The sequence below is a fragment of the Oncorhynchus mykiss genome, chromosome 16 (genome assembly GCF_013265735.2).
Source record: "Oncorhynchus mykiss isolate Arlee chromosome 16, USDA_OmykA_1.1, whole genome shotgun sequence".
NCBI classification, from domain to species: Eukaryota; Metazoa; Chordata; class Actinopteri; order Salmoniformes; family Salmonidae; genus Oncorhynchus; species Oncorhynchus mykiss.
Window position 1 is genome coordinate 32,626,616 of NC_048580.1, and position 144,179 is coordinate 32,770,794.

General features: G+C 43.3%; 2 protein-coding genes across 3 annotated transcripts in view; both read right to left on the reverse strand.

The window, feature by feature from the left end:
• LOC110491830 (cytochrome c1) overlaps positions 1–2,365 on the reverse strand; it is a 10,233-nt gene extending 7,868 nt beyond the window's left edge. Inside the window, exon 1 of the mRNA XM_021565621.2 lies at positions 1,941–2,365. Coding sequence (XP_021421296.2) covers positions 1,941–2,007 — 67 coding nt within the window. The 5' untranslated portion in view covers positions 2,008–2,365. The remainder of the gene's footprint in view (positions 1–1,940) is intronic.
• A 7,565-nt stretch (positions 2,366–9,930) lies between these two features.
• On the reverse strand, positions 9,931–108,831 carry LOC110491831 (forkhead box protein J3). Of its 2 annotated transcripts, XM_021565622.2 has the most exons (13): positions 108,512–108,831; positions 86,591–86,694; positions 83,065–83,495; positions 51,790–51,864; positions 39,450–39,533; positions 33,802–33,894; positions 33,541–33,660; positions 25,208–25,400; positions 21,351–21,659; positions 18,120–18,221; positions 12,537–12,725; positions 12,167–12,259; positions 9,931–12,077 (listed from the first exon to the last, which is right to left on the reverse strand). In XM_021565622.2, the coding sequence occupies exons 3-13, from the start codon at positions 83,395–83,397 to the stop codon at positions 11,965–11,967; spliced, it is 1,704 nt and encodes a 567-aa protein (XP_021421297.1). In that variant the 5' UTR covers positions 83,398–83,495; positions 86,591–86,694; positions 108,512–108,831; the 3' UTR covers positions 9,931–11,964. The 2 variants fall into 2 exon arrangements, with proteins under 2 accessions (XP_021421297.1, XP_021421298.1); XM_021565623.2 differs by lacking the exon at positions 86,591–86,694 and having other exon boundaries at positions 108,512–108,786.
• Between the last annotated feature and the right edge of the window lie 35,348 nt (positions 108,832–144,179).

Consider the following 144,179-nt stretch of genomic DNA (forward strand, 5'->3'; position numbering starts at 1 on the left):
AAAACTGGCCACTGAGTGTATAGCGAAAAATATATCTCGTGAAACTCAAGTATTCATTACAGCAAAAATGAATTGAGATGACTTAAAGGGAGCCACAATAAATATCATGGAACATTAGTAATATATCAAATTATTCTCAGTTCACTGGTGTATACGTTTCTATGCAGCCCTGTGGGCTTTTTCTTCTTCGCTCCGTGTCTGGCACGGTGGCGTAGGTGCTAGAGACGTTCATGCTGACAGTGAAGACACACAAACCCTTGGTTCGGCCATGTTGTGGGAGTGCCCCCTTGATCTAATGGCAGGGCTGAATTACCCTCTGTCTGTGCCTGCCACACCAACCCTACAACTACGTCTGGGGCTATCTCGTTCGTGAGCTAAAATGGCCTCCGCCTGGGCTGACTCAAAAATATGTTTGTTTTCTCAATGCACAGATTTTGCTTTACAGAGGTAGGCTTACACCTTTCAACTACATTTTGGATGGCAATTTTTTTTTTTTTTTATCGATGTAAGCAATGCTTTTCCTTAGTGGATTTTACATCGTACGCCTCATAGTTGGCGAATGAGCACACACTTGAGTCACTTTACAAGCCGGCACGGACAGTGAGCATTGACCCGTGTCTGCAGCCAGATGTGCTGGATGGAGTTTTTTTAAAAAGGCGAGTGGCTCAGACAAAGCTCATTATGAGCTGGGAGGGGCGTCGGCGAGGAATGTAGGGGAGTCAAGAATCAACAGGCTTTGTTCGGAACGTGTGCAAGTTGTTATATTTGTTTATTTTTGTCAGGGTATGGAGCAGAGAGGAGAAGCTTGAGGAGTTAACACTCTTGCAAACAGGCCTTCGTTGGAAAGAGGCACGTCTGGTCGGTAAAGGTTGCCGTTTAAAAATAAATCCCACCAACTTCCTCCGCCCCTAGACTTCTCAACCGGGAGTAGGGGGAATAGTATCAGGGGGCGGCCAGAATAAGGGGTGAAGGGGGCCTGTTAAGCTTGATACCCTGCCAAAGATGGGTAAATGTGGACGGGGCGGTGGGTCCTGGCAGTCTAACAACATGTGGTAGGGGTGGGGCAGCAGCAGCAGCACTCACTGTTAAGCCCTCACGTGTTCGCTCTCCCGGTCCCATCCATATGACAGTCTTAAAATATAGAGCCACCCTCTATTAATACCCACACGCAAACCGTCCCTGCCCTGCAGCACTCAGTCTCTGCCCCCTCCTCTCCTTCCCTCCCACCCCATGGGGAAGGTCTTTGGAACCCAGGATTGGCGAGGGAGAGTGGGAAAGGGAGAGCGATGGAGAGGTGTAAGCTTTCCGATAAACGTGTACAGTGTGTATATTTGGCGAGTCAGACCCGAGCACTATTTGGGAGCCTTCCAAAGGATATTCCTTTCACTCCCTGCCGGCAGCCAAGAACTCATGTGCACGAGGCACAAGACCTAGCACCATTACATCACATTCCCACTAGTCTCCAAATCAAACTTTTCCTCCTCTGCAAGGCTTGGGGGGGGGGATAGAATCGACAGACGATCCACCCAGTCGGCCCTCTGTATTACATTAACACTCTCAGCCAAGGCTGGTCTTTTTCCATCCAGGATGAGCGAAATAAATGCACTGCTAAATTAACTTCAACCTAGAGGAGAATACATGAGTCCTATACCATAGCTGAGCAAATGTTAAATGACAGACTACTGTGAAGAATAAAATAAAACCAACATCAAACAAAGCTCTTCCTTGAGAGTGGAACTTTTGAACTAAGGACAAGGAGCTAAGAGCAGCCCCAAGATTCAAATTCAGGATGCTCCCGGATACAAGCCAAACAGACAAAGGGTGTGTGAGTATGAGAAGAGAGGTGTGGTGTGTGTGAGTAAGTGTGAGAGCCGAGCAGAGTGACCGGACAGAGAGGACACGGTGTGCTAGGAGGGCTCGAGCCCTGGATGTTGACTTACTTGCGTGTGCGACGGCACAGAAGGGGCCGACCAGGCCCAGCAAGAGCAGCAGCTGAACTTTGATCATGGTGACAAGTAGTCTTCTCCTCCGGTCAACAGCGTACAGAGACCCCGAGGGCGAAGAGCAACACTAGCCCCTATCACACACAGCACAACCCGCACTGGAGTCTCAAGGGAGGTAGCAAAAAAAGAAAAAAGTAATTGAGGAAAAAGTTTCTGAAAAAGTCCCAGGGAACTTGTTGTAGATAGACTTGGACCGTCAGAGGCGGCGAGGGCAGACGGCCACGGCTGAGGCTGAGGGAGAAAGGCGTGGGATGTCGACAGGGCAGAAGAAGAGAGGTCTGGCTGGCTGCTTGGTAGAATGGAGAGAGACAGGCACAGGGCAAGGGAGAGAGAGTGTGAGTGTGTCGGGAGTGGAGGAGGGGTGCTGGTGGGGGGTGTGATGGGTGGGTGGGTGGGGGGGTGAGCAGTGTAAGGTGGTCTCAGCCCCGGTCCTGCCTCCCTACTTGAACAGGCCAGTCCTGAGTGAGCCCCAATCTTCATGTAGTCCACCCCTCTCCAGTCCACTGTGAGGCTGCTGACTGCCTTGCAATACCAGCAGCATACACATAAATACTGTACGTAAATAAACACACCGATATATTTATACACACACAAGGTAGACACCACAAAAACATAAGCAATATGTTACATACAAATATACCCTTAAAACAAACACCTTCTACCAACACAAAACCTTTACAGTGAGTGGAGAAAAAAAAATTACACCAGGAAATAAATTACCATGTACTTAATCAGATTGTGATTTTAGATTCAGCTAATGGTGAGTTTTCCCCAATATACATACAAATACATTTGACTAAAAGGAGTGCCCATTAGTTCTATAGGGAAGTCTACAGGCATTACACCACTGTTTTAATAGATTTATCTTGTGGTTTCACTAAATGGTTTAGGTTAACATACAGGCATTGTTGACAGAGTGGCCTCCACAGTAAATGCAGTTGGAACACTATGTGACTAACACATGCGGTCATGGTGGTCCAAAGAGTTGACGAAAGTGCAAACATGCTCCAGCTTTGCACACTAGTGACATCTGTTGGAGGAAAAAGCAGCATGGTGTGTAAAATGTAGGAAATAAATAATCAAATCCAATTTTATTTGTCACATGCAGCGAATACAACAGGTGTAGTAGTAGACCTTAAAGTGAAATGCTTACTTGCAAGCCCTTAACTCTTATTTTTCTGCATTGTTGGTTAACAAAATATGTACTAAATAAAAGCGCAACAATAACATAACGACGCTATATACAGGGGGTACAGGAACCGAGCCAATATGCGGGGGTACAGGTTAATCGAGGTAACATGTACACTACCGGTCAAAGTTTTAGAACGCCTACTCATTCAAGGGTTTTTCTTTATAATTTTTTTTTACCATTTTCAACATTGTAGATTAATAGTCATCAAAACTATGAAAAAACACATATGGAATCATGTAGTAAACAAAAAAGTGTTAAAGAAATCCAAATATATTTTATATTTGAGATTCTTCAAATAGCCACCCTTTGCCTTGATGACAGCTTTGCACACTCTTGGCATTCTCTCAACCAGCTTCATGAGGTAGTCCCCTGGAACGCATTTCAATTAACAGGTGTGCCTTAAAAGTTAAATTGTGCAATTTTTTTCCTTCTTAATGGGTTTGAGCCATCAGTTCTGTTGTGACAAGGTAGGGGGGTATACAGAAGATAGCCCTATTTGGTAAAAATGTTTCTTCAAGTGCAATCACAAAAAACCATCAAGCGATATGATGAAATGTTCTCTCATGAGGACCGCCACAGGAATGGAAGACCCAGAGTTAACCTCTGCTGCAGAGGATAAGTTCTTTAGACTTACCAGACTCAAATAAATGCTTGAGAGTTCAAGTAACAGACATGTCAACATCAACTGTTCAGAGACACCGAATCAGGCCTTTGTGGTCAAATTCCTGCAAAGAAACCACTACTAAAGGACACCAATAAGAAGAGACTTGCTTGGGCCAAGAAACATGAGCAATGGACATTAGACCAGTGGAAGTGTGTCCTTTGATCTGTAGTCCAAACGTGAGATTTTTGGTTCCAACCTCTGTCTTTGTGAGATGCGGTGTGGGTGAACGGATGAGCTCCGCATGTGTATTTCCAACCGTAAAGCATGGAAGAGGAGGTGTTATGGTGTGGGGGTGCTTTGCTGGTGACACTGTCTGTGATTTATTTAGAATTCAAGGCACACTTAACCAGCATGGCTACCAAAGCATTCTGCAGCGAAACATCATCCCATCTGGATTGCACTTAGTCCCACTATCATTTGTTTTTCAACAGGACAATGACCCAACACACCTCCAGGCTGTGTGAGGGCTATTTTACCAAGAAGGAGAGTGATTGTGGCGGCAGGGTAGCCTAGTGGTTAGAGCGTTGGACTAGTAAACGAAAGGTTTCATGTTCAAATCCCAGAGGTGACAAGGTACAAATCTGTCATTCTGCCCCTGAACAGGCAGTTAACCCACTGTTCCTAGGCCGTCATTGAAAATAAGAATTTGTTCTTAACTGACTTACCTAGTTAAAAGGTAAAATTGAGTTCTGCATCAGATGACCTGGCCTCCACAATCACCCGACCTCAACTAAATTGAGATGGTTTGGAAAGAGTGAAGAAAGATTGTTGGAAAATAATTCCAGGGGAAGCTGGTTGAGAGAATGCCAAGAGTGTGCAAAGCTGTCAGCAAGGCAGGGTGGGTATTTGAAGAATCTCAAATATGAAATATATTTTGATTTGTGTAACACTTTTGGTTACTACATGATTCCATATGTGCCATTTCATAGTTTTGATGTCTTTACTAATATTCTACAATGTAGAAAATAGCAAAACCTTTGAATGAGTAGGCGTCCTAAAAGTTTTGAATGGTAGTGTGCATGTAGCTAGGGGTACAGTGACTATGCATAGATAATAAATAGCGAGTAGCAGCAGTGTAAAAAATAGTCCGGGTAGCCATTTGAATAGCTGTTAAGTAGTCTTATGGTTTTGGGGGTAGAAGCGGTTAAGAAGCCTTTTGGACCAAGACTTGGCGCTCCGGTACCGCTTGCAGAACTGGGTGGCTGGAGTCTTTGGCAATTTATTAGGGCCTATCTATGACATTGCCTGGCATAGGTCCTGGATGGCAGGAAGCTTGGCACCAGTGATGTACTGGGCCGTACGCACTACCCTCTGTAGCGCATTGCGGTCGGAGGCCGAGCAGTTGCCATACCAGGCGGTGCTAATGATGGTGCAGCTGTCAAACTTTTTGAGGATCTCAGGACCCAATGCACATATTTTCAGTCTCTTGAGGGGGAATAGGTGTTGCCGTGCCCTTTTCACAACTGTCTTGGTGTGTTTGGACCATGATAGTTTGGTGACGTGGACACCAAGGAAGTTCTCTGACCGCCTCCCTATAGGCTCTCTCAACGTTGTGTCGTCAGCAAACTTAATGATGGTGTTGGAGTCATGTTTGGCTACGCAGTCATGGGTGAACAGTTAGTGCAGGAGGGGACCAAGCCTGCAGCCCTAAGGGGCCCCCCGTGTTAAGGATTTGTGTGGCAGATGTTGTTGCCTATCCTTACCACCTGGGGGTGGTCTGGAAGTCCAGGATTCAGTTGCAGAGGGAGGTGTTTACTCCCAGGGTGTTGAACAGCATTCTCACGTAGGTGTTCCTTTTGTCCAGGTGGGAAAGGGCAGTGTTGAGTGCAAGAGACTGCGTCATTTGTGGATCGATTGGGACGGTATGCAAATTGGAGTTGGTCTAGGGTTTCTGGGATGATGGTGTTGTGAGCCAAGACCAGCCATTCAAAGCACTTCATGGCTACAGGCGTGAGTGCTATGGTTCGGTAGTCATTTAGGCAGATTACCTTGGTGTTCTTGGGCACTGGGACTATGGTGGTCTGCTTGAAACATATTGGTATTACAGACGCGGCCAGGGACAAGTTGAAAATGTCAGTGAAGACATTTGTCAGCTGGTCAGCGCATGCTCAGAGTACATGTCCTGGTAATCTGTCTGGCCCTGCGGCCTTGTGAATGTTGACCTGTCTAAAGGTCTTACTCACATTGGCTACGGAGAACGTGATCGCACAGCTGGCGCGCTCATGCATGCATCAGTGTTGCTTGCCTCGAAGCGCGCATAGAAGTGGTTTTGCTCATCTGGTAGGCTTGTGTCACTGGGCAGCTCGCAGCTGGGCTTCCTTTGTAGTCCGTAATAGTTTGCAAGCCCTGCCACATTCGACGAGCATCAGAGCTGGTGTAGTAGGATTCAATCTTAGTCCTGTATTTATGATTTGTCAGTTTGATGGTTTTTCCGAGGGCATAGTGCGATTTCTTATAAGCGTCTGGGTTAGAGTCCTGCTCCTTGAAAGCAGCAGCTCTACCCTTTAACTCAGTGCAGATGTTTCCTCTAATCTATGGCTTTTGGTTGGGGTACGTACGGTCACTGTGGGGACAATGTCATCGATGCACTTATTGATGAAGCCGGTGACTGATGTGATATACTCCTCAATGCCATTGGATGAGTCCCAGAACATATTCCAGTCTGTGCTAAGACATACAGTACCAGTCAAAAATTGACACACCAACTCATTCCAGAGTTTTTTTAATTTGTATTATATTCTACATTGTAGAATAAGGAAGACATCAAAACTATGAAATAACACATATGGAATCATGTAGTAACCAAAAAAAGTGTTAAATCAAAATATGTTATATTTGAGGTTCTTCAAAGTAGCCACCCTTTGCCTTGATGACAGCTTTGCACATTCAGGCCAAAGAGTTCAATCTTGGTTTCATCAGACCATAGAATCTTGTTTATCATGGTCTGAGAGTTATGTGACTTTCGGCAAACTCCAAGTGGGCGGTCATGTGCCTTTTTACTGAGGAGTGGCTTCCGTCTGGCCACTAACATAAAGGCCTGATTGGTGGAGTGCTGCAGAGATGGTTGTCCTTCTGAAAGGTTTTCCCATCGCCACAGAAGAACTCTGGAGCTCTGTCAGAGTGACCATCGGGATCTTGGTCACCTTCCTGATCAAGGCCCTGCTCCCCCGATTGCTCAGTTTGGCCAGGCGGCCAGCTGTAGGATGAGTCTTGGTGGTTCCAAACTTCTTTCATTTAAGAATGATGGACACCACTGTGTTCTTGGGTACCCTTCCCCAGATCTGTGCCTCGACACAATCCTGTCTCGGCGCTCTACAGGCAATTCCTCCGACCTCATTATTGGGTATTGTGTGTAGACTGATTAAATACAATTGTAGAATAAGGCTGTAATGTAACAAAATGTGGAAAAAGTCAAAAGGGTCTGAATACTTTCCAAATGGACTGTATTGGAGAATTTCTTGTGAGCAAGAATCATTCCTATGCCTCCCGAGTGGCGCGGTGGTGTAAGGCACTGCATCGCAGTGCTAGCTGTGCCACTAGAGATCCTGGTTCCAGGCTCTGTCGCAGCCAGCCGTGACAGGGAGACCCATGGGGCGGCGCACAATTGGCTCAGCGTTGTCCAGGTTAGGGGAGGGTTTGGCCGGCAGGGATGTTCTTGTCCCATCGCGCACTAGCGACTCCTGTGGTGGGCCGGGCGGAGTTCGCGCTGACACGTTCCAGGTGTACGGCGTTTCCTCCGACACATTGGTGTGGCTGGCTTCTGGGTTAAGCAGGCGTTGTGTCAAGGAGTAGTGCGGCTTGGCTGGGTTGTGTCAAGGAGGACGCACGGCTCTCGATCTTCGCCTCTCCCGAGTCCATACGGGAGTTTCAGCGATGGGACAAGACTAACTACCAACTGGATACCACGGAATTGGGGAGAAAAAAATTGGCCCAAAAAGACAACAAAATGTAAGAAATTGATCAATACCATTTTAATAAACATTTAACTAAGACGCAGTACAAGGAAGAGTGTCACAAAAAGCCAATGCATTTGATCACATTTATATATACAAACACAAGGTTTCTCTCTTGAAAGAACAAAATACTACCCCTCCCTCCATTTGTTTCAATCATGAGTCATCATTCACTGATGATTTGAAATGACATACAGTCAGCACAATAACACACTGACATACAATATATTGTTTCTGCTCGTCATCAAAAACCAGCACGTGACAGAAATCAGGAATCAGAAATCTTGACCATAGATGCGGTAAAGAGGTCAATGGAAATGCCATGTAAACATATGGGGAACATTCCCGAATCTCATCATTACCCCCCAGCAAAATGATCCTACACTTAAGTGTGAAATACACATGTAAACAATAGCCTATGTCGAGGTACAAATTGGAGTACAACGCTTGTATGGATGTCAAGCCCAATACATGTCCATTCATCGTCACCAGTCAAGTGCATTATGCATTACACACTGCTCAAAAAAATAAAGGGAACACTAAAGTAACACATCCTAGATCTGAATGAATGAAATATTCTTATTAAATACTTTTTTCTTTACATAATTTGTGTGATTTTGTTGTCAGCACATTCAACTATCAATGGATATCTAATTTATCAACCCATGGAGGTCTGGATTTGGAGTCACACTCAAAATTAAAGTGGAAAACCACACTACAGGCTGATCCAACTTTGATGTAATGTCCTTAAAACAAGTCAAAATGAGGCTCAGTAGTGTGTGTGGCCCCCAATGTGCCTGTAGGACCTCCCTACCATGCCTAGGCATGCTCCTGATGAGGTGGCGGATGGTCTCCTGAGGGATGTCCTCCCAGACCTGGACTAAAGCATCCGCCAACTCCTGGACAGTCTGTGGACAGTCCAGTATTTATGCTGCAGTAGTTTATGTGTCGGGGGGCTAGGGTCAGTTTGTTATATCTGGAGTACTTCTCCTGTCCTATTCGGTGTCCTGTGTGAATCTAAGTGTGCGTTCTCTAATTCTCTCCTTCTCTCTTTCTCTCTCTCGGAGGACCTGAGCCCTAGGACCATGCCCCAGGACTACCTGACATGATGACTCCTTGCTGTCCCCAGTCCACCTGGCTGTGCTGCTGCTCCAGTTTCAACTGTTCTGCCTTATTATTATTCGACCATGCTGGTCATTTATGAACATTTGAACATCTTGGCCATGTTCTGTTATAATCTCCACCCGGCACAGCCAGAAGAGGACTGGCCACCCCACATAGCCTGGTTCCTCTCTAGGTTTCTTCCTAGGTTTTGGCCTTTCTAGGGAGTTTTTACTAGCCACCGTGCTTCTACACCTGCATTGCTTGCTGTTTGGGGTTTTAGGCTGGGTTTATGTACAGCACTTTGAGATATCAGCTGATGTACGAAGGGCTATATAAATACATTTGATTTGATTTGATTTGGTGCAACGTGGCGTTGGTGGATGGAGCGAGACATGATGTCCCAGATGTGCTCAATTGGATTCAGGTCTGGGGAACAGGCGGGCCAGTCCATAGCATCAATGCCTTCCTCTTGCAGGAACTGTTGACACACTCCAGCCACATGAGGTCTAGCATTGTCTTGCATTAGGAGGAACCCAGGGCCAACCACACCAGCATATGGTCTCACAAGGGGTCTGAGGATCTCATCTCGGTACCTAATGGCAGTCAGGCTACCTCTGGCGAGCACATGGAGGGCTGTGCGGCCCCCCAAAGAAATGCCACCCCACACCATGACTGACCCACCGCCAAACCGGTCATGCTGGAGCCTGTTACAATATATCCATCATTGCGGATTTGACGAATATCCACTTTGTTAGAACAGATTTGTTGAACGTGAGGCAATCTGGCATCTGTTCCATTGGCCTCTTTAGCGCATTTATAAATCATTTGAGTTCTTTAAAAGACACGAGCACTTTGGGTACCGTTTAATAATCATCCCTGTATTATATTCTGTTAAATAATGATTTACATCGTTCAATGGATATGATTTCAATTATGGAACTGTAGGTATACTAAAGGGTTACAGAGAGAACAAGACACTGAAAATTGTAAGTATCACAGTTCAAATGCAGCTCATTAGATCATTTTGTCTGTTTATTTATTGTTTCTATTGCATTGTCCACCACACTCTTTCCCTCACTGAGCTCTTTTTACGATTTTTTCCCCCCAGAAGATAGGGACAGGTTAGGCCCATCAGTCTAACCATTTTCTCTACTTGATGCTACCGTACCCAGTACACGGCTTACCCTCTCCCATCCTATGACTAGGCACCTTAGAATCATCTGTGTCCCCATCCATTCCGATTCTCTACCCTCAAAGTGTACACTCATTCACCCCCCCACATGTATTTCATAACTGGATTGGTGCAAGTTAATTCCTTTTAAATCGATGAGGGGCAATTCAAGAATACGATTGCACACTTCGGGAGAATCGGAATGTAGCCAATCTGTAAGTATGTGATCATTTTGAACAGGAGGACTACATGTTATTTATTGTCTGGCCAAAGACTAAAGTCACGTTATAGTAGTCTCGTTCACCAGATCACCTGGCACACGAGTCTACTATATACTGTAAGTCCTAAAGCCACATTATTTCACTTAATTTAGCTTATAACGTAGTACATTGGGTGTACCTTTCCGCCACAGTTGTCGAAGCACCTGCCAACAGGTACATTAAACTACACACATACCCATTTCACCTTTGACGTTTTGGTAATGCTAAGAAAGGAAATAGGGGTTATGCATTATTCTGAAATAACAGGAAACAGGGACCCGGAGGCCTTCGTACCATGGAGCTAGTAACAGGACAGTCCTGATGAACGCTAACACATACTTGCACACTCTCACACAGGCACAGGCGCATGCATGCACACAGACACAGAGCTAGATAAAACTGTAGACACCATAACACCACCAGTAAGGGATTGACAGGCGATACATACATAGCATTGGCACAGCGTCACAATTGTTTTCAAGGGCACAGAGTTAAGAAAGTGGTGACATACAAAGCACAAAATAACCGCTACAGTGGAAGAGTTTTGTTCATCAAACCATTGAAAGTTAAAGCAAGTTACGTAGACATTAAGGATAAAAAATAAAAATATAAGGGTGCAATTCATACATGGATTCAAATCATATATAAAACTTCAGCTGTGCTTGATTGAGCATGCCTTTTGCGATGGAACCAATAGAACCGTCCTTAAAGTGCAAGCCCCGCCCATCTGGCACTCAAGGCGGGCTGAAACAAATGCTCAAAGAATTTGAATGATTTCAAAAAAAGCATTTGAACCGACGTCTGGTGCAATGTGATTTCTTGTCTGACCAAATACGGCCAATTCCCTCTGCAATATAAGCCTGCAACCACAAGATGGTGCTCAATTCCATACAGTTGGCATTGTTTGAGTCAGTCAAAGAGATCAGACACTTGTTGGAACGAGCATCCTTATCTGCTCTTCCCTTATCAAATTTCGAACTAACTTTATTTCTTGGAAGTGGCGAAAGTATCATTCCATGGATCACTCCTGTCAGATAGGGGAGGGGTGCTACATTGAGGGACAAGGAGTTGCAATACTGTCCGGACTAACTGGCAAGATGCCAGATGTTTGTGTAGCGATGGAACAAAAATGTATCACTTTGAGGCAAGTCTTGTTCATATGTATAATGGCACTATGTTTTTCATCAACGCCCATTCCTTTCAGTTGTGGCAGGCGGACGTCCCTTGAAAAAAAGTTATTGTGAATCACAAACCCTAGCTTCCACTGTCAGTCTTCAGTGGAAAGAAACGAGAATAGAAGCATGAATAAAAAAATATATACTTCACCGACACTTGTAAAACTGTTGGCATTCGGAACATTGAGATGAGACAATGCAAACCATTCCAAAAGTGTTTTTTTTCTAGAATGTGACCATCTAACTTGTCGACTGGCAAACGTTGACTTGTCCTCCCTCTGTGTATGATTGTCGTCAAAGTCACTCTCTATACTCTCGTATAAAAAGACCAAGATCATGGGATTGATATTCCTCTTCTGGAATGTCTTTCTGGGCAGGTGGTCGTTTCCACTCTTCTCACGTCCTCTCCCTATCCCTCCTTTTCTTCCTCTCCAGGGTAATCCTAAACGATGGCGTCCCAGTCAAAGTCGTCCTGGATGTCGTTGGTGGGCAGCCTCCTCATCTGGTAGTGCCCGGGAGGCATCATGTGCTGCTGGTTCATCTGGTCATGGTGCCCTGAGAATGGAGGTAGACGTGTAAGGCAGCTGGACGCATGCATGCACACACACACACTACAAGAGGGTCTGAGTAGTTAGCAGTAGTACCTGTCACCGTGGAGCCTGCATTGCTCATGTGGGGGTAACCCGGGGGTCCCATCATTGAAGACATGTTCTGTCTGGAGTCCATGTACAGATTACCTACAGGAGATGAAGACATCCAACAGGAAGCAACAGTCATTCAGTTCATACCTCACAACTCCATTGACCTATACAATGTTATAAGATCAGTAAAAGGAGACTTCGCTTTAAGCAATCCAACCCTTTCAGATCTATGGGACGCACGTCAGAGGTTGCCCTTAGGCATTAACCTAGGATCAGCTACCGTCCTCAATCCTGACAGTTACCATAGGGGAAACCACAAAACTTAACTTAGATCAGTGTCTAGTGAGGCAACGCCATCCTAATGGCCACTTACCCGTGTTGATGTGCTGGCTGGACTTGCTGGTGTGCATGGGGTTGTGGCAGGTGGGCATGGGTGGCCCCTGTGGTGGGATGATCCCGGTGCGTGTGAAGAACTGGTTGATGGAGGAGCATAGGTCTGCTATCTGGGCCAGGTCCAGGGACCAGTTGTTCAGCTCCGCCTGCCTCATGCTCTCCTTCAGTCCTGTCATAGATACACAGACAGGGGGTCGTTCTCATTTCAATAGACCTTAGTGGTTTCCTCTTCTCCTAGTCTCCTTTCCCCCACCTGCACGACAATCATACCCATAGCATGATGCTGCCACCACAATACTTGAAAATACAAGTGTTTCACTCTGTTGTATTTGATCCAAACCTGTAGTTTAATTTCACATCCTTGCACTTTGTTTAGAACAATATCAAAATGCACTTAGACAATTCACATTGAAGTTTTAAGACTGTCATTATCATATTTTCAGTGTCAAAGTTGCGATTGAGAAAATGAAGAAAAAATGTTAACTGAACAAAAACAACATGTAATGTCTCATGAGCTGAAATAAAAGATCCCAGACATTTTTTTATATGCACAAAAAGCTTATTCCTCAACTTTTGTACACACATTTGTTTACATCCCTGTTAGTGAGCATTTCTCCTTTGCCAAGATAATCCATCCACCTGATAGGTGTGGCATATCAAGAAGCTGATTAAACACCATGATCATTTCACAGGTGCGCCTTGTGCTGGGGACAATAAAAATGTGCAGTTGTCACAACATGATGCCACAGATGTCAAGTTGAGGGAGCGTGCAATTGGCATGCTGACTACAGGAATCTCCAGCTCCACCAGAGCTGTTGCCAGATCATTTTATGTTAATGTGTTTGTGTTTTTTAAATATTTTTTAAATCTTTATTTAACTAGGCAAGTCAGTTAAGAACAAATTCTTATTTTCAAATGACGGCCTAGGAACAGTGGGTTAACTGCCTGTTCAGGTGCAGAATGACAGATTTGTACCTTGTCAGCTCAGGGATTTGAACTTGCAACCTTTCGGTTACTAGTCCAATGCTCTAACCACTAGACAGCTGATGAAACTGTTGGTTGGCACAAGAAGAATTTCTGCACAAACCATCAAACCATCTAAGTGAAGCTCATCTGAGTGCTTGTCATCCTCACCAGGGTCTTGACCTGACTGCAGTTCGGCATCGTAATTGACTTCAGTGGGCAAATGCTCACCTTTGATGGCCACTGGCACGCTTGTGAAGTGTGCTCTTCACGGATGAATCCCGGTTTCAACTGTACCGGGCAGATGGCGTGTATGGTGTTGTGTGGGCGAGCGGTTTGCTGATGTCAACATTGTGAACCTCTCCAAGGTGTTGGAAAAAGTGGTTGCCGTACAGCTCCAGGATCATCCCAATGGAAACAACCTGTTTGAGAAATTCCAGTATTTGCACACAATGCAAATAGTCTGGGTAACCATTTGCTTACCTGTTCAGGAATCTTATGGCTTGGGGGTAAAAACTGTTGAGAAGCCTTTTTGTCCTAGACTTGGCACTCCGGTACCGCTTGCCATGCGGTAGTAGAGAGAACAGTCTATGACTGGGGTGGCTGGGGTCTCTGACAATATTTAGGGCCTTCCTCTGACACCGCCTGGTGTAGAGGTCCTGGATGGCAGGCAGCTTTGCCCCAGTGATGTACTGGGCCGTACGCACTACCCTCTGAAGTGCTTTGCGGTCGGAGGCCGAGCAATTGCCATACCAGGCAGAGATGCAACCGGTCAGGATGCTTTCGATGTTGCAGCTGTAAAACCTTTTGAGGATCTCAGGACCAATGCCAAATCTTTTTAGTTTCCTGAGGGGGAATAGGCTTTGTCGTGCCCTCTTCACGACTGACTTGGTGTGTTTGGACCAATCTAGTTTGTTGTTGTTGTGGACACCAAGGAATTTGAAGCTCTCAACCTGCTCCACTACAGCCCTGTCGATGAGAATGGGGACGTGCTCGGTGCTCCTTTTCCTGTAGTCCACAATCTCCTTAGTCTTGGTTACGTTGAGGGATAGGTTGTTATTCTGGCACCACCCGGCCAGGTCTCTGACCTCCCCCCTTTTGGCTGTGCCGTCGTTGTAGGTGATCAGGCCTACCACTATTGTGTCGTCAGCAAGCTTGGTGTTGGAGTCGTGCCTGGCCATGCAGTCGTGGGTGAACAGGGAGTACAGGAGGGGACTGAGCACGCACCCCTGGGGAGGTCAAGGGGTTGAGGATCAGCATGGCAGATGTGTTGCTACCTACCCTCACCACCTGGGGGCAGCCTGTCAGGAAGTCCAGGATCCAGTTGAAGAGGGTGGTGTTTAGTCCCAGGATCCTTAGCTTGGTGATGAGCTTTGAGGGTACTATGGTGTTGACTACAGCTCAGGGTTCAATGAACATTCTCACATAGGTGTTCCTTTCGTCCAGGTGGGAAAGGGCAGTGTGGAGTGCAAAAGCGACTATGGTGGTCTGCTTGAAGCATGTTGGTATTACAGACTCGATTATGGACATGTTGAAAATGTCAGTGAAGACACCTGCCAGTTGGTCAGCACATGCCCGGAGCACACGTCCTGGTAATCCATCTAGCCCCGCAGCCTTGTGTATGTTGACCTGTTTAAAGGACTTACTCACGTTGGCTATGGAGAGCGTGATCACACAGTCGTCCGGAACTTCTGATGCTCTCATGCATGCCTCAGTGTTGCTTGCCTCGAAGCGAGCATAGAAGTGATTTAGCTCATCTGGTACGCTCGTGTCACTGGGCAGCTCATGGCTGTGCTTCCCTTTGTAGTCTGTAATAGTTTGCAAGCCCTGCCACATTCAACGAGCATCAGAGCTGGTGTAGTAGGATTCAATCTTAGCCCTGTGTTGACGCTTTGCCTGTTTAATGGTTCGTTGGCAGGGCATAGCGGGATTTCTTGTAAGCTTCCGGGTTAGAGTCACGCACCTTAAAAGCGGCAGCTCTACCCTTTAGCTCAGTGTGAATGTTGCCTGTAATCCATGGCTTCTGGTTGGGGTATGTACGTACAGTCACTATGGGGACGACGTCCTCAATGCACTTATTGATAAAGCCAGTGACTGATGTGGTGTATTCCTCAATGTCATCGGAAGAATCCCGGAACATGTTCTAGTCTGTGATAGCAAGGCAGTCCTGTAGCTTAGCATCTGCTTTATCTGACCATTTTTTTAATAGACCGAGTCACTGGTGCTTCCTGCTTTAATTTTTGCTTGTAAGCAGGAATCAGGAGGATAGAGTTGTGGTCAGATTTACCAAATGGAGGGCGAGGGAGAGCATTGTACGCGTCTCTGTGTGTGGAGTACAGGTGATCTAGAATTTTTTTCCCTCTGGTTGCACATTTAACATGTTGATAGAGATTTGGTAGAACTGATAAGTTTCCCTGCATTAAAGTCTCTGACCACTAGGAGCGCCTCCTCTGGGTGAGTGGTTTCCTCTTTGCTTATTTCCTTATACATGTGACTGAGTGCGGTTCCAGCATCTGTCTGTGGTGGTAAATAAACAGCCACGAGAAGTATAGCTGAGAACTCTCTAGGCACGTAGTGTGGCCTGCAGTTTATCACAATATACTCTACTTTAGGCGAGCAAAATCTAGATACTTCCTTAGATCTCGTGCACCAGCTGTTTACACATATGCATAGACCGCCCCTGGTCTTTTCGGAGTGTGCTGTTCTATCCTGCCGGTGCAGCGTGTATACCGCTAGCTGAATATCCATGTCGTCATTTAGCCACGATTCCGTGAAGCATAGGATATTAGTTTTTGATCTCCCGTTGGTAGGATAGTCGTGATCTTACCTCGTCTAGTTTATTGTCCAACGATTGCAAGTTGCCGAGTAATATTGACGGTAATGGCAGCTTTCCTAGTTGTCTTCTGCGGGTCCAGACGAGGCATCCGGCTCTTCATCCTCTGCGCCGCTTCCTTTTGCGAATAATTGGGATGTCTGCCCTGTGGGTTGTTTGTAGAATATCGTGTGAGTCCTGCTTGCTGCTGTTGTTGTTGAAGAAATCTTCATGTACTCCGAGGTGAGTGATCGCTGTCCTGATATCCAGAAGCTCTTTTCTTCCGTAATGCAGAAACATTATGTACACAATACATTTACAAATATCGCGAAAAACCCCCACATATTAGCACAATTGGTTAGGATACCGTAAAACGGCGGCCATCTCCTCCTCCTTCCATTCCACACTCAGCTGTATGTAAAAACTGCCCCAAGTCCCTCTGCTGCGTGTGCCTGTCTGAACACCTGCCTTGAGTAGGGATGGCAATTTGAAATCATTTAATACAACATTTTCAGATACCCGGTTACTCAAATCGATGTAAAGAAGCTAGCTAAGATAGGTAGCCGGCTAGTTGAGGCTATTTGGCTGCACTCCCCATCCTTGTCTACAGCAACTCCATTCAGATTAAACAGCCTACCTGTCGGTTGCTCATTGTAGCATACTCCTTCCATTTAGCTAACTTAATGCCATAATTTTAACTCTGTTGCATTGATTAGAGATCTACCAAGTCATGTTGCTACACATGGAGCCTCTGACCAGTACCAACAATAAGCTACTGTACATGCGGTTCAGCACTCACCCATAACCCACCTCACCATTGCAGGCCAGAATATTGATCTCATCCTCAGTCTAAAATCTGGGTGTTAAGCTCGACTCCTCTCTGACCTTTGACGAGCACATAAAACATCTGTGCAAAGCATAATTCTTTCACCTTAATAACATTGCCAAACTCCGTCACACCATTACTCAGTCTTATGCTGAGAAGATCAACCACGTCTTTAGATGCCAGGATGGGGGCGAAGTGTTAGTGTTCATGCACTCATCAGGATCCTGGCAGCACTATTCTGAATATACTGGAGCTTTTGGAGACTCCTGATCCCGATGAAGAGTGTAACAATTGTCCAGATTGAGGAGACAAAGCATCTCTGGACTGGTTCCCCGTCTCAATCAGAATCAAGTTCAAAACACTCCTGCTGACATTGCATACATTTTATAAAAACCTTTATTTATGCAAGTCAGTTCATTTGTTTTTATTTTTATTATTTTGACATCCTACCCATGGCAATGCCCCTCCATAGCTCAAAGAATTGTTCGTATCCCATAACCCCACCTGTAATCTCAGAGCGATAGCCTGCTCCTCTACGTTCAAGCTTTGCCCCATGGGAAAAAAAAAATTGCTTTCTGCTCGACTGCCCCCCGCCTCTGGAATGCACTCTCGGACCACCTGTAGGCATCACAGACTCCCATAAAAACACTCCTCGTTAGGAAGGCCTTCATTAGATATTGCTGTGTTCCTTGTTGTCCTTGACCCTTGTACCGTCAGCTATGTTCTTTGTGTAAGATTCCCTGCCTAGTTGTGTCCTTTGTCTATGTCTTGTTTTTATTTATTGTAATGCAGTCACTGTAGGACTTTGAGAAAGTTTTTCAATGAAAAGTGAATTATAAATCAACGCATTATTATTATTACTCTTGAGTGTGACAGACGTTATAAGAGCATTATACACATGGTGGTCCAAAGAAAGTGTTACCACCATTTCCTCACTTTAGGATAATGCAAGTCTTTGTTACCTTGGAATGGAGAGAGGTCCACGTCAGCCCAATTGTAGCTGCTGGCAATGCGACAGCTCTCCTTCAGCCAGTCCAGGTTGGGGTACCAGTTGGCGGACAGACCTGCGCAGGCAGGCAGAAACAGACACACACCCTGCAGTGATTCCTCCCGATTTCTTCTAAGACAAATTATTTCAGGTAAGGGGAGTGGGTAATAGAGCTAAACGGGCTAGGCAGGAAGACCCAACTAAGTAACGGTAGGGGAAATGTTAGTCTTGTCCACCAGCCAGCTCTCTATAGTATTGTAGCAATTACCCTGGGGACGAGGTTAGGGAAATGTTGACAAGAGCACGGTGCTGTAATCAACAGAGTGACATTCAAGGACCAACAGAAGTAATGTCAAGTTTGAGTCAGATGCAGTGATACTTTTGACCACAAGATGTAATTTCACGTCACAGACATTAGTGAAGAGGAATGATTTTCTGCCTTTCATCAAAAACCCAAATGGCAACACATTTGAAGCTGTGGATCTAAGACGGGGATTGCTTTTATTCATCCCAGCCACTGTGGAGGGAGAACTAACCCAGATAATGGAGCGTCTATTTGTATAGGGCTTTTCTCTGAGCAGAGAGCACAGTGCAGAGACACAGGAAAAACAAAGTCTAGGCAAATGAAAGACGTCGGCGAGGTTCAGAAATGCCTGTCTCTGAATTTGTCAGCTTCACACAGCGTAATGCGAGTATGGGGAGTAGCAGAAAAACAAACGACATAGCTACAGTAACTTGCAAAAGTATTCATCCCCCTTGGCGTTTTTCCTATTTTTTTAAAATTACAACCAGTAATTTAATGGATTTTTATTTGAATTTAATGGAATGGACATACACAAAATTTCCAAATTGGTGAAGTGAAATGGAAAACATTACTTGTTTCAAAAAATGTAACTGAAAAGTGGTGCGTGCATATGTATTCACACCCTTTGCTATGAAGCCCCTAAATAAGATCTGGTGCAACCAATTACCTTCAGAAGTCACAATTAGTTAAATAAAGTCCACCTGTGTGCAATCTAAGTGTCACTGTCACGTGGTCTTCAGTTTAAATATGTACACACACACACGCCTGTTCTGAAAGGCCCCAGAGTCTGCAACACCACTACGCAAGGGGCACCACCAACCTAGCGACACCGTGGAGAGCAAGGAGCTCTCTAAACAGGTCAGGGACAAAGTTGTGGAGAAGTACAGATCAGGGTTGGGTTATAAAAAAATATCAGAAATGTTGAACATCCCACAGGGCACCATTAAATCCATTATTTCAAAAAAAATTGAAAGAATATGGCACTACAACAAACCTGCCAAGAAAGGGTTTCCAACCAAAACTCATGGACCAGGCAAGGAGGGCATTAATCAGCAGTGCAACAAAGAAACCAAAGATAACCCTGAAAGAGCTGCAAAGCTCCACAGCGGGGATTGGAATATCTGTCCATAGGACCACTTGAAGCCGTACACTCCACAGAGCTGGGCTTTACGGAAGAGTGGCCAGAAAAAAATAAGCAAACACGTTTGGTGGTCGCCAAAAGGCATGTCGGAAACTCCAAACATGTGGATGAAGGTACTCTGGTCAGATGAGACAAATTTAGCTTTTTGGCCATCAAGAAAAACATTGTCTGGCGCAATCCCAACACCTCACATCACCCCAAGAACCCCATCCCCATAGTGAAGCATGGTGGTGGCAGCATCATGCTGTGGGGATGTTTTTCCATCAGCAGGGACTGGGAAACTAGTCAGAATTGAAGCAATGATGAATGGCGCTAAATGCAGGGAAATCCTTGAGGGAATCCTGTTTCAGTCTTCCAGAGATTTGAGACTGGGTCGGAGGTTCACCTTCCAGCAGGACAATGCCCCTGCTTTCTGCTAAAGCAACACTAGAGCGGTTTAAGGGGAAACATTTAAATGTCTTGGAAAGGCATAGTCAAAGCACAGACCTCAATCCAATTGAGAATCTGTGGTATGACTTAAAATGGCTGTACACCAGCAGAACCCATTCAACGTGAAGGAGCTGGAGCAGTTTTGTCTTGAAGAATGGGCAAAAATCCCAGTGGCTAGATGTGCCAAGCTTATAGAGACATACCCCAAGAGACTTGCAGCTGTAATTGCTGCAAAAGGTGGCTCTACAAAATATTGACTTTTGGGGGGGGGGGGGGGTGAATAGTTATGCACGCTCAAGTTTCCTGTTTTGTCTTATTTCTTGTCTGTTTCACAATAAAAAATGGTGGGCATGTTGTGTAAATCAAATGATACAAACCCCCCCAAAAAGTCATTTTAATTCCAGGTTGTAAGGCAACAAAATAGGAAAAATGTCAAGTGGGGTGAATACTTTCACAAGCCACTGTAATATAATCAGTGTTGGAGAGTATGGAACTACATTTCGTTCAACTTGCTACATTATGCAGTAGCTTGATGGTAGTTCAACTACATTCAAATCTAGGTCCTGTTTTCAGTAGTTAATTATTATTATTTATTTTTTTTACCATGTACCACTGGAACTACACACTACTGTTTTACCATGTAGCAGTGTAGATAACGACTAGATCTGGGCAATGTAGAATTTCCTTTTTCTGTATCAGACCTGCTTAATTCTCACTTTAAACAGTTTGTGTTTAATAGGCTAAATTACACTTTCTGTTAACATATGATCCCAAAGTGTTCTGTTCTTGTAATTTATACTCTGACATTTCAGATTTTGATATGACCATTTTTCACAAAGTAGTTTAAAAAGTAGTTTACTACATCCAAAGTAAACAATATTTTTCTTAGGGGTCGCTTTAGTGCAGTTTAACTTCTTACAGTGTTTAGTAATTGGTAGCTTGATATAAAACTATTTTCAGAGTAGCTTCCCCAACACTGAATATAAAGGAATCCATGTAGATATCAATGCTATATATAGTAATGGACTAGCATTTAAGAATAGTCACTGTTCCTGAGGCCTGTCTGTAACTCCAGAGACACCACAACGATGAACAGCTAAAAGCTGAGCGTGACCGTCCTATCGCTTGCTGTATGTTATAGCAACCACCTGCTGGGTGACGACAAGTGGTGGTTGTTTGAGCTGATGATTGAACATATAGAATTGGCGGGAAATTAACAGAAGACTATGACCAATAGTCTAGCCAGAGGCACTCTGCTGTCCATTGTTTGGGTGTGTTTGCGCTCTGATAGTACAGTAGTGTGTAGTGTGCACTGTACTGTCGTGTCTTACAAGTGTTAGTGCAGGTCATCTGTGGTGGCTGGCCAGTATGGTGCTGGGACTGCTGCCCACTGTTGGGGTGCTGGCTGTGTTGAGGGTGCTGCCCATGTTGAGTGTTTGGATGAGGTTGATGTTGGTTGTGAGTCACGTGGGGAGAGAGGTGCAGTGAGAGAGGCGGGTGGTGGTGGGGGTGGTTATGAACGTGACCGTGGTTGTGTTGGTGGCTGTGGGCACTGTTGCTGCCGCCCACACAGGGGGAGTGCTGATAGGAGCACGACGTCCGCGGCTGCTGGCTCAATTCACTGGGCATACCCGTGATACCTGCAGAGCCAAACACACACAAGGACAGACAGACAATTAACTAACCATTCTGCCTACCTATAAATCATTTTGCTTATGCATTTTCCTTAACTCTCCTTTTTTTCTTCAGTGTTTGTTGTTTGCAGTGACGTCTTTGTTGTAAAATTGCAAACAGACATGGCAGTTTCACCATTAAGGATTCCAGCTTTAAAACTGTTCATAACAAAACAAAATGTTACTATAGTGCAGCATGTGACTGACAGCTGCAGAGATGTTGCCTCTAATAAATAATACTGAAGCAAACCAGAGGGATTTCTTTCGGATGGTTTAAGGGAATTTACTCTTAAATTAGAATGGAACACAGAGCGACAATTTCTTCATACAAAAGTGCACAGATTGGTGGAAAAAAATACCATAAACCTAATCTTAATATGGCAGCATGATTTAGTTTGTAACTTTTAAATGTATATAACATTGAGGCGATTTACAGTGCCTTGCGAAAGTATTCGGCCCCGTTGAACTTTGCGACCTTTTGCCACATTTCAGGCTTCAAACATAAAGATATAAAACTGTATTTTTTTGTGAAGAATCAACAACAAGTGGGACACAATCAGGAAGTGGAACGACATTTATTGGAAATTTCAAACTTTTTTAACAAATCAAAAACTGAAAAATTGGGCGTGCAAAATTTTTCAGCCCCCTTAAGTTAATACTTTGTAGCGCCACCTTTTGCTGCGATTACAGCTGTAAGTCGCTTGGGGTATGTCTCTATCAGTTTTGCACATCGAGAGACTGACATTTTTTCCCATTCCTCCTTGCAAAACAGCTCGAGCTCAGTGAGGTTGGATGGAGAGCATTTGTGAACAGCAGTTTTCAGTTCTTTCCACAGATTCTCAATTGGATTCAGGTCTGGACTTTGACTTGGCCATTCTAACACCTGGATATGTTTATTTTTGAACCATTCCATTGTAGATTTTGCTTTATGTTTTGGATCATTGTCTTGTTGGAAGACAAATCTCCGTCCCAGTCTCAGGTCTTTTGCAGACTCCATCAGGTTTTCTTCCAGAATGGTCCTGTATTTGGCTCCATCCATCTTCCCATCAATTTTAACCATCTTCCCTGTCCCTGCTGAAGAAAAGCAGGCCCAAACCATGACGCTGCCACCACCATGTTTGACAGTGGGGATGGTGTGTTCAGCTGTGTTGCTTTTATGCCAAACATAACGTTTTGCATTGTTGCCAAAAAGTTCAATTTTGGTTTCATCTGACCAGAGCACCTTCTTCCACATGTTTGGTGTGTCTCCCAGGTGGCTTGTGGCAAACTTTAAACAACACTTTTTATGGATATCTTTAAGAAATGGCTTTCTTCTTGCCACTCTTCCATAAAGGCCAGATTTGTGCAATATACGACTGATTGTTGTCCTATGGACAGAGTCTCCCACCTCAGCTGTAGATCTCTGCAGTTCATCCAGAGTGATCATGGGCCTCTTGGCTGCATCTCTGATCAGTCTTCTCCTTGTATGAGCTGAAAGTTTAGAGGGACGGCCAGGTCTTGGTAGATTTGCAGTGGTCTGATACTCCTTCCATTTCAATATTATCGCTTGCACAGTGCTCCTTGGGATGTTTAAAGCTTGGGAAATCTTTTTGTATCCAAATTCGGCTTTAAACTTCTTCACAACAGTATCTCGGACCTGCCTGGTGTGTTCCTTGTTCTTCATGATGCTCTCTGCGCTTTTAATGGACCTCTGAGACTATCACAGTGCAGGTGCATTTATACGGAGACTTGATTACACACAGGTGGATTGTATTTATCATCATTAGTCATTTAGGTCAACATTGGATCATTCAGAGATCCTCACTGAACTTCTGGAGAGAGTTTGCTGCACTGAAAGTAAAGGGGCTGAATAATTTTGCACGCCCAATTTTTCAGTTTTTGATTTGTTAAAAAAGTTTGAAATATCCAATAAATGTCGGTCCAATTCATGATTGTGTCCCACTTGTTGTTGATTCTTCACAAAAAAATACAGTTTTATATCTTTATGTTTGAAGCCTGAAATGTGGCAAAAGGTCGCAAAGTTCAAGGGGGCCGAATACTTTCGCAAGGCACTGTATTTAACTCGACCAAAGTTCACCAAACCGAGCAATGCATAAATAGTTGCCTCCTTAAATGAATGCACATTAACGCTAGGGGTGTAACGGTACACATATTTATATTCTGAATAAATTTGACTGCACTGGGCCTTTAACCTCAGTCATTGTATCATCTAAAATCCAAAGTGCTGGAGTACTTACCTGACAACTCACTAATTTATCCTCTGCTCTATCATTCGCTACATACTTCAGTCTAAGACTGCCATAATTGAAGTTGTTTGAGGTTGCGTCAAAATGAGGGGTGTTGTACAAAAAAATTTAATCAGCGATTGGATGATCTCTAACCAATCAGAGTATCAAAGCCAATGATTAACGTTCAAAATGCTGCTTTAGTCAAGTGTGTTATGGCTCTGGCCCAACACATCAGTTTCTGGGACCAATCACAACTAGAAAGGATTTCCATTCTAGAAATTGCCTGGAAGGCAGACTCATTGCGGAGAAGAAACTATTGTCCATGGGCGTAGTGTAGCGTTTGGCCCGAGCAAGGAGTTTGGGTAGCCAAGCAACTGGAGTTCAGAGCCAAAACAACAACAAAATGTGTCAACTACTTTAGGACCTCTCTGTATGTGTTTTTTGAATGATAAAATGTCCCATATTGTATGGTGGGAGTACAGCAAACTGCCAATTCATAAAAAAGGGGCTTGAACCTTATACACTTGCAGGATGGAGCACTATCGTTGCAGTGCCATTCCAGCCATTGGGTTTCAATGCTCCCTAGAATCTGTTATTTATTCTCGTAGTGATGTATATTTGTTAAGTTTTGATATTTCATAATTTTATTGCTGTACACAACTCAGCTCGTTGCTGCGACTTAAATTATTTTTAAAAGGTTGATTTCAGGCAACAGTGAGACGATCGACAGACGTGTCCATGTCTGGGGTTAAAAAGGTGGGTCGTAATAGAAGCAGGAGGAAGGCTGTTGACCCAATAGGAAGCTGCAGGAAGCAATTACAGAGAAGCGTCACAATCTAATTAGCGAGTTTCAAAGCTACTCCCACAGCCACTGCACTTTTCTCCACTCAAGTGTCAATACAATGTTTTGTTTTTCTCCAAATTCGCCTCGCTCGTTTGACTGAGTAACGCAATGATTGTAGATATGTGGCACAATTCATTATTTGTATATGCAAGTACAAAATAGGAATACACACAAATGCTTTTATTAACATAAGTGTCCAATCTGTGGTGTAGGATATTATTTTATAGGTTAGCTAAAAGTACGGTAATCATTCCCACTGGTGTTAGCCATACTGTTTTCTCATCAACCGGATATGACGTTAGCTGTGCACGTGCTTGTTTTCTTTCAAATACTTTGAAGACGCTTGATTGGTTGCAAAATGCACCCATCTGTCACACCAAGCAGGCTCATCAAAAACACTTTCAACCCCGGTCCGCTTCAGAGTACTGTTTCCCATGACCCACCTTGCTGGCTGAAGGACTGCTGAAAGACAGACTTATAGAGGTTTTGGAACGAGACACTGAGGTCCTCGAAATCAGAGAAGAGGAGCTGCTTGTCCTGCTCGGCCACACTGCACTGGGGTTGGGGAGGAGGAGAGGGAAGGGGAGGAGGCTGCTGTAGACTCAGAGACTGGGAGGGCTCCAAGTTACTACTGACCTACAGAGAGATAGAAAGAGAGAGTCACTTATTTTCATTACTTTAGGTCCAATCACTAAAAAGGCTGAATTCTAACTTGAGATATCCACACGGTCTGTTTTGGGCATGGTAATGGTAAACGCGTGTTCAGTATCCCTGTCTCCTGATGGTCATTCACCCTTCTAACCCGAGCGCCCAGGCCGATTGTACCTACAGTATAGTCATGAGCGCCTGACTGTCTTAAAGTGGTGATACAAATATATATTTTTTATTTTTAGGGTTTGCCACAAATATTGAAATCGAGTACTCAAAAAAAATAAAATAATAATATTAATAATAATAATAATAATAATAATAATAAATATATATATATAATCCAGTGTGTTGAATTAGGTTTCAACTGAAAACCGACAGGATGGTAGATCTCCAGGAAGAGGGTTAGGCAGCCCTGGTGTGTGTGTGTGTGTATATACGCTGCTCAAAAAAATTAAGGGAACACAAATAACACAATGTAACTCCAATTCAATCACACTTCTGTGAAATCAAACTGTCCACTTAGGAATCAACACTGATTGACAATAAATGTCACATGCTGTTGTGCAAATGGAATAGACAACAGATGGAAATTATAGGCAATTAGCGAGACACCCCCAATAAAGGAGTGGTTCTGCAGGTGATAATTACAGACCACTTCTCAGTTCCTATGCTTCCTGGCTGATGTTTTGGTCACTTGAATGCTGGCGGTGCTTTCACTCTAGTGGTAGCACGAGACGGAGTCTACAACCCACACAAGTGGCTCAGGTAGTGCAGCTCATCCAGGATGGCACATCAATGCGAGCTGTGGCAAGAAGGTTTGCTGTGTCTGTCAGCGTAGTGTCCAGAGCATGGAGGCGCTACCAGGAGACAGGCCAGTATATCAGGAGACGTGGAGGCCGCCGTAGGAGGGCAACAACCCAGCAGCAGGACCGCTATTTCCGCCTTTGTGTAAGGAGGAGCACTACCAGAGCCCTGCAAAATGACCTCCAGCAGGCCACAAATGTGCATGTGTCTGCTCAAACGGTCAGAAACAGACTCCATGAGGGTGGTATGAGGGCCCGACGTCCACAGGTGGGGGTTGTGCTTACAGCCCAACACCGTGCAGGACTTTGGCATTTGCCAGAGAACACCAAGATTGGCAAATTCGCCACTGGCGCCCTGTGCTCTTCACAGATGAAAGCAGGTTCACACTGAGCACATGTGACAGACGTGACAGTCTGGAGACGCCGTGGAGAACGTTCTGCTGCCAGCAACAGCCTCCAGCATGACCGGTTTGGCGGTGGGTCAGTCATGGTGTGGGGTGGCATTTCTTTGGGGGGCCGCACAGCCCTCCATGTGCTCGCCAGAGGTAGCCTGACTGCCATTAGGTACCGAGATGAGATCCTCAGATCCCTTGTGAGACCATATGCTGGTGCGGTTGGCCCTGGGTTCCTCCTAATGCAAGACAATGCTAGACCTCATGTGGCTGGAGTGAATCAGCAGTTCCTGCAAGACGAAGGCATTGATGCTCTGAACTGGCCCGCCCGTTCCCCAGACCTGAATCCAATTGAGCACATCTGGGACATCATGTCTTGCGCCATCCACCAACGCCACGTTGCACCAGACTGTCCAGGAGTTGGCGGATGCTTTAGTCCAGGTCTGGGAGGAGATCCCTCAGGAGACCATCCGCCACCTCATCAGGAGCATGCCCAGGCGTTGTAGGGAGGTCATACAGGCACGTGGAGGCCACACACCCTACTGAGCCTCATTTTGACTTGTTTTAAGGACATTACATCAAAGTTGGATCAACCTGTAGTGTGGTTTTCCACTTTAATTTTGAGTGACTCCAAATCCAGACCTCCATGGGTTGATACATTTGATTTCCATTGATAATTTGTGTGATTTTGTTGTCAGCACATTCAACTATGTAAAGAAAAAAGTATTTAATAAGAATATTTCATTCATTCAGATCTAGGATATGTTATTTTAGTGTTCCCTTAATTTTTTTTGAGCAGTGTGTGTGTATATATATATATATATATATATATATATATATATATATATATATATATATATATATATATATATATATATATATATATATATATATATATATATATATACACACACACACACACACACACACACACACACACACATACATATACACACATATATATATATATACATATACACACACACACACACATATATATACACACATATATATATATATATACACACACACACACATATATATATACATATACACACATATATATATACATATATATACATATACACACACATATATACATATACACACATATATACATATATATATATATACATATACATATACATATACACATATATATATATATATACATACACACAGTGCCTTGCGAAAGTATTCGGCCCCCTTGAACTTTGCGACCTTTTGCCACATTTCAGGCTTCAAACATAAAGATATAAAACTGTATTTTTTTGTTAAGAATCAACAACAAGTGGGACACAATCATGAAGTGGAACGACATTTATTGGATATTTCAAACTTTTTTAACAAATCAAAAACTGAAAAATTGGGCGTGCATAATTATTCAGCCCCTTTACTTTCAGTGCAGCAAACTCTCTCCAGAAGTTCAGTGAGGATCTCTGAATGATCCAATGTTGACCTAAATGACTAATGATGATAAATACAATCCACCTGTGTGTAATCAAGTCTCCGTATAAATGCACCTGCACTGTGATAGTCTCAGAGGTCCGTTAAAAGCGCAGAGAGCATCATGAAGAACAAGGAACACACCAGGCAGGTCCGAGATACTGTTGTGAAGAAGTTTAAAGCCGGATTTGGATACAAAAAGGTCGCAAAGTTCAAGGGGGCCGAATACTTTTGCAAGGCACTGTATATAACCTACAGGACAGTAGATCTACAGGAGGAGGGTTAGGCAGCCCTGGTGTGTGTGTACACACACACACCAGGGCTGCCTAACCCTATATATATATATATATAGTGGGGCAAAACACTATTTAGTCAGCCACCAATTGTGCAAGTTCTCCCACTTAAAAAGATGAGGCCTGTAATTTTCATCATAGGTACACTTCAACTATGACAGACAAAATAAGAGAAAAACAATCCAGAAAATCACATTTATGAATTTATTTGCAAATTATGGTGGAAAATAATGTGTGTGTGTGTGTATATATATATATATATACATATATATAAAAAACCTACAGGACAGTAGATCTCCGAGCACATTGTCTATGCCAGGTGAAATTGGGCCTCATTAGCTAGAAAACAGCTTAAACAAATGCCAATGCAGCTACTTTGCTGTTATTCTAGCTGCACTTTTTGACGTGACTAAGTTAGCCATAGTTGGCTAGCTAGCAAGCAAGGGTTGGAACATTTAGAATCAACGACTGCGTCGCGTCCATAGATACAGGACAAAAATTGAATGACTGGGTCGTGTCTCTAGCTGGATACCGCCCAACCGTAGCTGGCAACTCCAATGGCCTCTTTTCCATCGTCTCCCTATTCCTCTTATAACTCTTGAATCAGTAGCCTAGCACAAAGCACGTCCCAGTAGTAGCAATATAGTTTGGCCACTTATTTTGAATAAATAAATAAATAAATAAATAAATAAATAAATAAATAAATAAATAAATAAATAAATAAATAAATAAATAAATAAATAAATAAATAAATAAATAAATAAATAAATAAATAAATAAATAAATAAATAAATAAATAAATAAATAAATAAATAAATAAATAAATAAATAAATAAATAAATAAATAAATAAATAAATAAATAAATAAATAAATAAATAAATAAATAAATAAATAAATAAATAAATAAATAAATAAATAAATAAATAAATAAATAAATAAATAAATAAATAAATAAATAAATAAATAAATAAATAAATAAATAAATAAATAAATAAATAAATAAATAAATAAATAAATAAATAAATAAATAAATAAATAAATAAATAAATAAATAAATAAATAAATAAATAAATAAATAAATAAATAAATAAATAAATAAATAAATAAATAAATAAATAAATAAATAAATAAATAAATAAATAAATAAATAAATAAATATATATATATATATATATATGCAAGGAAAGAAACACCTTGCTCTTGCTTGCTGGATATAAAGTAGGCTACAGTGTTCACAATGAACTGGCAGGGAAGTTTGAATGGCAAGAGCTTCTCTGATGTGCTGTGATCACATTGCCTTCTGGTAAAAATGCAATAAACAGGAATCCTCTGTTCTCCCCACAACCAATGTTAAAATGTTTCCAATTAAGTTAGAACGTATTCTTAGTCTACTTTGCATAAACATTGATAGGATGTGAGGGTTATCGAATCACGATCAAATCCTTTGAACTCCTCGAGCTCATTAATGATAGAATGTTCAGAATTTAAGATTGCCGAAAGGCCAGTGTCTTTGGCAAATGGCAAGAAGCAGAATATAATAGCTGAACAGAAACAGCAACCAGGCTAAGAAGGGTGGGGGGGGCAATGATTAGTAAACAAAAAGGTGCGCAGCTACCTCGCCCACTCAAAAAAATTCAATTTGAACAGTTTCTTCCAATGGTCCTAAGCAAAGAATTCAGTCAGGTTCACATTGTCTACTCAGTCACACAGACCCAATGACCTTTTCTGAAAACCAAAAAAAACAGATTGGTTTCCACACTGTGGCAAAAATAGTCTATTATGTACTAAGTCTTTGGGGTTATTTTCTTTGGCTGACACTACAGGCAAAGAGTCACAGTAGACAAACACCACAATGCCACAGGAGTGCCTTAGTATAAATAAACTGCCTGTGGCAATCCTGAGGGCACCGCAAAAGTTGAGGTGCTGGAAAGTATCTGTAGAGGATTTAAGAAACACTTAAAATAAGGGCTGTGTTTTGTGACAATTTATTTCCTGTATTTACCCTCCAAAAATGAAATGCTAATTAGTGTGTTAGTGTTTTTAAAATTCTCTATGGGAAAAATGAACGATGGAAAAACGATTGGAAACATTTCGCTGTTTGACCGCTAGATTTTATGGGACACAACCACTGTGGGGCTCTATAGCAACAATGGACTAATACAATAAAATGTGCAGGGGGCTCTCAAAGCTACAATGAACAAAAATATAAACGCAACATGCAAAGTGTTGGTCCCATGTTTCATGAGCTGAAATAAATAAAATAAAAATCACAAAATGTTCCAAAAAGCTTAATGAAAAAAAAAAAAAATATGCACAACTTTGTTTACATCCCTGGTAGTGAGCATTTCTCCCTGGCCAAGTTAATCCATCCACCTGAGAGTTGTGGCATATCAAGATGCTAATCAAACAGCATGATCATTACACAGGTGCACCTTGTGCTGAGGAAAATAAAAGGCCACTCTGAAATGTGCAGTTTTGTCACACAACGCCACATATGTATCAAGTTTTGAGGGAGCATGCAATTGGCATGCAGACTGTAGGAATGTCCACCAGAGCTGTTTCCAGAGAATTGAATGTTAATTTGGCAGTGCGTCCAACCTGCCTCAACCACAGACCAAGTGCATGGCGTAGTGTGGTCGAGCGGTTTGCGGATGTGAACGTTGTGAACAGAGTGCCCCATGGTGGCGGTGGGGTTATGGTATGGGCAGGCATAAGCTACGGACAATGGAACACAATTGCATTTTATTGATGGCAATTTGAATGCACAGAGATAGCGTGACGAAATCCTGAGGCATATTATCGTACCATTCATCTGCCGCGATCACCTCATTTTTCAGCCCCATGTCGCAAGGACCTGTACACAATTCCTGGAAGTGGAAAATGTTCCAGTTCTTCCATGGCCTGCAGTCACCAGACATATCAACCATTGAGCATGTTTGGGATGCTCTCGACCAACGTGTACGACAGAGTGTTCCAGTTCCCGGCAATATCCAGCAACTTCCCACAGCCATTGAAGAGGAGTGGGACAACATTCCATAAGCCACAATCCATAGCCTGATCAACTCTATGCGAAGGAGATGTGTCGCGCTGCATGAGCCAAATGGTGGTCACGCCAGATACTGACTGATTTTCTGATACACACGCCAACTTTTTTTTAAAAAGGTGTCTGACCAACAGATGCATATCTGTATTCCCAGTCATGTGAAATACAGTGCCTTGCGAAAGTATTCGGCCCCCTTGAACTTTGCGACCTTTTGCCACATTTCAGGCTTCAAACATAAAGATATAAAACTGTAATTTTTTGTGAAGAATCAACAACAAGTGGGACACAATCATGAAGTGGAACGACATTTATTGGATATTTCAAACTTTTCAAAAAAAATCAAAAACTGAAAAATTGGGCGTGCAAAATTATTCAGCCCCCTTAAGTTAATACTTTGTAGCGCCACCTTTTGCAGCGATTACAGCTGTAAGTCGCTTGGGGTATGTCTCTATCAGTTTTGCACATCGAGAGACTGACATTTTTTCCCATTCCTCCTTGCAAAACAGCTCGAGCTCAGTGAGGTTGGATGGAGAGCATTTGTGAACAGCAGTTTTCAGTTCTTTCCACAGATTCTCAATTGGATTCAGGTCTGGACTTTGACTTGGCCATTCTAACACCTGGATATGTTTATTTTTGAACCATTCCATTGTAGATTTTGCTTTATGTTTTGGATCATTGTCTTGTTGGAAGACAAATCTCCGTCCCAGTCTCAGGTCTTTTGCAGACTCCATCAGGTTTTCTTCCAGAATGGTCCTGTATTTGGCTCCATCCATCTTCCCATCAATTTTAACCATCTTCCCTGTCCCTGCTGAAGAAAAGCAGGCCCAAACCATGACGCTGCCACCACCATGTTTGACAGTGGGGATGGTGTGTTCATGGTGATGAGCTGTGTTGCTTTTACGCCAAACATAACGTTTTGCATTGTTGCCAAAAAGTTCAATTTTGGTTTCATCTGACCAGAGCACCTTCTTCCACATGTTTGGTGTGTCTCCCAGGTGGCTTGTGGCAAACTTTAAACGACACTTTTTATGGATATCTTTAAGAAATGGCTTTCTTCTTGCCACTCTTCCATAAAGGCCAGATTTGTGCAATATACGACTGATTGTTGTCCTATGGACAGAGTCTCCCACCTCAGCTGTAGATCTCTGCAGTTCATCCAGAGTGATCATGGGCCTCTTGGCTGCATCTCTGATCAGTCTTCTCCTTGTATGAGCTGAAAGTTTAGAGGGACGGCCAGGTCTTGGTAGATTTGCAGTGGTCTGATACTCCTTCCATTTCAATATTATCGCTTGCACAGTGCTCCTTGGGATGTTTAAAGCTTGGGAAATCTTTTTGTATCCAAATCCGGCTTTAAACTTCTTCACAACAGTATCTCGGACCTGCCTGGTGTGTTCCTTGTTCTTCATGATGCTCTCTGCGCTTTTAATGGACCTCTGAGACTATCACATTGCAGGTGCATTTATACGGAGACTTGATTACACACAGGTGGATTGTATTTATCATCATTAGTCATTTAGGTCAACATTGGATCATTCAGAGATCCTCACTGAACTTCTGGAGAGAGTTTGCTGCACTGAAAGTAAAGGGGCTGAATAATTTTGCACGCCCAATTTTTCAGTTTTTGAATTGTTAAAAAAGTTTGAAATATCCAATAAATGTCGTTCCACTTCATGATTGTGTCCCACTTGTTGTTGATTCTTCACAAAAAATACAGTTTTATATCTTTATGTTTGAAGCCTGAAATGTGGCAAAAGGTCGCAAAGTTCAAGGGGGCCGAATACTTTCGCAAGGCACTGTAAATAGATTAGGGCCTAATGAATTTAATTCAATTGACTGATTTTCTTATATGAACTAACTCCTTAATCTTTTACATTTTTGAAATTGCTGCATTTTGCTGCATTTTGCATTTATATAGACAGATTGGGTTACATGTTCCCTACCTCAACAAGTTGACAACACTTATTGTGTGTCCCAAATGGTACTCTATTCCTTAGATGGGCCTTGGTCAAAAAGTAGTGCACTATGAAGGGAATAGAGTGCCATTTGGGAGTACCATCTTAGTATATCTACCTCCTCCTCAAGACGTTGTACATGAAACATCCTGTTGTGGCATTGGTTAGTGGTGACTGAATGGAGGCGTGACGTACCGGTGTGTAGCGGTGCATGCTGTTGAGGTTGACGGAGGCAAGGCTCTGGTCTGAGAGGCTGTTATTGAGGCTGCTCCGGGGGCTATCGCTGCCCTTATTCTCTGTCTTGTACAACGCTACCTGGAACAAAGATGGTCGACGTTAATATATCACTTGCTGGAACACAGATGGGACAATGTGTTAAATCACTTGCTGGTACAACGATGGCCACCGTTAACATATTGACAAAGAGGTTTGCATGTCATTATGACAGACGATTACCTTGTTAGTTACTGTGTTGATTGCCAGAGTGGGAGAGGCATCTCCGTACATTATACAGTCCATTCGCAGGGTCTCCGATTCTAGGCTGTACGCCTGGAGAGAAGAGACGACAGATATGCAGAACATTGATGGAATGGGATAGCATCTAATCTGGAGCAGGTACCACCCTCAGAGTCTGAGGCTGTGTTATACAGTAAACCATCACATATTAATATACACTACATTTGGATACATTTGTGCATAAGGGAAAAATCTGACGGACCGACAGTCAGTTGTCTGCCAAAACTGCTAACTGAAAGAAGATTGCATTGTTGCAAACCAATCTTTATGATAAACTCTAAAAGAGAGGAGCGGGTTGAAGCTTCCCTGACAGGTGCGTATATAGAATTAATGGAACAGCTTGACTCAAGTTGTATGAACATAGGAGCAATGCAGGAGGAAAGAAGGAAGGAGACAGTGAGAATTTGTGCTACTGTACATTTGCGAGAGGATGGCAGTTGGTGTCAACTCAAAATGACGACGACAAGGTTCCAGTTTAACAACGTTTACTCTACCGTATTAGCACAATACATGGTTGCCATTGCACTCATCTACAAACGAGACTCCTGCGCAGGCACACTAATAAGAGTGATCGCCCCATAATAACAGAAATATAGGGATACTTAAAACATGAACTTAACAATCTCCCACTTTAAAACATTAAAAACATAATTAAAATGTCCCAAGTATTATTTAAGTTACCCATTACAAAATGGGTTGTGTAACAAAGTTTTTACTTGTATTACTCAAGCTGCTACTTTCCATTACTGAATGCCTTTAGGAGCACAAGACCGGGTGCTCCCTTTTTAGTCAGACAGTCAGCAAGCTGTTCCTTTGTGGCCGACCACAGAATCCGCTGGATTCTCTGTGCTTGAATAAATTCCTTGATGCTGCTAATCTCAAGACAAAGTATTTTCTCCGTGACAGACTTGGTTGACTTCACAGCATCAACTAAGGAGTAGTTGTCAGTGACACAAACTACAGGTAGAATGTGCCGTTTTGTCTCACCAGTGGTAAGCTCAGAACAGAGTTGCAAGAAAGATAGCAATGTCAATTCCATCCGCAAGAGCAAGTGTTTCTCCAGCAAGTGTGCTTTGGACAACCCTTCTGATGCTTTTTGACTGCCAACTGATCAGTGAGAATCTATTAACACGATTAGATGTCCACCTTGTGTGCCTCCATCTGTAAGGTTCCCTAGGGAAGCATCACTGAAGGCAACTAATTTCAGAGAGTCACCTTTACCAACATGCTGAAACTTTTTAGTCACTTGTTGTGATTTCAGTTGACGAACAACTTGGATGCCAAGTTGCAGACATCAAACTTTACCCCTTTTTTTGCCACAATTTCATGGTATCCAATTGGTAGTTACAGTCTTGCCTCGTCGCTGCAACTCCCGTACGGACTCGGGAGAAGTCAAGAGCCGTGCGTCCCCCGAAACACAACCCAACCAGGCTACACTGCTTCTTGACACAATGCCCACTTAACCCGGAAGCCAGCCACACCAACACGTCTGAGGAAACACAGTGCACCTGGCGATCATGTCAGCATGCACTGCGCCCGGCCCACCACAGGAGTCACTAATGAGCGATGGGACAAGGACATCCCTGCTGGCCAAAACCTTGCCTAACCCGGACGACGCTGGGCCAATTGTGCGCCGCTCCATGGGTCTCCCGGTCGCGGCCGGGTGCGACAGTGTTCCTTCACTCTTAGCTTCAGGCAGAGGTCCGATGTGAATGTCCCTTGACAGCTCGGTTCCCTGCAAAAATGCAGATTTGATGTCTATGGAATGAAGGTTCCATTTTTTCTGGTAGATCACGGTCAGCGACAATCTGAGTGACTAAGGCGCGTGTCAGTGAATCTTTTGGGAGTTCTTTAGCAGCCAGCTCCTCAATCTCTAGATGTGCTTTTGGCACTATTCCAGTTAAGGATTCTTTAAGGGTGCAAACCCACCCTGTTGAGACACATTTTTGGCCAATGTCTTTGACTTCCTCAAACACTCAATTTTTCCTCCAATTACTGAGCCCGTCTAGCTGAAGTGAGTCAAATGACACGTCCTTTATTTCATTCAATTTTGAATGTCATTCTGTTTTTCTCAATTTTTCATTGGTTCAATTCTGAGATGATCTACAAGTGACAGGTCAGCTGACCCTGTTGTACCAGAAAGTGTAGCTGGTTCAGAGTACTGCAAATAGTACCAGTTCTGGTGTTTCCCTTTGGCTTTTCCTGCTCGTCCAATGACGGTTGCTGTACAGTCGTGGCCAAAGATTTTGAGAATGACAAATATATTTAGATATTTTTGTCAGATGTTACTATGGAAAACTGAAGTATAATTACAAGCATTTCATAAGTATCAAAGGCTTTTATTGACAATTACATGAAGTTGATGCAAAGAGTCAATATTTGCAGTGTCGACCCTTCTTTTTCAAGACCTCTGCAATCTGCCCTGGTATGCTGTCAATTAACTTCTGGGGCGCAGCCTGACTGATGGCAGCCCATTCTTGCATAAGGATATCCCTGCTGGCCAAAACCTCGCCAAACCCAGACGGCGCTGGGCCAATTGTGCGCCACTCCATGGGTCTCCCGGTCGCAGCCAGGTGAGAGAGCCTGGACTCGAACCCAGAATCTCTAACATATGTGGCCGTTGTTGAATGTTTCCTCATTTGAACGCTTAACAGTATTACTTGTGTCATGGTTGAAGGTCTCTCCTCCATTTTAAATATCAGTGTCAGTGTCCATATCCTTGGATGCAACATCTGGTAGGTTTGTGTCTGTTAATGTGTCCTTTTCATAAGGACGCTGATTCTCAGCAACAGCCCCCCATCTTGTTGATCATTACTTTCTACACATATCACCACTATCTTGGCTAATGACTACTCCCGGTCCTTTCCACTCGTCAGTTAACTTGTTTGTAGTAAACTTCGTTTCCAGTCTCGTTCTTCTTATCAGTGGGTCGAAGCTGTTGACCCTGCAAATTCTCTGAACACTCTGCTTCAGTGAATGCTTTTCTCGCTGCATGTAGAGCTGAAACCCATGCACTCAGACTGGTCCTTTCTAGTGCTGAAGATTAGGGTTCTGCCTGAACACTAGTTGGTATGGGCTGTGGCCATGAACATTGTGCAGAGTTTTTTTGCCATCAAAGCCAAATCTAGGGCCGTTTTCTAGTCACATCCATCGTCTTGCTTCACTTTCAGCATAATCTGTGAGTGTTTGATTATGTCTCTCCAGAAGTCCATTGCTCTATGCAGCAGTTGTCTTTTCTCTTATTTCATTATCATTGAATTCTCCTCCATTGTCACTGTACAATTTCTAGGGCGGGCCATGCACACTTATCCAGGAATGAATGAAGTGCTTAACGATTTCACTGGGTTTCTTTCTATTCACAGTGCTTCCAGCACTGAAGAGTGTGAAGTGGTCAATTATGTCAAGGTACCACACACTTGGCCCCAGATCATATAGATCTACAGCCACTGTTTCATTGTATTTGGAAGCCAGTGGCAAACCAACAGCTGGTCTGGGCTTAGGTTTGCTGTATCTGACATGTCTCACAACTGTTAACTATCTGCCATAGAATGGAAATACTCATTCTCAGAACTGCTGAGTAATTTCTGAAGTCTGTCAACTGTAGCATGTACTCCACTTAGCACAATAAACGGTTGCCATAGCACTCAGGCCAGGTTATTCTACAACGAGACTCCAGCGCAGGCGCATTAATAACAGAGTGATAGCCCCGTTATAACAGAAATATAGGGATACTTAAAACATGAACATAACAGTTGGTGCCTCAACCCCAACAACTTTTGACAACCTGTCAGTTTTAACACTTTGAATACACCATTAGAACAGTTAGACACGTAACCTTATATTAAAACAATGACTAGGACATGTTACTATAGACTTGTCACCTTATTTTAAAACGATGGTTAGGACATGCATGTTGTGGATATATACCCTACCAGTCTTAACGTCAACAGTGAAGAATTCCTCTGTCCAGTGTCTGTGTTATTTTGCCCATCTATCTTTTCTTTTTATTGGCCAGTCTGACATATGGCTTTTTCTTTGCAACTCTGAGGCCAGCATCCCGGAGTCGCCTCTTCACTGTTGACATTGAGACTGGTGTTTTGCAGGTACCATTTAGTTGTACAAGATCTTCAGTTTCTTGACAATTTCTCACATGGAATAGCCTTCATTTCTCAGAACAAGAAGAGACTCAGAAGTTTCTGTTTCTGGCCATTTTGAGCCTGTAATCCACAAATGCTGATGTCCCAGATACTCAACTAGTCTAAAGAAGGACTGTTTTATTGCTTATTTAAATACGGACAACAGTTTATCTGTGCTAACATAATTGCAAAAGTGTTTTCTAATGATAAATTAGCCTTTTAAAATGATAAACTTGGATTAGCTAACACAATGTGCCATAGGAACACAGGGGTGATGGCTGATTTAAAAAAAAAATTAAGTATGGAATATCTACAGAGGCCCATTCTCAGCAGCCATTTCCAGCTACAATCGTCATTTACAACATTAACAATGTCTACACTGTACTTCTGATCAATTTGATGTTATTTTAAAATGGACAAAAAAAATGTGCTTTTCTTTCAAAAACAAGGACATTTCTAAGTGACCCCAAATGTTTGAACAGTAGTGTACATGTATTAAATTGGAAACCAGACTAAAGACTTTGTCTGTGGCCAATTGGTCTAGGGAAAACCAGTAGGAATACACATTCTCTTTTGACATTGAAAGAAAGCTATATTTCTGAGTAAAGCAAAGTACTCTTCCTGTGAGACAATGTAACAAGCAAGTCTGCCCAGAAATGCAACCGAAGTGTAAGACAGTTGAAGAGTTTGCATGTAAAAAAGAAATGACAAGGCTCTGAATTAATAAATGTTTGTGATCAAAAAATAATTCCAGAAGAAAATACTGCATGTCTAAATGGCAGCCTAGGGCCTTGTGTGGGGTAATTAACTAGAACAGAAGCGTAGAATACTCTCTCCCCCATTTCCTTTTCTCTCGCCCTCTTCTGCTAGCTCTCCCTTCCCTTTCTCTCGCTCTTCCTCCCTTCCCTATACCTGCCCACCCCTCTTCCTCTTTTTGTTGGGCTGCGATGATTGTGCACTTTGCCGCTCCATGCATCCTTTGTTTCCGTGGTGATAGGTAGGGCAGAGGCAGTGGTAGATGCGTAGGGGGAGAATGGGTCTGCTGCTTCTCGGTGCTCAGTCAGGCACTCAGATCACTGAACACCAGTGGTGTAGTGCTAATTCTTTAGGGGCAGGAGAGACGTGATTTTTCATGGCATGTCATCACCAACTCAAAGAAGATAGGGGATGACTGTAGGCCGAGATGAGACAGCATCATTAGTAATTTAAAATTAAGCCAATAATGCAATGCTCAATGACATAGTTCAGAGCAGTCTGGCCGTGATGTGATGCTTTATTTTAGCTGACTCCCCCGGTCAATCTGGGATATTTTGTTGCCCAACCTGCTATCCCGCAACATTTGTGCACGCCGTGGGTGACCATTAAATCGGAACAGTGTAAATTGTATGTCGGCCCATGCTGGAAAAGGTCGGCGGTGTCGAAAGCAAGGTTTGACACCAGTCCAGTACTCACCCTTTCTCCAGAGTGTGGCCTCTTCTTTGGCCTGGTGGGAAGTGTGTCCTCTTTACGGTTGGTGTCTATAGCCCAGTAGGAACCCTGGAGACGACAAACCAGATATTAACACTAGGGCCATACAAATGCTATTAGTGGTTTACCAGATTCCCTGCTTGACAATCCACCCACTTGATGTTAAATAGTAAGCACTAATAAAAATAATGTTGAAATGAAGTTATCCCACAAAAATCACTGCTACATATAGCAATAATACATCACTTATTTTCTACACCAACCCAGCAGCATCCCACAGCAACATGACATAAGTGGAGTAAATCAATTACTGTCTACATCCCAAATGGCACTTTATTCCCCATATAGTGCACTACTTTTGACCATCGTCCATAAGGCCCAAAAGTAATGCACTATATAGAGCATAGCGTGCCCCTATATCTTTCCCTCTGTTCTCCCTTGTTCTCTCCCTAGGAGGCCCACTGCGCCTGACAGAATGAAGTTCATATAGGAACACAAACATGGATTATCTGCGCTCGTCTCTGCGGATCTCCTCTCTCTTTCTAACCCTCTTTTTCCCCTCAGTATCACAACCCAGGGAGGTGGGCTACAGAACAAGTTGATAACGTGAGTACATGATGTAGCTATCGTTATATCTCGGAGGTTCTCCACAGTGTATAAAAGGATAAATGTATGGCTATCCTCATGTTGCACATTGGGTTTCCCCTGCAGTTTTATTGATTGGTTCGACCTGTTGTGCGAGTTAAGGCTCTGGTCAGGTCCACGTAGAGCTAATCAGGTGAGAACCTCCGTGTCAAACTACAGGCCTCGGCTGCAGATTCCAGCTGAATTATTGAGTTGATTTCCTCTCAATTCATTTTTCAATGGTTCACATCCCTATGGCCATGAGAAACACTCTGGCGAAAACAAAATTGGTAAAACCTATAAAGAATGGTAGCATGGAATTCAGACTCAAAGCGCCGCACTAGGCAGATCACAGTAATTACGAGTACAGATACAGTACACTTGTCACAGTAAAAAAAAAAATAAGATACATATACAATTTCTTAAAACACAGCACAAACAAGGTCTATAGAAACCTCTTCTACCAAACACACTTTTCCTGGTACAGCAATTTCACTTTACCTTTCCAACCACTTCATAATTCATGTTGAAAAGAAGTGCCGGTTTAAACTAGAGACAATGACGCAGCAGAAGACATACTCAAGTCAGTCATTTATTGACACAAACACACACAGCATTGAATCATAGAAGTAGTAGTTGAAGTACTTTTTTTTTTTTGCATTGACCCACTAGCACCATACCATGTTAGGAAAAGTGTCCAGTAAGTTTGCAGTCCGGTATGCACTACTCAGTTAAAATTGGAATCCACGTCTCTGTTGGAAGAACTCTGCACTAAAGACAGGTTAGGGTGGAACAATGTTTTTATAGTTGTCCCTGCCCATTGGCCTGGGGCCAGGTCAAAGGTGGTGATGGACAGATCAAGAGGTCCAATGAAAGATCACTGGGGAGACATGCCCTAACATGTTATTAGAGCAGAGGGCAGCTTATCACCCCTCTAGCAGGCCTTGCACCTCAAAAGAATAAACAAGTCCTGAATAGAAGGACAATTTTCTACAGCCACCACAAATGTTTACTTTGTCGGCTTTACTGCGTTAGAATTTTACCATGTTGGGTATGGGCACTGGCTGCTCTGCAGCCGCTCTGGCACTCTGCTGCCATCTTCAGCCATTGTGCTAGGTACAGCACGGTGTGGTGAGCTTGTGGCTATGTGGTGTAAATATGGCTTTTGAATTTGGCATTGTTCTGTGAGGGGAGCTGAGACACTCAATGCGGGAGCCGCAGAAGAGCTTGGTTACGGCGGGAACACTGGCTGTTGAAGTATGTGTAGGCTGCGGCACTGGATAAAACTGCTGGCCTCGGGTGCTGTCTCTGCTGGGGCTGCTGCTGGCTCAGGGGCTGTACCGGATGCTTAGCTTAGTTGGATATGTGAAGACCACAGCAGCTGCATCCGGCTGGTAAGAGTACACCCCTGGGTCCGGCCCTGGGTCAGGCCCTCCGTTCTGTATCCTGGGCCCTTGTGCGCTGCAAGCAATTGCCCATTGTCTATGATGCTCAGCATATCTAGAAGATCTGGATGTTCGACTGAAGCCTGAGACTTGGGCTGTGAGCCTTCTGAGCCACCTTCCATCCTCCTCCTCCTCTTACCGGTGTGTACTTGTCTAACTCTGATCAGGACTACCCTAGTCCAAGACCAGGAGTTGATTGAGTTGACTTTATTAGGATCCCATTAGCTACTGCACATGCAGCTACTCTCCCTGGGGTCTACATAAAATGTACAAATACAAGACAAAGTACTGAACAGTCATTGACAAGAACATTAGACATACATAAGAAAATATGAGTTATACATTGGAAAGAACTAAAATATTAGTAATATACTATTCCTACAGTATATACAAATTCATATTCTTATATACAGGACAGTTAAATCAAATCTTTAGAAAGAGGAGAGGTGCTGAGATAAAATAGGATTTTATCAGTTTTTGCTTTTTGCCTGAGTAACCTCTGGTGGCAGAGCATTCACGATGACATGGAAAGGGTATACCTAGCCAGTAGCACAACTGAATGCATTCAACCAAAATGCATCTTCCGCATTTAACCCAACCCCTTTGAATCAGAGAGGTGCGGGGGCTGCCTTAATCGACGTCCACGTAGTCGGCACCTAGAGCCCAGAGAACAGTTGTTGGGGGGGGGTTAACTGCCTTACTCAAGGGCAGAATGGCAGATTTTTCCACCTTGATGGCTCGGGGAATCGAACGAGCGACCTTTTGGTTACTGGCCAACGTTTTTCTACACAACTGATAGCGACGCAATAAATCTGTTTTTGGTTTGGGTACTGTGAAGAAACTCATAGTGGCATGTCTGTTGGGGTATGGACAGTGTCTTCAGAAAGTATTCATACACTGACTTATTTCATATTTGGTTGTGTTACAGCCTGAATTCAAAATTGATTAAATTAATGACAAAGTGAAAACATACACTGCTCAAAAAAATAAAGGGAACACTAAAATAACACATCCTAGATCTGAATGAATGAAATGTTCTTAAATACTTTTTTCTTTACATAGTTGAATGTGCTGACAACAAAAATCAGGCAAAAATTATCAATGGAAATCAAATTTATCAACCCATGGAGGTCTGGATTTGGAGTCACACTCAAAATGAAAGTGGAAAACCACACTACAGGCTGATCCAACTTTGATGTAATGTCCTTAAAACAAGTCAAAATGAGGCTCCGTAGTGTGTGTGGCCTCCACGTGCCTGTATGACCTCCCTACAATGCCTGGGCATGCTCCTGATAAGGTGGCGGATGGTCTCCTGAGGGATCTCCTCCTAGACCTGGACTAAAGCATCCGCCAACTCCTGGACAGTCTGTGGTGCAAAATCTGTTGGTGGATGGAGCGAGACATGATGTCCCAGATGTGCTCAATTGGATTCAGGTCTGGGGAACGGGCGGGCCAGTCCATAGCATCAATGCCTTCCTCTTGCAGGAACTGCTGACACACTCCAGCCACATGAGGTTTAGCATCGTCTTGCATTAGGAGGAACCCAGGGCCAACCGCACCAGCATATGGGGTCTGAGGATCTCATCTCGGTAGCGAATGGCAGTCAGGCTACCTCTGGCGAGCACATGGAGGGCTGTGCGGCCCCCCAAAGAAATGCCACCGCACACCATGACTGACCCACCGCCAAACCGGTCATGCTGGAGGATGTTGCAGGCAGCAGAACGTTCTCCACGGCGTCTCCAGACTGTCACATCTGTCACGTGTGCTCAGTGTGAACCTGCTTTCATCTGTGAAGAGCACAGGGCGCCAGTGGCGACTTTGCCAATCTTGGTGTTCTCTGGCAAATGCCAAACGTCCTGCACGGTGTTGGGCTGTAAGCACAACCCCCACCTGTGGACGTCGTGCCCTCATACCACCCTCATGGTGTCCGTTTCTGACTGTTTGAGCAGACACATGCACATTTGTGGCCTGCTGGAGGTCATTTTGCAGGGCTCTGGCAGTGCTCCTCCTTTATCGGGGGTGTCTTGCTAATTGCCTATAATTTCCACCTGTTGTCTATTCCATTTGCACAACAGCATGTGAAATTTATTGTCAATCAGTCTTGCTTCCTAAGTGGACAGTTTGATTTCACAGAAGTGTGATTGACTTGGAGTTACATTGTGTTGTTTAAGTGTTCCCTTTATTTTTTTGAGCAGTGTATTTTTAGAAATTTTTGCAAATTTTTGCAAATGAAATACATACACTACATATACAAAAGTATGTGGACACCCCTTCAATTTAGTGGATTTGGCTAGTTCAGCCACACCTGTTGCTGACAGGTGTATAACATTGAGCACACAGCCATGCAATCTCCATAGATAAACATTTGCAGTAGAATGGACTTACTGAAGAGCTCAGTGACGTTCAACGTGGCACCGTCATAGGATGTCACTTTTCCAACAAGTTAGTTTTCTCAAATTTCTGTCCTGCTAGAGTTGCCCCGGTCAACTGTAAGTGCTGTTATTGTGAAGTGGAAACGTCTAGGAGCAACACCAGCTCAGCCGTAGTAGTAGTAGTACGCCACACTAGCTCACAGAACAGGAGCACGTAGAGTGTCCTCGGTTGCAACACTCATTCCCGAGTTCCAAACTGCCTCTGGAAGCAATGTCAGCACAAAAACTGTTCATCGGGAGCTTCATGAAATGGATTTTCATGGCCGAACAGCCGTACACAAGCCTAAGATCACCATGCGCAGTGACAAGCGTCGGCTGGAGTGGTGCAATTTTCGGCGCCATTGGACTCTGGAGTGGAAACACGTTCTCTGGAGTGATGAATTGTACTTCACCATATGGCAGACGGACGAATCTGGGATTGGCGGATGCCAGGAGAACGCTACTTTCAACTGCAAAGTTTGGTGGAGGAGGAATAACGGTCTGGGGCTGTTTTTCATGGTTCGGGCTAGTCCCCTTAGTTCCATTGAAGGGAAATCTTAACGCTACAACATACAATGTCATTATAGACGATTCTGTGCTTCCAACTTTGTGGCGACAGTTTGGGGATGGCCCTTTCCTGTTTCAGCATGACAATGGCCCTGTGCACAAAGCATGGTCCATAGCGAAATGGTTTCTCAAAATTGGTGTGGAAGAACTTGACTGACCCCTCAACCCCATCGAACACCTTTGGGATGAATTGGAACAACGACTGAGCCAGGCCTAACCCCCCAACATCAGTGCCCGACCTCACTTATGCACGTGGCTGAAAGGAAGCAAGTCCCCGCAGCAATGTTCCAACATCTAGTGGAAAGCTTTCCCAGAAGAGTGGAGACTGTTATAGCAGCAAAGGTGGGACCGACTCCATATTAATGCCCATGATTTTGGAATGAGATGTTAGACAAGTAGGTGTTCACATACACTACATGACAAAAAGTCTCTCATTTACATAAGTATTCACACCCCTGAGTCAATACATGTTAAAATCACTTTTGGCACTGAATACAGCTGTGAGTCTTTCAGGTTAAGTCTCTAAGAGCTTTGCACACCTGGATTGCACAATCTTGATCATTGCTAGACAGCCGATTTAAGTCAAAACTGGAACGAGGCAACTCAGGAACATTCAATGTCGTCTTGGTATGCAACTCCACTGTACACCTGCTCTTTCCATGACATACACTGACCAGGTGAATGCTATGATCCCTTATTGATGTCACTTGTTAAATCCTCTCTGAAGGGGAGGAGACATGTTATAGAATGATTTTTAAGCCTTGAGACATGGATTACGTATGTGTGCCATTCAAACGGTGAGACAAAAGATTGAAGTGCCTTTGAACGGGGTATGGTAGTCGGGGCCAGGCGCACTGGTGTGAGTTTGTCAAGAACTGCAATGCTGATGGGGTTTTCACACTTGCATTTACCCACCACAGAACACTTTGTATTCAATACAAAGTATTGTAAGTATTCAGCACATATCAAAGCTGCAGGCTAAATTTAAATCTAGACTTGGTTTCCTCTACCGTAATCGCTCCTCTTTCACCCCAGCTGCCAAACTAACCCTGATTCAGGTGACCATCCTACCCATGCTAGATTACAGAGACATAATTTATAGATCGGCAGGTAAGGGTGCTCTCGAGCGCCTAAATGTTCTTTACCATTCGGCCATCAGATTTGCCACCAATGCTCCTTATAGGACACATCATTGCACTCTATACTCCTTTGTAAACTGGTCCTCTCTGTATATCCGTCGCAAGACCCACTGGTTGATGCTTATTTATAAAACCCTCTTAGGCCTCTGAGATACCTACTGCAGCCCTCATCCTCCATACAACACCCGCTCTGCCAGTCACATTCTGTTAAAGGTCCCCAAAGCACACACATTCCTGGGTCCCTCTTCAGTTCGCTGCAGCTAGCGACTGGAACGAGCTGCAACAAACACTCAAATTGGACAGTTTTATCTCAATCTCTTTATTCAAAGACTCAAATCATGGACACTCTTACTGACAGTTGCTTTGTGTGATGTATTGTTGTCTCTACCTTTGTGCTGTTGACTGTGCCCAATAATGTTTGTATCATGTTTTTTGCTACTACCACGTTGTTGCTACCATGTTGTTGTTATGTTGTGTTGCTCCCATGCAGTGTTGTCATGTGTTGCTGCGTTGCTATTTTGTTGTCTTGGGTCTCTCTTTATGGGGTGTTGTGTTGTCTCTCTTGTTGCGATGTGTGTTTTGTCCTATTTAAATTGTATTTATTTTAACCCTAGGCCCCCGTCCCCACAGGAGGCCTTTTGCCTTTTGGGAGACCGTCATTGTAAATAAGAATTTGATCTTAACTGACTTGTCTAGTGTGGAAGGACCACTAGAGGGAAGGCTGGGCTCACGGATAGTAGCCCAACAAGGCATGTGAGACAAGGTAAGCAATTAAGACGGTGACATATCTGTGATTGTTATAATTTAAAGATAGTCTTGTGTTCCTGTGTCATCTAAAGAAGAAGAGGTATGTTGTTCCTTGGGAGATTCTCATTTGATTGTGTTGGAGTGTTTGTATTGTCAGAAATCTCTCAATAGAGAACTGTGTTCAATCAAGAAAACCAACTCCTGACTCGTTTATTCCACCATTCCGCTTTAGAGTGACACCAAATTACTTGCTCACATTGGTGGAGAATGCGGGCATTAGGTGGACGAGTGACACAAGAATAAGTGAGCAAACTACCTCTCCCTCAACATCAGTAAGACTAAGGAGCTGATCGTGGACTATAGGAGAAAGAGGGGAGAGCACGCCCACATCCACATGGCTGATGTGGAGCGAGTCGAGAGCTTTCAGTTCCTTGACATCCACATCACTAAGGACTTAATATGGTCCACATAAACCCGCACAGTCGTGAAGAGGGAACGGCACTGCCTCTGCTCTCAAGAGGCTCAAAAAGTTCTACAGCTGCACCATCAAAAGCATAATGCCAGACTGCAACACCGCTTAGTATTGCAATTGCACCGCCCTTGACCGCAAAGCGCTACCAAAAGGTCTGTGCGGGACAGCCAAGTACATCACTGGGGCTGAGCTCCCTGCCATCCAGGACCTTTATATCAGGCGGTGTCAGAGGAAGGCCCGAAAACAAGCCATAGACTGTTCACTCTGCTACGGTCTGGCAAATGATACCGGAGCATCAGCTCTCGGACCAACTGGCTCCGACACAGCTTCTACCCCCAAGCAATAAGACTGGGTACAATTAATTGACAATTTAGCAAACTATCTTGCACTGACCCTACGCCCACACTACTACACTCTCACACAAATTCTTTACACAATCAAACACTACATACACAACACACACACACAATTAAACACTCATCATTTGCTGCTAATACTCTTAGCTATCTGGATGCCTAATCACTTTACCCTGCCTTCATGTAGATATCTACCTCTGCACACTGATCTGGTACTCCCTGTATATAGCTCCATTCTTGTGTATTTTATGTATTACTCTGTAGTTACTGTAGTTACTATTTTATTTGGGATTATTATTTTAGAAACTGCATCGTTGGGAAAGGTTCGTAAGCAAGCATTTCATTGTAAAGTCTACACCAGTATACGGCGCATGTGATACATTTATTTTGTTTTATTTGATGAAACCATGATGTATGACAGAATAGGGTGTTGCATGCAATTGTGTTTGAATTTCTTCATGTGTCAGCAAAGTTGCTTAAGATGTCACACAAATTGTGTCCAAATTTCTTTTTTGACACAGGCTTAAGAGTCTCTCAATTAGCAAATTACTAATCTCATGAACTTTGTTTCTGAGGCTACATATATTTACATGAGCTAACTTTAACCCTTTCCAGGGTAACTTTTCTAAAACTGAACTCAATGATAATAGGCTGTAATTCTAATAATTCTATTTCTGATACTTACAAAAAAGGAATTCATGGATTTGTTGAATATTATGTTCTGCAGATGCCTTCTCTGGTTTAGGTCAGCTGCAGTAGGGTGCTATATTCTTCGTGCCACTTCTGCATAGCCATCTTGTGGACTGTTGGTTTTCTGATTGGGGTGTTGTCCTGTTAGCATGGGGGGTAGGTAGCGAGGTGCTGGCCACTCGATGGGGCATAATGGTGTAGGGTGGAGCTGGCCTCTCTGGAAGGGGCCCGGTGGTGCAGGGTGGAGCTGGCCTCTCTGGAAGGGGCCCGGTGGTGCAGGGTGGAGCTGGCCTCTCTGAAAGGGGCCCGGTGGTGCAGGGTGGAGCTGGCCTCTCTGAAAGGGGCCCGGTGGTGCAGGGTGGAGCTGGCCTCTCTGGAAGGGGCCCGGTGGTGCAGGGTGGAGCTGGCCTCTCTGGAAGGGGCCCGATGGTGCAGGGTGGAGCTGGTCTGTCTGGAAGGGGCCCGATGGTGCAGGGTGGAGCTGGTCTCTCTGGATGTGGCCCAGTGGTATATAGTGGTCTCTCTGGGTGGGGGCTGATGGTCACGATCTTGGAGGATGTATGGCAGAGTTCCTCTTATTTGGGTTTTGCTTTGTCCCAGAGCACTTTCTTTCAGTTTCCTAGCAAACACCTTGACACTTTGTTTGTTCAAAGTGTACTAGGTCATACATCAGCTGGGGGTGAATGTCACGGTGGTTTGCTAGGTAAACATTGTCCAAGAGCGCACAGCGTCTAGACACCTCAGCATTGTTGCTCTGAATAATGTGGAAGGGCACAACACGGGCAACTCGGCGGACATAGTGATTTTGGTATTAGGAAATCTCTCTGCAGCTCTGGCTGCCACTTGCTGCATTGCAGGAGCTACATGTCCTCTCATTGCCCTCAATCATTAGAACATGTGTGAATTACAATATGTTCAGACCCATTTAAGTTGTTGCTTGACAGACTAAGGCATTTGCTGTTGTTGGGCACCATGCAGGGGCTTACTGATTGACATGCCAGGGAATAGCAGTTGATCTCAGAGAAAATTCCCCATTGGAGTCACATATTTCGTCAGCTGCTGGTTGTCAAGCAAATAACTGTCAGTCTCACGGTAATTGACCGTTAATTAACAAACAAAGCATATCCTGGCTTCCACACTACATGCCACTGATGCAGAACTTTGGAGCATCTACATTTTCAAAACTCTAAATCCATATAATATAGCTTACACCTTCACAATAAATCCATTATTTATTTTATGGAATGAGTTTGGCTGTGGATGTGTTCCGTGTGATGCATGGATGATGAAGTTTGCATTTATCTTTTACAATAAACTGTCAAATTGAGGAATACATTTTAAGACCTATTTTCCATCAGTACCAAAACATATTTAGATGCTGTCCAGACAATGGTATTTAGGCGCCTTTGTTGCATCATACGTTATGTTACTACTGTTCCAATCACATATGAGATCGTAAGCTGCAGGGATCACTCAACAATGATCACAAATATGTGATTGTAAGCATCAAAGTGTTAATGGTGAAGAGTTGATTATCAGGCTCCTTTTCAAATACCAAGATCTGTCGAACCATTAGTGATTCCTCCGTTCCTGGCATGGCCAAAGTACCTACAGTGCCTTGCGAAAGTATTCGGCCCCCTTGAACTTTGCGACCTTTTGCCACATTTCAGGCTTTAAACATAAAGATATAAAACTGTATTTTTTTGTGAAGAATCAACAACAAGTGGGACACAATCATGAAGTGGAACGACATTTATTGGATATTTAAAAAAAATTGAACAAATAAAAAACTGAAAAATTGGGCGTGCAAAATTATTCAGCCCCCTTAAGTTAATACTTTGTAGCGCCACCTTTTGCTGCGATTACAGCTGTAAGTCGCTTGGGGTATGTCTCTATCAGTTTTGCACATCGAGAGACTGACATTTTTTCCCATTCCTCCTTGCAAAACAGCTCGAGCTCAGTGAGGTTGGATGGAGAGCATTTGTGAACAGCAGTTTTCAGTTCTTTCCACAGATTCTCGATTGGATTCAGGTCTGGACTTTGACTTGGTCATTCTAACACCTGGATATGTTTATTTTTGAACCATTCCATTGTAGATTTTGCTTTATGTTTTGGATCATTGTCTTGTTGGAATACAAATCTCCGTCCCAGTCTCAGGTCTTTTGCAGACTCCATCAGGTTTTCTTCCAGAATGGTCCTGTATTTGGCTCCATCCATCTTCCCATAAATTTTAACCATCTTCCCTGTCCCTGCTGAAGAAAAGCAGGCCCAAACCATGATGCTGCCACCACCATGTTTGACAGTGGGGATGGTGTGTTCAGCTGTGTTGCTTTTACGCCAAACATAACGTTTTGCATTGTTGCCAAAAAGTTCCATTTTGGTTTCATCTGACCAGAGCACCTTCTTCCACATGTTTGGTGTGTCTCCCAGGTGGCTTGTGGCAAACTTTAAACGACACTTTTTATGGATATCTTTAAGAAATTGCTTTCTTGCCACTCTTCCATAAAGGCCAGATTTGTGCAATATACGACTGATTGTTGTCCTATGGACAGAGTCTCCCACCTCAGCTGTAGATCTCTGCAGTTCATCCAGAGTGATCATGGGCCTCTTGGCTGCATCTCTGATCAGTCTTCTCCTTGTATGAGCTGAAAGTTTAGAGGGACGGCCAGGTCTTGGTAGATTTGCAGTGGTCTGATACTCCTTCCATTTCAATATTATCGCTTGCACAGTGCTCCTTGGGATGTTTAAAGCTTGGGAAATCTTTTTGTGTCCAAATCCGGCTTTAAACTTCTTCACAACGATATCTCGGACCTGCCTGGTGTGTTCCTTGTTCTTCATGATGCTCTCTGCGCTTTTAACGGACCTCTGAGACTATCACAGTGCAGGTGCATTTATACGGAGACTTGATTACACACAGGTGGATTGTATTTATCATCATTAGTCATTTAGGTCAACATTGGATCATTCAGAGATCCTCACTGAACTTCTGGAGAGAGTTTGCTGCACTGAAAGTAAAGGGGCTGAATCATTTTGCACGCCCAATTTTTCAGTTTTTGATTTGTTAAAAAAGTTTTAAATATCCAATAAATGTCGTTCCACTTCATGATTGTGTCCCACTTGTTGATTCTTCACAAAAAAATACAGTTTTATATCTTTATGTTTGAAGCCTGAAATGTGGCAAAAGGTCGCAAAGTTAAAGGGGGCCGAATACTTTCGCAGGGCACTGTACATGCGGCAGAATACCAAACAGCAGTATGCATTGTATAGAAGAGCAGGTCAGAGATTTAATTATTGTCTCCAATTAGGGTATAATCAGCAATTGTCTCTGGGTTTTTCCTTAGCATCACAAACAAACGCTGCTGTTTAGAAAGTTCAGAGTTCTTTTCAGCTGGTAAATCAAATGGAAAGTTCCTGCAACTGCTGCCAATATTATTTTTAGAATTTGTTTTCATTAGAGTTGATTGATTATCATTAATGCATGCACTTATTCAAATAGTGTACCCCGATTTTTAAAATTGTACTTTTTAGCTATTAAATGTGTATGTGTAATTAACACAGTCCACATCAGTTACAATGTCCCGAATGATTCTACCTCACCTTCATGTGCTTTTGTTTGTTGTTGTTTTTTTCTTCTTATCACAGCCTGTACTGTCTTTCCTCCAGAATTCCTCAAACAATTCCTCTTTCCATTGGTTTTCCTCATTCTTCTCGTTGTGCGTGGAAGAGTGTGAGCATGTCGAAATGACGCATCATATTCAACCTCATTTGTGGGCGATTTGATAGAAAACACACTTGACTCTTTTCTCCTACCAAAACATGTGGTCATTTAAGGTGAAATATGTACTCAGGACTATAGTGGTCAGGGAATACTTACTTTTCCAGGGTCATCTTTAGAGCGAGGCACTTTGAGAAAACACTTGTTGAGGGACAGATTATGCCGTATTGAGTTCTGGGAGGGATGAGAGAGAGAGAAGAGAACAGGGAGAGCTGTTAGACATGTCTTTACAGCAACATTGTTATTTTAATATTATTTCACCTTTAATTAACCAGGTAAGCTAGAACAAGTTCTCATTTACAACTGCGACCTGGCCAAGATAAAGCAAAGCAGTGCGACACAAACAACAACACAGAGTTACGTGGAATAAAGAAGCGTACAGTCAATAACAATAGAAAAAAAAAGTCTATATACAGTGTGTGCAAATGGCGTGAGGTGGTAAGGCAATAAATAGGCCATAGTAGCGGAGTAATTACAGTTTAGCAAATTTACACTGGAGTGATGAGCAGATGATGTGCAAGTAGAAATACTGGTGTGCAAAAGAGCAGCAAAGTAAATAAAAACAATATGGGGATGAGGTAGGTAAATTGGATGGGCTATTTACATATGGGCTATGTACAACTGCAGCGATCGGTTAGCTGCTCAGATAGCTGATGTTTAAAGTTAGTGAGGGAAATATAAGTCTCCAGCTTCAGCGATTTTTGCAATTCGTTCCAGTCATTGGCAACAGAGAACTGGAAGAAAAGGCGGCCAAAGGAGGTGTTGGCTTTGGGGATGACCAGTGAAATATACCTGCTGGAGCGTGTGCTACGGGTGGGTGTTGTATTCGTGACCAGTGAGCTGAGATAAGGCGGAGCTTTACCTAGCATAGACTTTGATGACCTGGAGCCAGTGGGTCTGGCGACGAATATGTAGCGAGGGCCAGCCGACTAGAGCATACAGGTCGCAGTGGTGGGTGGTATACGGGGCTTTGATGACAAAACGTATGGCACTGTGATAGGCTGCATCCAGTTTGCTGAGTAGAGTATTGGAAGCTATTTTGTAAATGACGTCGCTGAAGTCGAGGATAGGTAGGATAGTCAGTTTTACGAGGCTGTTTTTGGCGGCGTGAGTGAAGGAGGCTTTGTTGCGAAATAGGACAGTATAATTTTTCACTCTGTCTGTATGATTAAAACAGGTAAATATTTTACTTCAGGGCACATTACCTGCCACACACCCTCCCAGGCACCTGTTAGTTAGGCCAACTAGATCTATTTCGCTGTGCTCTATTGTTTTCCAGGTCAAGAAAAGTCTAACAGTATTAGATGGTTGATTATGCAATGGCGACAGTGCATTTGTGATACAGAATGTGATTAAGCAGTACTAAACATAAAGCATGCCATGGCTAGCATCACTGAATATAATTGGATTTGGGGTATGATAAAAATAAATACAATAAAAAAAACACTGAGTGTACAAAACATTAGGTACTGCTCTTCCCATGACAGACTGACCTGGTGAAATCCACTTCACCTGTTAAATCCACTTCAATCCGTTTAGATGGAGAGGAGACAGGTTAAAGAAGGATTTTTAAGCCTTGAGACATGGTGTGTATGTGTGCCATTCAGGAGGTTAACTGGGCAAGACAATGATTTAAGTGCCTTTGAATGGGGGTATGGTACTAGGCGCACCGGTTTGAGTGTGTCAAGAACTGAATCACTGCTGGGTTTTTCCAGCTCAACAGTTTCCCGTGTGCATCAATAATGGTCCACCACCCAAAGGACATTCAGCCAACTTGAGACAACTTTGGGAAGCATTGGAGTCAACATGGGTAACCCTTGACACCTTCTAGAGCCCATGCCCCAACAAATTGAGACTGTTCTGGGGGTAAATAGGTGCACAACTCAATGCTAGGAAGGTGTTCCAAACGTTTTCTACACTCAGTTTATATCAATCAAGATGTGCATTTGTTGGTGTGTAGCCCCTGTACCTACATTATAACACAGTAAAACTCCAGTGCAGCTGACATGAACAGTCTTCTCCCTCAGGGCTCCTAATAATACCACTGGGGAGAGAAGACAAAAGGAGTACTGCGCTCTCGCTCTATTTCCCATTTCTCCCTCCCGCTCTATCAACAGTTGGGTCTTCATTCGCTCCTCACAGTCTCAATCCTCTCTCCACCTCTTATGTGAGCTGAAAGCCTATGGAACGAATAGAGGAAAAGGAGTCGGAGTAGGGCCGAGTTTGAGAAAGAGTGAAGTATGTGTCCTTTACTTGAGAATGCAGCAGAGTGACTACCTGAAATAAATTAATTTATGTCCATGGCATCCTATGCTGGACAGTTTTCCAAAGAGATTAAACCATGATCCAAAACATTCACACACATACGCAAATATCCCTGTATTAAAAACCACCAGGCTTCTCACACACAAGACGACAGCTTTGTCTGCTACTCCAAGCTGTGACATCATTGGTCCCCCAGAAGACAGATATAGAAAGCTGAAGACTGAGCACCTCTCCACAATGAGGCCTCTTCACCGGTCACTTTACTGTAGTAAGCCAGCCCCCCCCCCCCCCCCCCCCCACCCCACCCAGCTGTACCAGGGCATAAACCGTTACCACGACGAGAGACCGTGCCGCTCTCACGGAATGGGCTGATTTTGTCATAACCCGACACGATGGCATTGACAATAATGCACTGAGTGGCTACAACGGGAATAGAGCTAATGTGATTCGCTGCCGCATCCGCCCATTCATGATGGAGTTGAGTGAATAAGTAGCTTATTGGGCACACCTGGGGCTTTGCTACTGCCCAGCTTCTAAATTAATCTTGGTGAAAGGCGGCATAGGGTGGAAAAGCAGATTGTCGAATTTACATCATAGGCTACTTCCTCGTTCTCTGGATACATTTGGGTTTGTGGGGATTCGAGATTATAATCATTGTGACTAGTAATATCTATGGAGAGTAAAGGGTTGCAGGCTGTTACGGAAGGCTTATGCTGAAGCATGACAAGAGCCAGTTTGAAAAATGTGGGGTTTTCAGATACACAAAAAGAGAGGCTGGAGCTTTTCTGCAGATGGCTAGAGGATATAGGCCAGAAGGTGACATAAGCGTGCTGGAACTATTAGCTAAGAGTGCAATGTGTGACAGTGCTTTTGGGGATTGACAGTAATAGGGCCCTATAAAATGTTAATATTTTTTTTCCCAGGTTTCCATTGTCCCTTGTTTTTTCAGGTTTTCACTCAAAAATCACACTTTTTAAAATAGTAAAACAACTAAATTCGATGTTTAAAGTCCACAGCAATTGGATTGATGCCAATAATCATGATACTGTATCATTCTGCCAGGTATGTATAGACTACTTTGTAGTTAACATTTCATTGACGAGGTTTAAGGGGAAGCCTTTCCATCTTTTCCAAGATTTTTTATTAGCATCATCGCTAACGGCTACACAAAGTGGTAGCTGCGTGCACTGCACATACACAGACGGGGAATTCTCATTGCCTCATCAGAAAGTTGCAAGAAATAAAAAAATCACTGATGCCTTCTGTTCATGTCTTGTGATCAACTGGGCAAATTAATACATTTAGTTGATTCCCTACTAAGTTCAATACATTTTTGAATATTGTTGATTTCCGTTTTATTGTCTGGATTCTGTGATTCCGTCCGCCTTCTGTATATCGCAGATTTTACAGGGCCCTAACCTAGTCAAAGTGAATCTGAGCGCTGGAGATTTATAGGTCTAAGAGAGGGATGTGTGGGCTTATGGTGAAGATAAAGGGTCTACACTGAGTGTACAAAACAATAGGAACACCTGTTCTTTCCATGACATAGATTGACCTGGTTAATCAAGGTGTTGGATTCTAACTTTAAATATATACTTATTCATGTTACTATTCACGTATTATGTAATTGTTAAATCTCATGGATCTTATGGAGAAGACAAAAGCGTAACAGTCTGGTTTCAGTCGCTGAGAAGGTTGGATAGCTGTGGATTAGGGAGGAGTGAACAATGTGGGCTGAGGTCAGGTCAGGTGAAGTGACAAGGAACAGTTCTATTACACACACACACACCACGTAAGTTCCTGCCTAGCAACAGAGATGTATTGGCTGCCTATATGTGCAAGGAGGAGACTAATAGGAGGGTATAAATAATGGGGCTGGTGGAACCATATCTTTGTCTTTTCAAATGTTTGACCCAGTGGGTGAATAAACCTGGTTTGAGTTTTGACTAGTTGTCAGTTTTTCACTCTGTCTGAACCAAACAGTTGGCATTGTCAGCAGGATTTTCCACGATTAACAGTCAAACTGGAGAGTCCGAATCAGTGGAGCAGGAGCGGGCGCAAAAAACAAACAAGGTAGGCACAGTTCCTACACTCATTCTGACATCTTGGGAAGGTGAGTCATAGGATAAATAACAAATTATAGGATACAAATCTAAAAGCTTGAGTTTATTCAGAAGTCCCGGACAGGGTGGTCCCTCTGTGGAGGGCAAGTCGTCCCGGACAGGGTGGTCCCTGTGGGTTGTAGAGAAGTAGTCCATGGAGAAAATCAACAGGAGGGAATGTGGATGGTGACAAAAGGTTTCCTATAAGTTCTGGAGGAGAGCCACATTCATGATTAGAAAAGCAAAACGATAACAATAAGGAGTGAGCTTGGTTTATGCAGATTGTGGAAATAGGGAGACAACTGTGAATAATTGTGGTTGTGTGTGTTGACAGTGATATTTGAGGCGTAACACTGGTGTAAGACATTAGGTCAGCCGTATTCACCAGTAGTAAAATTAGCAGACGCTTCAGTATTGGTTCAAATACAAGGTATCAGGTGCCGTGACTAATTAATAGGCACAAATACAATAACTACTCTCCAGGGAAGTGGGTATTACTATCTTCAAAAATAGTTAGTAGAGGGTGTGTATTAGAGCCGTGAATGAGGAAATCCAAACACCATAAACAACGTTGAGGGAGGCGCAGGAATAGCCACCATTGGAATGGCATCCGTGGTTTCTGACTCTCCCGAAAAGGGGGAATATAAGAGGAAAACTATAGTAAAGCCATGGATGCACTAAAAGAAGTGCACAATCAAACTAGCATTTCGGCTCAAGTAATGGTTAAATTGAGCAAAGTGGACAAAATTCAGCACTTCCATGCTGACGAAAAATTCAAATCTAATAATGAATTCAGAGATGCTGTTGTGAGTTGGCACAATGACAAAGGAAAAATAAAGTGCAATAGACCAGCAAGCAAACCTGTTATCAAAACGGCTATTGCGGGGGAAGTGGATCAACATTTTCACTGGGATGAAATAGTACAGCCGGCCTTAAGAGTGGAGTCTAATTCTGCTCACTTCGCAACCGTGCGTGTGGTTAATACAGCCACAGTGAAAGTCACTAACAGTGGTTTCAATGACCACGGTAAGACAAAGAAACAAGGAGGAAAGGGCAGTGAATCAGTCCCAAGGCGTTATAGGCGTCAGAGCCCTGTTTTAGGTGTGGGGCCGTGGGTCATTGGGAAAGTGAGTTTAGGGCAGCAGGGGAACCTACTGCACCCGCTCCCTCTGAAGGGAATGCTGTGATTCAGGCGTTCGCCACATTAGCAGAAGAAAAGCAGCAGACACTCGAAATAGGCAAAATTTACAACAGGAAAAAGTATGACACTCAGCAAGGTAACAGGGGCAGAATCGAAAGCAATACAACTATTATCCATGTTTATACGAAATTACAGGGGAATGGATTCTAAAAAAGGTAACAAGTTCAAATTGGCACAGCCAAACACTCCTTGCAAACTCAGAAAACCGTATTTTTTATCTCATGAGACACTTGATTCTGTCTTTTTCTGAAATAGCTTTATAGAATTGACGAAAGGAAGGAGGGGTCACGAGAAATTAGAGTGGAGTTAATATTGTGAGTATTGTTTGTAGAGTTTTGAAAAAGCAATTCTGTCAAGCGACAGTATTCGAGTTACCAAACCTAAAATGACTTAAATGTTGTAGTGCGGTGGTTACGCAAAATCATGGGGAAGAGAGAGACATAGGTCAAATACGGGAGTAAATTGTTAGACTCGGTGGTGAGAGGAATGTCGCCATGTCTAAGGGTAGTACAAGCTACATAAACGTTGGGATGGATTAAAACAAACGATTCATGAATGGAGGGAGGACAGCGGACACCTGGTGAACAGAATTGCTTATGTTTGTTTGGAATTAAAACCTGTGTGTTAATGATTAAGCTTTAGCATATTGAATACCAATGACATTTACATTTTCTCTCCCAGGAGAGGATGGGGTGTCCTCATCTCTCTCGTTGAAATTCTTCCCGAGGCTGTTGTCTTTGGAGAGCGGTTAGTGAAATTCTGCAGTATTATAAAATATAAAAGTACCTGGATCCAGCTGTAAAGGGAGCTTTATTTTAAGCACACCCACAACCCAAAAGTTATGAATATTTGTTAAGTGGTGTTAACCTTTTCATACGCGAGTTCCAAATATCGTTAACGGTTGCTTCAGCATGAGTTGTTTTATGCATGTGATGTCAGAATGCACTCAGCTGTTCCAAAATGTGATTGTTACGCAACAAGACAGTTAACCCGCGCTGCCTGCTAATCATCTATAGGCTGTTTCAACTTGCCATTTTGAAATTATTTTCTAACAAGTTGTATTTTTAACAGTTTGAATTGAGGGGTGTTCCGCCTCATTAATTCACATAAAATTGTCCAAAACTGAAATGGGCTATTTCTATGTGAGGCTTTACTGAGCAGGACAAACTTCCCTCTTCGAGGAGAGCCCTTCCCCATTTTTTCCACACATTAAGTATGCAGACATTTGCACAGTCTTGCACGAACTGGCAAATTTTCTGGCTGGTGCTCGTTTTGCCTCCATTGTTGTTTTCCTTACAAATAATAACTTTGGACATGTGCGCATTCCTTATATTCTGTAAATTGTTGTCATTTCTAATGTAGCGTTATGTATGCATGTATGCATTTACAGTATAATTCATGTTTTCAAGTACTGGTGACAAATAATGCATTTAGATTATTACATAGATTGTAATGGACACCAATCTGTGTAAAATACTTTTTTGAAGGTTGTACTGACGGTAATGAGCTAATGCTAAGCTATTTGCCAGCTATGTGTGGTGCCATGTTTGTTGACATTATACAATGCATTATGGGTGTCATGTAAACACCTGTCAGATAAAATATGTTATAATGGAGGTGGAATGGTTCACTGATCAGTCGGGTAAACTTCTGGAAGTGAATGATCGTAGACCACACACCCCCTTCAACATGCATACTGCAAACAGCCCAAACTCATCTGGTCTCCTCTTATCTTTGATTAACGCGAAAAACAAACATGGCGGTGCGTACAAACTAACCATCATCGGATTACTTTCAAAATCTAGAAAGTATACGCAATTATTTCCATCAATGTTGAGCTCAACCGTGATGTGATGAATTAAAAAAATAGTAATTACTATTAGCTAATTCATATTGTGGTTTCTGTCAGCCGAGAGTTTTCTAAATGTGTTATATCAATATTTCCTCAGTTAGCGCTAGGACAAATATAGCTTACATTTTCCGGTTTGGATGACTGGGTATGCTGTTGCTACTTCTGTGAATGTCTGAACATTGCATCCAAAAATAGTCAAGTGTCAAATATAGTCAAATGTCAAATGTAGACCGCATTATCTACCAAGAGAATTCTCTTCGATTATAATCACAGCCGTATATATCCCCCCCCAAGCAGACACATCGATGGCTCGGAATGAACTTTATTTGACTCTTTGCAAACTGGAAACCATTTATCCGGAGGCTGCATTCATTGTAGCTGGGGATTTTAACAAGGCTAATCTGAAAACAAGACTCCCTACATTTTATCAGCATATCGATTGCGCAACCAGGGGTGGAAAGACCTTGGATCATTGTTACTCTAACTTCCGCGATGCATATAAGGCCCTGCCCCGCCCCCCTTTCGGAAAAGCTGACCACGACTCCATTTTGTTGATCCCTGCCTACAGACAGAAACTAAAACAAAAGGCTCCCACGCTGAGGTCTGTCCAACGCTGGTCCGACCAAGCTGACTCCACACTCCAAGACTGCTTCCATCACGTGGACTGGGACATGTTTCGTATTGCGTCAGACAACAACATTGACGAATACGCTGATTCGGTGTGCGAGTTCATTAGAACGTGCGTTGAAGATGTCGTTCCCATAGCAACGATTAAAACATTCCCTAACCAGAAACCGTGGATTGATGGCAGCATTCGCATGAAACTGAAAGCGCGAACCACTGCTTTTAATCAGGGCAAGGTGTCTGGTAACATGACCGAATACAAACAGTGCAGCTATTCCCTCCGCAAGGCTATCAAACAAGCTAAGCGTCAGTACAGAGACAAAGTAAAATCTCAATTCAACGGCTCAGACACAACAGGCATGTGGCAGGGTCTACAGTCAATCACGGACTACAGGAAGAAATCCAGCCCAGTCACGGACCAGGATGTCCTGCTCCCAGGCAGACTAAATAACTTTTTTGCCCGCTTTGAGGACAATACAGTGCCACTGACACGGCCTGCAACGAAAACATGCGGTCTCTCCTTCACTGCAGCCGAGGTGAGTAAGACATTTAAACGTGTTAACCCTCGCAAGGCTGCAGGCCCAGATGGCATCCCCAGCCGCGCCCTCAGAGCATGCGCAGACCAGCTGGCCGGTGTGTTTACAGACATATTCAATCAATCCCTATACCAGTCTGCTGTTCCCACATGCTTCAAGAGGGCCACCATTGTTCCTGTTCCCAAGAAAGCTAAGGTAACTGAGCTAAACGACTAGCGCCCCGTAGCACTCACTTCCGTCATCATGAAGTGCTTTGAGAGACTAGTCAAGGACCATATCACCTCCACCCTACCTGACACCCTAGACCCACTCCAATTTGCTTACCGCCCAAATAGGTCCACAGACGATGCAATCTCAACCACACTGCACACTGCCCTAACCCATCTGGACAAGAGGAATACCTATGTGAGAATGCTGTTCATTGACTACAGCTCGGCATTCAACACCATAGTACCCTCCAAGCTCGTCATCAAGCTCGAGACCCTGGGTCTCGACCCCGCCCTGTGCAACTGGGTACTGGACTTCCTGACGGGCCGCCCCCAGGTGGTGAGGGTAGGCAACAACATCTCCTCCCCGCTGATCCTCAACACTGGGGCCCCACAAGGGTGCGTTCTGAGCCCTCTCCTGTACTCCCTGTTCACCCACGACTGCGTGGCCACGCACGCCTCCAACTCAATCATCAAGTTTGCGGACGACACAACAGTGGTAGGCTTGATTACCAACAACACCGAGACGGCCTACAGGGAGGAGGTGAGGGCCCTCGGAGTGTGGTGTCAGGAAAATAACCTCACACTCAACGTCAACAAAACTAAGGAGATGATTGTGGACTTCAGGAAACAGCAGAGGGAACACCCCCCTATCCACATCGATGGAACAGTAGTGGAGAGGGTAGCAAGTTTTAAGTTCCTCGGCATACACATCACAGACAAACTGAATTGGTCCACTCACACAGACAGCATTGTGAAGAAGGCGCAGCAGCGCCTCTTCAACCTCAGGAGGCTGAAGAAATTTGGCTTGTCACCAAAAGCACTCACAAACTTCTACAGATGCACAACCGAGAGCATCCTGGCAGGCTGTATCACCGCCTGGTACGGCAACTGCTCCGCCCTCAACCGTAAGGCTCTCCAGAGGGTAGTGAGGTCTGCACAACGCATCACCGGGGGCAAACTACCTGCCCTCCAGGACACCTACACCACCCGATGTCACAGGAAGGCCATAAAGATCATCAAGGACAACAACCACCCGAGCCACTGCCTGTTCACCCCGCTATCATCCAGAAGGCGAGGTCAGTACAGGTGCATCAAAGCTGGGACCGAGAGACTGAAAAACAGCTTCTATCTCAAGGCCATCAGACTGTTAAACAGCCACCACTAACGCTGAGTGGCTGCTGCCAACACACTGACTCAACTCCAGCCACTTTAATAATGGGAATTAATGGGAAATGTAAATATATCACTAGCCACTTTAAACAATGCTACCTTATATAATGTTACCTACCCTACATTATTCATCTCATATGCATACGTATATACTGTACTCTATATCATCGACTGTATCCTTATGTAATACATGTATCACTAGCCACTTTAACTATGCCACTTTGTTTACATACTCATCTCATATGTATATACTGTACTCGATACCATCTACTGTATCTTGCCTATGCTGCTCTGTACCATCACTCATTCATATATCCTTATGTACATATTCTTTATCCCCTTACACTGTGTACAAGACAGTAGTTTTGGAATTGTTAGTTAGATTACTTGTTGGTTATTACTGCATTGTCGGAACTAGAAGCACAAGCATTTCGCTACACTCGCATTAACATCTGCTAACCATGTGTATGTGACAAATAAAATTTGATTTGATTTGATTTAGTGTGGCTAGCTCAAACGCTGATCAAAGCTGGACGTCCTAAATAAGTGTTCTAGTCAAACTGGTTTGTTTGAGCGTAAGCTGCAGGGACCACTGTAGAATCACACCCGTTTGTTGGTATATGTGAAAAGGTTAATACCGTGTCTGATTTAATTGTGTGGGGTCCTTTAATTTGGTTTTAGTAGGATCTTCACAGGTTAGAAAGGATGCACCTTAAAGGGCAAACACATGACATTTTTCTGAAGTACAGTGCCTTGCGAAAGTATTCGGCCCCCTTGAACTTTGCGACCTTTTGCCACATTTCAGGCTTCAAACATAAAGATATAAAACTGTATTTTTTTGTGAAGAATCAACAACAAGTGGGACACAATCATGAAGTGGAACGACATTTACTGGATATTTCAAACTTTTTTACAAATCAAAAACTGAAAAATTGGGCGTGCAAAATTATTCAGCCCCCTTAAGTTAATACTTTGTAGCGCCACCTTTTGCTGCGATTACAGCTGTAAGTCGCTTGGGGTATGTCTCTATCAGTTTTGCACATCGAGAGACTGAAATTTTTTCCCATTCCTCCTTGCAAAACAGCTCGAGCTCAGTGAGGTTGGATGGAGAGCATTTGTGAACAGCAGTTTTCAGTTCTTTCCACAGATTCTCGATTGGATTCAGGTCTGGACTTTGACTTGGCCATTCTAACACCTGGATATGTTTATTTTTGAACCATTACATTGTAGATTTTGCTTTATGTTTTGGATCATTGTCTTGTTGGAAGACAAATCTCCGTCCCAGTCTCAGGTCTTTTGCAGACTCCATCAGGTTTTCTTCCAGAATGGTCCTGTATTTGGCTCCATCCATCTTCCCATCAATTTTAACCATCTTCCCTGTCCCTGCTGAAGAAAAGCAGGCCCAAACCATGATGCTGCCACCACCATGTTTGACAGTGGGGATGGTGTGTTCAGCTGTGTTGCTTTTACGCCAAACATAACGTTTTGCATTGTTGCCAAAAAGTTCAATTTTGGTTTCATCTGACCAGAGCACCTTCTTCCACATGTTTGGTGTGTCTCCCAGGTGGCTTGTGGCAAAGTTTAAACAACACTTTTTATGGATATCTTTAAGAAATGGCTTTCTTCTTGCCACTCTTCCATAAAGGCCAGATTTGTGCAATATACAACTGATTGTTGTTCTATGGACAGAGTCTCCCACCTCAGCTGTAGATATCTGCAGTTCATCCAGAGTGATCATGGGCCTCTTGGCTGCATCTCTGATCAGTCTTCTCCTTGTATGAGCTGAAAGTTTAGAGGGACGGCCAGGTCTTGGTAGATTTGCAGTGGTCTGATACTCCTTCCATTTCAATATTATCGCTTGCACAGTGCTCCTTGGGATGTTTAAAGCTTGGGAAATCTTTTTGTATCCAAATCCGGCTTTAAACTTCTTCACAACAGTATCTCGGACCTGCCTGGTGTGTTCCTTGTTCTTCATGATGCTCTCTGCGCTTTTAACGGACCTCTGAGACTATCACAGTGCAGGTGCATTTATACGGAGACTTGATTACACACAGGTGGATTGTATTTATCATCATTAGTCATTTAAGTCAACATTGGATCATTCAGAGATCCTCACTGAACTTCTGGAGAGAGTTTGCTGCACTGAAAGTAAAGGGGCTGAATCATTTTGCACGCCCAATTTTTCAGTCTTTGATTTGTTAAAAAAGTTTGAAATATCCAATAAATGTCGTTCCACTTCATGATTGTGTCCCACTTGTTGTTGATTCTTCACAAAAAAATACAGTTTTATATCTTTATGTTTGAAGCCTGAAATGTGGCAAAAGGTCAAAGTTCAAGGGGGCCGAATACTTTCGCAAGGCACTGTATCTATTGTTCGAATGTTGGTTGCACCCACGTAAATTCTCCTGATAAGGTACAGTACTGAATAATACAATGTAAACCAGGTATGCAGAATGATGGAAATGTTTGAAATGTTTTTAAATACGTCGTCTGAAGTACAGTGAAAGAAAGGGAAAAGAAAATACTTGGTGTTGAATAACCTTTGTCTTGACTTTCTGGCGAGGCCTGACCCTCACTAGAAAGGATAGACATTGGGAGAGATTAAAGTATAATCTGAATGAGTGCATCGCTGCTGTTTTGTGGTTTTGTTTCAATACAAATCTCACCAGATTGGGTCTGCTGTATGGACGGGATTTCTCCCTAAGTGTTAGCCCTCTACCTCCCTGACCCTCCCTGATACGGTGAGGTCGCCGTAATATGATAAGGGAGTGTAAAGCCAATTTGAAAAATGGTTTCAACAGTGTGTTGGTTCACTGACATTTGTCTTTGGAATTTTGTATTGGGAAAATTGGGAATGTCATAAATGTGTCATACAGTGAATAGTTGTTTGGACTTTCTGAATTTGAAATGCCTTAAAGTGTTGTTTTGGTCTGTCCTCTCTCGAAGTTGAGGCGATAGTGACTCCAGACGGTATCTAGATAATAACTAGGAGTGAGGACAGTGTGAGCTTCACACCCTCTAACCGGCTGAAGTAATGGCGACAAAGGTGTTCACTACAGCCTCGTCTTTCACCACTCCTACCCGAGACCGAGCCAGCAACCTATGTACAAGTGTCAGGAGTGCGGCATGGGCCCTGAGAGTGCACTTGTGAAGTGAGCATGGAGAGAGATAATGCCAAAACTCTTATGCTGCTGATGCACTGGTGGGAAAATGGACGAGACACAATGGAGGTGGAGGCTCAGGTGAGAGATTCAGATTATTCCCCAGATTTTGAAATCGGGATATCAAAAGGCATGAGTTACATATGTGCCATTGGGAGATGAACTGCAACGCTGTCTGAGGAAGAAAATTAAGAGACGGCAGAAGAATGACCACCAGGAAGGAGGGGGGTGGTCAACTGTGCCCGTAAATTGATTTAGGGTTGCCCTAAACTGTTTATTTGGGGTATCAGGTTGATTGTGTTGGTCTGCACACTGGGAAATGTATTGTGATACCGATCTGTCATTAACATGCCACTCACGACAGTGTAAAACAGGGATAAACGGTGGTTGTGATGAGAAAAGTTAATGCTAGTAATATAAATATTACAAACTGTCTATATATTGTCCCCTTTTTGTAAATGTACATTCTATCAGTGTCAGTGTGTGCTAAATTGAGGGTCTTAAATCCGAGTGATGGACTCAACGTGAAGCACTAAGGACTGGCCTTCTAAATTTGGGTTGGATAATTGATCAATTGTTTTAATTATGATTCAGGAAAGGGGAGAAGGAGAGAGAGAGAGAGCACTGCCCCTAAGCTGTGAGGAGAGCACAAAGAGGGGAGAGTGCACTGCTCGATTCTATTGAGTCTAGGGAGGGTTTATTCTCAGGAAACCTAATCTTTTAGTGTCCTCAAGCGGGAGGTGATCAGAGACCCCAGCAACTCCTGTCCTCGAGGGCCTGATTGGTGTCACACTTTATCCATCCTTAGCAAAACACAGCTGATTAATCAAATTGCATTTTAAACTGAAGATCATGATTAGGTGATTATTGGAGTCCGGTGTGTTAGCTGGGGCAAAACTGGGACACCAATCAGGTCCGAGGACTGTAATTGCCCACCCTGCACTAGATGGTAGTTTGGGTTAACCATGATGGGGATCTTGATAGTAGGGGTTTTGTTTCACCATGTCATCAAAATTATGTTAAAGCACATCAATACATATGGCTTTCTGGATGATACAGTACAATTAACTACTTACAAGGCTTGTAGTCTGCATCTCACTTTGAACCCAAGGATGGGGATGAAGGAGACTGGCATGGAGACTAGCATCCCACTGGCATAGAACAGAACGGATGGATGGTCCTGGTTCCAATCTCATCAAGGGTGGTGTGAAATTATTAAACATGTATTCTCTCTTCCCTGTTCAAGTCTAGGTGGCGTGGATCATGAGAGTGATCATTGTTCCAGGGGGATTGTTGGAAACTGACTAATTGACACGAGCATGTTTTAGGATGTTTATAACTATATAAGTGGCCTAGCAGTAGTTATGGCTTGGATGGAATGATTTATGTGCAAATGTATTTGTGGCTATTTGTTTGTATTCGTTTGAGACAGAATGTTTGCATAAATGACGTTAGTTGCAGACTCTGGCAGGACCGACATTGGTGTATTCGATGGAGTAAAAACAAGGTATTAACGTCACAGGGAATTGGGAAAGCAGAATTGAATATGACTGGGGCGGAGATTTGTAAAGCTCATAGATTAAGGAAGTGGGTATTAGAGGCTCTGGGGAACAATATCACTCCTCTGTGTATAGTGATACAGGGGATATCGCGTAGTAGATGAAGGACAGCTAACTGTGCACAACAGAGGCTACTACGAAGTCAAGTTTAACGTCACACATACCCAGATCATGGTGGGTCCGGCGACAAAAATGGCGCCGGAGGAGATGGGCGCCGTTTTACGGTCTCCTAACCAATTGTGCTGTTGTGTTTTTTTTTGTTGCGATATTTGTGAATTATTTTGTACATAATGTTTCTGCAAACGTATCTTACGGCAGAAAAGAGCTTCTAGATATCAGGACAGCGATCACTCACCTCGGATTAGACAAATATTTTTTCAACAACAAGAGCAGCAAGCAGGACTTCTCCAAACACCCCACAGGGCAGACATACCAATTATTCGCAAAACCACAACAGCACAACCAGCCAGCTGGTTTCTCCACGCATCGCGCCGACAGAAACAAACATCTTTCTGGTAAGAAGAGGGGCGGGAGCGCATGCTTTATGGTTAACGAGACATGGTGTGGTCACAACAACATACAGGAACTCAAGTCCTTCTGTTCACATGATTTAGAATTCCTCACAATCAAATGTCGACCGCATTATCTACTAAGGGAATTCTCTTCGATTATAATCACAGCCGTATATATTCCCCCCCAAGCAGACACATCGATGGCTCTGAACAAACTTTATTTGACTATTTGCAAACTGGAATCCACATATCCTGAGGCTGCATTCATTGTAGCTGGGGATTTTAACAAGGCTAATCTGAAAACAAGACTCCCTAAATAGCATCAGCATATCGATTGCGCAACCAGGGCTGGTAAAACCTTGGATCATTGCTATTATAACTTCCGCGACGCATATAAGGCCCTCCCCCGCCCTCCTTTCGGAAAAGCTGACCACGACTCCATTTTGTTGCTCCCTGCCTACAGACAGAAACTAAAACAAGAAGCTCCCACGCTGAGGTCTGTTCAACGCTGGTCCGACCAATCTGATTCCATGCTCCAAGACTGCTTCCATCACGTGGACTGGGATGTGTTTCGTATTGCGTCAAACAACAACATTGACGAATACGCTGATTCAGTGAGCGAGTTCATTAGAACGTGCGTTGAAGATGTCGTTCCCATAGCAACGATTAAAACATTCCCAAACCAGAAACCGTGGATTGATGGCAGCATTCGCGCGAACCACTGCTTTTAAATCAGGGCAATGTGACCGGAAACATGACCGAATACAAACAGTGTAGCTATTCCCTCCGCAAGGCAATCAAACAAGCTAAGCGTCAGTATAGAGACAAAGTAGAATCGCAATTCAACGGCTCAGACACAAGAGGTATGTGGCAGGGTCTACAGTCAATCACGGATTACAAAAAGAAAACCAGCCCAGTCACGGACCAGGATGTCTTGCTCCCAGGCAGACTAAATAACTTTTTTGCCCGCTTTGAGGACAATACAATGCCACTGACACGGCCCGCAACCAAAACATGCGGACTCTCCTCCACTGCAGCCGAGGTGAGTAAAACATTTAAACGTGTTAACCCTCGCAAGGCTGCAGGCCCAGACGGCATCCCCAGCCGCGCCCTCAGAGCATGCGCAGACCAGCTGGCCGGTGTGTTTACAGACATATTCAATCAATCCTTGTCCCAGTCTGCTGTTCCCACATGCTTCGAGAGGGCCACCATTGTTCCTGTTCCCAAGAAAGCTAAACGACTACCGCCCCATAGCACTCACTTCCGTCATCATGAAGTGCTTTGAGAGACTAGACAAGGACCACATCACCTCCACCCTACCTGACACCCTAGACCCACTCCAATTTGCTTACCGCCCAAATAGGTCCACAGACGATGCAATCTCAACCACACTGCACACTGCCCTAACCCATCTGGACAAGAGGAATACCTATGTGAGAATGCTGTTCATTGACTACAGCTCGGCATTCAACACCATAGTACCCTCCAAGCTCGTCATCAAGCTCGAGACCCTGGGTCTCGACCCCGCCCTCTGCAACTGGGTACTGGACTTCCTGACGGGCCGCGCCCAGGTGGTGAGGGTAGGTAACAACATCTCCACCCCGCTGATCCTCAACACTGGGGCCCCACAAGGGTGCGTTCTGAGCCCTCTCCTGTACTCCCTGTTCACCCACGACTGCATGGCCACGCACGCCTCCAACTCAATCAAGTTTGCGGACTACAGTGGTAGGCTTGATTACCAACAATGACGAGACGGCCTACAGGGAGGAGGTGAGGGCCCTCGGAGTGTGGTGTCAGGAAAATAACCTTACACTCAACGTCAACAAAACTAAGGAGATGATTGTGGACTTCAGGAAACAGCAGAGGGAACAACCCCCTCTCCACATCGATGGGACAGTAGTGGAGAGGGTAGTACGTTTTAAGTTCCTCGGCGTACACATCACAGACAAACTGAATTGGTCCACCCACACAGACAGCGTCGTGAAGAAGGCGCAGCAGCGCCTCTTCAACCTCAGGAGGCTGAAGAAATTCAGCTTGTCACCAAAAGCACACAAACTTCTACAGATGCACAATCGAGAGCATCCTGTCAGGCTGTATCACCGCCTGGTACGGCAACTGCTCCGCCCACAACCGTAAGGCTCTCCAGAGGGTAGTGAGGACACCTACACCACCCGATGTCACAGGAAGGCCATAAAGATCATCAAGGACAACAACCACCCGAGCCACTGCCTGTTCACCCCGTTATCATCCAGAAGGCGAGGTCAGTACAGGTGCATCAAAGCTGGGGCCGAGAGACTGAAAAACAGCTTCTATCTCAAGGCCATCAGACTGTTAAACAGCCACCACTAACATTGAGTGGCTGCTGCCAACACACTGACTCAACTCCAGCCACTTTAATAATGGGAATTGATGTCAAATATATCACTAGCCACTTAAAATGTTTACACACCCTACATTATTCATCTCATATGTATACGTATATACCGTGGCGGAGATCTTTGTGGGCTATACTCAGCCTGGTCTCAGGATGGTAAGTTGGTGGTTGAAGATATCCTTCTAGTGGTGTGGGGGCTGTGCTTTGGCAAAGTGGGTGGGGTTATATCCTTCCTGTTTGGCCCTGTCCGGGGGTGTCCTCGGATGGGGCCACAGTGTCTCCTGACCCCTCCTGTCTCAGCCTCCAGTATTTATGCTGCAGTAGTTTATGTGTCGGGGGGCTAGCGTCAGTTTGTTATATCTGGAGTACTTCTCCTGTCCTATTCGGTGTCCTTTGTGGATTTAAGTGTGCTCTCTCGAATTCTCTTTCTTTCTCTCTCTCAGAGGACCTGAGCCCTAGGACCATGCCTCAGGACTACCTGACATGATGACTCCTTGCTGTCCCCAGTCCACCTGGCCGTGCTGCTGCTCCAGTTTCAACTGTTCTGCCTTATTATTATTGGACCATGCTGGTCATTTATGAACATTTGAACATCTTGGCCATGTTCTGTTATAATCTCCACCCGGCAAAGCCAGAAGAGGACTAGCCACCCCACATAGCCTGGTTCCTCTAGGTTTCTTCCTAGGTTTTGGCCTTTCTAGGGAGTTTTTCCTAGCCACCGTGCTTCTACACCTGCATTGCTTGCTGTTTGGGGTTTTAGGCTGGGTTTCTGTACAGCACTTTGAGATATCAGCTGATGTACGAAGGGCTATATAAATAAATGTGATTTGATACTGTACTCGATACCATCTACTGCATCTTGCCTATGCCGCTCTGTACCATCACTCATTCATATATCTTTATGTACATATCCTTTATCCCTTTACACGTGTGTGTGTATAAGGTAGTAGTTTTGGAATTGTTAGTTAGATTACTCGTTGGTTATTACTGCATTGTCGGAACTAATAGCACAAGCATTTCGCTACACTCGCATTAACATCTGCTAACCATGTGTATCTGACAAATACATTTGATTTGAAGGAAGCAACGCAGAGGAAGAAGAGCCGGATGCCTCGTCCGGACCCGCAGAAGGCAACTAGGAAAGCTGCCATTACCGTAAATATTACTCGCCAACATGCAATCATTGGACAAGAAACTAGACGAGGTACGATCCTGAATATCCTACCAACAGGACATCAAAAACTGTAATGTCCTATGTTTCACGGAATCGTGGTGGAATGACGGCCGGGATACACGCTGCACCGGCAGGATAGAACAGCACACTCCAGTAAGACCAGGGGGGAACGGTCTGTGCATATTTGTAAACAACAGCTGGTGTACGAAACCTAAGGAAGTCTCTAGATTTTGCTCGCCTGAAGTAGGGTAGATTATGATAAATTGCAGGCCACACTACGTGCCTAGAGAGTTCTCAGCTATACTTTTTGTGGCTGTTTATTTACCACCACAGACAGATGCCGGCACTAAGACCGCACTCAGCCAGCTGTATAAGGAAATAAGCAAACCACTCACCCAGAGGTGGCACTCCTAGTGGCCAGAGACTTTAATGCAGGGAAACTTAAATCAGTTCTACCAAATCTCTATTAACATGTTAAATGTGCAACCAGAGGGGGAAAACAATCTATATCACCTGTACTCCACACACAGCTCTCCCTCCATTTGGTCAATCCGACCACAACTCTATCCTCCCGATTCCTGTTTACAAGCAAAAAATGTAAGCAAGAAGCACCAGTGACTCGGTCTATAAAAAAATTGTCAGATAAAGTAGATGCTAAACTACAGGACTGCTTTGCTATCACAGACTGGAACATGTTCCGGGATTCTTCCGATGACAAACAGATCCACAGATGATGCAATATCTATTGCCCTCCACACTGCCCTTTCCCACCTGGACAAAAGGGACACAGATGTGAGAATGCTATCCATTGACTACAGCTCAGCGTTCAACACCATAGTACCCTCAAAGCTCATCACTAAGCTAAGGAACCTGGGACTAAACACCTCCCTCTGCAACTGGATCCTGGACCTCCTGACGGGCCGCCCCCTGGTGGTGAGGGTAGGTAGCAACACATCTGCCACGCTGATCCTCAACACTGGAGCTCCCCAGGGGTGAATGCTCATTCCCCTCCTGTCCTCCCTGTTCACCCACGACTGCATGGCCAGGCACAACTCCAACACCATCATTAAGTTTGCTGACAACACAACAGTGGTAGGCCTGATCACCGACACCGACGAGACAGCCTATAGGGAGGAGGTCAGAGACCTGGCCGGGTGGTGCCAGAATAACAACCTATCCCTCAACGCAACCAAGACTAAGGAGATGATTGTGGACTACAGGAAAAGGAGCACCGAGCACGACCGCAAAGCACTTCAGAGGGTAATGCGTACGGCCCAGTACATCACTGGGGAAAAGCTGCCTGCCATCCAGGACCTCTACACCAGGCGGTGTCAGAGGAAGGGCCTGAAAATTGTCAAAGACCCCAGCCACCCCAGTCATAGACTGTTCTCTCTACTACCGCATGGCAAGCGGTACCGGAGTGCCAAGTCTAGGACAAAAAGGCTTCTCAACAGTTTTTACCCCCAAGCCATAAGACTCCTGAACAGGTAACCAAATGGTTACCCGGACTATTTACATTGTGTGCTCCCCCAACCCCTCTTTTACGCTGCTGCTACTCTCTGTTCATCATATATGCATAATCACTATAACTATACATTCATGTACATACTACCTCAATTGGCCCGACCAAGCAGTGCTCCCGCACATTAGCTAACCGGGCTATCTGCATTGTGTCCCACCACCCGCCAACACCTCTTTTTACACTACTGCTACTCTCTGTTCATCATATATGCATAGTCACTTCGACCACACCCACATACTACCTCAATAAGCCTGACTAACCGGTATATAGCCTTGCTACTCTTATTTTCAAATGTCTTTTTACTGTTGTTTTATTTCTTTACGTACACACACACACACACACACACACACACACACACGTTTTCTTCTCCGCACTATTGGTTAGAGCCTGTAAGTAAGCATTTCACTGTAAGGTCTACTACACCTGTTGTATTCGGCGCACGTGACAAATAAACTTTGATTTGATTAGCAGAGAGAGTTGTCAACGTTCAGTGAGGGGTTGTTCGTTGTAATAATAGAGTCACATCTCCTGAAGAGTGTGATTAAGAAACATGTGACTCAGAGTTTTGTAAGGTTGGACACTCTTCCAACCCCACTAATCTCTCCCCCATTCCTAACCACCAGCAGTGGGACTGAGTGACGGTAACAGGAAAGGTGGCTGCTTAGCAACCGTTGGGACTCAAATGTTTACACTGTAACGAGGGTGTTCACAAAAGGGGTGTAGATCACGCTTGGGATGCGAGATGTGTACCTAACCAGAGCACAAGGAAGTATTACCCAACAGATAATGACTGCAGCAGAACATAGGATGTCATTGGAGATGTTGGTGGCTAGAAAACCGGGTAGGAATATGGAGACAGGTAGGGGGTATCTGAAAGATCCTGTCCTAGCTCTATCAGTGAAACACAAAGGCAATAGGAGATCAGGAGCAGGAGACACAATCAATGCAAAAGCTATTCTCAAGGCAGTCTCTGTATGGACAGTAACTGAAGAAGCAGTAGTCGTTGTGAAGGATGCTATAGTAACTAAATGGAACAGGACTACAACACAAAATGAGGGGTATTTTGAAGTGTGCTTCATGGGCAGTGTTAGTTGTAGCAGGGGTTACCTTGGTAGCATTGCTGGGATATCACCTGAGGGCACTGATGTTGAAATGTACACTACTGTTCAAAAGTTTGGGGTCACTTAGAAATGTTTGTTTTTTAAAGAAAAGCACATTTTTTGTCCATTAAAATAACATCAAATTGATCAGAAATACAGTGTAGACATTAATGTTGTAGATGATTATTGTAGCTGGAAACGGTTGATTTGTAATGGAATATCTACATAGGCGTACAGAGGCCCAATATCAGCAACCATCACTCCTGTGTTCCAATGGCATGTTGTGTTAGCTAATCCAAGTTTATAATTTTATGCAGGCTTTCTAGGCAGAGTTGCAAAGAAAAAGTCATATCCCAGACTGGCCAATAAAAATAAAAGATTAAGATGGGCAAAAGAACACAAGACAGTGGACAGAGGAACTCTGCCTAGAAGGCCAGCATCCCGGAGTCGCCTCTTCACTGTTAATGTTGAGACTGGTGTTTTGCGGGTACTATTTAATGAAGCTGCCACTTCAGGCGTCTGTTTCTCAAACTAGACACTAATGTACTTGGTCCTCTTAATCAGTTGCGCACCGGGGCCTCCCACTCTTTCTATTCTGGTTAGAGCCTGTTTGCACTGTTCTGTGAAGGGAGTAGTATACAGCATTGTATGAGATCTTTAGTTTGACAATTTCTCACATGGAATAGCCTTCATTTCTCAGAACAAGAATAGGCTGACGAGTTTCAGAAGAAAGGTCTTTGTTTCTGGCCATTTTGAGCCTGTAATCGAACCCACAAATGCTGAAGCTCCAGATACTCAACTAGTCTAAGGAAGGCCAGTTTTCAGCTGTGCTAACAATTGCAAAAGGGTTTTTTAATGATCAATTAGCTAATCCAAGTTTATAATTTTAAAAGGCTAAAACAATGTGCCATTGGAACACAAGAGTGATGGTTGCTGATAATGGGCTTCTGTACACCTATGTAGATATTCCAATAAAAATCAGCATGTTTCGGGCTACAATAGTAATTTACAACCTTAAAATGTCTACACTGTATTTTATCAATTTGATGCTATTTAAGAAAAATGGACAAAAAGTGCTTTTCTTTCAAAAACAAGGACATTTCTAAGTGAGCCCAAACTTTTGAATGGTAGTGTATATACACACAGTGCTGATTTGCCTCAAGATGAGGTAAAGTTGATTAAGGTCACTGCACGTGCATATCGGGTGGCTATGGAGAAAGAAGATGGGGCGCAAAGTGAAAATTATATGGCGTTAAAACATCTTTGTAACCTGTGGCCTAACGGGGAGGACTGGGTGAAAGCATGAGGTTTTTTAGGGCCTTCATTTTTCTGGACCCCAGCAGAAAAGTACCCCGAAGGTATAGAGACTATGAGTGGGACTTAAAGTTATCAAACTTTAATTTTTTTGCATATATAATTATTAATAGCTTAACACATTATTAACTTCTTGAGTGTAGGGGGGGAAGGATTTTCGCATTTGGCAACAACAAAAAAAAACGTACCCATTTGAAACGGCCTATTTCTCAGGCCCAGAAACTATAATATGCATATAATTGTCAGATTAGGATAGAGTACTCTAAAGTTTCCAAAACTGACAAAATATTGTCTGTGAGTATAACAGAACTGATATTGCAGGCGAAACCTGAGGAAAATCCAACAAGGAAGTGCTGTTTTTCCTGAAAGGTCTCTGTTCCATTGGATGCCTTGCCTCCATGTAAAGAGATATCAACCAGATTCCTGGTTGGCTTCCTCAAGGTGTCAGTTTTTAGACATAGTTTCAGGCTTTTATTTTGAAAAATGAGCAAGAAAGATCACATCGCTTCAGTGGATAGCTGGGTGTTCGCAGAGTTTTGCTTGCACAACAGTGGGGCAGCCATTGTCTCTCCCATTGAAAAAGCTACAGTCCCGGTTGATATATTATCGAATATATTTTAAAAACAACCTGAGGACTGATTATAAAAAATGTTTGACATGTTTCTGTGGACATTACGGATAATATTTGGAATTTGTCTGCGATGTCGTGACCGCTCGAGCCTGTGGATTTCTGAACATAACGCGCCAAAAAAATTGAGGTATTTTGGATATAAAAATAATCTTTATGGAACAAAAGGAACATATATTGTGTAACTGGGAGTCTTGTGAGTGCAAACATCCGAAGATAAAAGGTAAGCGATTTAATTTATTGCTTTTCTGACCAATCTACTTGGCTGCTAGCTGTTTGTAATATTTTGTCTACTGAGAGAGATGTTCTTATATAAACGCTTGTTATGCTTTCGCCGAAAAGCTGTATTGAAAATCTGACACGCCAGGTGGATTAACAACAAGCTACGCTGTGTTTTTCTATATTGCACTTGTCATTTCATGAAAATTTTATATTTTTAGTAATTTAATTTGGCGCGCTGCAATTCAGCGGGTGTTGATGAAAATTATCCCGCTAACGGGATGGGTGCAATCAAAAAGTTAATACTGATTACATGTTGTGTTTCCTTTTGCTTTATGCCATCACTCTCTTAGGAACTCGAAGGAGGAAGTCAAAAGCTCCAGCTGAAATGGAGAAAAATCAAAAGCTATCAGTTGTACAATAGGGAGGGGGAATAAGATTGTGGATAGTGTGATTATAGATCAGAGCCCATAAGTCTCGGAAGTGTAAATGTACAAATCAACTGTGAACGTTAATCATGTTTTAGTCATTTCAAAGTTAATGTAATGTATGTAATGTATGTTCAAAAAGGAAGGAATGTTGGATTCTAGCTTGAAATATATACTTATTCCTGTTACTATACTAAAACTACTTTACATGTATAATGTAATTGTCTTATGGAGAGGACAAAAGGGCAACAGTCTGGTTTCAGTCGCTGAGAAGGTTAAATAGCCGTGGATTAGGGAGGAGTAAGCAATGTGGGCCGAGGTCAGGTCAGATGAAGTGACAAGGAACAGTTCTATTACACACACACACACACACACCACGTAAGTTCCTGCCTAGCAATAGAGATGTATTGGCAGCCTATATGTGCAAGGAGGAGACTAATAGGAGGGTATAAATACTTGTGCTGGTGGAACCATATCTTTGTCTTTTCAGCTGTTTGACCCAGTGGGTGAGTAAACCTGGTTTGAGCTTTGACTAGTTGTCAAAGCTTAAACCAAGTTTAGGAAAGGTATGATCCCTTATTGATGGCACCTGTTAAATCCACTTCAAAATCAGTGTAGATGAAGGGGAAGGGACAGGTTAAAACCTCTTGGTGTTAGGGGGCAGTATTTTCATTTTTGGAGAAAAAAATACTTTCCTTTTTTAAAACAGGATATTTTGTCAGGAAAATATGCTAGAATATGCATATAATTGACAGCTTTGGATAGAAAACACCAACATTTCCAAAACTGTAAAGATATTGTCTGTGAGTATACTAGAACTGATGTTGCAGGCGAAAGCCTGAGAAAAATCCAATCCGGAAGTACCCCAGGTTTTGAAAGCGCTGCGTTCCAATGACACCCTATTCAGCTGTGAATGTATCATCAACGAGCTTACGCTTTCTACGTATTCCCCAAGGTGTCTACAGCATTGTGACGTAGTTTTAAGCATTTCTGTTGAAGAATAGCCATAGGCGGCCACATTGCGTAAGTGGTCACATGGTGGCTCCGAGAGAGATTCTCGCGTAAAATACAAAAGGTAGCCATTATTCCAATCGGTCCTAGTGAAAAATGAATTGTCCCGACGGATATATTATCAAATAGATATTAGAAAAACACCTTGAGGATGGATTCTAAACAACGTTGCCATGTTTCTGTCGATATTATGGAGCTAATTTGGGTTTGCGTTGTGGTGATCGCAATTTCCGGGCGATTTCTCAGCCAAACGGAGCTATTTTGCCTACAAAAATAATATTTTGGGGAAAAATGAACTTTGGCTGTCTACCTGGGAGTCTCGTGAGTGAAAACATCCGAAGTTCATCAAAGGTAAACAATTACATTTGATTGCTTTTCTGATTTCCGTGACAAGGTTGCCTGCTGCTAGCAAGTTATAATGCTATGCTAGGCTATGATAAACTTACACAAATGCTTGTCTAGCGTTGGCTGGAAAGCATATTTTGAAAATCTGAGATGACAGGGTGATTAACAAAAGGCTAAGCTGTGTTCCAATATATTTCACTTGTGATTTTCATGAATAGGAATATTTTCTAGGAAGATTTATGTCCGTTGCGTTATGCTAATTAGTGTCAGATGATGACAACGGTCCCGTTCACGGGATGGGGTATCACTACAGGTTAAAGAAGGATTTTTAAGCATTGACACAATTAAAACATGGATTGCATATGTGTGCCATGTAGAGGGTGAATGGGCAAGACAAGATTTAAGGGCTCCCATATGCAGACAAACCCAGTTAGCAGTGTCTGTTGTTCCAATAACACTATTGGAGCGTCAGCAGATGTCCTGGGGCTCACAGGGCACACTGACAGATTGTCAAAGGGTGAGAGAGAGAGAGATAGAGAGAGATATGGAGACTGAGACAAAGCCAGATAGAGAGAGAAAGACAGAGATTAAAAGGGAAAGAGAAACACAGTAAGATGGCAAACAAAATTGTTATGAGAGAGGATGAGGATACAGGTAGAGAGAGCTAAATAAAGACAGCGTGTGTGGTGGAGGGGTTGGAAGAGAGTAGGGTGGGGAGTCTGGGGACGGGAGAGGCATTGTAACATCTAAATATCCTCTGGGATCTAGAGACATCTCTGGGACACCTTAACGACAGGTGACAGACACATCCTGTATGGATAGGGGGTTGAATACGAGTCACTGCTTCAAACGCAGCTAAATAGATTAACATTCCATTTGATGACGCACCACCCCACCCGCTTAGTGGAGAATGGTAAGTCTGCCATTAGTGGAACCCATTGTGTGAGTGATGGGCACAAAGAGATTCAAGGAGGCAGAGCTTCCACTGTCCCTGGGGACCTAGCGAGGATCCGTGTGTGTGAGAGCTGTTTATAGGCTGACAAAAAAAATACACTAAAGCATGTGGTTGGATTTGAACGAATCGGCTGCCAGACTGGGAATGAAAGGAAACTTTGTAATTTCCAAGATGGCAGAAACTGGAGAAAGGTTGGCCATGGTGACCGGCTCCTTCCTTAGTGGATTTGTCGACCCAGTCCTCATTCACGTATCAGTGGTTATACATGGAATTTGTATTTTATTGATTCAGATCTACCTAAAAATCCTCTTCACTGCATCAAGCATCCTTGACGTCATCTCCCTAACGTCACATCCAGACAAACATTCTTCCTCATAAAAATTATTTTAAATGAACAGTCATCCGAATAATATAAACAAATACAATTTTAGTTTGTGTGACAAAATAAGCAATTTTCAATAACCATAAATATTGTATTTTCAGCTGGTGTACAAAACCAAGACACAAAAACAAAACTTTAGAACAGGAAGCATAGAAGCAGCACACATAGAACAGTTCTACCTCTTCTTAGACTTTTGTTACGTTCTAGATTTCTGGTACAAACTCCAGGCGGAAACCAAGAAAGCTCAAACTAGATTTATTACACCCAACTGAACGCTTCAACTGAGAACATAAAGATGCAGTCACACAGTCTTATAACTTCAATTCAGTAAATGAGGTAACATCACAGTAGGACGACCCAGGCTGGGCCAGAAGGTGGTCTGGCTCGGTCTTCCCTTATTGAGATACAATTCAGCTATCTGCATCCTGTTATCCTCACTCCACTCCCCAGCTATGACGTTGAAAGTCATCTCCTCACTTCCCACAGAAACTAGACATCATACCCCAGACAGATAGTTTCTATTCATTTCTGCAAAACATATTCTAACCCCTGACAAATGGCTAATTACCAACCCTTATGAAATCATTCTTACCCTCAGACAGGCCCTTTTTGTATTTTCCCTATGCCTAAATACATTACTCAAAGATTATTGAACCTAACCCATACCAGAAAATGTACTACTGAATCGCTAATTCTACAAGGTGCTCTGTTCATAACGGTCTACTCCCGCTCCTCCCCTCCAGCGTTTGACGTTGCCGGTTTACTAACCACTGGTCCTGGGAACCATCATTACACACACCTGGCTTTCATCATTACGAACACCTGGACTCCATTACCTCACTCATTATCTCCCCTTTATCTGGCACTCCCTTAGGTTCCTTACGAAGTCAGAATGGTTTCTGTTGCTTATGTCTAGATGCTACTCCTACGTTGTATCGTTATATTAAACTTACCACCTGCATCTGCTTCTCGACTCCCAGTGTCTACGGTACAGAATACTGCCTCACAAAAATTTAAGCAGCAGGAAATCAGAACATCTCCCAGATGGTCGACGAGCAGGGATACCTACTTCGTCAACACCCCGAATAGCTGGCACAACTAGGGATGGCTATGGAAGAGGTTCTTCACAGTGTTCAATGTCTCGAACGTCCGAGAGGCGTTGCCTTCAACTAGCAGAGAATACTCTACCACCAGTTGACCCAGCACACCAGCAGCATGCCCAGGTCAGCGATGCCCGTTTGTCCATCCCAGATAAAGATGACGGCACCCCATTTAAACGTCTTGACATTGCGCATCAGATAGGAGCACGTACCACGAGAGGCCCAAGGTTGCCACAGTTATTAGCCTTAGGTCATTAATATGGTCAAATCCGGAAACTATAATTTAGAAAACAAAACGTTTATTCTTTCAGTGAAATACGGAACAGTTCCGTATTTTATTGAATGGGTGACATCCATAAGTCTAAATATTCCTGTTACATTGCACAACCTTCAATGTTATGTCATAATTATGGCAAAGTAGTTTGCAACGAGCCAGGCAGCCCAAACTGTTGCATATACCCTGACTCTGCGTGCAATGAACGCAAGAGAAGGGACACAATTTCCCTAGTTTAATATTGCCTGCTAACCTGAACTTATTTTAACTAAATATGCAGGTTTAATAAAATATACTTCTGTGTATTGATTTTAAGAAAGGCATTGATGTTTATGGTTAAGGTACATTCGTGCAACGATTGTGCTTTTTTCGCAAATGAGCTTTTGTTAAATCATCCCCCGTTTGTCGAAATTGGCTGTCTTTGTTAGGAATAGATAGTCTTCACACAGTTCGCAACGAGTCAGGCGGCCCAAACTGATGTATATACCCTGACTCTATTGCACAAAACATAAGAGAAGTGACACAATTTCCCTAGTTAAAAGAAATTCATGTTAGCAGGCAATATTAACTAAATATGCAGGTTTTAAAATATATACTTGTATTGATTTTAAGAAAGGTGTTGATATTTATGGTTAGGTACACATTGGTGCAACGACAGTGGTTTTTCCGAATGCGCTTGTTAAATCACCCGTTTGGCAAAGTAGGCTATGATTCAAAGATTAATTAACAGGCACCGCATCGATTATATGCAACGCAGGACAAGCATGTGTTGTTAACATTATCACTAGTTAAGATTGTTTTTTTAAAAGATACGTTTAATGCTAGCTAGCACCTTACCTTGGCTCCTTGCTGCACTCGCATTACAGGTAGTCAGCCTGCCACGCAGTCTCCTTGTGGAGTGCAATGTAATCGGCCATGATCAGTGTCGAAAAATGCGGATTACCGATTGTAATGAAAACTTGTAATCGGCACTAATTAGTCGGCCATTCCGATGAATCGGTCGACCACTAATGTGTAGCGTAAACCCAGTCTCAATCATACAATCAAGATCTCAAACTCTTTACCACACAACCATAAAGAGTATCAAATCTCCGTAGTCTTCAACTACTGTACAACTGACCACAAATCAACATGGTATAATTCCCACTAAAACAAATTAAAAACCGTACGCAAAGAAGTTGTCAGTCAGACAATCCAATCCGCCAACAGATCCAGCGGGGACCAAATGTGATGTGTAGTCCAAAAGGAAGAAATGAGTGGATCTGATCCCGTTTAAACTTGAGACCAGACTTGAGGCGTCTAGACATTAATGTACTTGTCCTCTTGCTCAGTTGTGCACCGGGGCCTCCCACTCCTCTTTCTATTCTGGTTAGAGACAGTTTGCACTGTTCTGTGAAGGGAGTAGTACACAGTGTTGTACGAGATCTTCAGTTTCTTGGCAATTTCTTGCATGGAATAGCCCTCATTTCTCAGAACAAGAATAGTTTGAGAAGAAAGGACTTTGTTTCTAGCCATTTTGAGCCTGTAATCAAACCCACAAATGCTGATGCTCCAGATACTCAACTAGTCTAAGGCCAGTTTTATTGCTTCTTTAATCAGGACAATAGTTTTCAGCTGTGCTAACAATTGCAAAAGTGTTTTCTAATGATCAATTATCCTTTTAAAATTTATAAAATTGGATTAGCTAACACAACGTGCCATTGGAACACAGGAGTGATAGTTGCTGATGGGCCTCTGTAGACATTCCAATAAATTTTTTTTTAAAAACTGCCGTTTACAGCTACAATAGTCATTTACAACATTAACAATGTCTACACTGTATTTCTGATAAATTTGATGTTATTAATGGACAAAATGTGATTTTATTTAAAAAACAAAGACATTTCTAAGTTAACCCAAACTTGTGAACAGTAGTGGATGTATGTATTTTTTTATTAATATACATATATTTCTAAGTACATTTTAGATCTGAGAATTGCCAGGGATCTCACGATATGATATCACGACAGTTAGGTGCCGATACGATATGTATTGCGATTCTATATGTACTTGATACTCTGAATCACAATAAAATCAGTGTTTCAAACATATTGCTCACCATAGGTCAGCTGCAGAGGGAAAAGCGAGCCATGAGAAAACAAGATTTGATCAGTCATAGAAATAGAAGTGCTGAAAACAAATGGTCTCCCTGTTTAAAAAGAAGATGCAGACCAAGCTAGGAAGGAAAAAAACTGGAGTTTTGGTGCAGGTACAGCCAACTAGCACAAAAATGATTTTGTGATTTAGTCAAAAATAATATCCCGATTTGTAACTTTTTTTTCCCCCTTTCACTAGTACACATGCAGGTATGCATGTAAAAACACATCATAGCTCATAGTAACATGAAACTAAACATGTTTATTACGGCTTATAAAGCCGCAGCAGAGCACCTCTTTCCATAACAGCTGGTATCAAACGAGCTGTTGAGATCCCAAATGGCACCCTATTCCCTTGTAGTGCACTACTTTTCAAAAGCATCGACATTGTTAAGAGAATAGGGGACCATTTTGGACGCATCCCATGTCCTGCTCCCTCATACCATGTGTACGTGTTATGACCTTGACGAGTTATCTGATTACACTCAGTGCATCCTGTGGCTAAAGCGCTTGTGTTCAAAATGGGAGAGGAGTTAGCATTGGTTTCCAGCCTCTCCTGCCTGAGTATCCACATTATCATACAAAGCAAACGTGTGCTTGAACTGGGTGGTAAACTCCCCGATACCCATCTTCTCTAGCTGAGCCGGCCCACTAATCTGTAGACTGCACACGTATGCCTACCTGAGATGGAAGTCGCTCTTACTCACTGTGCGTGAGTGAGTGAGTGTGAGTGACTGTGCATCTGTGTGTGCGTAGTACAAGCTCTTTTAGTTGTACATTAACAGTATATTCTCCAAATCAAAGAACCCAGAGACTGCTTGGGCTTCATGTCTGTCTCCCACTGTGTGCACCTGATAGTAATCACCTCGACTGTAATGAATTTGCTCACGTTCCCTTTGATGCAGATCACCGTTTCAACCACAGCATCTTTGCACTGGGCCAGGTACATCTGGGAGTAAATGTTTACAGCTTGAGGCTGAGAAGTGGGCCTATTAGTTCATGTGCCAGATTATACTGTATATTTCATCATCTGGAGTCAACCATTTATATGCACAATACAGTGTGCCTGTATTCTTAGGATATTTAGTTCCTTAAAGGGATAGTTCAATGTTATCACACCTTTCAAAAAACTGCAGAAGTCAATCCCAAACAAACTGATTCTTAAGTTAACCATCCCTTTAATGCAACCTCACACTTCTACTCCTCCGTTTCCACCCCTTACCTTCCAGCCGCTGCCTGCCTCCCAGTAGTAGGGGAAGTTGTCACAGATCCATTGGTAGATCTCGCTGAGGGTCATCCTCTTGTGTGGCGAGCCATTAATGGCAAAGGTGATGAGGCTGGCGTAGCTATAGGGTGGCTTGCCGTCCCGGTGCTGGGCCGCCTCCTCCTGGTCCAGTGTTGTGCCCGGGTCCGGCGGGGTGCTCTTCTTGCCCGGCCCGTGGCCATGATGCCCGTGGTGGTGGTGCCCTGAGTCGGACTTCTGGATGGCCGCCCGCATGGTGAGCTGGGGAAGCCAGTCCATGGAGGTCAGGCTGCTCCCTAGTTCAGTGGTCATGGTGGTGAAGGGTTGTGGGAGTTGGGAGGGGAGGGACTCAGGGGGATTCTCTCCTTTGGCTCACTGGATTGCTGTTGCACTGCAGTCCCGGCTAAATTCTGGAAGAAAAGGAGGATGTTTGCTATACAACTGCTCATTTTGATAGAACAAATTGCATAACAGATATGCTGTTTTTAATTATAGCCAAAAAACAACCGTATTGGGTGGATAAAGGAGAACACTAGAATAAACATACAGATATATGGTTTGAAGCTGACTGGGCTACAGATGTGTCAGGAGATAGGATAGAGTTCATTATGTTATTCTTTTCATGGAATGGTCCAGATTTCAGCACAGCAAATACTGTGTCTGGCATAGCTTCCCTCAATTTAAAGACGCACTATGCTAAATCGCCCTTCCATTTCTTGATTGATACAATTCTAATAGTTCGCCTAATTTCCGTTTGTGACAATACAAGCAAGTATACTGTAGAGCAGTGGCTCCCAAACGTTGTACCCCCTCAAGTATTCAACCTCCAGCTGCGTACCCCCTCTGGCACCAGGGTCAGCGCATTCTCAAATATTGTTTCTTGCCGTCATTGCAAGCCTGCCAAACACACACTCTATACGATACATTTATTAAACATAAGAATTAGTGAGTTTGTCACAACCCGGCTCGTGGGAAGTGACAAAGAGCTCTTATAGGACCAGGGCACAAATATAATAATCAATCAATTGTGCTCTTTATTTAGCCATCTAACATATGAAAATTGTGAAATAGTACAGGTTAATGAGAAGGGTGTGCTGGAAAGGATGCACATAACTCTGCATTGTTGTATTGGAGAGTCTCAGTATTAAATCATTTTCTACACAGTCTGTGCCTGTAATTAGATTTCATGCTAGTGACGGCCGAAAATCCACTCTCACATCGGTACGTGGTTGCAAATGGAATCAATGTCTTACATGATTTTCCAAGGCATGATACAATCCAGAAATCTGTCAGTAGCTTCTGATTAAATTACATTTTCACAGAACCGTTTGACGCAATTTTGATGAAGCTCTCTCATTCAGATATCGGAAATGTGGACTGGAGGCAGGGCATGAAAGGGATAACAAATCCAGTTTGTCTCAACAGTTAAGTACCCACGTGATTGCGCACCCAACTGACTGCGGTGCTTCGCTATATCACATTTGACATAGTCTGTAAGCTTCATTTGCACACAAAAAATCATACAATTATGGAAAGACTTGTGTGTTGTCCTTGTTAATGCAGACAGAGAAGAGCTCCAACTTCTTAATAATAGCCTCAATTTTGTCCCGCACATTGAATCTAGTTGCGGAGAGTCCCTGTAATCCTAGATTCAGATCATTCAGGTGAGGAAAAAACATCACCCAGATAGAAACAAGCCTAAAGTTGGCCTCAATTTTAAAAAACCTGTCAAGACTTTGCACATTGATAAGCAGCGCACTTCTGTAGGTTGTAAAAGCGTTACATGGTCGCTGCCTATATCATTGCATAATGCAGAAAATACAAAGTTCAGGGGACTTGCTTTAAAGTTAACCATTTTCACTGTAATGTCCAAAACATCTTTCAAGCGGTCAGGCGTTCCCTTGACAGCAAGAGCTTCTCAGTGGATGCTGCAGTGTACCCAAGTAGTGTCAGGAGCAACTGCTTGCACGTGCGTTACCACTCCACTATGTCTCCCTGTCATGCATGGCTTTTGTGCCACCGGTACAGATACCAACATATCTTGACCACCAAAGTCCATTTGAGGTCACAAAGTTGTCCAGTACTTTAAAAAAATATCCTCTCCTGTTGTCCTGGTTTCCAGGTGTTTACAGAAGAGGATGTCTTCCTTTATTGACCCCCTATAAACATAACGGACATATACCAGGAGCTGTGCCAGGCCCGACACGTCTGTTGACTCATCCAGCTGTAACGCATAGAATTCACTGGCTTGTATGCGAAGCAGTAATTGTTTCAAAACATCTCCTGCCATGTCACTGATGCATCGTGAAACAGTGTTGTTAGATGAAGACATTGTCTCTATAGTTTTTTTGGGCCTTTCCCCAAGCATTGTCCCATCAATATCTGCGGCAGCAGGGAGAATGAAGTCCTCCACAATAGTACGAGGCTTGCCTGTCCTAGCCACTCGGTAGCTCACCATATAAGACGCTTCCAGACCCTTATTAATGGTATCTGTTGCTCTTATAAATGTCTTACTACTCAAAAGTCATCTTAATTCTTGTTCAAAAAACTCCTGTGGCTTATTTTTCAAATTGGCATGTTTGTTTCTAAATGTCTGCGCAAGAGAAGGTTTCATCGAGTTGTGAGATAGTACTTTTGCACATATAACACATGGTGGCCGAGGAAAGGCACTACTCCCAATATAACTGAGCCCCAAATCAATGATGTTCTCATCTTTGCGCCTCTTCGATGGTCCAACGTCCCGGTCTGTTGTTCGGTGCTTTCCCGGGTAAGGGAGCAGTAGCTCTTTGGCTGCATCAGATTGACAACTGTCAGTGTCCATGCTAGCTTGGCTAACAAGAAATGTAGAATTACTGATGCTAGCATTGAATGTGCTCGTGGAAGCAGAACTTGTGTCGTCAACAGGTGCAGGTGTAGTAGTGCTGGTAGTAGCAGTACTACCAGTAGAGCTGGTATGTGTCTCTATGGACTCGGGCCTTTTTTTTAAACCATTAATCAATTTTCAAGCAAACGGAATGAACAGCAGCTACATGGAATCCATGCGAGAGTTTTTGGCAGTGAAACGAGGCTAGTCAGGCGAGAAAGAAACTTCACCCAAATATATAGCCCCATTGAAAAATCTAAATGGACTGTTTGAAAATGTGAAGACATTTTTTTGCCGTACACCCAGCCTACCCCAGTTTGGTAATACCTGGTGTAGAGAATCATTGTACCATCTAAAACATTGTGTTTGAAGCTGGTGTAGAAAACCGAAAGTATACGAAACTTAACAGGAAGCATAGAAATAGCACACATAGAACATATCTACCTTTCTTCTTAGACTTGCTTTCAATTAGAATGGCAGATCTATAAGTTACAATATGTATATTTGGTTGGGTCGCCCAAAAAGTTACATATCACAGCTTTAAAAAATATATTTTATACAGCCTAGCAACTGTTTCCTCTAAGTCTGAACTTCACTTTTTTTTTTAAAAGACGGCAGCAAACATATTAACAAAATTCTTACTCTTTTCGTTTCTTGCCATCTCTCCTCTGGCTCACGCATCTGTGGAATGTACTGTATCCAAAGGTAGAGTAGTGCTATGGTGCATGTTCATTCAGGATCCAATGCTGTAAAACGGAAAGCAAGAAGGTGAGTTTGTCAAGTCCTGGCTGACAACACTCAGAGACCTATAAATAAATGCCTTCGCAATATCACAAAGCCACCCACCACAACAGCAAAACTATTCCTCAGAGTTCTGTCTATCCAGCTTCCCTCTATCATTCTCCATCCAACCAAGTAGAAATGGCAACTTAATCTGGAGTGACTAAAAGCTTGGGAATTGTTTTCACAACTGACTGCCAAAATGGGGGAACAGCTCGGGAGCAATTCCAATTCTTCAGCGGAACCCGGAAGGACAGAATAAGATTTAATATTTTCCCGTTATTTTAGAAATGTTCCATCCTGAGAATAAATTACTTTTCTCCCTGGTAACCCCGTATTTCCTGATGAAACTGGAAATGTCTGCATTTGATAAGAGCTTTGATCAGCATAAATTCATACCTGATGCTATCGGAGCCTGATGAGCCATTATTAAATACATTTTATGAGCACATGCCCAAATGATTGTGCCCTTATCCAATATGATAGGCTACTGCCCATTATGTACGACAGAAAAACATGAAAAGCCCATAGATGTTGCTGGCTATATGGTATCTTGGGCAAATAAATTAAACTAGCTCCAGTAGGTTCATCTGTTTGAGTGTAGCCTATTGAATTATATGGACTGGAATTACATTTAAACCATGATAAAGCAGAAGAAAGTGATTCTGGTGCAGCAGATGCAGCCTACAAAGTCACAAGTATAGGCTAGTGATTTGGATTATAAAAAATGGGGCATAATTGTATAATTAGTAGGCTGACATTTTTCCACTTATCTTATTAGCCTATCCTTCCTCGCTTTCAACAGTTTTCCTTATCTTCATCATTCTAATGACATCCTTGAATAATATGTGACTGGAATTATATGCAGAAGGCTTTATTTTCTTTACGAAGATTGATTGGTTATGGGTCTGAATAAATAACTGCTACAGCCTACCTTGTACAGTTTTCTAATGAAAATGTTAATATATAAGCTTGCGTCCCTCTTCAAGTAGTCCATTGGTGTAGGAAATGCAACAAAAGAAATGTCCATCAAGCTATTCTAGTCAAGATGCTCTTGGTCCCATGCAGTAACCAAGAGCTAAGGAGCATTTAAGGAGGCCAGCAGAGCACAGGTGCTTGCGTATTGTGCGAGAGACCGAGGATGAGTTAAGGTTATTATGAATTACACAAAATTATCAAAAATTAGGCTTGAATGTATTACCTGAAAAAAGTAGGTTAGGACATCTACAGTTGAAGTCGGAAGGTTACGTACACCTTAGCCAAATACATTTAAACTCAGTTTTCACAATTCCTGTAAAAAAGTACCTGCCTTAGGTCAGGTAATTTAGGATCACCATTTTATATTAAGAATGTGACATGTCAGAATAATAGTTGAGAGAAAGATTTATTTCAGCTTTTATTTCCTTTCATCACATTCCCAGTGGGTCAGAAGTTTACATACCCTCAATTAGTATTTGGTAGCATTGCCTTTAAAATTGTTTAACTTGGGTCAAACTTTTCAGGTAGTCTTCTAAAAGCTTCCCACAATAAATTGGAAGAATGTGTGTAACTGAGTCAGGTTTGTAGGCCTCCTTGCTCGCACACGCTTCTTCAGTTCTGCCCATGCATTTTCTATAGGATTGAGGTCAGGGCTTCATGATGGCCACTCCAATAGCTTGACTTTGTTCTCCTTAAGCCATTTTGCCACAGCTTCGGAAGTATGCTTGGGGTCATTGTCCATTCGGAAGACCCATTTGCGACCAAGCTTTAACCTCCTGATTGATGTCTTGAGATATTGCTTCAATATATCCATATAAATTTCCATCCTCATGATGCCATCTATTTTGGGAAGTGCACCAGTCCCTCCTGCAGCAAAGCACCCCCACAACATGATGCTGCAACCCCTGTGCTTCCCGGTTGTGATGGTGTTCTTCGGCTTGCAAGCCTCCCCCTTTTTCCTCCAAACATAATGGTCATTATGGCCAAACAGTTCTATTTTTGTTTCATCAGACCAGAGGACATTTCTCCAAAAAGTATGATCTTTGTCCCCATGTGCAGTTGCAAAACGTAGTCTGGCTTTCTATTGGAGGTTTTGGAGCAGTGGCTTCTTCCTTGCCGAGCGGCCTTCCAGTTTATGTCGATATAGGACTCATTTTACTGTGGATATAGATACTTTTGTACCGGTTTTCTCCAGCATCTTCACAAGGTCCTTTGCTGTTGTTCGGTGATTGATTTGCACTTCACACACCAAAGTACGTTCATCTCTAGGAGACAGAACGTGTCTCCTTCCTGAGCAGTATGACGGCTGCATTGTCCCATGGTGTTTATACTTGCGTACTATTGTTTGTACAGATGAACGTGATACCTTCAGGCATTTGGAAATTGCTCCGAAGGATGAACCAGACTTTTCCCTGAGGTCTTGGCTTGGAGTTTGAAGGTAGGCCTTGAAATACATCCACAGGTACACCACCAATTGACTGAAATTAGCCAATTAGCCTATGATTTTCTGGAATTTTCCAAGCTGCTTGAAGGTAAAGTCAAGTTAGTGTATGTAAACTTCTGACCCACTGGAATTGTGATACAGTGAATTATAAGTGAAATAATCTGTCTGAACAATTGTTGGAAAAATTACTTGTCATGCACAAAGTAGATGTCCTAACCGACTTGCCAAAACTATAGTTTGTTAAGAAGAAATGTGTGGAGTGGCTGAAAAACAAGTTAATGACTCCAACCTAAGTGTATGTAAACTTCAACTGTATATACAGTATCAATCTAGAACAAGATCTATTTAGGATGCAATTTGAATTGAGTTGATAGAGAGTGCGAGACTGCGAGAGTGTGCTTGTGCGTGCACTGATTTAAAGCAACAATACTCGAGTGACAGGCGGTTTTAAAACACTGCAGCTGCAAGCTGACCCCCGAAAGCCAGAGAGATTACAGGCATTTGTTCTTTATATTACTGTAGCATAGGTTATGCTGCAGCAAATGAGGCCTACCTGTCACAAGAAAAAAAGATGCCATGAGTTAATGGGTCTACATGCGTTGTGAACTGCGCTGCATACTAAGATGGGCTGTCTGTCTGTCTCCCCCCCGCCGAGTGTCGATTCATCATGCAGAGGCCGTAAAGAAGCCAGATTAAGACATTGCATATAACTTAGCGGTTCCATTTCATGCCATGCTGTTCATATAAATCATTTATGATGATTTACTGGTTTCTCGCAGTCATTTATCCCGAGAGAAGGGAGTGGTTTTGATTGTTGAATCCCGGTAAGTAGGTTCCCGCCATTCAATTCTAGCTTAGAACCCGCGCTGTTTTCTGTCACCATGCCTCACTCTGCTGTCAAGGCCCACCTCTCCATTTCAGACTTGAACACAGCACAGCTTCTGCTACAAAACAACCAGAGTGCTTCAGAAGAGAAGGCTCTGTTAATTTGTTAACAGAAAATAGGAGTTCCAGGAAGGTTGACAAAATTATTTGAGTTAGACTAAGAAATATTGAGGGACTCTTTTGAAATCATACCTCCAACAGTGTAAAGATTTTTTTTTATGTTAATGCCATTAGAGATTAATAGAGAATATTTCTGAATCATTAGTGATTAGGGTTGAGCAGTATCCAGATTTTCATAGTTTGTTCCATACCGGGATATACTGTATTACCAGAAGTGCACACAGGGGGTGCTATTTGTAAAAAATAAATTTAAATAAAATGAAAAAAATAATTAAATAAACACCAAACTATTTAGGGAACATGGGTCTTCCCCCAGGATGGGATTGATGGTCTCTGCTTTAACCAAGAAGCTTAATCTTGCCATTTAGCCACATAGCTGGCATGTTAGCAAACCAAATGCATAGCTGGAGCCCTCAGCTGGTTATAATTGATTTGGAACAGCTTCGATAGTTAACTTAAGCAAGGTGAGGTGGGGTGGGGGGGGGCACCCCCCCAGAATTAATAAATAAAACAAGATATATACACCGAGTATACAAAACATTAAGAACACCTGCTCTTTCCAATACGTTTGAATCTAATCAAGATATATAATAATGGAAAATAAAATTCAAATATAATTTAATACTTTTATTTCCACTTTGGCATTAAAGTATTGTGTGTAGATCGTTGACAAAAAACTACATCCATTTAAGACAACAAAATCTTGAAAGTCAAGAGTGAATACTTTCTGAAGGCACTGTATACACAGTGTACAAAACATTAGGAACACCTGCTCTTTCCATGACAGACTGACCAGATGAAAGCTATGATCTCTTATTGAAGTCACCTAAATTCACTTCAAATCAGTGTAGATGAAGGGGGGGGGGGGGGGGGGGGGGAGACAGGTTAGTCGTTTTAAGCCTTGAGATAACTGAGACGTGCATGTGCGCCCTTCAGAGGGTGAAAGGGTAAGACAAAATATTTAAGTGCCTTTGAACGTGGTATGGTAAGTAGGTGCCAGGCGCACTGGTTTAGGTGCGTCAAGAACAGCAACGCTGCTGGGTTTTTCACACTCAACAGTTTCCCGTGTGTATCAACGACGGTCCACCACCCAAAAGACACCGAAACAACGGTGGGAAGCATTGGAGTCAACATGGGCCAGCATCCCTGTGGAACACTTTCAACCCAAGCACCGACGCTGTTCTGAGGTCAAAAAGGGGTGCAACTCAATATTAGGAAGGTGTTCCTAATGCTTTGTTCACTCAGTGTATATAACATTCACTGTCATAACACAAGCCAGGCTAAATGAAGCTGTACACAATTAAGATCATAAAATAGCAGTTTATATATTAATAAAAGCCAGTAAATAATATCGCACATATTTATTTCAGAGTATAGGATCATTTCAGTGTGGACCAATGTCCTGCTTCTTGAACCCTGTAAAGACAATTTCCTGACTAAATGTGGTCAGTAGTAGAGCTAAGCCTCCAAAGGATACCTGCACATCTTTGAGTAATTAAAACAACCTTCAAATGCCCTTAAAACAGAAACGCACACCAGCCCACACAATCACACACACTATCGTCTCCTGAAACTTCAACGAGCCGATCTACCAGGAATACAAAACTCTGTCTCTGCGGATCCCCCTGGAGAGCAACATACAAGAGGAGAAAACAAAGATAAATAAACTGGTTTCCGGGCGGAGTATTTTCAGTTGAGAAAAACTCATTCATCTAGTCAAACATGCATGGCAAAACAAAAAGGGAAGAGGGAAAATGCCAGGTGAGCTTTTGCACAAGTCCTTATTTTTCCCTCATTAAGAGTAGGCTTTAGCTGCAAATCAAGCAGCCACAAGCCCCGATCTGCTGTGCTGCTGCGGTTGTTGCAGTTGAGAGCGTGGGCTTGAATGTTGTGGTGGCATAGCGTTAGAGTAGTGGAGGTGCTAGGATGAGTAATACGTTACAACAGAGAGGGGTCATAGCACTGCTGCTGGGGAAAGGGGGGGAGAGCAAAATGACAGTGATTACCCAGTCAACCAGTTCCATAGTGGCTGGCCTAACCCATATATCTGGGAGCGCTCCCCTATTGTATCTGAAGCGACTGTGCCATTACAAATCATGCTCTTTGGTTTTCTTTCAAATCTGCAGAGGCAAGCCTTACTGTGCTTTGCTGAGTACAACAGCTAAATAGGCTAGCTATTGAGAAGCACTGAGGTCCTTACCACAGGTTTGATTGGTACACAGGGTTCAGAGCATGTCTGATTTGTGGTTACGTGTTAATACCATCAGAAGGTATTTAGCTTCTGTAACCACAGCTCAGCCATGATGAAGCAAGCGCCAAAATCAAATCTCTGACTGCAACCACACCTTGAACCACAGCCATCCATAGAATAATTGCCTGTGAAGAGTGTGACTTGACACAGGAATTACAGACAATAGTGCAAGACTAGTAGGAACCCGGAGACCTTGGATAGAAAGGGCTTGTGCCAAGTCCGCAAATGCATTCATTAAGAGTGGTCAATTAAAACGTGATGAGGAAGCAGTTGGTGCTGTTAGCCCAACACATCACCGGGGGCACACTGCCTGCCCTCCAGGACATCTACAGCACTCGGTGTCACAAGAAGGCCAAGAATAATATCACGGACCTCAGCCACCCGAGCCACAGCCTGATCACCACGCTACCATCCAGAAGGGAAAGTCAGTACAGGTGCATCAAAGCTGGGACCGAGAGACTGAAAAACAGCTTCTACCTCAAGGCCATCATCAGTATGTTAAATAGTCACCACTAGCCAGCCTCTACCCAGTACCCTGCCTTGAACATTAGTCATTAGCCATAGTCATTAGCCACCTACCACCCAGTTACTCTACCATGCACCTTAGAGGCTGCTGCCCTACATAGTCAGGGAACACTGGTCACATATACTATTCTTCAGATATACTACATATTCTATATTGTCTATACATTCAATTATACACATAGTGCATTCAGAAAGTTCAAACCCTTGACTTTTTCCACATTAAGTTACAGCCTTATTCTAAAATTGATTAAATTGTTTTTTCCCCCTTCATTAATCACAAAGCAAAAACAGGTTAAGAAGTGTTGGCTAATTAATTAAAAATAATAATTGAAATATTAAAATAAGTATTCAGACCCACAGTTGAAGTCAGAGGTTTACATACACCTTAGCCAAATACATTTAAACTCCATCTCTCACAATTCCTGACATTTAATCCAGTAAAAATCCCGTTTTAGGTCAGTTAGGATCACCACTTTATTTTAAGAAAGTGAAATGGCAGAAAAATAGTAGAGTGATTTATTTCAGCTTATTTCTTTCATCGTATTCCCAGTGGGTCAGTAGTTAACATACACTCAATTAGTATTTGGTAGCATTGCCTTTAAATTGTTTAACTTGGGTCAAACATCTCAGGTAGCTTTCCACAAGCTTCCCACAATAAATTGGGTGAATTTTGGCCTATTCCTCCAGACAAAGCTGGTTTGTAGGCCTCCTTGGTTTGGAGCAGTGGCTTCTTCCTTGCTGAGTAGCCTATCCGAAATGAATTGTTGTAAGTTCATTTTTATTTTTTGAGATGTGAATACCAAGTATGTCTACTTCACCATCCACCAATTTTATTGGAAAACTACACGGTAGTGTAAACACTAACGATCCGATACGTACACTTGTCATAATTAGGTTTTAATCCAGAGAGGATAGAAAACCGATCAAGATATTCAATGAGACTGTGCAAGAATCCAGAAAAAAATGAAGTGTTAAACAAACCAAAATATATATTTGAGATTCTTCAAAGTAGCCACCCTTTGCCTTGACAGCTTTGCACACTCTTGGTATTCTCTCAACCAGCTTCATGAGGTAGTCACCTGGAATGCATTTCAATTGCCTTCTTAAAAGTGAAGTTGCGGAATTTCTTTCCTTCTTAATGCATTTGAACCAATCAGTTGTGTTGCGACAAGGTAGTATACAGAAGATAGCCCTATTTGGTGAAAGACCAAGTCCATATTATGGCAAGAACAGCTCAAATAAGCAAAGAGAAACAACAGTCCATCACATGAAGATCTGTCAATCCGGGAAATTTCAAGAACTTTGAACGTTTCTTTAAGTGCAGTCGCAAAAAGCATGAAGCGCTATGATGAAACTGGCTCTCATGAGGACCACCACAGGAAAGGAAGCCCCAGAGTTACCTCTGCTGCAGAGGATACATTAATTTGAGTTAACTGCACCTCAGAAATTGTAGCCCAAATAAATGCTTCAGAGTTCAAGTAACAGACATCTCAACATCAGCTGTTCAGATGAGACTGTGTGAATCAGGCCTTCAAGGTCAAATTCCTGCAAAGAAACCACTACTAAAGGACACCAATAAGAAGGGACTGGCTTGGGCCAAGAAACACGAGCAATGGACATTAGACCGATGGAAATCTGTCCTTTGTTCTGATGAGTCCAAAATGTGAGATTTTTGGTTCCAACTGCCATGTCTTTGTGAGATGCTGAGTAGGTGACCGGATGATCTCCAAATGGGTGGTTCCCACTGTGAAGCATGGAGGGGGTGTGATGGTGCTTTGCTGGTGACACTGTCAGTGATTTATTTCAAATTCAAGGCACACTTAACCAGCATGGCTACCACAGCATTCTGCAGCAATACGCCATCCCATCTGGTTTGGGCTTAGTGGGACTATCATTTGTTTTTCAACAGGTACAATAACCCAACACACCTCCAGGCTGTTTAATGGCTATTTGACCAAGAAGGAGCGATATGGAGTGTGCAAAGCTGTCATCAAGACAAAGGGTGGCTATTTGAAGAATCTCAAATATATTCTGATTTGTTTAACAATTTTTTGGTTACTACATGATTCCACATGTTATTTCATAGTGTTGATGTCTTCACTATTATTCTACAATGTAGAAAATAGTAAAAAATAAAGAAAAACTCTTGAATGAGTGGGTGTCCTAAAACTTTTGACCGGTAGCGTATGTTGTTTGTTAACATGGCAGCGCATTATTTTTTTTTTGATTGGTTGAAATTTAGGTTAGGCTATTTGATCAGAAAAACCTTCATGATGTAAAAAGTTTGTCATACATTTTATCTCCAGCCTGTAGGCTACAAAGAAGGTTGCATACACTTTCTACGATATGCAATCATTTTTAGGATCCGCGTCTCTCCAACAGCACCCTAGAGAGGCGTGCTGGGAATGGACAAGATAAATATTGAGTCCTGCCTTTGACAAAGTGGGCACTGCTTATCATAGGGTGGCATCAGCGCTCACCTAAAAAGCCAATATGACACAGGTTGACAGAAATTGTAATTGTTTTTGGGCAGAATTGTTAGATTTTATGTGTTGTTGGAAGTGCATCTTGGTCCGTCTAGCTCAGAAAATGCCGCCCTCGTCAATCTGCCGCCATAGGGGGCCTCCTAATCCTGCCTAATGAGCAGGCCGGCCGTGATTTCAAGTTTAGCCAACTTGGATCTATTTGCTAGCGACGAAGGTTGAAGAGTTGAATTGTTACGAACACACACTTGTCTCTGTTTGAAAAGCATGTTAGCCAGTCCACTTGTTCAGATATTGAAATCAAGTGGCTTACCTTTCTTCTCCGAATGCCAATTCCTTATATAAAATTGTGTTTATGCTTATTGCACATTTATAAAAAACCCAGACTAGGCAGCTAGTATAACAGTGTTTGGCTAAAATGCTGCTAAAATAAGGCCATTGCTTTTCTATGGGCTTATTTTGGACCTAAGCTTATCGCTTGCCTTCCTGCCATTTGTACAACATCTCCCATTGTTAGGGCGGAGAAGTGCATCTTGTCATTATTTACAGATCGTGGTGTAAAATGGGAAGCTGCACACAGCACAGAGGAGTGAAGGAGACGAGACCAAAAATGCAACATGAAAACAAGGACAAAAACGCTCATAAAAATGAACAACAAAAAACTTGATTTCTTGCGATACATACATTTGGAATACCGCGCAAAAACATTTATTCTAATATATCTAATTCGATATATTGCCCAGCCCTCGTCACACAGCAACGACACCAATATAATCCCAGGATTTACATGCTTTAACTTATGTTCCTTGAAAATAAACTAATTATTGCCAGTCTAGCAGCCACTGCCTATGCATGACACTAAGTATAATTATAACACTCAGGGCAGAGAGAAAGGGGGTGATCACAAAGATGATTAGATTAGCAGGAGTTTGGTAATTGCATTGTTTCCTATAAATCTTTATTATCCTGATGCTCATTATTTAAACATTTGCCTGAAACTGAATACAAGTTGTGCATATATTGGTGATTGAATGTATTCACCAATTAGACTTGGGTGGCTGGGATGCACTCCCTCTGCTGAATGGATTGCTAACAGCCACCCACTGATCGCCAGGCTTTTAATGGAGTGGAGGGCAAGAGTAAGGAGGAATCCAAATATCTTCAGAAGAAAAAGTATTGGAAGTTAAGACAAAATACACCCTCCTCCCAGAGTTTAACGAGCTGAGGGGGTTTCCTGGGGAGGACTGTGTTGTATTGGTAACCTAGTCTCAAAAGGAGCCTGTCGGCGTGTCGAGAACTGTCATGTCTGGGAGTAATGGGCATTGAAAAGAGGGAGAAAGGGGTCCAAAACGCCAAAGCCAACATTGTAATTACTTTCCACCTCGATGCCAAAGCCGATGTCTTCATTTGAAGGTTCTTGCTCATCTTTCAATGAAATTTAGTTAAGCCTCTTGACTGTAATTACTGTTTGATACTTCACTAGTTAAAAAAATTCTAATGTATGCACTCTACTGTAAGTCGCTAATTCGATAAGAGCGTCTACTAAATGACTAAAATGTAAATGTAGGTGTCCACTTTGGGTCAAATCCTGACTTGAGATGCATGCGCCATAACTCGATTTGAATCTTACATTGATCAATGGACAATTTCTGCATGGTTTGGAATAAACATCCCATGGAAGGATGGGGCCATAAGTAGGCTACTGAGTTCAGCAGGGCTGACTGTAAATGTATTTATTTAGTGCAAGATTTGGTTTTGGGTTCTGAGATTATGGTTGAATCCATGCTGATTTAATCATTTCAAATTCATTAAACAAGTGAAATTAATTTTCATTTCAGAGAAAATAAAATAAAAATGTATGAAATCAATTCACATCCCAAATCAACAGGAGAAATTGAAATGATTCACCCCAGCACTGCTTTTCAGATCTCAACCAATAGCTAATGAACTGCCAACACACTGTGGCCCTCGAGAACTTAGAATGAAATATCTAGCCTACACAGATACACCTAAAAACAGCTTACAGGAGAGAAGAGGTTGCAACCCATCAACAACCCGAAAAAATCCTGAGAACAGCAAAGTTAAAAAGGTGTATTTTTCCATAAATAAAATATGTGAGTGCAGCATTTGGGCACACTCCCCCTACGAGAGGTCCCAGGAGAGGGAAGGAGGCTGTTTGTGAAGTCGGGCTCAGCACAGTAAAGGATACAGCACTGAATCACTGAGAAATCAACTGCATTCCCACATCCACCCATGTTCAGTTTTCCTCTTTAAAAATGCATCGATTTACAGCAAAAATAGATTAAAGCGCCCAACCTAAAAGTTTGGCTTCTGAATAGCATTAATAATGGAACAACCCCCAAAACCTAGAGGCATTCACTTGAAGGAACGGCTTTGGTTTTGTTGCACTTTAAAATGGGGAGAAATTTACATGTTTTAGAAGTATCACAGCTTTTTGATGGTTATTTATAATAACATTGTTTCACATGCAAATAGGCTGACAATTGTTACTCATTAAAAACACAACCAGTACAATGCAATACACTACTGTGTCAACCCAAGCTTTTACACAATGTTCAGAAGTGGAGCTTTGTGTTCTTCTCACTCAGTTGGCAGCAATAAGCAGTTCTATACGAGACACTTAAAATGTAGGTAGCGTAAATGACATGTAGCATATGGGTTTGCATTAGTACACACATCAAAAGTCCCAATGCAAAGTTACACCTCACTTAAACTGTTCCAAGTTAAATAAAATTTCAAAAGAATGCTGAAGTCATGTTGGAACATTTGTTTTCCGGGGTGTGATGCAATTTGGAGGACCCAGCAAGCCAGCCTATTGCAAACACCAAATGTATAGCTTCAAATTAAACCAAATCGTTTGCACTGGTTTCTTTTAAAATTTAATTTACATTTTTCAGCCAATTTACAAGCACATATTTTAACGTTAGCCAGCCAGTAGGGATAACATTAGCAGGCTAGTTGGCTAGATTGATTTATTGAGTCAGCCAGTTGCTATCATCAGTAAACCAATAATTTCCAAATACATTAAACCACCTCACCAGTTATGAAATAATATTATCTAAGCCAGCAAGCTAGCCAGCCAGCTAACATTAGCTATTTAGTCAACTAGCTATTAGCCTAGCCAGCCAAACTCCACGGTTACTCACGGAAAGCTGGAGCCCAACTACTGAAGACCAGCTAGAACACAACCGAAACATGACCACAAATTATAAGCAAAGGAGAGAGCAGAGACTTACAGATTGATGGTTGGGGCCCATCAATGGTAAAACCTTTAAAAGAGTGGCAGCTGAGTTAGCTACCAAAGCAAGGGGGAGGCGGGCGCTTCACCAGGTCAAAATCCAATATAGATAGATTCCAGTCAGCTAGAGCACTAGCAACAAGCCAAGGCAAAAAAAAATTACAAGACTGTCATGACGTTGGCCTGGGGGGATTATGACAGTAATAAATACCTCGTCCCCCTTTTTCCTCTCTACCCTACTGAGGTTACATTTGCAAAGTCCTTGGTTAACATAGAGATTCTGGGAACGTCAGAATGTGGGGGAAATGAACTATATTCTGGTAATCTGACCAATGGAACATATGCGGTGGTAGTTAATGAATATGATGTCAGTTCGGTTGTCATCTGAGACATTATCATCAATGATAAGATGACAAACTCTACAGTGGAAAGTCTACACATCAGAGTTATCGGATTCACATGGAATTGTTCAATTTAAATGTTTGAATATGAAATTATTCATGATGGGATGAAATGTGATTTTAGCTTCTAAAATGTGACATTTGGGTTTTCATAAGAAAGGGCTCCTCAATCAGTGGCCCTGCCCTGTGAAGGGACAAGGGCTATAAAACTTTTCAAACACGCCCTCCTCTCCCTTCCTATATAAGCCCTTGACGACAATAGAACTTCCTGTTCCGGGGAGGTAGGACGAGGGTCCTATGTCAGAATAACTAAAAAACGAAGCCAACATCAGCGTGAGCTTTGGTTGCGAATGGTATGGACTTTGAACTCTTATTCACTACAGAAGTGATACCTCCTAGCCGTTGAGTTAGCAACAGCTGCTGCAAACAAGGGTTAGGAAGGAACAGACAAAGTATCCCATCTATCACACAACGACATTACTACAACTTATCCAATTGACCACCAGAGACATTCTTCAAAGGACAGAGGACTCGGTTTGGCAACACGGTCTTCCATCTACCACCAACCTACAGAAGCACAGCTCAGAGTAAATATTTATTGCATTTTCCTTTTCCAAATGGGAGGTAATTTAGAATGCATAAGATACTGTATTTATGATAGCACAGCTTCGCCCTTCGTTCCTCAGTCTTCCCGCTCTTTCACTCAACCCAGCCCTTTTCCTTTGTGTAACAAGCCGTCATATCTGTTCCGCCAGCTAGGTACGTTTTCCTTTATAAAGTAATTTGTAATCAAGTTATGATTAATTGTGTGCGTGTAATTCTGTGTGATTAGCTAGGCATTTAGTAAATAAATGAATCAGCAATACAAAATTGGGTTTAACTTCTTAGCCAGAGTTCGTGCAGATAAAATAATTTACAACTTTTAGATGAGACTGAATTGAGGTGACAATTGATATTGACTGCTATTGATGTAAAATATTACTAGGTCTTTAAGAGTTTATTCGGAAGATAACAGCTCTAAATATTATTTTGTGGTGCCCGACTCTCTAGTTAATTACATTTACATGATTAGCTCAATCAGGTGATATTAATTACGGAGAAATTATTTTATAGAATAGCATGTCATATCACTTAATCCGGCATAGCCAAAGACACGACAACTACTTCACAGAGAACATGTCGAAATGTTAACAAAACAAAAATAAGAACCAAAAAGAGGTACTACACAATTAGCAAGCAGGTATGATTTTCGATTACATTTTTAACCCACGGCAAGAAAGCACTAGAGCCTGCTCTTTGTTTACATCACACTTCCTCGTGATTGGTGGATTGTAAACGCACCAACACTTGGATCTGGACTGTAATTACATGCTAGCATGGCTAATGGCTAACTTTAGCCAGCTATCGTGCTAGCACATGAACTCGGTAGCACAGAGTAGGTCCTCCATATGACGTTGACAAATTGTGCATAGTGGGTAGTTTAGAAGATATCCGGAAATAAGTTAACTATGTAATAACCCAAAAACAGAACTGTGTACTTATAGGTAATGTAACCAGATCGTGACTACAACTACGCTACTAAGTATTTGACCACACTGTTTTACATTGGCGAGTAAAAACTCATGCGTCCTACCCTTTCAATGTAAAGAGTCCCACAATGTCTTTCCCTAGCTTTGAAATGACAGAACACACTATTCAATGGAAATCAGAAAGGTCTTTCTAACGGTTGAAAAACATCATTTCGGGTGATGTGCAACAGTTTGAGGGCCCAGACCACAATCAGAGTACACAGCCCAGGTTCACAGAATGGATGTTCAGATTCATCTGGAAGTACCTGGTCTCAAATGCAGTGCCCACAGAGCAATAACACAAGGTACACGCTGTCAGTAATATAAATTCCTCTCCATCGTGATGCACAAGAGGTAGAATGCATTTAAAAGGTGCAGCACACTAGTGGCCTGGGGTGGTGTAACGGTTACTGCCACAGCCTTCAAAACACACATATATGCCAGTGCTGGTGTGGGTTCAAATCCAGCCTATGCCCTTCTAGCACACCATCTCCCCTCCTCCCTTTCCTGTCTCTCTTCACAGTCTCTGTCCAACAAAATAGGCTATATTCTGAAAAAAAAAATACAGCACAGTAGGTATAAATTTACTGTAAAAACATCCAATTTAAAAAAGTTAGTTACATGTTGGGAATAGCCCAAGCAGAATGGAGACTTAAATGCACATATGACTACCTAATGGCAGATCATTTGAATAATCACTTTAACAAGGGGGCATTAATAATGCTTTCAGGGCAAAAGACTGGATTTCCAAATGATCAATTTGGTATGCAAAGGTGGGAATATTCCCTTGGATGAATGTCACTGGAGAGACTATTGCACAATTTCAGAGCATATCGTCTGATTTGGAGCTGTAATTTAAAATGCACAATTTACAGACATCTACACTCCTATGAAAATAATAGTAATATTACAGCATTACTCTTTGACCAAAGAGGTTATCAAATGATTTTATGTTATACAATGGGTGGGTCTAATCCTGATTGGTTAAAACTGCATTCCAGCTGGTGTCTATTCCACAAGTTACCACCGGCTAAAGCTATGTTGTTGAAATGCCTATTTGCTCTGTTCCATCTCACTGCGCAATCCAGTCTTATCAGCCAGGTCAAAAAACAGGTCAAACTAAACAAAATGCAGCTAGTCTTTCCATCTTCAGTTTGAAGTTATTGTATTAGCCGTGTTGTTGGCTAGATCTTCTGAAGAACAGTGTCCTGACAAGAGAGCACATTCTTTTATGACAGGCAAAAATCACAGATTAGCTCATTGTTATGGATGTATCCAAATAAATGTCTGTTAACCGAACCGATAGAACAAACAACCAGCCGGTGTGGGTAGCAACCTTAGATTTGTGTCCTGACTATATCTTGTGGAAGGATGAAATAGTATGAATGAAATCAAAATACAATGTTTCATGAAAATGTCAATATGTTGGCAACTCATTGTATAAAAGTGATAATGCCTTCGAAGCCGGTGTTTGGAGGATATATTGGCATGGTTTAGTCTCAGGCCTAACACCAGTGCCAATATATCCAACACCAGCTTCTCAGGATTTATCACTTAAATATGGCATGGATTTGTAATCACTAAACTGGAACTTGGGCCTACAGTTTTTTTAAAGAAATAGTTTGGGATTTTGGCAATGAGGCCATTTATCTACTTCTTCATAGTCAGATAAAACTGGTATTCACAACTTTATGCATCTGTGTGCAGTTTGAAGGAAGTTGCTAACAAGCGTCAGCGCAATTGCTAACTAGCATTAGCGCAATAACTTGAAGTCTAACTGTTCCTGTAGACTTCCAGTCATTGGGCTAAGGCTATTTAGCAGTGGCTCGTGAAACTACCTTCATACTGGACACAGATAAAAATTGTATGAACGAGTTAATCTGACTCTCAGGAAGTAGACAGTGTCAAAATCCTCAACTATCCCTTTGTCTTTTTCATATTTAATGTTGCTTAACCCAAACATTTAAATTGTATTTAACCACGTTTAATGTAGATAGTGGTTCTTCCTTTAAAAGTTACGAGGTTATGACGCGACCGTAAGCGGTAGATTGTGATAGTGTGGTGCAATGACAGAATGCCACAAAGTGGAGTTAGAACACTGATCTATCAGTAGTCTAAAATTTGGCAATTAATGGAGGCGTTTTCAGTCTGAGAGTCTCTCTTCTCCGGCACTAGAGTCCTGCATCAGGCAAAAAAATATATATTATAACAATATTAAAATAAAACTGTTGGTGGTCCTGGAGTTGAGAGAACTTTGGTAAATACAGTGGGGGAATTTTACTTGACATGTGGACTGATGATTTTTGAAAAATAGCCATGGTGGGCTTTTGGTTTCTCTCGCTCCAAAAAACAGAAATAAATCCTTCCAAATAACAAACTGGCTTCATTTACAAATAAGTAAGAATGTCTCATCCCATGTTCAAGAATGGCCTTTTCCACTTTATTCAGATTACAACCGCTCACTTTTGGTTATTTGAAACAAAATCATGTCCAAAAATATCATAATTGTTTTAAACAAGCCATAGAAAGTTGGTTGCAATTTCAGCCCTGCATTAAAGACCAAAATTGGTTAAAGAAAATTGTGATAAATAAAAATATATATTTTTTAATTGACAGCAGTGACATAAATTGCGTAAACTTCTGACCCACTGGAATTGTGATACTGTGAAATAATCGGTCTGTAAACAATTGTTGGGAAAAAAAATGTCCTAGCCGACTTGCCAAAACCATAGTTTGTTAACAAGAAATTTGTGGAGTGGTTGAAAAGATGAGTTAATAACTCCTATCTATCTATCTATCTATCTATCTATCTATCTATCTATCTATCTATCTATCTATCTATCTATCTATGTATGTATGTATGTATGTATGTATGTATGTATGTATGTATGTATGTATGTATACAGCAAGAAAAGAAAACATCCCTTTCTCAGGACCCTGTCTTTCAAAGATATTTTTCGTAAAAATCCAAATCACTTCACAGATCTTCATTGTAAAGGGTTTAAACACCGTTTCCCATGCTTGTTCAATGAACCATAAACAAGTAATGAACATGCACCTGTGGAACGGTCATTAACACATTAACAGCTTACAGACGGTAGGCAATGTAGGTCACAGTTGTGAAAACTTAGGACACTAAAGAAGCCTTTCTACTGACTCTGAAAAATACCAAAAGAAAGATGCCCAGGGTCCCTGCTCATCTGCGTGAACGTGCCTTAGGCATGCTGCAAAGAGGCATGAGGACTGCAGATGTGGCCAGGGAAATAAATTGCAATGTCCATACAGTGAGAAGTCTAAGACAGCGCTAGGGGGGAGACAGGAAGGACAGCTGATCATCCTCGCAGTGGCAGACCACGTGTAACAACACCTGCACAGGATCGGTACAGCCGAACAACACACCTGTGGGACAGGCACAGGATGGCAACAACAACTGCCGAGTTACACCAGGAACGCACAATCCCTCCATCAGTGCTCAATCCACAATAGGCTGAGATAGACTGGACTGAGGGCTTGTAGGCAGGTCCTCACCAGACATCACCAGCAACAACGTCATCTATGGGCACAAACCAACCGTTGCTGGACCAGACAGGACTGGAAAAAAGTGCTCTTCACTGATGGGTCGCGGTTGTGTCTCACCAGGGGTGATGGTCGGATATGTGTTTACCGTGAAGGAATGAGCGGTACAACAAGGCCTGTACTCTGGAGCGGGATCGATTTTGATGTGGAGGATCCGTCATGGTCTGGGGCGGTGTGTCACAGCCTCATCGGACTGAGCTTGTTGTCATTGCAGGCAATCTCAAAGCTGTGCATTACAGGGAAGACATCCTCCTCTATCATGTGGTACACTTCCTGCAGGCTCATCCTGACATGACCTTCCAGCATGACAATGCCACCACCCATACTGTGCGTGATTGCCTGCAAGACAGGGATGTCAGTGTTCTGCCATGGCCAGCAAAGAGCCCGGATCTCAATCCCGTTGAGCACGTCTGGGACCTGTTGGATCGTAGGGTGAGGGCTAGGGCCATTCCCCTCAGAAATGTCTGGGAACTTACAGGTGCCTTGGTGGAAGAGTGGGGTAACATCTCACAGCAAGAACTGGCAAATATGGTGCAGTCCATGACAAGGAGATGCAATGCAGTACTTAATGCAGCTGGTGGCCACACCAGATACTGACTTACTTTTGATTTTGACCCCCCCCCACTTTGTTCAGGGACACATTCTATTTGTTAGTCACATGTCTGTGGAACTTACTCCATTGTTGAATCTTATGTTCATACAAATATTTACACATGTTAAGTTTGCTGAAAATAAACGCAGTTGACAGTAAAAGACATTTCTTTTTTTGCTGAGTTTATCTCTCATTATATCGCCCAGCCCTAGCTGACACTTAAATAGCGTGCCATAGAATTCTGTGGTAGACCACAAACTGTGCTGCAGTATGACGCAACTTTGAAAGGAACCACTATACATTCTACAGTAAAGCATACATACAACAGCATACAACTTTGAAACCTTTGCAGTTTGTAGGTTACATTTTACGGGAAATGTTCACAGAGCGTGGCAAGAAAAAGTATGCGAACCTTTTGGAAATACCCGGATTTCTGTATAAATGTGTCATATAATTTGATCTGACCATCTAGGTCACAACAATAGACAAACACAGTCTGCTTAAAACACACAAACAAGTATACGTGTTCATGTCTTTATTGAACACACCATTTAAACATTCACAGTGCAGGGTGGAAAAAGTATGTGAACCCTTGGATTTAATAACTGGTTGACCCTCATTTGGCAGCAATAACCTCAACCAAATGTTTTCTGTAGTTGCGGATCAGACCTGCACAACGGTCAGGAGTTATTTTGGACCATTCCTCTTTACAGATAGCCTTACATTCCCCTGCAAAATGTCTTGATAAACTTGGTAAATCATTTTTCCGTCTATGATAGCAAGATGTCCAGGCCCTGAGGCAGCAAAGCAGCCCCAAACCATGATGCTCCCTTCACCATACTTTACAGATGGGATGAGGTTTTGATGTTGGTGTGCTGTGCCATTTTTTTCACCACACAGTGTTGTGTGTTCCTTCCAAACAACTCAACTGTAGTTTAATCTGTCCACAGAATATTTTGCCAGTAGCGCTGTGGAACATCCCGGTGCACTTTTGCAAACTTGAGACATGCAGCAATGTTTTCTTTGGACAGCAGTTGCTTCTTCTGTGGGCCCTCCCATGAACACCATTCTTGTTTATTAGTGTTTCACGTATCGTAGACTCATCAACAGAGATGTTAGCATGTTCCAGAGATTTCTGTAAGTCTTTAGCTGACACTCCAGGATTCTTCTTAACCTCATTGAGCAGTCTGTGCTGTGCTCTTGCAGTATGGCCACTCCAATGAAGAGTAGCAACAGTGCTGAACGTTCTCCATTTCTAGACAATTTGTCTTACCGTGGACTGAAGAACATCAAGGCTTTTAGAGATACGTTTGTAACCCTTTCTAGCTTTATGCAAGCCAACAATTCTTAATCGTCGATCTTCTGAGATCTATTTTGTTCAAGGCATAGTTCACATCAGACAATGCTTCTTGTGAATAGCAAACTCAAATTTTGTGATTGCTTTTATAGGGCAAGGCAGCTCTAACCCACGTCTCCAATCTCATCTCATTGATTGGACTCCAGGTTACCTGACTCCTGACTCCAATTATCTTTTCAAGAAGTCATTAGCCTAGGGGTTCACATACTTTTTCCAACCTACACTGAATGTTTAAATGATGTATTCAATATAGACAAGAAAAATACAATAATGTGTGTTATTAGTTTAAACACACTGTTTGTCTATTATTGTGACTGAGAGGAAGATCAGATCAAATTTTATGACCAATTTATGCAGAAATCCAGGTAATTCCAAAGGGTTCACATACTTTTTCTTGCCACTGTAGATTAAAGCATCAAAGCATCAATACATGAGGGGAGAGGGAGTGAATTATTGTGTGTGGTCATAGGTATTGTCTGTGCTATGTTGGGTTCATAGGTACAAGGAGAAGCAACACTCCCCCCCCAAAAAATATCTACAATAGTGTTGGAATGAGGATGACCTGGTTTGGCTATCAGAGATGCATGTACACATGAGGGACAAGCTCTCCAGTGGGTGGCTGTTCATAAGACCAAAGCGCTCACTCAATGGAACTAGCTTCCTTGAAGCAGTGGTAAAGGTCGCTGCCTTTGGTCATGGCTACCTGAGTTTGAGCCTCCTGAGTCTCTACAGCATCGATGGCATTATGGAGAGTGAATAATAAACAATATTCATAAAAACATGGCACAATTTCCCAACACCTAGCAACCAAAAGGAACCTCCAATTTCAATTCCTGAGTTGATGCTGAATCCCTAATTTATTAGCGATGCATTTGCTGACAATGACCGTAATTATATTGACCTCATAGATTAAAATACAAATCAGAAAACATTTGGAGGGATCCTTTTTATCACGTTTAATGGGAATCTGCATAATATATCTTAATGAGGCACTTAGTGGTCTATGAGTGATCTATTGAGAATGTCTACATGGCAATTAACCGAGAGTGTGTGGCAGCTGTTCTACAATTAAAATGCCAAATTACCTTCAATCAACACCATTTAAGACTGCACGTAAAACTAAACACAAAATGTGGAGAAAAATCTGTTCAGACAACTCTGATCTTGATAGGAGTAAGGGACATATCCAAATCAGGAACCCGTGTTCTCTCTTTATAAAATAAACAATTCTCTTTCACCCTCTCACTTAATGGTCTGGTAAGGTTAAACATTCAATTTTTCCAGTACACCTAAACTGAAGTGTTGTGAAAGAAGTCATTCCCAACTCTATGGCAAACCTGATTTTATGAGACTTGAATACAGGCATTAACACCAACAAATGGATTAAAGACAAGGTCAATAGAACAAATGCATGTCTGAAGTTCTAGCATAATGCAAAAAAAATCTTAAGGTAGTAGGTTCTGTCTGTATTCATAGGCATGGACTGAATATGCCAATGGTCATTATTCAAACAAAAACATGCCAATATACTGTAGGCTACAGATGGTATTTGTCATGGACATGAGTAGGCTGCCAGTGAATAGCCATCAATCTTGTATTTCCGGTACCTTCCTTTTGACAGGCACTTAGTTTGAACGCTTTCAATAAAAATGACTAAATAATATATTAGTTCGTACATGGCTAAATTGTAGCAAGAAAATACCTTGTCTCCGACAAGATAAAATCAGTGGAAACTTTGCAACGGACCATTTCGAAATATAAATATTGTAACTATTTGCTGAATTTTAGCGTGCAACAATTGTTGCAAACACAACATCACATCCTGACACATAGGTGGAAAGTGACAACAGCGTAATACAATAATGCTACTTACCACACTAAAATTGCACTAGATTTTTGTTCTGTAATTTACCAGTTACTGAGAAGCAGCCCCAGTAGCCTACTTTGACATTTCACAACTGTCATCGCTTCAAAAGTTCCAGCGGGTCTAAAAAGTAGAACTTATAGCGCATGTATGGTTGCATAACGTTACATGTCAATGTTTGAGCATCCGTTTCAATTTCAATGTAAAAGTCATTTTACTACTTGCAAGGCAATTAAACAGCAGAATCAATCTGAGCAGCACGACCGAGAATCACCCCGAAAAAAAGGTATAGGATATTGCTTGAAACTTGAAGTTAATATCCTGAAATAACATGGGCTGTCTATCTGCATAGTATGATGACAGGGAGAGAGAACCTGTCAAGGCCTGTCCACAGCGCAACCCCGGAGCTCAAGTACATTTCGTTGCCTATGTGAGATATTAGGCCTAACGTTACGACATTCCCAAATTCGCTTTACTTACCCCGGTGGATGGTTATTTAACCGGTTCAAATTTCAGAGGTTCAGCTGTTCCAGTGCTGCACTTGAACATTTCCTCCGAGGACGGAGCTACTTCACCTTCTAGGGCTGTCACTGAAGTTGCACGCCCCATGCGATACTCGTGTCATATTGACCGGTTCTGTGGTCAGTTGCGTCCCTTGATTTGAAGACTTCCTCACCCGGCTATTCGCATTTGCTTCTCCAACAACAGAATCCCGCCGGGTTTCCCCGCTCCGACTCAGTTCTCTTTGCAAAAACCACCGGAACTACTTCCAATGCCAGACGGAGCACGTTGAAGGCAAATCCATGCACCACGGTCAGACAACATCACATAACTAGTTCCCATATTCAATACTTAATTAACTTTTCATAGCGAATTCATTGTCGCCAACAACAATAACGTGACAATAATAATAACCATAATCATCATAATGTTAATCATTATTCTTGTGTTTATTTATTTATTTATTTTAACGTAACTAGGAAGCTAATTCACATCCATAGTCACTGAGCAGGTGAAAACAGACCATCAAAACATAAATACAAAAACATAGCATCATAACAAACAAGTTATATATATATATATATGTATATATATATATATATATATATATATATATATATATTTTTTTTTTTTTTTTTTTTTTTAAATGCATGCATCAAACTAGTCATGATTACAGCAGCTAATGGGGATCCATAAAAAATACAAATACAATGTAGATTTATTTTGAGGCACTTCTTCGGTTTGTGTTAACAAAAGCCAGTTAGAAAAGCCTATTATTTCTGTAGTGTGTCCCAGTAGTCTGTGGTACAATGAATGTACGAAGGAAAGGAAGGAGGAAAGGAAGGAAGGAAGCAAGAAAATGTTTGTCCCATAGAGAATCTGGCACACACATCACTTCAACATATCACAGGATATCACAAGACATAATCAGACAGACATACAGTACATTTGCTGTGTAGCTGCTGGGTTATAGTTTATAGTCCTTATAGTTCAGGAATCTGATGCTGGGTGGTGTGAACAACTTGTGTGCTAGGTTTGTCCAACACAGTCCCTCCCCTCTGTTGGTTTCTCTTGTTGTCCTGCTATTGCTCTCCCTTTGGTAAAGAACCTGGCTCAGGGCCGGCCCCAAGCATAAGGAGTTTTTTTCTTCGTATGTCAGTCACTGAGAGTCACTCAATTAGCCATGTCAGCTAACAATTTTTCGATTCTTAAATGAGTTTAGCCAGCTATCTAAACTTGTAGTAATCATGGCAGAATACCAACCTTGCTTACAGGTCACGTGCCCAGGGGCTATTCTCTCTAGACATCTGCATTGCTTCTTACTTTTTTCAAATGCTCCGGTTGCCTAAGGTCTGGTATTCGAGAATACACAGGGGCCCTGACCTCCAGGGGGGCCCCATTGATTTTGTAAGTCACTCTCACTCAGATATAATTAACATGGCATAAGTCATGGCAGCATGTGTAGAATTACAGAAAATCAGATGTAAATCTAAAACATTTCCCTCCACCCCATGGCAAAATTGGTAGAATTACAGGAAACCTGTATAACTAAAAATGTTCTCTCCTCCTCCGGCTCCTCCGGCTCCTCTGGCTCTGATGCCTCCTCTGTCCCTGTTTCATTCTCTGTGGCCCCCTTAGAGACCAAACCTCAAGTCCCCATAAACCACGTTGGGCCTACTCTGGAAACCGACAGATACGAGCAGACATACAGTTGAAGTCGGAAGTTTACATACACTTAGGTTGGAGTCATTAAAACTTGTTTTTCAATCACTCCACAAATGTATTGTTAACAAACTATAGTTTTGGCAAGTCGGTAGGACATCTACTTTGTGCATGACACAAGTCATTTTTCCAAAAACTGTTTACAGGCAGATTATTTCACTTATAATTGATCACAATTCCAGTGGATCAGAAGTTTACACACACTAAGTTGATTGTGCCTTTAAACAGCTTGGAAAATTCTAGAAAATAATGTCATGGCTTTAGAAGCTTCTGATTGACATAATTTGAGTCAATTGGAGGTGTACCTGTGGTTGTATTTCAAGGCCTACCTTCAAACCCAGTGCCTCTTTGCTTGACATCATGGGAAAATCAAAAGAAATCAGCCAATACCTCAGGGAGGCTTGCAAGCCGAAGAACACCATCCCAACCATGAAGTACGGGGGTGGCAGCATCATGTTGTGAGGGTGCTTTGCTGCAGGAGGGACTGGTGCACTTCACATAATAGATGGCATCATGAGGATGGAAAATTATGTGGATATATTGAAGCAACATCTCAAGACATCAGTCAGGAAGTTAAAGATTGGTCACAAATGGGTCTTCCAAATGGACAATGACCCCAAGCATACTTCCAAAGATGTGGCAAAATGGCTTAAGGACAACAAAGTCAAGGTATTGGAGTGGCCATCACAAACCCTGACCTCAATCCTATAGAAAATGTGTGGGCAGAACTGAACAAGGCATGTGCGAGCAAGGAGGCCTACAAACCTGACTCAGTTACACCAGCTCTGTCTGGAGGAATGGGCCAAAATACACCAAACCTATTGTGGGATACTTGTGGAAGGCTACCTGAAATGTTTGACCCAAATTATTAAACAATTTAAAGGCATTGCTACCAAATACTAATTCAGTGTATGTAAACTTCTGACCCACTGGGAATGTGATGAAAGAAATTAAAACTGAAATAAATCACTCTACTATTATTCTGACATTTCACAATCTTAAAATAAAGTGGTGATCCTAACTGACCCAAGACAGGAAATTTGTACTAGGATAAAATGTTAGGAATTGTGAAAAACTGAGTTTAAATGTATTTGGCTAAGGTGCATGTAAACGTCCGACTTCAACTGTAGATGGTGTACAGTTTGATATCGACTTTGGCAGCCAGTTGTTTCTTAGAAACAGTTCAGGCTGTCAATTTGGAGCAGTGGGACAGTGTGTGTGTGGAGGGGGGTGGGGGGAGGGTGTAGGAGCACATTCAAAATGTCGAGACTGACTCAAACTAGATTGCCTGTGATCTATGTAGTCAACATATTTTACTGAATTAACTTCCATAGAGAATTATGTGTCCTATCTTACCACCCTGTGCCTGTAGATGTCAGTAACATATGTAAATACAGTATAATACCATTTCCTGTATATGTATGTACAAGTACCAAGTTCCTTCGTGTTCATGAAATGAGGTACTCCAAGTATAGCTCCCTAGTATGTCCATTTCTTTATTTTTATTCCATCCTTTGCAACGAGTATAGCCCATCTGCCTTACTATCTACATATCTGTATACAGTAATGCATTTCATTCCTGGGGCTAGGCTAAAGGGCAAAGTTATGATCAGGACAACAGGATTATTCAATCAAGCAAGCCTACTCATACAGGACTGGAAAATGTTTATAAAACAGGTAAGTTTAACAGGAAGGGTGCACATTAAGCAACATAATATTGCAGAATCCATATAAATGTGCCGCGGCTATCAAAGAGCTAATTTGCACCCATAGTCCCTGGTGAGGTTACACAGCCATAATGCAAATTAAAATATTCACTAAAAACAATACATTACATCCAATACAATATGTGTTAGGCGGAGCAGCACAGGGGAACCCAAGAGCAGACTCAGACCAATAAACAGGAATGACTGAACCAAGATATTTATTGTAACACAGGGACAGATGAAGTGCAGATCCAGGGAAGCTCGGATGAGTTGTAGGAAACCAGATGGAGGCTGAGGTTGGAGTGAGGTGGGCTGGGACAGGGTAAACAGGTTGACGGGAATCCGAGGGAGTGATGGTGGAGAAGGAGAGGGGGGGGCTAGTCAATGAATTGGGTTGCCTATCCTTAGATGAGAGCCATAACTTTTGGCCTGGAGTGTAGACTGGAGCTGAAGCATCGCAACGGTTAGCTTGGGATTGGGTCCTGGTTGAGGCACGAAGAGCAGCCCGGGCCCTCTAAACAGGTGCGGTGACTATGGCGCATGTGGTCCTGAAGCGAGGGCACTTGGGAGCGAGGGCACTTGGGCAGGGAACAAGGGGGGTTGGTAACCCAGGGCACACTCAAAGGGTGACATACCTGACAAGGAATGATGAGGGTATTGTGGGCATATTCCACCCAGGGTAACTGGGCACTCCAGGAGGAAGGGTTAGCCGAAGTCACACAGCGTAGGTTCAGTCTCCATCTCCTGGTTGGCCCGCTCGCGCTGGCCGTTGGTCTGGGGGTGATATCCAGATAAAAGGCTAACATGTGCAGAAGGCTCTCCATACCTGGGATGTAAACTGGGGTCCCCTGTCAGAAATGATGTCAATAGGGATGCCCTGCAGCCGCAACACATGGGATACCAGCAGGTCCGCAGTCTCTCTGGAGGAAGGAAGCTTGGAGGGGAATGAAGTGAGCCGCTTTGGAAAATCTGTCAATTATAGTGAGGATGACTGAGTTACCGTTAGATGGGGGAAGACCAGTGACGAAGTCCAGGGCTATGTGTGACCAGGGGTGACTGGGTATGGGAAGATGAAGAAGTAGACCGGACGTAGGTTTGGTGGAGGTTTTGTTCCGGGCATAGACCGAGCAGACTGAGATGAATTCCCAAAGTATCTTTCTCCATGGTGGGCCACCAAAATCACTGTTGCAGGAAGGCGACAGTCCGGTTCATGCCAGGGTGACATGTGAGGTGAGTAGAATGGGCCCACTGAAGAACATCAGAGCGAACTGAATCTGGCACAAACAGAGCCTTACTATGACCGTTACCTGTGTCAGGTTGGTTCTGCTGAGCCTGGAGAACACGGGACTCAATCTCCCAGGAGACAGCGGCAATGATGCAGGAGGATGGCATAATAGTTTCTGGCTCGGAACGTGTTGTCTGTGATGAACTGACGGGAGAGGACGTCGGGCTTAGTATTAGATCCGGGGTGATAAGTGAGTGAAGTTGAATCTTCCAAAAAAAGCCCACCTGGCCTGCCGAGAGTTCAGACGTTTGTCAGTCTGGATGTAGGATAGGTTTTTATGATCCGTCCACACAATGAATGGGATAACCGAGCCCTCTAACCAGTGACGCCACTCATCAAGAGCCAGCTTCACAGCCAGAAGTTCCCTGTTACCCATGTAAAAATTTCTCTCTCGAGGGGAGAGATTGCGGGTCAAGAAGGCACGTGGATGGAGCTTCTGAGAGGGTGAGACAGGACAGCATCTACCCTGGTGTTGGAAGCGTCCACCTCGAGGATGAACTGGAGTACTGGGTCTGGCTGGGTAAAGATTGGAAGTGAAGTGATGCCTCTGCCTCGGGGGACCAGTGGAACGGAGTGGAGGTGGAGGTGAGAGGAGCTGCCAAACGACTGTAGTCAGATGAGACATCTGTAAAAATTGGCAAACCCCAGAAAACGCTGTGGCTGTTTCAGATTAGTGGGCACAGACCACTGTGACTGCCCTAAACTTGGCAGGGTCCATTCGTAGCTTTCCTTGTGCCCAAAAGGATACAGGAAACATGAACTCCCATTTCTCAGCCTTAACAAAAAATGTATTATCCAACAGCCGTTGGAGGACTTGGTGAACTTGGTTGCTTGTGAGCCTCAAGATCCTTTGAAAAATAAGAATGTCATCCACTGACAAAAACAAAGCATCCAATAGCATCCCTCAAAAATCATTCACCAGGCTCTGAAAAACAGTGAGACCAAACGGCATGACCAAATACTCAGTGTCCAAGAGGTGTGTTGAACGTAATTTTCCACTTGTCCCCCTCTCTGATGTGGACAAGGTGGTAGGCATTCCGCAGGTCGAGTTTAGTGAACGTGACACCATGGAGGGGGCAAAAGCAGAACTGTTGAGTGGCAAGGGATACTTATTCCTGACAGTGATACTATTCAACGCACGGACGTCTATGCACGGCCTCAATGACCCATCCTTTTTCTTGACAAAGAAAAACCCAGCTCCCACCGGAGAGGAAGAAGGCCTGACATGTCCGACAGCCAGGGAATCATGAATGTATTCCTCCATAGCCTTTTGCTCGGGGTGAGATAGGTTATACAACCTGCTACCTGGGAGAGGAGCTCCAGGCTGAAGCTCGATAGCGCAGTCATACGGCCGATGAGGCGGCAGAGATGGGGTGTGGTGCTTACTAAACACATGAGCTAGACCGTGGTACTCTGGAGGAACAGAAGACCGGTACGGGGGATCTGGAATGGACTGGGGTACAAACAAGGCAGGTGGAAGGGCAGAATGTAGACGATTGGAATGACAAAATGTACTCCAAGTAGTTACCCTTCCGGTGGCCCAGTCAATCTGTGGGTTGTGTAGTTTTAACCATGGATGGCCCTGGGTTTATTAGCCACTTTCTTAGCTTCATCTTTTTGCTGTTCTTTTTTTAGATCGAGAGGACATTGTTGTAGACTTTGACTCACCAGGTACCAACTCCAATGTTTTATTCAGTCCACCTTTGTCCTTGGGGAATTATTATCTTCAACCTCAGTCTCACTTTATGTCATTTCAACTGAGATATGTGGTACGTCTGCGATACTCATGGGTACAGGATTGTTGTCCTGTACATAGTGTGAAAAAGTTTCCTCTATATGCACCTAATGTTTTCCTGTGTAGTAGGACTGTACTCTAACATCTCCTGACTGCCTTTAGAGTCGGGTTGTGTCTGCCACTGTTAAGGTTTTCTTCCGTCAAAGGAGAGGAGGACCAAAATGCAGCGTGGTTATTTCGATTCATCTTTAATAAAGATAATAACGAACAATACAAAACGTAACGTGATGTGACAAAACCAAAACAGCCCTATCTGGTGCAAACAAACACAGAGATAGGAACAATCACCCACAAAACACTCAAAGAATATGGCTGCCTAAATATGGTTCCCAATCAGAGACAACGATAAACACCTGCCTCTGATTAAGAACCACTCCAGGCAACCATAGACTTTTCTAGACAACCCCACATAACCCATAACCTACAAAAAACCCCTAGACAAAACACACCACATAAATAACCCATGTCACACCCTGGCCTGACCAAAATAATAAAGAAAACACAAAATACTAAGACCAGGACGTGACAGCCAGTCCTGTCTACGAGCAGGGCCTTGTCCATCAAAAAATACTTTGACCCAGTGTGGGCCAATCTTTACAGAACATGTTATGGGAGTGATGGGTGCTGCTTGAACATATACAAATCTCTATTTGAGCCGTTTGTGAGTTGACACTTGTATCGTTTCATGTGCCTCATCACCCTCCCCACTACCTTGCATCCAGCTTTATCCAGAAACTCAGTCACAACACTATCATTTGCTGATTCAAGTAGTTATTTAATTGCAACTTGAATTGATTTCTGGTCAGCCATGCGTGACTTCAAACTGAAAGGATTGTTCTCTTTGAACACTACACTGTTATTCTTCTGATCAGAAGCTTTGCCCTTGCTTCCTTACTTAGAATATATATATTCACGTACTGTCTGTACTGACCTCATGTGGTTTGAATTAATTTCATGTATGAGACTGAAGTAGAGCTCTTCCTCCTTAATGGGGTTGGCTAAGGCCTTCTCCTTTGTCAGGATTTCTCTCGCCAAGATGAACATGGGTAAAGCATTCTCCTTTGAGGCATTTCGTCCCACAACCTTCCCCCAGGTCTCATTTTCCTTGACATCATCAGCTTTTGCATCGCTGGAGATAGGCACAGTTGCTGCAGCCATTTTGATTTGATCAAGATGTATTGTGTTATTAATGTGTAAAGTAATTTGTTTATCTTTGAAATATATAAAAGATGGTTATGAACATAGTTAGTCGTTACTGAAAATATAGCAAGTAAGTGTAGAAAAATGTCAGTCTTTACCATATACTTCTAACCAAGTTTCACTTCAATACAAAGTTACTAAGAAGGATCAACTAGAGGGTGTCATGGTGGCGTGCATAGTTGGACTGCAGCACTTTTCCTCTCTGTCTCTCCCTGCTCCACTCTCTGAGATAGGACCCTATGAGAAGGTCTGTGAGAGGGTTTTGTCCATGCAAGAACAGTCATGTGTTTTTTTATATATTAGTGTGGTTTAACAGGACAGATAAATCCATGCCTTGTTCATATCAATATCATATTGAATTATCAATATTGTTGCCCACCACTACAATATATCATTAATCTAATCCTAACCAATGACAAGCATATCAAACCCCTAACCCAACCCTAACCACTGGAGCTGGCATGCTAATCTGACAACTCTGGAGCTAACATGATAACTGTTGTTCCACTTCTCAAACCCAACACAAGTATTTTGTAATATAAAAGTAGTTATTTGACATATTGCCATATCACCATATACTGAGTGTACAAACCATTATGCTCTTTCCATGACATAGACTGACCAGGGGAATCCAGGTGAACGATATGATCCCTTATTGATGTCACTAGTTAAATCCACTTCAACCATTGTAGATGAAGGGGAGGAGATGGGTTAAATAATTAATTTTAAGCCTTGAGACAATTGAGACATGAATTGTGTATGTGTGCCATTCAGAGGGTAAATGGGCAAGGGAAAATTTAAGTGCCTTTGGGCACATGCCTGCGTTTTTCGTCCATGATAGTACAAGTTCAGATATCTGGCTAGACTACACTCTTACAAAAATAAGTGCTATCTACAGCCTAAAAGGGTTCTTTGGCTGTCCCCATAGGAAAACCATTTGAAGAACCCTTTTTGGGGACAGCCCAATAACCACTTTGGATCCCTTTGTGGGAAACTTACCAATAAAAATATTGTTAGGTCACATGGCTAATTGAGTGTCTGTCAGCGACTGACATAACAAGAAAAAAACTGGTGATGCACAACCAAATGTTTAACTTGCACCTTGTGTATTCTACGATTCAAATGTTCAACAGTAAGTTGAGACCCCAACTGAGTTATTTTTTTGCTTTTGGTCGGGATCCCCCTAGACCACCTATGTTGCTTATGCCTGGGGCCAGCCCTACTGGAAGGTGAACCTTCGCTCCAGTCTGTAACGGTCGTCCGTGTTCTTGGCGATATTTATTCAACTCAGAACACTAAAACAAAAATAACAACGAGAATGATACGAAACGAAACAGTATGTCTGGTGACATACACAAAGACAGAAATTAAACACCCACGAAACACAAGTGGGAAAAGGCTACCTAAGTATGATTCTCTTTTTTTTGTTGTTGAATTTTACCCCTTTTTCTCCCCAATTTTGTGGTATCCAATTGTTGTAGTAGCTACTATCTTGTCTCATTGCTACAACTCCCGTACGGGCTCAGGAGAGACGAAGGCTGAATGTCATGCGTCCTCCGATACACAACCCAACCAGCCGTACTGCTTCTTAACACAGCGCCCATCCAACCCGGAAGCCAGCCTTACCAATGTGTCGGAGGCTACACCGTGCACCTGGCAACCTTGGCTAGCGCGCACTGCGCCCGGCCCGCCACAGGAGTCGCTGGTGCGCGATGAGACAAGGAGATCCCTACCGACCAATCCCTCCCTAACCCGGACGACGCTAGGCCAATTGTGCGTCGCCCCACGGACCTCCCGGTCGCGGCCGGTTACGACAGAGCCTGGGCCCGAACCCAGGGACTCTGATGGCACAGCTGGCGCTGCAGTACAGCGCCCTTAACCACTGCGCCACCCGGGAGGCCTAAGTATGATTCTCAATCAGAGACAACTAACAACACCTGCCTCTGATTGAGAACCATACCGGGCCAAACACAACATAGAAAACAGAACATAGACAACCCACCCAACTCACGCCCTGACCATACTAAAACAAAGACATAAATAAAAGAACTAAGGTCAGAACGTGACACAGTCTGAGGTCCTGAGCGCTCTGGAGCAGGTTTTCATCAAGGATCTCTCTGTACTTCGCTCTGTTTATCTTTTCAGTCTCCCAGTCCCTGCCTCTGAAAAACATCCCCAGTCAACATTCCTAAAACGGTTTCTATAATCAACATTTTCATGTCCTCAACAGCTCCAACCAGAGCATCAGATATAATATGCTTTTACTGTTAAAGGAGCAGTCTAGGATTGGTACATCCATTTTCGGACTGTGTGATATACAGCCATTGATTCTAAAATAAATAACGTATAAATTCCCCATGAGCTTAGTTCTATGGAGGAACAAAACATTTAGAGTTATAACTAAATACTCGTATTTACAATTATTTATTTGTAATTATTTATTTATTCATTCATATATTTATATTTATGAACATTATGGTCCTTATCGTTCAAATGTCTAAACCCATCAGAACCCAACATATAAGCAAACACTATAAAGCTGATTCAGAGGGGTCGGGTTAAATGCGGAAGACACATTTCAGTTGAAGTCATTCAGTTGTACAACTGACTAGGTATTCCCCTTTCCCTTTCCCTTTCCAAAACATGGTTAAAACTACAGACGTAGGAAAAGTTTGTAAAGTTTGAAGAGTATTTGAGGTTTAAAAAGGCTTCTGAAATTTGTAATTTCCACTTTAAATTTTCAGACTTGATTTTCCCTTACGAAAAAAATATATCAACCCCTACAAAAATGTCCGTGAATTATGATTCACATAATAATTCACATTCCCTGTCGATGCAGGATTATTTTCCTGCTGTAGCAAACTGGCTCAAATTAAGAGCCTACATCTGTATATTTTAATATCTTGGATGGTCAGTCATTCAGCTCTGTCTATGGATTTGGGAGTGGTTACATGTCTCCAACCCCATCCGTCAGCTGTTTACCAAAACAAAACAGTTTATTGTTTGTTGTTTTCTGAATCCCAAATTGCACATTTTAATGTAAATTATTATCTGAAAAGGTACTAGCACATTTGAATTAAGTTGAAATGTAATAAGGGTTATTAAATTGTATTTATAGTACACAACAATTGTGGTGTGTACAAATATTAAAGACTGCAATAAAATATTATTATACATCTGCAATCACTCATTACCTTGTGTTTTGTTGATGGTCTTATCCTCCAGAAATCTGATGGTCCTCATCCTCACCTCCAGCTGTGCTCGTAGGCAAGTAATAGATAACATAACATCTAAACTCAGCAAAAAAAAGACCTCTCACTGTCAACTATTTATTTTCAGCAAACTTAACATGTGTAAATATTTGTATGAACATAGCAAGATTCAACAACTGAGACATAAACTTAACAAGAAACAGAAATGGAATAATGTGTCCCTGAACTAAGGGGGAGGGGGGTCAAAATCAAAAGTAACAGTCAGTATCTGGTGTGGCCACCAGCTGCATTAAGTACTACAGTGCATCTCCTTCTCATGGACTGCACCAGATTTGCCATTTCTTGATGTGAGATGTTGCCCCTCTCTTCCCGGACATTTCTGGGGTGAATGCGCCTAGCCCTCAACCTCCGATCAAACAGGTCCCAGACGTGCTCAATGGGATTGAGATCCGGGCTCTTCGCTGGCCATGGCAGAACACTGACATTCCTGTCATGCAGGCAATCACGCACAGAATGAGAAGTATGGCTGGTGGCATTGTCATGCTGGAGGGTCATGTCAGGATGAGTCTACAGGCAGGGTACCACATGAGGGAGGAGGATGTCTTCCCTGTAACGCACAGCGTTGAGTTTGCCGGCAGTGACAACAAGCTCAGTCCGATGATGCTGTGACACATCGCCCCAGACCATGACAGACCCTCCACCTCCAAATCGATCCCGCTCCAGAGTACAGGCTTCGGCGTAACGCTCATTCCGGTAAACGCGAATCCGACCATCACCCCTGGTGAGACAAAACTGCGACTCGTCAGTGAAGAGCACTTTTTGCCAGTCCTGTCTGGTCCAGCGATGGTGGGTTTGTGCCCATAGGCGAAGTTGTTGCAGATGATGTCTGGTGAGGACCTGCGTTACAACAGGCCTACAAGCCCTCAGCCCAGCCTCTCTCAGCCTATTGCGGACAGTCTGAGCCCTGATGGAGGGATTGTGCATTCCTGGTGTAACTCGGGCAGTTGTTGTTGCCATCCTGTACCTGTCCCGCAGGTGTGATGTTCGGATGTACCGTTCCTGTGCAGGTGTTGTTACACATGGTCTGCACTGGGAGGACGATCAGCTGTCCATCCTGTCTCCATGTAGCGCTGTTTTAGGCGTCTCACAGAACAGACATTGCAATTTATTGCCCTGCCCACATGCCTCCTTGCAGCATGCCTAAGGCACGTTCACGCAGATGAGCAGGGACCCTGGGCATCTTTCTTTTGCTGTTTTTCAGAGTCAGTAGAAAGGCCTCTTCAGTGTCTGTGACCTTAATTGCCTACCATCTGTAAGCTGTTAATGTGTTAACAACCGTTCCACTGGTGCGTGTTCAGTAATTGTTTGTGGTTCATTGAACAAGCATGGGAAACAGTTTTAAAACCCTTTACAATCTGTGAAGTTATTTAGATTTTTACGAATTATCTTTGAAAGACAGGGTCCTGACAAAGGGACCTTTCTTTTTTTGATGAGCTTATCTGTTTTTCCTGATCTAATTTGCTCTATAGCTTTCAGTTTTGCTTTCACTTTGTTGCGCTTGTAGCCTCTAGCTCATGATAACGCCCCCACAACGGTGGATTATCACCACACTACTCCCATGAGATTCAGCGGCTTTTTTTATTGGATCTATGCTTCAACGGAACCATGACAAAGTCATTGACTCCTGAGGTGAGCCTATTCTGGATGGTCTCCAGCTCTCCTCAGTGAGTGGACACACAGGGATGACAAGGAGGGAAGCATGGACTCCAGGGTCACAGAGAGAGACACGCATCACTTCCTCCTAAGGTCTCACGCATCACTTCCTCCTGAGGTGTTCCACACAGAGCAGACATCTCCACCAGAGTGATCAGGCATACACACACACCTCTCCTTCTAACCAGGAAAGGGACTCTGGGCTTAACTTTGTCTGACCCAGTATGATGTCGACTGCTCACGTGCATTATAAACATCACACCCCCTCAAAGCAGGTTAAGAAATGAGTGGCTATGAAATGAAAATGTATCGTAGGCATGTCAAACATGAAACAGAAATGTCTACTGTAAGTGTTGCAATAAACAGTAAGGTTATGGGATGATAAATCTCTAGCAATTATTGTACAGTCGTGGCCAAAAGTTTTGAGAATGACACAAATATTAATTTTCACAAAGTCTTGTGGGTTTTTGTTTGTTCACCCACCTCTTGAGGATTGACCACAAGTTCTCAATGGGATTAAGGACTGGGGATGGAACAAAAATATCGATGTTTTGTTCCCCGAGCCACTTAGTTATCACTTTTGCCTCATGGCAAGGTGCTCCATCATGTTGGAAAAGGCATTGTTTGTCATCAAACTGTTTCTGGATGGTTGGGAGAAGTAGCTCTCGGAGGATGTGTTGGTACCATTCTTTATTCATGGCTGTGTTCTTAGTCACAATTGTGAGTGAGCCCACTCCCTTGGCTGAGAAGCAACCCCACACATGAATAGTCTCAGGATGATTTACTGTTGTCATGACACAGGACTGATGGTAGCGCTCACCTTGTCTTCTCCGGACAAGCTTTTTTCCGGATGACCCAAACAATCGGAAAGGGGATTCATCAGAGAAAATGACTTTACCCCAGTCCTCAGCAGTCCAAACCCTGTACCTTTTGCAGAATATCAGTCTGTCCCTGATGTTGTTCCTGGAGAGAAGTGTCTTCTTTGCTGCCCTTCTTGACAATAGGCCATCCTCCAAAAAGTTTTTGCCTCACTGTGCGTGCAGATGCACTCACACCTAACTGCTGCCATTCCTGAGCAAACTCTGTACGGGTGGTGCCCCGATCCCGCAGCTGAATCAACTTTAGGAGACGGTCCTGGCACTTGCTGGACTTTCTTGGGCGCCCTGAAGCCTTCTTCATAACAATTGATTCACTCTCCTTGAAGTTCTTGATGATCCGATAAATGGATGATTTAGGTGCAATCTTACTGGCAGCAATATCCTTGCCTGTGAAGCCCTTTTTGTGCAAAGCAATGATGATGGCACGTGTTTCCTTACAGGTAACCATGGGTGACAGAGGAAGAACAATGATTCCAAGCACCACCCTCATTTTGAAGCTTCCAGTCTGTTATTCGAACTCAATCAGCATGACAGAGATATCTCCAGCCTTGTTCTCGTCAACACAAACACCTGTGTTAACGAGAGAATCACTGGCATGATGTCAGCTGGTCTTGTTGTGGCAGGGCTGAAATGCAGTGGAAATGTTTTTGGGGGATTCAGTTCATTTGCATGGCAAAGAGGGACTTTAATTAATTCAATTCAAATTGCCATCATACAAACTGAGGCAGCAAACTTTGAAAATTGATATTTGTGTCATTCTCAAAACTTTTGGCCATGACTGTAGTATTAGACGGAATATAGATTTACCACAGGGCCTATGCTTTTCAATGTGCGAAAGCAACTGCAAATATTTCAACAAGAGGACAAAACGCACTGTCCACTGTTGGGAGTTTAGAGACTGCAAGTGAAGAGCAGCGCCTATGTGGCATCTTCCCCACAGTAAAATTTGATTTGAACAAATTCCAAATGCAAGCTTCATAAGTAAATTATTCATCAAGTTTCAGTTAAGACCCAGATACAGACAGTGTTGAAGTAACAACATTTATTGCTAGTACAGGGGCAGGCAAACGACAGGTCAAGGGCAGGCAGAGGTCAGTAATCCAGATAGGGTGCAAAAGGTCCAGATCGGCAGGAAGTCTCAGGGTCAGAGCAGGCATTGGTCAATAATACAGATAGGATTCAAAAGGTCCAGAACGGCAGACAGTCTCAGGGTCAGAGCAGGCATTGGTCAATAATATAGTGTGGTGTGGCAAGGTACAGAACGGCAGGCAGGCAGAATGGTCGAAACCAGGAAAAACTAGAAAACAGGAACTAGAACAACTAGCAAGGGGAAAACTGCTGGTAGATTTCACAAAACAAAATTACCTGGCAATGGACAAACAGAGAACACAGGTATAAATACACTGGGGAAGATCGGCAGCACCTGGAGGGGGGTGGAGACAAAGACAGGTGAAACAGATCAGGGTGTGACAAATATTAAGCAGTTGTTACATACCAAAAGAACAGGGCCCTGTTTCAGAACTCTGAGTTAGTTGACTCAGAGTTGAAGGACAAGCTGGGTTTTCGGTTTCACAAAGCCAGTTCAGCTTAATTCTGAGTCAGTTACTATGGCATCATACTCCGTGAAGCTAACCTGCTTGTTGGCAGGTTTTCAACTAATCCTGAGTTTCTCCTCTTTAGCTGAAGCCTGCAAACTGCGCTTTATTCTTGAAGCACAAATACTCAGCAGAAATCTCCGTTGGGAAGAGGGTGATCAGCCCCGCTTGGATGATTTATCGTTCCCCGAAGATGATCTGTTTGAGCGTTTCCGTTTTTCTGCACAATCATTCATCTGAACAATGTATCATTCATATGACTCATGGACATGCTCTCAGTTCGGAACAAATCTTTGTGTTTTTGCCAACGGGAGTTTTCTATTTAACGTCGGTGACGCTGAGCATATTTCCAAGGCTGTCGGGCTGTCAAATGTGATTCTTGCACTGAAACGTTTAACTGTACACTTGTGGTGTTCCCAAGTCACAGACCCACAAGACTCAAAGAAGAATTCCACAGAATTGCAGGTATCAGTCTATGCAATAATTCATTGATTCAGTATGAAGCTTTGAGACTTGAAGCACTAATCAGTTCATTTGATATATTTTAGGGTTTCCAGGGTGCATAAATGGCACTGATATTCCTATCACAGCTCCTTCAGTAAATGAAGGAGATTATGTGAATAGGAAGCCTTTCCACAGCATTAGTGTGCAGGTAGGTCCAAATAGTAGCCTTTAGCATTCCAAATGCGTAACGGTCGCTGTATGAAGGAGAAGAGGAGGACCAATGCGCAGCGTGGTAAGTGTCCATATTTAATAGAACAAACTGAACACGACAAAATACAAAAATAACAAAGTGAAATAACAAACCGAAACAGTTCCTTGTGGAACACACAGACACAGGAAACAATCACCCACAACTCAAAAGTGAAACCAGGCTACCTAAGTATGGTTCTCAATCAGGGACAACGATTGACAGCTGCCTCTGATTGAGAACCATACCAGGCCAAACACAGAATCCCAAATGATAGAAAAAGGAACATAGACTGCCCACCCCAACTCACGCCCTGATCATACTAAAACAAAGACAAAACAAAGGAACGAAGGTCAGAACGTGATAAAATGAAAGATACGTCACAATACAGCTAATTATTGTGAAAATCATGTGATGCAGCCCACATCATCAGTACCCCCCAAAAGATGCGGAAACCTGAACCTATAGGGGAGGGTCTGGGTGGGCGTCTGCCCGTGGTTGAGGCTCTGGCGCGGGACGTGGACCCCACTCCACCATAGTTTTTGTTCGCCTCTTCACCTGCCTCCGTGGCCTCTTTAGAGCGGCGACCCTCGCCTCGGACTGGGGACCCTAGCCCCGGGTCCCGAATGGACGGGAGATTCCGGCAGCTCCTGGCTGAAGGATGGCTCTGGCAGCTCCTGACTGACCGGCGGCTCTGGCAGCCCAGGACAGACGGGCGGCTCTGGCAGCTCAGGACAGACGGGCGGCTCTGGCAGCTCAGGACAGACGGGCGACTCTGGCAGCGCAGGACAGACGGGCGACTCTGGCAGCTCAGGACAGACGGAAGACTCTGGCAGCGCTGGGCAGGAGAAAGACTTTGGCAGCGCTGGGCAGGAGGAAGACTCTGGCAGCGCTGGGCAGGTGGGAGCACCTGTAGGGAGGAGACGGAGAGACCCCACTCCACCATAGTTTTTGTTCGCCTCTTCACCTGCCTCCGTGGCTTCTTTAGAGCGGCGACCCTCGCCTCGGACTGGGGACCCTAGCCCCGGGTCCCGAATGGACGGGAGATTCCGGCAGCTCCTGGTTGACGGATGGCTCTGGCAGCTCCTGACTGACCGGCGGCTCTGGCAGCTCAGGACAGACGGGCGGCTCTGGCAGCTCAGGACAGACGGGCGGCTCTGGCAGCTCAGGACAGACGGGCGACTCTGGCAGCGCAGGACAGACGGGCGGCTCTGGCAGCTCAGGACAGACGGGCGACTCTGGCAGCGCAGGACAGACGGGCGACTCTGGCAGCTCAGGACAGACGGGCGACTCTGGCAGCTCAGGACAGACGGAAGACTCTGGCAGCGCTGGGCAGGAGGAAGACTCTGGCAGCGCTGGGCAGGAGGAAGACTCTGGCAGCGCTGGGCAGGTGGGAGCACCTGTAGGGAGGAGACGGAGAGACAGCCTGGAGCGGGGGGCTGCCACCGGAGGGCTGGTGCGTGGAGGCGGTACCGGATAGACCGGACCGTGAAGGCGCACTGGAGCTCTCGAGCACCGAGCCTGCCCAACACTACCTGGCTGAATGCTCCCTGTAGCCAGGCCAGTGCGGCGAAGTGGAATAGCCCGCACTGGGCTGTGCTGGCGAACCGGGGACACCATGCGTAGGGAGCGAGGAGCGAGGAGACGCACTGGGTAACCTAGTGGTTAGGGTGTTGGACTAGTAACCGGAAGGTTGCAAGTTCAAACCCCTGAGCTGACAAGGTACAAATCTGTTGTTCTGCCCCTGAACAGGCAGTTAACCCACTGTTCCTAGGCCGTAATTGAAAATAAGAATTTGTTCTTAACTTACTTGCCTAGTTAAATAAAGGTAAAATAAAAAAAATAAAAAACTGGAGACCAGATGCGCTGAGCCGGCTTCATGGCACCTGGCTCGATGCCCACTCAAGCCCGGCCGATACGAGGCGCTGCTATGTACCATACCGGGCTATGCCTGGGACTGCCTCTCGGGATTCAAACCCCGCTGCCGTGCTGCCTCCTCATACCACCGCCTCTCGGCTTTCGCTGCCTCCAGCTCTGCCTTGGGGCGGCGATATTCTCCCGGCTGTGCCCAGGGTCCCTTGCCATCCAAGATCTCCTCCCATGTCCAGGAGTCTGGAGATCGCTGCTGCTGCCGCTGCTGCTGCCCGTTACCACGCTGCTTGGTCCCTTGGTGGTGGGTGATTCTGTAACGGTCGTCGTATGAAGGAGAAGAGGAGGACCAATGCGTGGTAAGTGTCCATATTTAATAGAACAAACTGAATACGACAAAATACAAAAATAACAAAGCGAAATAACAAACTGAAATAGTTATGTGTGGAACACACAGACACAGGAAACAATCACCCACAACTCAAAAAGTGAAACCAGGCTACCTAAATATGGTTCTCAATCAGGGACAACGATTGTCAGCTGCCTCTGATTGAGAACCATACCAGGCCAAACACAGAATCCCAAATGATAGAAAAAGGAACATAGATAGACTGCCCACCCCAACTCACGTCAGAACGTGACAAAATGAAAGATACATCACAATACAGCTAATTATTGTGAAAATCATGTGATGCAGCCTACATCATCAGCAACGTGGAAGCAAAGTGGCCTGGGTCTGTGCATGACTCGCAATTTTTTGGAGTGTACACTGAGTGCTAGATTTGCCCGTGGTGAGTTTATATATATATATATAGCTATATCCTATTATAAGCAATATTTTGTACTGTACAAATGCAGTACAGTACTGACTATTTTTATGTTGTTTAAACAAGTAAAATCATCCACCTTTAACGGATGTTCCAGTAGTTGTATTTCCATTTTTGTCTTTTGCATCTGCAGCCTCGTGGTCAATTTCTGAATTACATTTTTCAATTTGTTTCTCTAAATACACCTTGTACAGCTGTTTCACAGGGAGCTATAGGAACACACAAACATGACTGAATTTCACAGTGTTAGGTCTATTTAGTTTAATTGTAAGTCATGGGCCAATGCTGAACAACATCTTAATGAGGTAAGTTCTGCTGTGGAGGTGGATGGACCCTCTTCCTCATTGTAATTTCCAGCATTGCTCTGTTAGAGGAAAACAAGGTGCAAGTTGTATTATGGTACAACACTATCATCAACTGTTAGATGTTATTTTTAAGGTGTAAACCGCAATAGGCCTCTCTGTATCTTTCCTCTCTGTGGCCGCTGATAAGGTGTCTTCATCATCCCCATGTAATGAAAATGAACACTTTTGGTGTTCTACTCTAACCCATTAAATCAAATCAAATGTATTTGTCACATACACGTGGTTAGCAGATGTTAATGCGAGTGTAGCGAAATGCTTGTGCTTCTAGTTCCAACAATGCAGTAATAACCAACGAGTAATCTAACCTAACAATTCCAAAACTACTACCTTATACACACAAGTATAAAGGGATAAAGAATATTTACATAAAGAAATATGAATGAGTGATGGTACAGAACGGCATAGGCAAGATGCAGTAGATGGTATAGTGTACAGTATATACATATGAGATGAGTAATGTAGGGTATGTAAACAAAAGTGGCACAGTTTAAAGTGGCTAGTGATACATGTATTACATAAAGATGCAGTAGATTATATAGAGTACAGTATATACATATACATATGAGATGAGTAATGTAGGGTATGTAAACATTATATTAAGTAGCATTGTTTAAAGTGGCTAGTGATATATTTTACATCAATTTCCATCAATTCCCATTATTAAAGTGGCTGGAGTTGAGTCAGTGTCAGTGTGTTGGCAGCAGCCACTCAGTGTTAGTGGTGGCTGTTTAACAGTCTGATGGCCTTGAGATAGAAGCTGTTTTTCAGTCTCTTGGTCCCTGCTTTGATGCACCTGTACTGACCTCGCCTTCTGGATGATAGCGGGGTGAACAAGCAGTGGCTCGGGTGGTTGTTGTCCTTGATGATCTTTATGGCCTTCCTGTGACATCGGGTGGTGTAGGTGTCCTGGAGGGCAGGTAGTTTGCCCCCGGTGATGCATTGTGCAGACCTCACTAACCTCTGGAGAGTCTTACGGTTGTGGGCGGAGGCAGTTGCCGTACCAGGTGGTGATACAGCCCGACAGGATGCTCTCGATTGTGCATCTGTAGAAGTTTGTGAGTGCTTTTGGTGACAAGCCAAATTTCTTCAGCCTCCTGAGGTGGAAGAGGTGCTGCTGCGCCTTCTTCACGACGCTGTCTGTGTGGGTGGACCAATTCAGTTTGTCCTTGATGTGTACGCTGAGGAACTTAAAACTTACTACCCTCTCCACTACTGTCCCATCAATGTGGATAGGGGGGTGCTCCCTCTGCTGTTTCCTGAAGTCCACAATCATCTCCTTTGTTTTGTTGACATTGAGTGTGAGGTTATTTTTCTGACACCACACTCTGAGGGCCCTCACCTCCTCCCTGTAGGCCGTCTCGTCGTTGTTGGTAATCAAGCCTACCACTGTAGTGTCGTCCCCAAACTTGATGATTGAGTTGGAGGCGTGCATGGCCACGCAGTCGTGGGTGAACAGGGAGTACAGGAGAGGGCTCAGAACGCACCCTTGTGGGGCCCCAGTGTTGAGGTGCAGCGGGGTGGAGATGTTGTTACCTACCCTCACCACCTGGGGGCGGCCCATCAGGAAGTCCAGTACCCAGTTGCACAGGGCGGGGTCGAGACCCAGGGTCTCGAGCTTGATGACGAGTTTGGAGGGTACTATGGTGTTAAATGCTGAGCTGTAGTCGATGAACAGCATTCTCACATAGGTATTCCTCTTGTCCAGATGGGTTAGGGCAGTGTGCAGTGTGGTTGAGATTGCATCGTCTGTGGACCTATTTGGGCGGTAAGCAAATTGGATTGGGTCTAGGGTGTCAGGTAGGGTGGAGGTGATATGACAAATCTGTGGAGTATTAAGAGTACTTACAACTGCATGATGGTCTGTAATGGCAGAAGGCTCCACCAGACAGATTACACCATCAGTAACTGGTAGAAGATGAAGAAGATTAGACAGTTAAATTATAAAAGGCACCCAGAAAAGTGCCCCACCTAATTTAAATTTAGTTTTTACAACAGTGTGCAGGCCATATCACAATTTTTCAAATATATAACTGAGTCACCCTAAAATAGATGTCTAAAGGACAACTAGGAACAGCAGTCAATTACAAAGAATTGTACCGCAACAAGAAAATCAGTTTGCCAAGTTGTCTAAAATGGATGGGTGGGGTCAATTAAAAATGTCCTTGTTTTTGAAAGAAAAGCACATTTTTGTCCATTAAAATAACTTAAAATTGATCAGAAATACAGAGTAGACATTGTTAATGTTGTAAATTACTATTGTAGCTGGAAACGGCTCATTATTATTATTACAGAGGCTCATTAACAGCAACCATCACTCCTGCGTTGGCCAGATAATTTCAAGTCATCAGTTGTAAGTCAAAGTTGAGTCCCGGGTCTTGAGAGTCCAAGTGAAGTCTGAAGTTATTTTATTTTCTATCAAGTGAAGTCTCAAGTCATGAAAAACTTGTGACTCCCGTCCAAGTCATGTGACTCGGGTCCACAACTCTGGATGTATGCATGTGTGATCTCTCTAATTGCACAAGTGTTTGATTTACAATGACAGTCTGGTCACAATAATTCCCATCCAATATATTTTGGCTAGGGAAATCCCTTATTACCCAATAACTCTCCCTCTGACCACCACCTCCTTCCTCAGGCTGATGATATCCATCCCCTTTTGATGGACTCTATACTTCAGGACGCAGAGAAGATCACCAGCTCAGCTCATCAAACTGTCCAATCTCTGGAGGGGACAACAGACTGCTCAATCTGTGCTTGATTTGGCCCAAGTGGCACCCAGGCAAACAAACTAATGCTATAATGCATAAATCCTTTACGATTGTCATTTTTAAATTGTGTGTGTATTTCATACAGTCTTGCAGGTTGTTATGATATTATTGGTTTGTAACTATCAGACAAATCTGTAATCATATCCTGTGTCACGACTTCCGCCGAAGTTGGTCCCTCTCCTTGTTCGGGCGGAGTTCGGCGGTCGAAGTCACCGACCTTCTAGCCATCGCTGATCCACTTTTCATTTTCCATTGGTTTTGTCTTGTCTTCCTAGTTACATTTCCATCAATTACATGTTGTGTATTTAACCCTCCCCCCCCCCCCCCCCCCCCCATGTCCTTGTCGGTAATTGTTTCTTGTAGTGCTTATGCATGGTATGCTGGTATTACTGGGTTTTGTTTGAGCCATTTATTGTATTGTTTTGTTGGCGGTGGTTTATGGATATTAAACGACACCGTTGTAAATCAGTTTTCGCTCTCCTGCGCCTGACTTCTCTACCACCAATACGCACCTCACCACATCCTGTCCCTCGGCTACAATGATAAACATCAAACTCCATTCTCTTATACACTGAACTGATGGACAGTGGACCAGCAGCACTCAGTATGTAATCTGACACCACTGGAGGTGTTGATGGTATTTCTGTAGAACAAGAAAGAAAACAAGAACAATGTAGAAAACATGAGTGAACTATTTACAGATAAAACATAATCCATATAAGTAGGAGCAGATCAGCCTATACTATTTGGTATTTTATTAGGATCCCCATTAGCTGTTGCAAAAGCAGCAGCTACTCTTCCTGGGGTCCACACAAAACATGAAACATGACATAATACAAAACATTAATAGACAACAGCTCAAGGACAGAACTACATGAATAAAATAACAAATGTAATACAAAAGGCACAAGTAGCCTGCATATCAATACACACAAACGATCTAGGTCAAATAGGGGAGAGGCGTTGTGCCATGAGGTGTTGCTTTATCTGTTTTTTGAAACCAGGTTTGCTGTTTATTTGAGCAATATGAGATGGAACGGAGTTCCATGCAATAGTGGCTCTATATAATACTGTACACTTCCTTGAATTTGTTCTGGATTTGGCGACTGTGAAAAGACCCCTGGTGGCATGTCTGGTGGTTTACATCAACATGAACGTGATGTAAGCCAACACCATTTGCTCAGACCACTCCATCCCAATCCCGATATCCACATACCCCAGAACTCCCTCATCCTCATCCCACCACTCCTCCTCCTGTATGTCCTGCTTTCCCATCAGGAGGGCCCACTGAAGCGCCCTGCCCTGACTCTTTCCCTTTACTCTGGCCTCCAGCGACGCCAGCACCTGCAGAAGCGGAGCTCGTGAGCTGTGCTGGTGCTGCGAGGTGAATCGATGATGGCATCCACGAAGCATTGGAGGACATTTGGGGACACCATTTATCCACATTGACATTCAAACACAATGGCATGGGAGATGCAGCCTGTACATCTCCCGCATGTCCAGCAACTTTTAAATGTAACATGCACAAACTTTTATGTAGAACCAACAGCTCCTAAAGATTCAGCCTGCATAACTATGGTTATGACCATACCTATATAAGCTCTTTGTATTGTACACTTCTGTCCCTTATGTGAAGACAATGTACACTTACCGCATGTATTGTAAAGATAATAGAGTAGTGTAAAGAATATGGTGGAGATTCCTTCTTGGAAAGGTCTACTCACTTTCATCTTTTCTGTCACGTTCTGACCTTAGTTCTTTTATTATGTCTTTGTTTTATTATGGTCAGGGCGTGAGTTGGGTGGGTTGTCTATGTTAGTTTTTCTATGATTTGCTATTTCTGTGTTTGGCCTGGTATGGTTCTCAATCAGAGGCAGCTGTCAATCTTTGTCCCTGATTGAGAACCATATTTAGGTAGCCTGTTTTCTATTGTGTTTCGTGGGTGATTATTTTCTGTTGTGTGTCTGCACCAGCCAGAACGTTTTTCGGTCGTTTCTCTTTGTTATTTTGGTTATTTCCGTGTTCATTCTAATAAATGTGGACCCATACCACGCTGCACCTTGGTCCTCACGTTCTTCAACTAACAACGGTCCGTTACATTTTCATCCTCCCTGAAAGTCCTGTGTTGAGAGTGGTTGACTCCAGAGATGGACAGCGTGGAGGAGGGACAGCAGTTTGGAGGAAGAGGAAGTATTTACATGATAACGCAAATGATGTCATAGCCTTGATAATGTATCCCCCTAGAGTCTTAGCCTGGAGGAGGGGCAGGTGGGGGATTCTACTAAACTAATATATATTTAGCTATTTGATTTAGAATTTTAGGTATCAATCCCTTTAGGTATCAGACCCCTTTAGGTATCGAAAATATACACTATCGCTCAAAAGTTTGAGGTCACTTAGAAATTTGGTGGTTGGGGACCACTGCTCTAATGTACTTGTCCTCTTGCTCAGTTGTGCACCGAGGCCTCCCACTTCTCTTTCTATTCTGGTTAGAGCCAGTTTGCGCTGTTCCGTGAAGGGAGTAGTACACAGAGTTGTACGAGATCTTTAGTTTCTTAGCAATTTCTCACATGAAAAAGCCTTAATCTATAATAATAGACGGATGAGTTTCAGAAGAAAGGTCTTTGTTTCTGGACATTTTCAGCCTGTAAACAAATCAAATCGGATTTTATTAGTCACATGCGCCGAATACAACAATGAAATGCTTGCTTACGAGCCCATAACCAACAATACAGTTAAAAAATACGGATAAGAATAAGAGATAAAAGTAACAAGTAATTAAAGAGTAGCAGTAAAATAAAAATAGCGAGACTATACATGGGGGCTACCGATACAGAGTCGATGTGCGGGGGCACCGGTTAGTTGAGGTAGTATGTACATGTAGGTAGAGTTATTAAAGTGACAACAGAGAGTAGCAGTGGTGTAAAGAGGGGGTGAAGAGGGAAGCACTGCAAATAGTCTCGGTAGCCAGTTGACTAGATGTTCAAGCATCTTATGGCTTGGGGGTAGAAGCTGTTTTAGAAGCCTCTTGGACCTAGACTTGGCACTCTGGTACCGCTTGCCGTCCGGTAGCAGAGAGAACAGTCTATGACTAGGGTCATTTTTAGGGCCTTCCTCTGACACTGCTTGGTATAGAGGTCCTGGATGGCAGGATGATTGGCCCCAGTGATGCCCTCTGTCGAACCCACAAATGCTGATGCTCCAGATACTCAACTAGTCTAAAGAAGACCAGTTTTATTGCTTCTTTAATCAGGACAAAAGTTTTCAGCTGTGCTAACATAATTGCAAAAGGGTTTCTATTGATCAATTAGCCTTTTAAATGCTACTCCTGTAAAGTCAGGACGTGACAGTACCCCCCCCCCCCCCCCAAAGGTGCGGACTCCGGCCGCGAAACCTGAACCTATAGGGGAGTGTCTGGGTGGGAATTTCACTGTGGTGGCGGCTCTGGTGCGGGACGTAGACCCCACTCCACCTTAGTCTTGGCCCACTTAGGTGGCGCCTCTGGAGTGGCGACCCTCTGTCCTCGCCGGACATGCGGGAGACTCTGGCAGCTCCGGAGTGAAGGGCGACTCTGGCAGCTCTGGAGTGAAGGGCGACTGGCGGCTCCGGAGTGAAGGGCGACTGGCGGCTCCGGAGTAAAGGGAGACTCTGGCAGCTCCGGAGTGAAGGGCGACTGGCGGCTCCGGAGTGAAGGGCGACTGGCGGCTCCAGAGTGAAGGGCGACTGGCGGCTCCGGAGTGAAGGGCGACTGTGGCGGCTCCGGAGTGAAGCGCGACTGGCGGCTCCGGAGTGAAGGGCGACTGGCGGCTCCGGAGTGAAGAGCGACTGGCGGCTACGGAGTGAAGGGCGACTGTGGCGGCTCCGGAGTGAAGGGCGACTGTGGTGGCTCCAGAGTGAAGGGCGGCTCTGGCGGCTCCGGAGTGAAGGGCGGCACTGGCGGCTCCGGAGTGAAGAGCTGCTCTGACGGCTCCGGAGTGACGGGTGGCTCTGGCGCCTCAGGACTGATGGGTTTCTCTGGTGCCTCCGGACAGGAGGGCGGCTCTGGCAGCTCCGGACAGGAGGGCAGCTCTGGCAGCTACGGACAGGAGGACAGCTCTGGCAGCTACGGACAGGAGGGCGGCTCTGGCAGCTACGGACAGGAAGGCGGCTCTGGCAGCTCCGGACAGGAGGGCTACTTGGTTCTAGGAGCAGGCACAGGACTCACCAGGCTGGGGAGACATACAGGCGGCCTCCTCCTTGGCCGAGGCACCGGATGCACTGGGCTGTGGAGGCGCACTGGAGGTCTCGAGCAATGAGCCTGCACAACCCATCCTGGCTGGATACCCCCTGTAGTCAGTTGGTTGTTGTGTCACCTTGCATTGGCAGAGGAATGCGCCCATTGTAAACATCACGTGACAGGAAAATAAACTATACTGAAGAAAAATATAAACTCAACATGCAACAATTTAATTTTTTTTAGTTTGAGTTGCAGTTCATTTAAAGAAATCAGTCAATTGAAATAAATTAATTAGACCCTAATCTATGGATTTCACATGACTGGGCAGGTGCACAGCCATGGGTGGGCCTGGTAGAGCATAGGCCCACCCACTGTGGAGCCAGGCCTAGCCAATCAAATGTAGTTTTCCCACAGAAAAGGGCTTTATTACAGACAGAAATACTCCTCAGTTTCATCAGCTGTCCTGGAGGCTGGCGATTCCGCAGGCGAAGAAGCCGGACGTGGAGGTCCTGGGCTGGCGTGGTCACAAGTGGTCTGCGGTTGTAAGGCCGGTTGGACGTACTGACATTCTCTAAAACGTTATTTATGGTAGAGAAATTAACATTAACTTCTCTGTCAACAGCTCTGGTGGATATTCATGCAATCAACATGCCAATTGCATGCTTCCTCAAAACTTGAGACATCTGTGGCAATGTGTTGCATAAAAAAGCCTCACATATTAGAGTGGCCTTTTATTGTCCCCAGCACAAGGTGCACCTGTGTAATGATCATGCTGTTTAATCAGCTTCTTGATATGCCACACCGGTCAGGTGGATGGACCAAGACTTTACATGTTGCATTTATATTTTTGTTCAGTATATGCAAAATATGTACAATGTTATCACGTAAATGTATAAAGGCAACATTAATTAATAAAGTAATTCAGTATATACAAAGGGATGCATAAAAGGAATGTCTATCTGAATAGAGTGCGTAAAAGACAGCTGGTGCATAAACAACATTTTACATGATGATGCACATGATGGTAATAAATCTAATCAGAACAAGGAGAAAACACAACTTAAACACAACACAACTTGTGTTAAACAAAACACAACTTAACAAAATGGTTGAATATTTATTGACTCGAGACATTTCAGCTTTTCATTTTTTCTTAGTTAGGAAAACTAAATTCCTCTTTGACATTATGACGTATTGTGCCAGTGACAAAACAAAATATAAACATAATCCATTTTAAATTCCGGCACAACATTTTGAAAAAGTCAAGGGTTGTGAATACTTTATGAATGCACTGTACATTCCATTCTCAGCGTCAACAAAACTCTATCCTCTATCTTGTTAAGTGTCTTCAGGTGCGATGGCCGTGCCCAGTAATTGGCCACACCTGATCTTAGTGAGTGCTTGTATCCTTTGAAATGGGGTCGGTTTGAATACACTAAAATGAACAGCTTTGTATGTGTGAAAAACATGTTTTGCTAGCTCCGTTCTAGTGGCGCAGTGGACTAATTCCGTTGCTAAAGAACAAAAGATTATAGGTTTGAATCTCACTGATGCGGTATCACAATTTTTTATTTGCTTGAGTAATTCATTTCCATGTGTCAGATCTGTGCTTGGAGTTCAAAAAAGTTTACCCAAAATAAACTAGCAGTGCTATTTAAAGTATTATTGAAACATTCAAGGGAAAGATTTAAAGAAGTTAGTGAGGGTGCAACTCAATATTAGGAAGGTGTTCTTAATGTTTTGTACTCTCAGTGTAAATTAATTAAAACATTGCAGTGCACACCAAAGTCCATGTAGTAAAATATACTAAACTCTGCAAAAAAAGAAATGTCCTCTCACTGTCAACTGTGTTTATTTTCAGCAAACTTAACATGTGTAAATATTTGTATGAACATAACACGATTCAACAACTGAGACATAAATTGAAAAAGTTCCACAGACATGTGACTAACAGACATGGATTAATGTGTCCCTGAACAAAAGGGGGGGGAGGGTAACTGGTGTGGGGTAACTGGTGTGGCCACCAGCTGCATAATTACTGCAGTGCATCTCCTCCTCGTGGACTGCACCAGGTTTTCCAGTTCTTGCTGTGAGATGTTACCCCACTCTTCCACCAAGGCACCTGCAAGTTCCCGGACATTTCTGGGGGGAATGGCCCTAGCCCTCACCCTCCGATCCAACAGGTCCCAGATGTACTCAATGGGATTGAGATCTGGCCTCTTTGCTGGCCATGGCAGAACACTGACATTCCTGTCTTGCAGGAAATCACACACAGAACGAGCAGTGTGGCTGGTGGCATTGTCATGCTGGACGTTCATGTCAGGATGAGCCTGCAGGAAGGGTACCACTTGAGGGAGGAGGATGTCTTCCCTTTAACGCACATCATTGAGATTGCCTGCAATGACAACAAGCTCAGTCCGATGATGAAACCGCGACTCGTCATTGAAGAGCACTTTTTGCCAGTCCTGTCTGGTCCAGCGACGGTGGGCTTGTGCCTATGGACGATGTTGTTGCTTGTGATGTCTGGTGAGGACCAGCCAACCTCTCTCAGCCTATTGCGGACAGTCTGATGGAGGGATTGTGAGTTCCCGGTGTAACTCGGGCAGTTGTTGTTGCCTTCCTGTACCTGTACCGCATGTGTGATGTTCTGATGTACCAATCCTGTGCAGGTGTTGTTACACATGCTCAGCCACTGCGAGAACAATCAGCTGTCCGTCCTGTCTCCCTGTAGCGCTGTCTTAGGCATCTCACAGTACAGACAATGCAATTTATTGCCCTGGCCACATCTGCAGTCCTCATGCCTCCTTGCAGCATGCCTAAGGCACGTTCACGCAGATGAGCAGGGACCCTGGGCATCTTTTTTTTGCTGTTTTTCAGAGTCAGTAGAAAGGCCTCTTTAGTGTCCTAAGTTTTCATAACTGTGACCTTAATTGCCTACCGTCTGTAAGCTGTTAGTCTCTTAACGACCGTTCCACAGGTGCATGTTAATTAATTGTTTATGGTTCATTGAACAAGCATAGGAAACAGTGTTTAAACCCTTTACAATGAAGATCTGTGAAGTTGTTTGGATTTTTATGAATTATCTTTGAAATACAGGGTCCTAAAAAAGGGATGTTTCTTTTTTTTTTGCTGAGTTTACATGGATATTTATTTATAGGAAGCTTTAATTGTCTCTAAAAGAGACTTGTTACTTGTCACTTTCTTAAGTATTGGAGATAAGGTCTTAACCTCCCGGTGTCTTATAGTCTATATTCTATAGTATAGTATGTCTTAATAGTAGTATAGTATAGTATAGTATAGTATAGTATGCCTTATGTGTAGTATTTTAATAAGTAAGTTATTGTAGAGTGGGAATGGGGAACACATTGAAGATTAATTATATTCTGTTTTGGGTATCTTGTATTACCACAAGAGAGCAGCATCCTCAAAGAAGTTCTCTCTTGCCTTTGTGGGTGAAACATACAGCAACACTGTTGTAGTTTATTTGTTATGTCACCAGGATTTGGTTCCAATCTGTCTTTATGTTTCACACAAAGCAAGGAGGGAATTTAACCCAACATAGATCATCAGGACCATTTAGAACCATGTACAATTTTGAGAAAATCTGGGCCTAACCGTAACTGTCCATAGATTGCGCCAGAGATTCAGCTCAGAGAAGGGTATCATGAATATACCACAAGTCAAAAGTAACGGTGTGAATACTTTTGGGATGTGTAAAATTGTCATGGTTTGTCATGGGATGTAAATTAAGTGACAGTTGATTGTATTTATGTAGAACTGTTCACCAGATCATACCTTAAGCACCACTAGTGTATACTGTAACACCTATACTCATATCCCACATTCTAAATTTTAACCTAACTTCACATTAGTATACATTTCCTCGCGTAATTAGCTTGCCATGTCTCTAATGTGACAAATGTCAATGACATAAGCAGAAATGAATTTGATGAGTGTGGGCTTTGTCATCCCAATAGGTACATATGTGGGAATTATGGATACTGGTATAATATACCACAGAAAATGTTATACAACAGAAAATAAGAGAGCTATTGCCTCCAGCCATTCAGTATTTCAGATGATCTCCAGAGTCAGGAGGCAGGCCCAATAGTATTCATCTTTAACTGGCATTTTATAAGGTAATAATTTGACCAGGTAACTTCAATGTACATGGTTTTCACTAATTAGGTTGAATTGGAACTAAACCTAGCTGTGCGTGTGTATGTACATGTGTTATAGGCTTCCTCAGGTAGATCCCCACCACCTTGTTTTCCTCTTCCCCCCTCGTCTCTCCGCCTGTGTGGAAGTTGTGTGGGCACCATCTGTATTGCCCCATGCTAGAGCATGCCGGACCCTGTTATCCGGCTGTCCATCTGCGTTATTGATTTTTTTCGCTCCCTCTTTATGGAGTTTCATCTTTCCTCCACTCTCCACTCTTTTCAGAGGAGCGATAGAGAGAGAGAGAGAGAGAGAGAGAGAGAGAGAGAGAGAGAGAGAGAGCGATAGGTGAGAGAGGTGCGAGCAGATATCTGAGAGAGGGGGGTGGAGAAGTGGTGGGGGTTCTGAGGATAGGGGGTGTTGGGGGTTGAGGGGGTGGGGGGTCATGCAGCGTAGGCTGTGGATGAGTGGAGAGAAAGAGAGAGGTGCTCTCAAGTGTTGAAGCTCTTTTTTTCCATTCTGTCTCAAGGGAGCAAAACCCTCCCTCCTTGTCCCTCCCCCCTCCATCCTGCTCTGGTGCTCACGCTCCACTCGTAACCCCCCCCTGCCTTCCCACCCTCCTCCTCCCTCCCCTCCTCTGCCCGCCTGCCTGACGTCCCGGGGGGCTCAAGCAACGCTGCCGTCTCGGCCATGATTTGCGGGAGATTTGTCTAAGTGAGAAGCAATTAGTGTGCCGGGGCCTGCTAATGTATGCATGCTCTGGCCTCCACCCCCCCACCCATTCCATTTGGCAAGCACCAGGGCAGGGCACAGCGGCGGCACCGCCCGCTCCCTCCCTCCCCTCCATATTTTTAATGTGCAGCTGTCACAGTGCTCACATTCGCCTTCAGATGACCCCATGCTCTCAGATTTTATTAGCAAGTAATTAGCCCACTGTCAGTGTAACAAAACTATTGGGTTGTCTCTGAACACTTAGCTAGCGTACGTACATTTTACATTACATTTGACATTTTCAGTCATTTAGCAGACACTCTTCTAGTCAAATGACTTGCAGTCAGCACATTCAAATAAACAGCCCTATATCATGGTCAGTGAGAAAAGACGAGCACGAGTGTGAATGCAAGAAAGACAAGTTCATCAGTATTTATTTGAATGTCATTTTGTATGTAGTACATACAGTACATAGATCTGGTTATGTAGTTGGCAAAATATTTGGTTGTGAGAAGCATTCTCAGAACATCCTGGTGTTTCCTACCACCACTCTCCCATCTACAGCCTACACCTGTTTCCACTGTCGAATATCAGCAAGCATCAATGGGCATGAAAATAGTCGGTGAGCGAGTGGTAACACAGTTTTGGCACACAAAACACCCTTCACACACACACATACAAGTCGCCATGGAACAGTGGTGGGTGAGAGGATTCCCTTTGAAACCTGCAGTGTAGATATGTGTGAGGGCGCGGGGTTCCGCATGATGCAACTTTCAGTTCATACTACTCTGAAGTCAACTTTGCCCTTTTCTTAAGACTCACCGTTTACTCTGGTAGAGCCGAGCTTAAACAACATAAATAACACAACAGAAAACAGGCCTGATTTAAAGAACATGCAGTCTTCCAAGATGTAGTCTACGTGTGAGATGTGGGTGGTTTGGAGAGAGGTGCTCGTTAATTAAAGGTAGGCTAATTACTGGCAGTTCTTAGCACAGCTTTAATGCGCTGATAAGAGGATAATCCTCAGAAGAAAGGCTGAGATCGAAGTGGTCCCTGGTGGACTCGGCCTCCTGCTCAACTGGTCCGGAAGAAAATCCTCCTCTCCAAAGACGGGCGGATTTGTAAGCAGAGACTATTCAAGCAGGCTTGAGTTGAGAAGTGAGAGGGAGGCCTAGAAAAAAAGCTCCATCACATTAACCTTTACAAACTACCAGGATGAGGAAATTGGAGGTCACCTTTTTTTTTTGACCAAGGTTGCAGTCAATTCCATTTCAAATAAACCAATTGCAGGAAGTAACTGAAATTAAAATGTTCCTCAACGTTTATAAAGTGTAAGTTCAGTTTAGTTCCTGAATTGAGATGGAATTGACGCTATCCTTTGGTATTCACTGAGCCATACCCCTTCAGATTGATTCAATCATATTGATCAAACAAAAAGCAATGCATCATCATCACCTGTGCATTTTTCATTGGCACCTCCAATGTTTTGTAAATGCTCGTGACCAGTTCCGTAGTGTTAAATAACATCGAAGGGTAATCGCTGATCGCCGTTAAGTAACCCTCCCTATATAAACAATGTACTGTATATCTCGCTATTATTGGGTAAATGCAAAATTAACAAAACCCAGATTGATACAGAGTAGAATGTGCAGGCGCTGTCATGGATCTTTCCATGCACCATCATTCAAAACGTCAACAGCGTCAGCTAAACGACGCGATATGTACCATGTGGGAAAACCCATATTTTGTCATAGGGAGTTTTCCATTAACACACGCTAGACTGTTCCCATATGTTTTGGCTCCACATATCTATAATTCAGTGGTGGCAGATGTCCCTTATGCATGATTCATGAGTGCCATTCCACACTGAGTGGGAGTGCTAATGCACCCTCGACGCAGTTAGAGGGTCCTATTCACTGACCCCCGAGTGCACCTCACCTCGACGGGGCGACACTGCAATAAACCCCCTTGCTTCCCCAGGATGGTCTGTTCCATCGAAGAAGCCATGACACACTGAGAGACAAACCACTGTGGAGGTTAGGGGAAACATTGTTGCAAAGATGTATGGTATAGTGGGAAGACCCATCTGTAAGTATGGCAACAATCAAGTGAGCAGCCGCTTGTAAAACATCCAATAACGATGCTATTTCAACAGGCTCATGGACACACCAGTAATTACAGCCAGCAACTGACTTAATTTATTTAAAGTAAGTAAAGAGTCAAGGAAGTTTATTCAATACAGAACTATAGTAAATCACAAACACTAAGAGAGAGAAGGTATAGTGATTAAGAAAGAAAGGGAATGGTGGGGGACGTAGCCGGGTGCGTAAATCATACCTGTACCTGGAAAGGATAGTGTGGTGGTACCCTTAACCCCTCGGCCCGGGGGATGACGCAGGCAGGCACTGTAGATCAAGCAGCCGCCCTGCTGCCAATCACAAAATGGCAACCCGACACCTCCATTAGACAGGAGAGGATTTTCATCAAGTCTGTGCTGCCAACTGCAGTAACAGGAGATCACAGGAGAGAGACACGCTGCCTCTGAGTTAGGAGAGGAGGTTATTATTGTGTAGTCTAGGGAGGACCCTCATCCCAGACTCACGTGAGGCCTTCACAAGACCGTTGGTGCAATGCCGGCACTTGTCTTCTCTGTGTGCATGATGTGTGTGAAGTGTGTGGAAGGGATGTTCATGTGTGTGTGTGTGTGTGTGTGTGTGTGTGTTTGTGTGTGTGTGTAATGTTGTGTACCAGGTGTATGCGTGTGTTTCCTTTAAGTACTTACCCGTTTATCCAACATGATTTAGGTTTAGTATTTAGTATTTAATTAGGATCTCCAATTAGCTGCTGCCAAGGCAGTGGCTGCTCTTACTTACACTTACTGTAGACTATGTGTTTGTGTCTTTAGTTTCTGTGGATGGGAATTCGTTTTGGAATTCAATGATTATCTCTATGTCTGTGCCATAGATACATTTAACTGTTTCAATCTTCCTTAACTGCCTTATTTCTTACTCCCAAATCAAAAATAAGTTTTATTGTAGTGTATTTCACTCAAATGTATAGAGAAAACATTTAGTGTTAGTGGATCAACTTGGCTCTCATTTAAGATTCAACCAAAAGATTTCACCATCTTCCTGCAGTTCCACTGCCTGTGAGTGTTCCATAGACGTGACCATTATCCCATGTATCTAGCTCAGCAGTAAGCTAAAAACATTACTGGCCATATTGGTCGACGGTGCTGCCAAGGTGTTGCCCTTTCCCTGATCTTAGCGGTTGGCCAGAGAGACACAGGGCTGGGGCCGCGGGTTGGCTAAGGAACGGGAGGACCCTGGCTGTGTAGCATCTGATTCCCTAGATAGTGGAATATTTATCACTAAAGACCTATGGGCCCTGTTCAAAAGTAGTGCACTACACAGGGAATAGGGTGCCATTTTGGATGCGGAACCTATGATGTTGCAGCCCGTGAGGAGGTTAACTGGGCCACAGAGGAGCGAGGCCCTGGGTTATTGACAGGTTGGAACCTGAGGGCTCCTGAAGGATATTAGGCTGGAGGGAGGTTACTGCCGCCTGCCTGGGAGAGATGGATGCAGGGGGAAGGGAGAGAGGGATGGAGGGAGAGAAAAAGTGGGGAGGGAGAAACAGTAGGAATATATAAAAAGGAGACTGAGAGATTGATTATTTAAGTTCGAAAAGAGAGAGGGAAAGAGAGAGAGAGAAATAGAGAAGGAAACATACACAGAAACGAGACTGCATAAAATGCACCATCAGTTAGCTCCAGTGCTAAAGCATCAGCTAGCTTAGCTCCGCCATCTTTGTTAGTAGAACTCAGCTAACCCACATTCTACCCGGCGGGCAGGTGCAGCTGTGGGTCATTCGCCATTGTTACGGTAGAGCGGGTCAGGAGGCCATGGACTGAACCGAGACCTGTGTTTTGAACCTCATATAGCGCTGACCTCACCGTGACCCTCACCAGATCAATACTCTCCTTAAACTTTTATTTGTCCTCACTTGCCTGTCTTCTGATTCAATTGCAAACCTAAATGTGTATTTTCAGCTCAGATTGGATTGGTTAGAACCATTTTCCCCCTATATATCATTTGAATCTCTAGGAAATTATATGAATATTGGAATTTTAGTGGGATGATCGAATTCAACTGATATTTAAAGAGTAAAGTTCAGAGGTTACACTACATTAGAATGAGAGTTTATGACACAAGGATTCATTAGGCAATATGGCACCGATACATTTCTGTGTTGTCTTCTCAGTGTATGCGATATGCATTTTCCAACTGAACTCAAGAACCTCCTCTATTTGGAGAAGTAGCCTACAAATTGTTAACCCTTACTTTCAGGTAACTGAAATTTGCGTTATATAAAACAAAGTCAAAATGGTGTCCCTCCAACACAGGAAAGCCCTTCTGAGGCCTATACTCTCTCTCTCCGCCTCCGTGTCTTCATATTTTTGTTTCTCTGTCTTGGTTCTCTCCCCCTCCTTTCTCACTTTCGTTACCCACAAGCCCTGGCGTTGCCCAGTCAGTACACAGGGTTTCCCTCTAGAGCATGCCTGTGTGTGGGTTCAACACTCACCTCTGTTACACATTCCACTGACACTCTCTGGGGTCACACTTTTCCACTCCTCCACCTCACACAAAGACTATTGGCACGGGACATATCTGCTTGACACAGCTCTACAAACTCAACACTAGCTCCCAGACACAGATTAAGCCTATTCCTGGATTAAAAAAGCATATGGAGAGTGTCCATTGAAACAGCTTTTTAGCATTTCCAATCTGTGTTTGTGAAACCAATCCGTGACGCCGCCCTTGAAGCTACCAGCATACATTAATGACATAATGCTACAGAAGGTGGTCGGCCCAGTCGTTAGATAAGTCAGTTTATGTATCATGACATTAGTACAGCTTTATATCATGCCATCATT

What these genes read in the sequence shown, in the direction of transcription:
- LOC110491831 (XM_021565622.2), bottom strand. Translation starts at nt 83,397, where the DNA reads ATGACCACTGAACTAGGGAGCAGCCTGACCTCCATGGACTGGCTTCCC. An exon ending in GCATGCACCGCTACACACCG is followed by an intron (nt 25,401 to 33,540) that starts GTACGTCACGCC and finishes ATCTCTCTGTAG; the next exon opens with GTCAGTAGTAACTTGGAGCC. An exon ending in CAGCCAGCACATCAACACGG is followed by an intron (nt 12,260 to 12,536) that starts GTAAGTGGCCAT and finishes CATCTCCTGTAG; the next exon opens with GTAATCTGTACATGGACTCC.